The sequence below is a fragment of the Rhinoraja longicauda genome, chromosome 8, assembly GCF_053455715.1.
Source record: "Rhinoraja longicauda isolate Sanriku21f chromosome 8, sRhiLon1.1, whole genome shotgun sequence".
Taxonomy (NCBI): Eukaryota; Metazoa; Chordata; class Chondrichthyes; order Rajiformes; family Arhynchobatidae; genus Rhinoraja; species Rhinoraja longicauda.
In genome coordinates, this window is record NC_135960.1 from 1185222 (window position 1) to 1307117 (window position 121896).

Consider the following 121896-nt stretch of genomic DNA (forward strand, 5'->3'; position numbering starts at 1 on the left):
TTCAAGAGAGAACTAGATAGAGCTCTTAAGGATTGCGGAGTCAGGGGGTATGGGGAGAAGGCAGGAACGGGGTACTGATTGTGGATGATCAGCCATGATCACATTGAATGGTGGTGCTGGCTCGAAGGGCCGAATGGCCTCCTCCTGCACCTATTGTCTATTGTAGGTTAATTGGCTTTTGTAAACTGTCCCTAGTGTGCAAGGTAGAAGTAGTGTACAGGTAATCACGGTCGGCACAGACTCGGTGCATCTTACTGTATCTCTGAAGCTAAAGCTAAGCTTGTTGTCTGATGCTAAACCTACAAGTGGAGGCAATGCCATTCCTATTTTATCCCTCTTCTCAGTTCCCTATTTTGATTTCCATTCATTTACATTTCCGCGTTCTTTAAATTGATGTTGCAGCACCTCCCCGCAGTTATTTACAATGCAGCATTTCTCACTGGAAACCTCAGTGAAGTATTTGTTTGGTTTTATCTTTGTCAGAGTGTTGTGTTCCGGCGGCTGCTGTAGATTACTGGGTGACCCTCTTGTGTGGTCGTCGGAAGGCTCTGCGTTCGATTCCACTCCAGTTGCTGGAGTGCAGGAATCTAGGCTGACTTTCCGGTGTACACAGAGGAACATAGAGAGATACAGTGTGGAAACAGGCCCTTCGGCCCAACTCGCCCACACCGGCCAACAATATCCCAGCTACACCAGCCCCACTTGCCTGTCCTTGGTCCATTTCCCTCCAAACCTGTCCTATCCATGTACCTGTCCAATTGTTTCTTAAACGATGGGATAGTCCCAGCCTCAACTACCTCCTCTGGCAGTTTGTTCCATACACCCACCACCCTCTGTGTGAAAAAGTTACCCCTTGGATTCCTATTTAAATCTTTTCTCCTTCACCTTGAACCTATGTCCTCTGGTCCTCGATTCCCCTACTCTGTGCATCTACCCGATCTATTCCTCTCACGACTTTGTACACCTCTATAAGATCTCCCCTCATCCTCCTGCGCTCCATGGAATAGAGACCCAGCCTGCTCAACCTCTCCCTATAGCTCACACCCTCTAGTCCTGGCAACATCCTCGTAGTGGAGTCATAGAGTCAAACGGCTTGGAAACAGGCCCTTCGGCCCAACTTGCCCACACCTATCCCTGTACCTGTTTAAATGTTTGCATTGAGGGGCCTCGGTGATGGTGGGGCATCGCGGGTCGACGGGCGGTCGATCAGAGCGGGGGGAGACCACCGTGAGGGAGGGGGAGGGGGAAGAAGAATGCAGGACCTGGCGTGGGGGGAATGCCATGAGGGAGGGGGAAGAACAATGGTGAAGCTGGCGGGGTATTTTGTAACATGTCAGCGCTGGTAACATAGAAACATAGACAATAGGTGCAGGAGGAGGCCATTCGGCCCTTCGAGCCAGCACCACCATTCAATGTGATCATGGCTGATCATTCTCAATCAGTACCCCGTTCCTGCCTTCTCCCCATACCCCCTGACTCCGCTATCTTTAAGAACTATCTACCTCTCTCTTGAATGCATTCAGAGAATTGGCCTCCACTGCCTTCTGAGGCAGAGAATTCTACAGATTCACAACTCTGACTGAAAAAGTTTTTCCTCATCTCCGTTCTAAATGGCCTACCCCTTATTCTTAAACTGTGGCCCTTGGTTCTGGACTCCCCCAACAATGGGAACATGTTTCCTGCCTCTAACGTGTCCAACCCCTTAATAATCTTATATGTTTCGATAAAATCCCCTCTCATCCTTCTAAATTCCAGTATGTACAAATTCCTCCCACACTCCAAAGACGTACAGGTTTGTAGGTTACTTGGCTTGGTAAATGTAAATAAAATTGTCCCTGGTGGGTGTGGGATAGTGTTAATGTGCGGGGATCGCTGGTCGGTGAGGACCCGCTGGGCCGAAGGGCCTGTATCCGTGCTGTATCTGTAAACTCAGTGAATCGTGTGCCGTGTGTTTCAGCTTCACAGACATCAGACAGGAGCTCGCCGCCCCCCGGTTACATTCCAGACGGACAGCAACAAGTCGCACGAAATGGATCCTACACCAGCATCAACAGCGAGGGTGAATTCATTCCAGAGAGCATGGACCAAGTGAGTCCCCGCCCCCTCTATACAGTGAGAAGGACATGCCAGCCGACCACCTTTCCCAGAGTCCTACGGTCCTAGTAGGGACATCCGTAGTAGCTGGGACATCCCGTATTTTGGGCTAAATTGGTTTGTCCCGTATGGGACCGCCCTTGTCCCGTATCAGGCCCAATTGACGCTGTAGGCCCGGACAGTGTAGGCCCGGACGATGTGGGCCCGGACAGTGTAGGTCCGGACACTGTAGGCCCAGAGGCCCGGGCGCCGCCTAACGGAGGTTGCGTAGCAACCCGCCTCCCGGCCCGGGCGGCCGCCATTGGTGGAGCGGGAGCACGTGGCCGCTGGCTGGGTGAGGTCACGTGGGGCGCGGGGCGGTGACGTAACCTTGCCCCGTATTTGGGAGTGAGGAAGTTGGCAACCCCTGTGTTGGGCGCCAATGTGCAAACTCCACACACAGCCAGCATCAGAGGTCAGAATCGAACCTGGGTCTCTGGCGCTGAAACGAGAACTATGGAGCCAAACCTGAAACCCGTCGCCTCTCTCCACTGGAGATGCGTTCCGACCCGAAACCTCAACTAGTCATTTTGCTCCAGAGATGCTGCATGACCTGCTGAGTTATTCCAGACTTTTGTGTCTATTTGTGGAATGAACCAGCATCTGCAATCCTTTTGTATTACATCGCTGTTATCAGGCGACTAAACTATCCTCCGGCAACCAGAAAGTAGTCCTGAATGACTATCTTTCTCATCGGGACCCTTGGACTCTCTTTGATTGGACTTTACCTTGGCTTTACCTTGCACTAAATGTTATTCCCTTATCATGTATCTGTACATTGTGAATGGCTCGATTGTATTCGTGTAATATCTTTCTGCTGGCTGGTTAGCACGCGACAAAAGCTTTTCACTGTACTTCGGTACACTTGACATAGAAACATAGACAATAGGTGCAGGAGGCGGCCATTCGGCACTTCGAGCCAGCACTGCCATTCATTGTGATCATGGCTGATCATCCGCAATCAGTAACCCGTGCCTGCCTTCTCCCCATATCCCTTGATTCCGCTAGCTCTTAGAGCTCGATCTAACTCTTTTTTAAATTTATCCAGTGAATTGCCCTCTACTGCCCTCTGTGGCAGAGAATTCCACAAATTCACAACTCTCTGGGTGAAAAAGTTTCTTCTCGCCTCAGTTTTAAATGGCCTCCCCCTTATTCTTACACTGTGGCCCCTGGTTCTGGACTCCCCCAACATTGGGAACATTTTTCCTGTGACAATAAACTGAACTGAGCTGACCTGATATTTTAACCTTTCTCCGCCGGCTCGCTTTTGTTTGCTTGTCTTCCAATGTTGGCTTTGAAACTTCTCGTGTAACCCGTGACTTGTTTCTTGACAGATGCTGGACCCGCTGTCGATGAGTAGCCCAGAGAACTCAGCTTCCGGGAGCTGCCCTTCCCTCGACAGCCCCTTGGACAGGTAAGGCGCCGGGTCAGACCGACCGCCTTTGCAGTATCGCGAGCAATTTTAGGGCAGCGCAGCAGCAGAGTTGCTGCCTCACAGTGAATGCAGCGCCGGAAACCCGGGTTCCATCCCGACTACGGGTGCTGTCTGTACAGAGTTTACACGTTCTCCCCGTGACCTGCGTGGGTTTTCTCCGAGATCTTCGGTTTCCTCCCGCACTCCAAAGACATACAGGTATGTAGGTTAATTGGTTTGGTAAATGTAAAAATTGTCCTTGGTGGGTATAGGATAGTGTTAATGTGCGGGGATCGCTGGTCGGCGCGGACCCGGTGGGCCGAAAGGGCCTGTTTCCGCGCTGTATCTCTAAACTAAACTAAACTAAACCTTTGGGCACCAGATCTGAGGATGGATGTGCTGGCTCTGGAGAGGGTCCAGAGGAGGTTTACGAGAACGATCCCAGGATTGAGTGGGTTAGCATATGATGAGCATTTGATGGCAATGGGCCTGTACTCGCTGGAGCTTAGAAGAACGAGGGAGGACCTCATTGAACCTTACCGAAGAGTGAGCGGCCTGGATAGAGTGGATGTGGAGAGGATGTTTCCACTAGTGGGAGAGTCCAGGACCAGAGGTCCTAGCCTCGGAATTAAAGGACGTTCCTTTGGGAAGGAGATGAGGAGGAATTTCTTTAGTCTGAGGGTGGTGAATCTGTGGAATTCATTGCCACAGAAGGCTGTGGAGGCCAAGTCAGTGGATATTTTTAAGGCAGAGATTGATATGTTTCCTTGATTAGTGTGGGTGTCAGGGGTTGTGGGGAGAAGGCCGGGCAGTGGGGTTGAGAAGGAAAGATAGATCAACCATGATTGAATGGTGGAGTAGACTTGATTGACCAAATGGTCTAATTCTGCTTGTATAATTTATAATGCAGATCCTAGCTTGCATCATTCCTCTGCCACCGTCCCACTCCATGTTCCACACTCCCCACTGCTACACCACACCCTGAAATTCCCACTCCATGTTCCACACTCCCCACTGCTACACCACACCCTGAAATTCCCACCCTTGAGGTCTAATTCCATTGGGCCCTTCGTCCCTGCCTATATTGATAGAATTGAGGTAGATAGTAGTTCAGGACTGCTCTCTCGTTGTGGTCGGATAGTTCAGTTGCCGGACAATTCCTGAGCATTCCTGAACTACTATCTACCTCATTGGTGACCCACGAACTATCTTTGGTCGGACTTTGCTGGCTTTATCTTGCACTAAACGTTATTCCTTTATCAAGTATCTGCACACTGTGAATGGCTCAATTGTAATCACGTATAGTCTTTGCACTCACAGGTTAGTACGCAACAAAAGCTTTTCACTGAACCTCGGTACGCGTGACAATAAACAATAAACTAAACTAAACTAAATTAAATAGTATAAGAAAATAACTGCAGATGCTCGTACAAATCAAAGGTATTTATTCACAAAATGCTGGAGTAACTCAGCAGGTCAGGCAGCATCTCAGGAGAGAAGACCTCCTCTCCCGAGATGCTGCCTGACCCACTGAGGTACTCCAGCATTTTGTGAATAAACTAAATTAAAACTGACAAATACAGCATGGAAGGTAGACACAAAAGCCCTTCTTCAGTCTCGACCCATTCCTTCTCTCCAGAGATGCTGCCTGACCCACTGAGGTACTCCAGCCTTTTGTATCTACCTTCAATTTAAAGCCGCATCTACAGTTTTTTTCCTACACATCACAGCATGGAAATAGGCACTTTGGCCCGCCGGCCAGACTGGCCATCAATCAGCCGTTCACACACGTTCTTTGGCCCACTTTCTCATTCACCCCCCCACGCACTGGGGACATGCGCATGTCTTTGGGATGTGCGTTTGTATTAATCACATTCATATCAAGATTCTACCTCTCACTAGGTTTGAGGCGCGGTGGTGCAGCTGGAGAGTTGGCCACCAATCTCTGCAAGTTTCTGCGGTCTTGGATGGAGCTGTGATGCATCCTGAACCATGCTGTTGTGGCGATTGCTGAGAGTTAGGCCACTCCTTGGCTGCACCCTCAGCACTGAGACTGACAGGGTCTGGCACTGCCCAGTCCAGGGGGCTTGTCAGCAGGGGTAGTGGAGAGAGAGGAGAGTGAACATGTGTGCTGGCAACTTGCCGTGTTAATGCAGCACCCCGACTGGACTACCCTGGCGTCTAGCCTTATCTCGGGCTGAACCGATCCCTCCCGCTGCACTGTGATGCATCCCGATAAAATGCTTCCGACGATTTATGAGTCTAGTTTAGTTTAGAGATACAGCGCGTGAACAGGCTCTTCGGCCCACCGAGTCCACATCAGCCAGCGATCCCCGCACACTATCTATCCTGCCCACACTGGGTACAATTTGCATTTATACCAAGCGATATTAACCTCCAAACCTGTATGTCTTTGGAGTGTGTGGGAGGAAACCGAAGATCTCGGAGAAAACCCACGCAGGTCACGGGACGAAAGTACAAACTACGTACAGACAGCGCCCGTAGACGGGATTGAACCCGGGTCTCTGGCGCTGTGAGGCAGCAACTCTATCGCCGCGCCACCGTTGCATTTTCCGTTTTGTGATTGCCGCATGGGATGGGACGGGATGGGATGGGATTGCCGCATGGGATGGGATGGGATGGGATGGGCCGGGCGGGCCGGGTGGACAATCTAATGCTGCGCTTTACTCCACAGCGACAGTTACCCCAAGGCCCGCATGCCTCGGGCTCAGAGCTATCCAGACAACCATCAGCATTATTCAGGTGAGCTGCAAGAGGTCCACGTTCAGCACTGCGATGCGTAATCCCTGGTGCTGGGATGACCAGGGGATGCTACACGCTTATGAGCAGGGATAGACACGACGTGCTGGAGTAACTCAGCGGGTCAGGCAGCAGGTGTAGGAAGGAACTGCAGATGCTGGTCTACACTGAAGATAGGCGCAAAATGCTGGAGTAACTCAGCAGGACAGGCAGTATCTCTGGAGAGAAGGAATGGGTGATGTTTCACATTGACACCCTTCTTCACACTGAAAGTCAGGGGAGAGGGAAACGAGAGATATAGACAGTGATGTAGAGAGATGGAATAATGAAATGAAAGATATGGAAAAAGTAACAATGATCAAGCAAATGTGTAGATGGGAACTGCAGGTGCTGGTTTACACCAAGGATAGATACAAAGTACTGGAGTAACTCAGTGGGACAGGCAGCATCTCTGGATAGAAGGAATGGGTGACGTTTTGAGTCGACCCTTCTTTAGACTCAAGGAAACGTCCATTGTGTGCCTGGAGTTAGTTATGGACTTAAGGGCGTCAATGGTTATGGGTAGAAGGTAAGAAATGGGTTTGAAAGGGAAAAATAGATCAGCCATGATGGAATGGTGGAGTTGACTCGATGGGCTGAATTAAGGGAATCAAGGAATATGGGGATATTGTAGAAGAGTGGCACTGAGGACAAAGATAGGCTTTGTTTTTATTAAATGGGGCAGGAGGCACAAGGGGGCGGAATGGCTTCTTCCCAATTACGTGGATAAAATTAGATAAATATGCAGCATGGAGATGATTAAACTGATTGTGTTTATGTATAGTATTATATTTCCTTTAATGGGAGAGTCCAGGATCAGAGGCCACAGCCTCAGAATAAAAGAACGTACCTTTGGAAAGGAGGAGGAGGAATTTCTGTGCTCAGAGGGTGGTGAATCTGTGGAATTCAGATCATAGTTCATGTCCATAAATGATAGTCAAGTCAAGTCAATTTTATTTGTATAGCACATTTAAAAACAACCCACGTTGACCAAAGTGCTGTACATTTGATTAGGTTCCAATAGAAAAAAAAATGAAAACATACAGTAGCACGCAAACAGTTCACAGCGCCTCCTCAATGAGCCTCAAACGCTAGGGAGTAGAAATATGTTTTGAGCCTGGACTTAAAGGAGTCGATGGAGGGGGCAGTTCTGATGGGGAGAGGGATGCTGTTCCACAGTCTAGGAGCTGCAACCGCAAAAGCGCGGTCACCCCTGAGTTTAAGCCTAGACCGCGGGATAGTGAATAGCCCCAAGTCGGCCGATCTGAGGGACCTGGAGTTAGAGAGAGGGGTTAGAAGATTTTTGATGTAGGGGGGGGGGGAGTGTCCATAGGAGCAGAATTAGGCCATTCAGCCCATCAAGTCTACTCCCCATAACCCCTGGCTGTGGAGGCCGAGTCAGTGGATATTTTTAAGGCAGAGATTGATAGATTCTTGATTAGTACCGGGTTCATAAGTGATAGGAGCAGAATTAGGCCATTCGGCCCATCAAATCTACTCCATCATTCAATCACGGCTGATCTATCTCTCCCTCCTAACCCCATTCTCCTGCCTTCTCCCCATAACCCCTGACACCCGCACTGATCAAGATCTATCTCTGCCATAAAAATATCCATTGATTTGGCCTCCACAGCCGTCTGTGTAAGGGGTTATGGGGAGTAGACTTGATGGGCTGAATGACCTAATTCTGCTCCTATAATTTATGAACATGAACTATTATCTGATCGGTTTGGATAACATGCAAAACAAAGCCTTTCACTGTACCCCGGTCACGTGATAACGAGTTGACACTGTCCTTAACTCTGCAATGTGGGTCATCACAGGGACGCTTAAGTCAACACCTTTGCAGTGGCCCCCTGTCCTCTCTCACATCGCCCCTCCCAGCAGACGCAGAAGGGAGAGGATGTTGACAGAGTGGTGCACCATCGAGGCCAACCCTGACCTTCCCATCCACGCCGACTTGAACAATCTGTCCAGCATGAGGTCCCGCAAACCCTTCTGGTCTTCAGTCAAATCCCTGGAAGACTTTGACCCCAAGATTGAGTGGCCCAGAGCCGGGAAAGATGCCCACACCAACAACGGAGAGGTGATCACAGACCCCACAGTGAAACCACCGGGGTTTGACCTCCATCACCAGCAATGGCTGACCCTGAACAGGATCCGCACCCTCCATACAAGAACAGCCCATCGCCTGCACAAGTGGGGCATGACAGACAGACAGCCCTGCTTGCGACTGCGGATATCCAGGCCAGACCTTCCCACACATCCCACGTGAATGACTGCTCACTGAGGCTTTTCCCTGGTGGCATCTGTGGAATTCTCTGCCTCAGAAGGCAGTGGAGGCCAATTCTCTAAATTCATTCAAGAGAGAGCTAGATAGAGCTCTTAAGAATAGCGTAGTCAGGGGGTATGGGGAGAAGGCAGGAACGGGGTACTGATTGAGAATGAACAGCCATGATCACATTGAATGGCGGTGCTGGCTCAAAGGGCCGAATGGCCTCCTTCTGCACCTATTGTCTATTGAGGCCATCCACCCAGCAACTGCTGCTGCCCTGGCCTGGATGTCTTCCCTTGACCTACAACTTTAGGCTGTGCCCGCCATAAGCAAGAAGAAGAAGATGTGACAATAAAAAACGTAAAACTTATTCCATTGGCCATTGCAATGGTCTGGTTTCTATGATGTAAATTTTGCTACAAAACCAAATCAACTATTTTCTCCCATCTGCAGATTGCGATATTGCATCGTTCGATAACATCGGGAAAGGTGGGACGTACCCACGACGGTATCATGTCCCGTACCATCACCACGACTACACTGACGGTGAGTGTGTGCCTGGCCTACCCCTGGGTACGTTTAATTTAGTTTAGAGATACAGTGCAGAAACAGGCCCCTCAGACCTGTGGCACGCCGCCCAGCGATCCCCGCACACTAACGCTATCCTACACACACTTGGGACATTTTACAATTTTATCTAAGCCAATTTAACCTACAAACCCGCGTGTCTTTGGAGTGTGGGAGGAAACTGCAAGCACCTGGAGAAAACCCACGCAGGTCACGGGAGGAACGTACAAACTCCATACAGACAGCACCCGTAGACCCGGTAGAGTTGCTGCCTCACAGTGCCAGAGACCCAGGTTTGATTCTGACTAAGGGGGGTTGTCTATACAGAGTTTGTATATTCTCCCCATGACCGGTGTGGGTTTTCTCCGGGTGCTCCGGTTTCCTCCCACACTCCAAAGATGTGCAGGATTGTAGGTAGTGTAGGAAGGAAACTGCAGATGCTGGTTTACACCGAAGAGAGGCACAAAATGTTGGATTAACTCAGTGGATCAGGCAGCATCTCTGGAGTGAAGGAATGGGTGACGTTTCAATCTGAAGAAGTGTCTCGACCCGTAACGTCTTCCGTTTCTTCTCTCTAGAGATGCTGCTTGACCCGCTGAGTTACTCCAGCATTTTATGTCTATCTTCAGATTTGCAGATCAATTGGCTTGGTATAATTGTAAATTGTCCCCAGTGTGTGTAGGATAGTGTTAGTGTGCGGGGATCGCTGGTCGGCGTGGACTCGGTGGGCTGAAGGGCCTGTTTCCGCGCTGTATCTCTAAACTGAACTAAACTAAAATCATTCATGTCCCACAAAATTAAGAAATTAAGCGCTGATATCTGTCAAAGCCTTCCACTCACAAAAACACCTCATTTATTGGCCATTACTTCAGACACGGACACTTTGCAACACTGCCAACAACGCGACGTGCTAGAGTAGACGTAGGGCCATCGAGCCATAGAGTGATACAGTGTAGAAACAGGCCCTTCGGCCCACACCGGCCAACAATGTCCCAGCTACCCTAGTCCCACTTGCCTGCGCTTGGTCCATATCCCTCCAAACCTGTCCTATCCATGTATCTGTCCAACTGTTTCTTAATCAATGGGATAGTCCCCGCCCACCTCAACTGCCTCCTCAGGCGTGTGCTAACGCGGTGTTTTCTCTCCGCCTCTCGCCGCAGGTCGCAAGACGTTCCCCAGGGTAAGGAGGACGCACGGGAACACGCTCCGCTCGCCGGTCAACTTCAGCCCCACCGACCTCTCGCTCAGCACCAGCAGCGGCAGCAGCGTCTTCACCCCGGAGTACGAGGACAGCCGCATGCGGAGGAGAGGGAGCGACATCGACACCCCCATCCTCTCCGTCATGGACATCAGCCCCCCCAGCCGCTGTAAGCCCCACACCGCCCGCGCCTCACCCTCAGCCCCGTGAGCAGCTCACCCACGGCTCCGTATATACACAGAGAGTGCTGGAGTAACTCAGCGGGTCAGGCAGCATCTGTGGAGAACATGGATAGGTGACGTTTCACAGAGTGCTGGAGTAACTCAGCGGGTCAGGCAGCATCTGTGGAGAACATGGATAGGTGACGTTTCACAGAGTACTGGAGTAACTCAGTGGGTCAGGCAGCATCTCTGGGCAAAGGACACAGAGTTCATGTTCATTAGGGACAGGAGCAGAATTAGGCCGTTTGGCCCATCATCTACTCCGCCACTCAATCATGGCTGATTTATCTTTTCCTCTCAACCCCATTCCCCTGCCTTCTCCCCGTAACCCCTGACACCCGCACTGATCAAGTGTCTTGTCTATCTCTGGAGAACATGGAAAGGTGAAGTTCAGACTGCTTGTAGTAGGGAGAGTGAAAAGACTGGAAGTAAAGGATAAACTGGAGAAATCGGGGCGTGCAACAGATGTCCTCGGGCAAGGAGGTTCCCTGATAGGCTGACTGTGGGTTGGACACAGGTGTGAGCCCAAGAGGGGTATATCGTTGTAAACTGTGGAACGAGTTAACCAACATTTAGTGGAGGAACGGGAGAGGGAGGAGCTTGTATGAGTTACCTAACATTGAAGAATTCAAAGTTCATGCCACTGGGTTGTAAGCTACCCAAGTGGAATATAAGTTGTAGTTCTTCCAATTTGCCTGTGGCCTCGGGCAATGGAGGAGACCCAGGTCAGTAATGTCGGTGTGGGAATGGGAAGGCAAATTAAAATGGTCAGCAACCGGGAGATCCTGCAGGCCTTGGCGCACTGAGTGCAAGTGTTCAATGAAACGATGGCTGAGTCTATGCTTAGTCTCGCTGGGAGTGCACCCCCAAACTGATAAACGCTACATTGTACAGGGAATGGAATCACTGGGTTTTGGGTCGGGTTTATTCTTGTCACCTGTATCGAGCTACAGTGCAACACTTTGTTTTGCTTGCTATCCAATAGTCTGTGGAACTGGTGTGCTACCATGCTGAGAACTACACCGATCAGCCAAAACATGATAACCTGATGAGCCAAATCATTATGCCCACCTGCCGAATATGCTGTTGGTCCTCCGTGTGCAGCCCCATACGCAGCAGGGTGCGATGCACTGTGTATTGTGACACATTCCTCCCGTGATCACCATTAACATTTCTGTGACTTGTGCCACAGTCGACCTTCTGTCGGTTCGGACCAGACGGGATAGCCTTCGTTGCCCTCGCGCATCGATGAGCCTTGGGCGCCCAACACCCTGTCTGTCGCCGGTTTGTGGTTTGTCCCTCCTCGGACCACTGTCGGTAGGTACTCACCACTGCTGACCGGGAGCACCCCACAAGCCTTGCCGTTTCAGAGATGCTCTGACCCAATCGTCTGGCCATAACAATATGGCCCTTGTCAAAGTCGCTCAGGTCTTTACTCCTGCCCATTTCTCCTGCATCCAACACATCAACTTCAAGAACTGACTGTTCACTTGCTGCCTAATATATCCCACCCCTTGACAGGTGCCATTGTAACAAGATAATCAATGTTATTCACTTCACCTGTCAGTGATCATAATGTTTTGGCTGATCGGTGTATCTGCAATCTGTATCTTCCCCTTTGCTCTACCTATTGGACTTGAGTTTGAACTGATTATATCTATGTGTGGTAGATGACCTGATTGAACAGCATGCAAAACAAAGCTTTGCATTGGACCTCGGTACATGTGACAATAACAAACCTAAACCTAGGTCAGATAGTCCCATAAATAAATGTCATGTGTACCAAGTTACAGTGAACAGCTTTGTTCTGCATGCTATTCAATCAGACCAGATAATACCGTACATAAATACAATCCGATCAAACTCAAGTCCAACAGGTGGAGCAAAGGGGGAGATACCGAGTGCAGAATATAGTTCTCAGCATCGTAGCGCATCAGTTCCACAGACAAAGTCCAATGTCCGCAATGGGGTAGAGGTGAATCGGACAGTGCCCTAGCTTATGGAAGGGCCGTTCAGAAGCCTGATCACAGAGGGGAAGAAGCTGTTCCTGAGTCTGGTGGTTCGCGCTTTCAAGCTTCTGTACCTTCTGCCGGGCGGGAGCGGGGAGAAGAAGGAATGACCGGGGTGGGACACGGACACGTCTGGGATCATGGCGGATGCTTTCCCGAGGCAGCGTGAAGTGTAGATGGAGTCGATGGTGGGGAGTGTGGTGTGTGTGATGGGCTGGGCTACATCTACAATGGTGGGGAGTGTGGTGTGTGTGATGGGCTGGGCTACATCTACAATGGTGGGGAGTGTGGTGTGTGTGATGGACTGGGCTACATCTACAACTCTGCAATTTATTACAGTTTTATAATGGAGCACCAATATCCATTTCCAATAGATCAATGAGAATCATGGTTATTTTACCTAATAAGTACCTCTCTGGTAGTGCACAGTTGTTGCAAACTACAGTACACAGAGTTTGGCTGAGGAGTTGGTCATTCAGCACAGAAAGACGGCCTTTACCCAACTTGCCCAAGCCAACCAAAATGCCCGATCTACACAGATCCCACCTGCCCATGGTTGGCCCATATCCCTCTCTGTGGCAGAGAGTTCCACAGATTCACAACTCTCTGGGTGAAAAAGTTTCTTCTCACCTCAGTTTTAAATGGCCTCCCCTTTATTCTTAGACTGTGTGGCCCCTGGTTCTGAACTTCCCCAACATTGGGAACACTTTTCCAGCATCTAGCTTGTCCAGTCCTTTTATAATTGTATACGTCTCTATAAGATCCCCTCTCATCCTTTTAAACTCCAGTGAATACAAGCCCAGTTTTCCCAATGCCTGATTAGCTTTTGTGGAAAGAATGGCTATTTCAGGTTGATGACCTGATGTCAAAGTCAGGAATAGTTTGACATGAAACATGTTTCACGATTGTTGAAAAGGGTGGGGTCACAAGGAACTGCAGACGCTGAAATCTTGCACAAAAAAACCCCACAAAGTGCTGGAGGAACTTGGTGGGTCGGGCAGCATCTGTGGAGGGACTGGACAGGCGACGTTTTGGGTCGGAACCCTTCTTCAATCTGCTCTCTGTGTTCAGTCTGAGGAGGGATCCTGACCTGAAACGTTGTCTTGTCCATTCCCTCCACAGATGCTGCCTGACCAGCTGAGTTCCTCCAGCACTTTGTGTTCTGTTTGGGGAAAAGTGAGGTATTGTTTAGTTTAGAAATACAGCAATGAAACAGGTGCTTCAGCCCACCGAGTCCGCGCCGACCAGCGATCCCCGCACACTAACACCATCCCACACAAAGGTGGTGCATGTCATTTCTTTAGTCAGAGGGTGGTGAATCTGTGGGATTCACTGCCACAGACGGCTGTGGAGACCACAAGTCAATGGGTAATTTTAAGGCAGAGATAGATTGTTGATCAGTGCGGGTGTCGGGGGTTATGGGGAGAAGGCAGGAAAATGGGGTTGAGAGGGAGAGATAGATCAGTCGTGATTGATTGGTGGAGTAGACTTGATGGGTTGAATGGCCTAATTCTGCTCCTATAACCTATGAGCTAACTTATGGAGTTCTTACTTCCAGCAGCTTCACAGCTGAATTTACAAAGCATTATCAGTTCTCGGTAAAGTTTGGTCTGTCATTGGGGTAGACTGACTCCCCCTCCCCGCCCCTTCCTCCCCCCACTCCACACCCCCCCTTCACAATCTTTGTACATCCCAAATCCTGGACTTTCCACTCATTACTTTAATTTCATGTTTCACATATCTTGTTGTGTTTTATGACTGTTGGCAGACCAATTTCCCTCCTGGGTTAAGTAAAGTTCTATCGCATCATCTTGTATCTGTCACAGAAGGCAGTGGAGGCCAATTCACTGGATGAATTTAAAAGAGAGTTAGATAGAACTCTAGGGGCTAGCGGAATCAAGGGATATGGGAGAAGGCAGGCACGGGTTACTGATTGTGGATGATCAGCCATGATCACAATGAATGGCGGTGCTGGCTCGAAGGGCCAAATGGCCTTCTCCTGCACCTATTTTCTATGTTTCTATGTAAACCTTTCCTATCCATGTACCTATCCAAATGCTGTGATAGTACTTGCCTCAACTCGTTCCATACACCTACCACCCTCTGAGTGAAAATGTTATACCTCCGGTTCCTATTAATTCCATCCCCTTTCACCTTAAACCTATGTTCTCTACTTCTTGATTCTCCTACCTTGTGGGAAAAAGACTGCATTCAACTATCTATTCATAGAAACATAGAAAATAGGTGCAGGAGGAGGCCATTTGGCCCTTTGAGCAAATTTGCAGATGATACAAAGCTGGGTGGTAGTGTGAAGTGTGAGGAAGATGCTATGAGGTTGCAGGGTGACTTGGACAGGTTGTGTGAGTGGGCGGATGCATGGCAGATGCAGTTTAATGTGGATAAGTGTGAGGTTATCCACTTTGATGGTAAGAATAGGAAGGCAGAGTATTATCTGAATGGTGTCAAGTTAGGGAAAGGGGTCATACAAAGAGATCTGGGTGTCCTAGTGCATCAGTCACTGAAAGGAAGCATAAGAAAATAACTGCAGATGCTGGTACAAATCGATTTATTCACAAAATGCTGGAGTAACTCAGCAGGTCAGGCAGCATCTCGGGAGAGAAGGAATGGGTGACGTTTCGGGTCGAGACCCTTCTTCAGACTGAAAGGAAGCATGCAGGTACAGTAGGCAGTGAAGAAAGCCAATGGAATGTTGGCCTTCATAACAAGAGGAGTTGAGTATAGGAGCAAAGAGGTCCTTCTGCAGTTGTACAGGGCCCTAGTGAGACCGCACCTGGAGTACTGTGTGCAGTTTTGGTCTCCAAATTTGAGGAAGGATATTCTTGCTATTGAGGGCGTGCAGTGTAGGTTTACTAGGTTAATTCCCGGAATGGCGGGACTGTCATATGTTGAAATACTGGAGCGACTAGGCTTGTATACACTGGGATTTAGAAGGATGAGAGGGGATCTCAACAGTCAACAGAGCTTTATTTGTCATTCGGTACCAAGGTACCGAACGAAATTACATAGCAGTCACACAAAAAAAAAAGAACACAAGACACATGACCCCAACACAAACGTCCATCACAGTGACTCCAAACACCCCCTCACTGTGATGGAGGCAACAAAACTTCCACTCTCTTCCCCACGCCCACGGACAGACAGCTCGTCCCCGACCGACCCGAACAGTCCCCGCAAGGGGATGGAAGTCCCCGCGGCCGAGTCGCACCGGGCGCTGAAACGTCTCGCGGCCGAGCCGGGCGATGGAAGGCCCCGCGGCCGAGCCGTGCGCAGCTAAGTCCCGCGGCCGAGCCGCACCGGGCGATGGAAGGCCCCGCGGCCAAGCCGCACCGGGCACTGTTAAGTCCAGCGGCCGAGCCGCACCAGCGATGAAAAGTCCCGCGGCCAATCTTCTTATTGAAGATAGACACGTTAGAGGCAGGAAACATGTTCCCAATGTTGGGGAAGTCCAGAACCAGGGGCCACAGTTTAAGAATAAGGGGTAGGCCATTTAGAACGGAGAGAAGAAACTTTTTCAGTCAGAGAGTTGTAAATCTGTGGAATTCTCTGCCTCAGAAGGCAATGGAGGCCAGTTCTCTGAATGCATTCAAGAGAGAGCTAGATAGAGCTCTTAAGGATAGCGAGTCAGGGGGTATGGGGAGAAGGCAGGAGCGGGGTACTGACTGAGAATGATCAGCCATGATCACATTGAATGGTGGTGCTGGCTCGAAGGGTCGAATGGCCTACTCCTGCACCTATTGTCTACCACCCTTCATCGAGAACAAGCTGGGTGATAATGGCAGTGCAAAGATACCCCTTATTGGTGAGTGAGACACAGTGAAGGACTGTGGTCACCCTCTGCTGTTTTGCTTCCCTCAGCTCCGCGAGCACCTTCCAACTGGAGACTGGGCAAGCTGCTGGGCCAAGGGGCATTCGGCAGGGTGTACCTGTGCTACGACGCGGACACAGCCCGAGAGCTGGCCGTGAAACAGGTGCAGTTTGACCCCGACAGCCCGGAGACCAGCAAGGTGAGTGCCCTGGGCACTGGGGCAAACAGAGTGCGGGAGGAACTCAGGAGGGGACGCACAGTGGCACAGCCTCACAGCCCCAGAGACCCCGGGTTCCAGCCTGACCTCAGGTGCTTTGCGTGTGTGTGTGTGTGGAGTTTGCAATTCTCCCTGTGACCGCGTGGGATTCCTCCGGGTGCTCCGGTTTCCTCCCACCTGCCCAAGACGTGCGGGTTTGTAGGTTAATTGGCCCTCTGTAGTTTGCCGCTAGTGTGTAGGGCGTGGATGAGAAAGTGGGATAACACAGAACTAGTGTGAACGGGTGATAGTCGGTGTGGACTCAGTGGGCCGAAGGGCCATGCTGAGTTTAGATACAGCGCTGAAACAGGCTCTTTGGCCCACTGAGTCCGTGCTGACCAACAATCCCCGCACACTAATACTATCCTACACACACTGGGGACAATTTACATTAATACCAAGCCAATAAACCTACAAACCTGTACGCCTTTGAAGTGTGAGAGGAAACACACGCAGGTCAGGGGGAGAAGGTACATCCTCCGTACAGACAGCACCCCATGTCAGGATCGTACCTGGGTCTCTAGCGCTGTGAGACAGTAGCTCTACCCGCTGCACCACGTGCTGCCCAATGCTGTTATCTTTCAGTAAAAAAAAAGTGAAAATATGAATCCCCTGACTAACGGCTGTTCCTGAAGATTGCACATTGGGGATTTTCTGATGCACTAACAGGGAGTTTTATTTATTCTCAGGAGGTAAATGCTCTGGAATGTGAGATCCAACTGCTGAAGAATCTCCAGCACGAGAGGATTGTACAGTACTACGGTTGCTTGAGAGACTCGCAGGAGAGAACCCTTTCTATCTTCATGGAGTACATGCCAGGGGTAAGTACCGAATGATCGCTGCTCGGCACGGACTCGGTGGGCCGAAGGGCCTGTTTCTCAGTTTAATTTATTGTCACGTGTACCGAGGTACAGTGAAAATCTTTTGTTGCGTGCTAACCAGTCAGCAAAAAGACTACATGATTACAGTCGAGCCATTTACTGGACAGTAGGAAAATAACTGCAGATGCTGGTACAAATCGAAGGTATTTATTCACAAAATGCTGGAGTAACTCAGCAGGTCAGGCAGCATCTCGAGAGAAGGAATGGGTGACGTTTCGGGTCGAGACCCTTCTTCAGACTGAAGACCCGAAACGTCACCCATTCCTTCTCTCCTGAGATGCTGCCTGACGTGCTGAGTTACTCCAGCATTTTGTGAATGAATACCTTCAATTTGTACCAGCATCTGCAGTTATTTTCCCACTGTACAGTAAATGGCTCGATTGTAATCATGTATAGTCTCAGCTTACGATGGGGTTCCGTTCCGAGAAACCCATCGGAAACCGTAAATATCGTAAGTCAAAATGCATTTAATACTCCTGATCACGTGGCCAAAAGCGAGATGCGGCTCGCTACGGGTCGCTGCTGTTTGCACCATCGCAAAGTCGAAGCATCGTAAGGCGGGGAGCACCTGCATATAGATACCTGACAAGGGAATAACGTTTAGTGCAAGGTAAAGCCAGCAAAGTCCGATCAAAGATAGGCCGAGGGTCCCCGATGAGGTAGATAGTTCAGGACTGCTCTCTGGTTGTGGTAAGATGGTTCAGTTGCTTGATAACAGCTGGGTAGAAACGGTCCCTGAATCTGGAGGTGTGAGTTTTCACACTTCTGTACCTCTTGCCTGATGGGAGAGGGGAGAAGAGGGATTGACCGACCGGGGTGAGACTGGTCCTTGATGATGCTGCTGGCCTTGCCGAGGCAGCGTGAGGTGTAGATGGAGGCGATGGAAGGGAGGTTGGTTTGTGCGATGGTCTGGGCTGCGTCCACAATTTGCTGCAATGTCTTGCGGTATCTGCAGCCCAGTATCTCTAAAGTTGTCTGTTTTCGCATGGCAGCGTGAGGTGTAGATGGAGTTGATGTTGGGGAGGCTGGCCAGTGTGATGGACTGGGCTGCATTCACCATTCCCTGTAGTTTCTTGCAGGCTTGGAGAATTATGCATCGGCAAGACTAAATGTAGGGAGATATAGAACAACGATGAGAGATATGCTGTGCGAATGTGTTGAGCAAAATGGTCGCCCAGTGGTCATTTTGCTCAACACCTTCGCTCAGCCTGCCTGGACCTACCTGATCTCCCGGTTGCCAAACACTTTAATTCTCCATCCCATTCCCACACTGACCTTTCTGTCCTGGGTCTCCTCCATTGTCAGAGTAAGACTAAACGCAAATTGGAGGAACAGCATCTCATATTTTGCTTGGGCAGCTTACAGCCCAGTGGTATGAATATTGATTTCTCTCACTTCAATTAACTCTGGCATTCCCTCTCTCTCCATTCCTCCCCCACCCAAGTCGCACCAGCTTCTCATTTTCACCCAACAAACAACTAACAGTGGCATGTTTCCTTTATCATCGTTACCTTTTTGCATATCTCTCATTCGTTGTTTCTATATCTCCCAACATCATCGTCTGTATCTCTCATTTCCCTTTCCCTTGACTCTCAATCTGAAGAAGGGTCTCGGCCCGAAACGTCACCTATTCCTTCTCTCTTCGGTTTAAACCAGCATCTGCAGTTCCTTCCGACACAAAATGTGTTGAAGCCTCGTACAAAACTTGAAATGCAGTCATGAGTTGTTCAGGCTAAGACTTTATTCCTTCAAGCGCAGAAGGCAAGAGGGGTGATCTTAAAGAGGTGTACAAAATAATGAGGGGTATAGATCGGGTAGATGCCCAGGGTAGGGGAACCACAGGACACAGGGTTAAGGTGAGAGGGGGAAGATTTAATAGGGGCCATAGGAAGAAGGCAGGAGAATGGTGATGAGAGGGAAAGATAAGATCAGCCATGATTGAATGGCGGAATAGACTTGATAAGCCAAATAGCCTAATTCTGCTCCAAGAACTTATGAGCATGAACCTGCAGGGGCAACATTTTCACTCAGAGTACTGTAGGAAAATAACTGCAGATGCTGGTACAAATCGAAGGTATCACAAAATGCTGGAGTAACTCAGTAGGTCAGGCAGCATCTAGGAGAGAGGGACTGGGTGACGTTTCGGGTCGAGACCCTTCTCCAGTCTGAAGAAGGGTCTCGACCCGAAACGTCACCCATTCCCTCTCTCCAAGATGCTGCCTGACCTGCTGAGCTACTCCAGCATTTTGTGATACCTTCACACAGAGTATGGTGTGTATATGGAACAAGCTGCCAGAGGAGGTAGTTGATGCAGAAACTATTACAACATTTGGACAGATACATGGATAAGAAAGGTTTAGAGGGATATGGGCCAAATGCAGGCAGGTGGGACTAGTGTAGATGGGGCATGTTGGTCGGCATGGACGAGTTGGGCCGAAGGGCCTGTTTCTGTGTTCTATGACTTCGATTCTCTGTAATTGTGAATCATCATAGATACTATCCTGCATTTATGGGATATGGGGAGAAGGCAGGCACGGGTTACTGATTGTGGATGATCAGCCATGATCACAATGAATGGTGGTGCTGGCTCGAAGGGCCGAATGGCCTCCTGCTGCACCTATTGACTATGTTTCTATAACAATGAGACTTGCAAGCACACTTTTTAACATGTGTTTAACGGCTGTTATCAAGCGACTGAAGCATCCTACCACAACCAGAGAGCAGTCCTGAACTGGCATCTACCTCATTGGTGACCCTCGGACAATCTTTGATCAGACTTTACTGGCTTCACCTCGCACTAAAGGTTATTCCCTTTATCACGTATGCTGTGGACTGTTCGATTGTATCATGTGTTGTCTTTCCGCTGGCTGGTTAGCACGCAACAAAAAAGCTTTTTGCTGTACCTCGGTACACGTGACAATAAACTGAACTGAACTGTGTTGTCCCGCAACAGGGTTCGATCAAGGACCAGCTGAAAGCCTACGGGGCGCTGACGGAGAACGTGACGCGGCGGTACACGCGGCAGATCCTGGAGGGAGTTTCCTATCTGCACAGCAGTATGATAGTGCACCGAGATGTAAAAGGTGAGCGTGGCAGAGGCAGGGTCGCCAACTGTCCCGTGTTAGCCGGGACATCCCGTATATTGGGCTAAATTAGTTTGTCCTGTGCCGGGGGGCGCTGTAGGCCCGGGGGACACTGGAGGCCCGGACACTGTAGGCCCGGACACCGTAGGCCCGGGGGACACCGGAGGCCCGGACACTGTAGGTCCGGGGGACACCGTAGGCCCGGACACTGTAGGCCCGGACACTGTAGGCCCGGGGGACACCGGAGGCCCGGACACTGTAGGCCCGGGGGACACCGTAGGCCCGGACACTGTAGGCCCGGACACCGTAGGCCCGGACACTGTAGGCCCGGACACTGTAGGCCCGGACACTGTAGGCCCAGACACTGTAGGCCCGGGAGACACCGTAGGCCCGGACACCGTAGGCCCGGACATCGTAGGCCCGGACACCGTAGGCCCAGACACTGTAGGCCCGGGGGACATTGTAGGCCCGGACACTAGGCCCGGGAGACACCGGAGGCCCGGACACTGTAGGCCCGGACACAGTAGGCCCGGGGGGACACCGGAGGCCCGGACACTGTAGGCCCGGACACTGTAGGCCCGGGGGACACTAGGCCCGGACACTGTAGGCCCGGGGGGGACACCGGAGGCCCGGACACTGTAGGCCCGGGGGACACCGGAGGTCCGGGTGCCTTCTGACGGAGGTTGCGTAACAATCCGTCTCCCTGCCCGGGCGGCCGCCACCATTGGTGGAGCGGGAGCACGTGGCCGCTGGCTGGGTGAGGTGACGTCACCTTTTGCCCTTATTTGGGAGTGAGAAAGTTGGCAACCCTAGGCAGAGGTGTCCGGCACACCAGCATCATGGACCCTCAGCACGGGCTCGGTGGCTCAGAATAATAAGAGTACCACAAGGACTACCGCGTTCAGTTAAGTTTCGCTTCCAGTTTAGGCTTGTACAGATTTGTAGGTTAATTGGCTTGGTACAAATGTCAAAATTGTCCCTAGTGTATGTAGGATAGTATTAATGTGCGGGGATCGCTTTTCGGCGTGGACCTGGTGGGCCGAAGGACCTATTTCCGCGTTGGATCACTAAACTAAACTAAACTAAACTAAACCGAAAGTGAGGGAAGGAACTGCAGATGCTGGTTTAAATCGAAGATAGACACACAAAAAGCTGGAGCAACTCAGCGGGTCAGGCAGCATCTCGGGAGAGAAGGAATGGGTGACTTTTCGGGTCGAGACCCTTCTGATGAAGCTCGGTACCAGAACATGGTGAGACCTCAACATCACCTTCACCCTAACCACCGGGAAACACATACAGTCTCTTGGTCTGAAGAAGGGTCTCAACCCGAATCGTGACTCATTCGTTCTCTCCAGAGATGCTGCCTGTCCCGCAGAGTTACTCCAGCTTTTTGTGTCTATTCAGTTAGAAATACAGCGCGGAAACAAGCACTTTGGCCCACCGAGTCCGCACCGACCAGCGATTTCTTGCACATTAACACTCCTACACACACTCAGGCCAATTTACATTTACCAAGCCAATTAACCTACAAACCTGCACGTCTTTGGGGTGTGGGAGGAAACTGAAGATCTCAGAGAAAACCCACGCGGAGAACGTACAAATTCCGTACAGGCAGCACCCGTATTCGCGATCGAACCTGGGTCTCCGGCGCTGTGAGGCAGCAACTCTACAGCTGCGCCACCATGCAGTTCAGTTTAGTTTATTGTCCCGTGTACTGAGGTACAGTGAAAAGCTTGTGTTGCGTGCTAACCAGTCAGCGGAAAGACAATACACGATTACAATCAAGCCATTCACAGTGTACAGATGCAGGATAAAGGGAATAACATTTAATGCAAGATAAAGCCAATAAAGTCAGATCAAAGGAAGAAGGGTCTCGACGTCACCCATTCCTTCTCTCCTGAGATGCTGCCTGACCCGCTGAGTTACTCCAGCATTTTGTGTCTACCATTAAAGTTAGATCAAGGATAGTCCGAGGGTCTCCAATGAGGTAGATGGGAGGTCAGGACCGCTCTCTAGTTGGTGATAGGACGGTTCAGTTGCCTGATAACAGCTGGGAAGAAACTGTCCCTGAATGTGGAGGTGTGCGTTTTCACACTTCACACTGCCGGGCGGGCCTGGGCAGCTGATGATCGTAGTTTGGGCCTGGGAACTGTGCGTGGAAGGGGTCTGAGATGCCCGCTCTTGCTTCGAAAGGTGCGAACATTCTGCGAGACTCTGCGGGCAACGTGAAGCTGGGAGACTTTGGAGCGAGCCGGAGGCTGCAGACCATCTGCCTGTCTGGGTCGGGGATGAAGTCGGTCACTGGCACTCCGTACTGGATGAGCCCGGAGGTGATCAGCGGAGAGGGCTACGGCAGGAAAGCCGACATCTGGTAAGTTGCCGCCGCGGCCTGGAGAGAGACGAGAGGTTTATTGTGGAAACCTTCAGTCAGCTCGGGAACAAAGAAAGCAAACAATAGACAATAGACAATAGGTGCAGGAGGAGGCCATTCAGCCCTTCGAGCCAGCACCGCCATTCAATGTGATCATGGCTGATCATTCTCAATCAGTACCCCGTTCCTGCCTTCTCCCCATACCCCCTGACTCCGCTATCCTTAAGAGCTCTATCCAGCTCTCTCTTGAATGCATTCAGAGAATTGGCCTCCACTGCCTTCTGAGGCAGAGAATTCCACAGATTCACAACTCTCTGACTGAAAAAGTTTTCCTCATCTCCGTTCTAAATGGCCTACCCATTATTCTTAAACTGTGGCCCCTTGTTCTGGACTCCCCCAACATTGGGAACATGTTTCCTGCCTCTAACGTGTCCAACCCTTTAATAATCTTATACGTTTCGATAAGATCTCCTCTCATCCTTCTAAATTCCAGTGTATACAAGCCTAGTCGCTCCAGTCTTTCAACATATGAAAGTCCCGCCATTCCGGGAATTAACCTAGTAAACCTACACTGCACGCCCTCAATAGCAAGAATATCCTTCCTCAAATTTGGAGACCAAAACTGCACACAGTACTCCAGGTGCGGTCTCACTAGGGCCCTGTACAACTGCAGAAGGACCGCTTTGCTCCGAAACTCAACTCAACTCTTGTTATGAAGGCCAACATTCCATTGGCTTTCTTCACTGCCTGCTCTACCTGCATGCTTCCTTTCATTGACTGATGCACTAGGACACCCAGATCTCGTTGTACGTCCCCCTGTTCCTAACTTGACACCATTCAGATAATACTCTGCCTTCCTATTCTCACCACCAAAGTGGATAACCTCACACTTATCCACATTAAACTGCATCTGCCATGCATCCGCCCACTCACACAACCTGTCCAAGTCACCCTGCAACCTCATAGCATCTTCCTCACAGTTCACACTACCACCCAGCTTTGTATCATCTGCAAATTTGCTAATGGCACTTTTAATCCCTTCATCCAAGTCATTAATGTATATTGTAAATAGCTGCGGTCCCAGCACCGAGCCTTGCGGTACTCCACTAGTTACTGCCTGCCATTCTGAAAGGGACCCATTTATCCCCACTCTTTGCTTTCTGTCTGTCAACCAATTTTCTATCCATGTCAGTACCCTACCTCCAATACCATGTGCTCTAATTTTGCCCACTAATCTCCTATGTGGAACCTTGTCAAAGGCTTTCTGAAAATGCTAGCAACGCTAGCATTTACTTTATGAAAGCTAGAATACATAAACGGAATAGAAACATCAAAAATAGGTGCAGGAGGAGGCCATTCGGCCCTTGGAGCCACCACCACCACTATAATCCAACCTCAGCATTAGGATGCGACCCGCACTCCAAAACATTCGCTTCTGGGTTATGGAGTCACAGAGTGACACAGTGTGGAAACAGGCCCTTCACAGAGTGATACAGTGTGGAAACAGGCCCTTCACAGAGTGATACGGTGTGGAAACGGGGCCTTCATACAGTGACACAGTGTGGAAACAGGCCCTTCACAGAGTGATACAGTGTGGAAACAGGCCCTTCACAGTGATACAGTGTGGAAACGGGGCCTTCATACAGTGATACAGTGTGGAAACAGGCCCTTCACAGTGATACAGTGTGGAAACAGGCCCTTCACACAGATACAGTGTGGAAACAGGCCCTTCACAGTGATACAGTGTGGAAACAGGGCCTTCATAAAGTGGTACAGTGTGGAAACAGCTCGAGACCCGAAACGTCACCCATTCCTTTTCTCCCGAGATGCTGCCTGACCCACTGAGTTGCTCCAGCATTTTGTGTCTACCTTTAACAAGAATACTGCCTGGATTAGAGTGTTTCAGCTCCAAGGAGAGGTAGGATAAACTTGGATTGTTTTCTCTGGAACGTCAGATGTTGCAGGGAGACCTGATAGAAGTGTGTACAGTTATGCAGGAAACATGTTCCCAATGTTGGGGAGTCCAGAACCAGGGGCCACAGTCCAAGAATAAAGGGGAGGCCATTTAAAACTGAGGTGAGAAAAAGCTTTTTCACCCAGAGAGTTGTGAATGTGTGGAATTCTCTGACAAAGGTCGAGACCCGAAACGTCAGCCATTTCTTTTCTCCAGTGATGTTGCCAGAAGTGTGTACAATTATGCAGGAAAAATGTTCCCAATGTTGGGGGAGTCCAGAACCAGGGGCCACACAGTCTAAGAATAAAGGGGAGGCCATTTAAAACAGTAGTTGCCAATTCACTGGATGAATTTAAGAGAGTTAGATAGAGCACCAGGGGCTAGTGGATTCAAGGGATATGGGGAGAAGGCAGGCACGGGTTACTGATTGTGACTGATCAGCCATGATCACAATGAATAGTGGTGCTGGCTCGAAGGGCCGAATGGCCTCCTCCTGCACCCATTTTCTATGTTCCTATGAAACTTACAGGTAGGGTAGATAGTCAGAACCTTTTCCCCCAGGGATGGAAAAGTCCAACATTAGAGGGCACAGCTATTAACTGAGAGAAGAAGAATTTAATGGAAGGTATCACAAAATGCTGGAGTAACTCAGCAGGTCAGGCAGCATCTTGGAGAGAAGGAATGGGTGACATTTCGGGTCGAGACCCTTCTTCAGACTGATGTCAGGGGGGGCGGGACAAAGAAAGGATATAGGTGGAGTCAGGAAGACAGTGGGAGAACTGGGAAGGGGAGGGGAAGAGAGGGACAGAGGAACTATCTAAAGTTAGAGAAGTCCATGTTCATACCGCTGGGCTGTAAGCTGCCCAGCTTTTGTTGCGTGCTAACCAGTCAGCAGAAAGACAATAGATGATTACAATCGAGCCGTTTACAGTGTACAGATACAGGATAAGGGAATAACGTTCAGTGCAAGGTAAAGCCAGCAAAGTCCGATCACGGATAGTCCGAGGGTCTCCAATGAGGTAGATGGGAGGTCAGGACCGCTCTCTAGTTGGTGAGAGGACGGTTCAGTTGCCTGATAACAGCCGGGAAGAAACTGTCCCTGAATCTGGAGGTGTGCGTTTTCGCACTTCTGTACCTCTTGCCCGATGGGAGAGGGAAGAAGAGGGAGTGGCCGGGGTGAGACTCGTCCTTTGCAAACTATTCAGGGAGAATTTGTGTTGCAAATGTTTCCATTTTGCATGGATCTGCCCACGTTAGTAGCCCAACTTGCTCCAGTATTTCCTGGTTGCTTCCTCCTGTTTATTGCTCAACCCAGCCTCATTTCAGCAACGCTCAACATGCTGCCCTGATCTCCGAGCACACTTCCTTTCATAGAAAAACAGCCGGAGTCACAGAGTCACACAGCGTGGAAACAGGCCCTTCAGCCCAACGTGCCCACTCTGACCAACATGTCCCATCTACACTAGTCCCATCTACACTAGTCCCACCCACCCGCGTGTGGCCAATATCCCTCTAAACCTATCTTGTCCATGTACCTGTCTGAATGTTTCTTAAACGTTGCGTTAATACCAGAAGGAAAATTGCTCCTTTTCAACTATTTCAATCCTCCTTAATTACAATCAATCAATTAATTAGTTAATTGATTGATTGATTGATTGATTAATTAATCTGAAGAAGGGTCTTGACCCGAAACGTCACCCATTCCTTCACTCCCGAGATACTGCCTGTCCCGCTGAGTTACTCCAGCATTTTGTGTCTACCTCCTTGATTAGAATTGGTATTGACCCTTCTGTGCCAGTGGTTAGTTATGACTTCTGGAGAAAATAGAATATGGAACTGTATTGTATACAAAATCATGAGAGGAATAGATCGGGTAGACGCACAAGAGTCTTTTACCCAGAGTAGGGGAATCGAGGACCAGAGGACATAGGTTCAAGGTGAAGGGGAAAAGATTTAATAGGAATCTGATGGGTAACGTTTTCACACAGAGGGTGGTGGGTGTATGGAACGAGCTGCCGGAGGAGGTAGTTGAGACTGGGACTATCCCATTGTTTAAGAAACAGTTCGACAGGTACATGGATAGGATAGGTTTGGAGGGTTATGGACCAAGTGCAGGCAAGTGGGACTAGGGTAGCTGGACATTGTTGGCCAGTGTGGGCGAGTTGGTCTAAGGGGCCTGGTTCCACACTGTATCACTCTATAACAGTACAGCACAAAAACAGGCCCTTCAGCCCACAATGTCTACCAATGTAACAATAAACTAAACTGAACTGCCTGACCCGCTGAGTGACTCCAGCACACCAGTGTCCTTTGTTTGGTATAAACCGACGTCTTCAGTTCCTTCTTATCACTGCTGCGTTTAGTTTTAACATAGTTTATTTTAGTTTATTGTCACGTGTACCCGAGGTACAGTGAAAAGCTTTTGTTACGTGCTATCCAGTCAGCGGAAAGACTACACATGATTACAATCGAGCCATTTACAGTGTACAGATACATGATACGGGAATAGCGTTTAGTGCAAAGTAAAGCCAGTAAGGTTCGATTAAAGATAGTCCAACGTCATAAGGTCGCAGGGGCAGAAGTAGGCCATTCGACCCAACAAGTCTACTCCGCCATTCAATCATGGCTGATCTATCTCCCTCATTACGCCATTCTCCAGCCTTCACCCCACAACCCCTGATACCCGTACTGATCAAGGATCGATCTACCTCTGCCTTAAAAATATCCTTTGACGGCCTCCACAGCCGTCTGTGGCAATGAGTTCCACAGATTCACCACCCTCTGACTAAAGAAATTCCTCCTCATCCCCATCCTAAAGGATTCTGAGGCTGTGCCCTCTCGTCCTAGACTCTCCCACTAGTGGAAACATCCTCTCCACATCCACTCTATCCAGGCCGCTCACTATTCGGTGAGTTTCAATGAGGTCCCCCCTCATCCTTCTAAATGGAGCTAGTGCCGCCAAACGCTTATCATACATTAACCCACTCATTCCTGGGATCATTCTTGTAAACCTCCTCTGGACCCTCTCCAGCACTGCTGGCGATGGAAAGATCTGGGTGTCACTTTAACCAGTAGTTAGTGACTCTTACACCCTGCCCGTACGGAGTTTGTTTGTACGTTCTCGCCGTGACCTGCGTGGGTTTTCTCCGGGTGCCAACCGTCCTGTGTTAGCCGGGACATCCCGTGTTTTGGTCTAAATTAGTTTGTCCCGTATTAGTAGGGTTGCCAACTTCCTCACTCCGAAATAAGGGACAAAGGGTGACGTCACCGCCCCGCGCCCCTCGTGACCTCGCCCAGCCAGTGGCCACGTGCTCCCGCTCCACCAATGGCGGCCGCCCGGGCTGGGAGGTGGGTTGCTACGCAACCTCCGTTAGGCGGCGCCCGGACCTCCGGGCCTACACTGTCTGGGTCTGCAGCATCCGGGCCTACAGCGTCCGGGCCTACAGCATCCCCCGGGCCGATTACGGGACAAGGGTGGTCCCGTATGGGACAAACCAATTTAGCCGGGACATCCTGTATTTTGGGCTAAATTAATTTGTCCCGGACGGGACCGCCCTTGTCCCATATTAGGCCCGGGGGGGGGGGGGGCGCTATAGGCCCGGACACTGTGTGCCCAGACAGTGTAGGTCCGGACAGTGTAGTAGGAAACAAACTGCAGATGCTGGTTAAAATCTGTGTCAACCTGCCTCCCGGCCCGGGCGGCCGCCATTGGTGGAGCGGGAGCACGTGGCCGCTGGCTGGGCGAGGCCACGTGGGGCGCGGGGCGATGAGGTCACCCTTTGTCCCGTGTTTGGGAGTGAGGAAGTTGGCAACCCCTATGCTCCGGCGATCTGTGCGTGCGTGCGTGCGTCTCCGTTCACGTTTGCCTCTTTGCCTCCCCCGCGTCGTGTAGGAGCGTCGGGTGCACAGTGGTGGAGATGCTGACGGAGAAGCCGCCCTGGGCTGAGTTTGAAGCCATGGCGGCCATTTTCAAGATCGCCACACAGCCCACCAACCCACAGCTGCCCCCCCACGTGTCAGAACACTGCCGGGACTTTTTGAAAAAGATCTTTGTGTCGGTGAAGCAGAGACCGCCCGCTGAGGAAATCTTACGCCACACCTTTGTGCACTCTCACTAGCAGCTGACCTCAACATCTGATGCGTTTGTTTTCTATCTGATTGCACTTTTACAGCGTATAATTTTGGTGATTCTAGGTGTTTCCTAGGTTGTAATTTATACTTAAATTTGTATTTATAATGAGATTTTTTTGCATTCTCGCAAAGGGAATGATCAGAAGATTTTTTACAGTATGTTCACACGGTACTCTGATGTTCAAGGTAAAGCACTTTATTACATAATTCATTCCTGATTACTTATCGTCAGGTTCAGTGGTAACCCCCTCCTTCCCTCACTAAGTGTCAGCGTTTATCTATCACCTGTCGAGGGCAGAGACTGAACCCCCTGAATGTGTTAGCCCTCGGTACGTCGTAGAGAAGAGTCTCTCCTGCATTGCTAATTAGCTGTGTAACAGTCAGTCCTCTAGAATGTGTAGGAAGGAACTGCAGGTGCTGGTTTTCACTGTGGACAGATACAAAATGCTGGGGTAACTTGGGCAGCATCTCTGGAGGGAAGGAATGGGCGTCGTTTCGGGTCGAGTCTGAAGAAGGGCAGCACGGTGGCGCAGCGGTAGAGTTGCCGCCTTACAGCGAATGCAGCGCCGGAGACCCGGGTTCCATCCCGACTACGGGTGCTGCCTGTACGGAGTTTGTACGTTCTCCTCGTGACCCACGTGGGTTTTCTCCGAGATCTTCGGTTTTCCTCCCACACTCCAAGGACGTGCAGGTTTGTAGGTTAATTGGCTTGGTAAATGTAAAAATTGTCCCTAGTGGGTGTAGGATAGTGTTAGTGTGCGGGGATCGCTGGGCGGCGCGGACCCGAGGGGCCGAAAGGGCCTGTTTCCGCGCTGTATCTCTAAACTACACTATAAACTAAAGGTCTCGACCCGAAACGTCACCCATTCCTTCCTTCCAGAGATGCTGCCTGTCCCCCCGAGTTACTCCAGCATTTTGTGTCTATCTTCAGCCCACTAGAATCTTCGCTGATCAGCTCATGTTCCAGCATTGCTCTGTAGAAATATGGTGAGAGAGGTAGAAGGGCGGGGTGTAACCGAACTATCCTTCCTCCTACCTCCACATCAGCAAGCCGCCTGCCCCAGATGAAATGGTGGAAGAATGAGCAGCGGGTAAAGCTGCTGCCTCACGGCGCCAGAGACCCGGGTTCCATCCTGACTACGGGTGCTGTTTGTATGGAGTTTATACGTTCTCCCTGTGAACCTGCGTGGGCTTTCTCCGGGTGTTCCAGTTTCCTCCCACACTCCAAAGACGTGCAGGTTTATAGGTTAATTGGCCTCGGTAAGATTGTTAATTGGCCTCGGTAAGATTGTTAATTGGCCTCGGTAAGATTGTAAATAGTCCCTAGTGTGTGTAGGGTAGTGCTAGTGTACGGCGTGTGTTTGGTCAGCATGGCCTCAGTGGGCCGAAGGGCCTGTTTCCGTGCTGTATCTCTAAAGACTAAACCCAGGGTTCTCCTTTAAGGGGTGGTTGTCGATGAGGAGTGGGTGTTTGCGGTGTTTGGAGCCTCTCATGGGTGCACTTGTCTACAACTCATGTCACGGACAGCACTCCAAGTATTATAGTTGTTTGTTATCTATGTCTTTGCCCATGGATTCTGCTGAGGTAAGACCCTGTCTGTGACACGTCTGACCACGGCTGTCTGTGCGTGGCTGTCTGTGCATGGCTGTGTGTGACGCAGTCTCTGTCTGACCGTGGCTGTCTGTGCATGGCTGTGTGTGACGCAGTCTCTGTCTGACCACGACTGTCTGCGTGGCTGTCTGTGACACGTCTGACTGTGGCTGTCTGTAACTCAGTCTCTGTCTGACTATGGCTGTCTGTGCGTGGCTGTCTGTGACGCAGTCTCTGTCTGACCATGGCTGTCTGTGACGCAGTCTCTGTCTGAGCACGGCTGTCTGTGACGCAGTCTCTGTCTGACCACGGCTGTCTGTGACACAGTCTCTGTCTGACCACGGCTGTCCGTGACGCAGTCTCTGTCTGACCACGGCTGTCTGTGACGCAGTCTCTGTCTGACCACGGCTGTCTGTGACGCAGTCTCTGTCTGACCACGGCTGTCTGTGACGCAGTCTCTGTCTGACCACGGCTGTCTGTGACGCGGTCTCTGTCTGACCACGGCTGTCTGTGACACAGTCTCTGTCTGGCCAGGACTGGCATCTGGTCAGGTTTGCCCGTTGCACTGAGTCCAAGCCTGATCATTGTCTCTTTCCTGGTGCTACTCCTCTTGCCAAACAGACATCGGTGTACCCATTGCTTTTTATTTCCAGACAGATGGGTGCCGGTTTGAGGGCAGCACAGTAGCACGGTTATTAGAGCCGCTGCCTCACAGCGCCAGAGACCCGGGTTCGATCCTGACCTCGGGCACTGTCTGTTTGTTTGTTTGTGTGTGGAGTTTGTACCTTCTCCCCGTGACCTACGTGGGTTTTCTACGGGTGCTCCGGTTTCCTCCCACATCCCAATGATATGCAGGTTTGTAAGTTAATTGGCCGCTGTAAATGTTCCCTAGTGTGTGTAGGGAGTGGAGGAGAATGTTGGGTAATGTTGACCTAGAATGAACAGGTGATCGATGATCGGAACGGATTCAGTGGACTGGAGGGTCTGTTTCCACGCTGTGTCGCAGTATGGGGAGGCACGGCGGTGCAGCGGGTAGAGCTGCTGCCTTACTGCACCAGAGACCCGGGTTCCATCCTGTCTACGGGTACTGTCTGCAAGGTACTTGTACGTTCTCCCCGTGACTGCGTGGGTTTCCTCCCACACTCCAAAGCCATGCAGGCTTGAGGGTTCATTGACCTCTGTAAATTGTCCCTGGTGTGTAGGACAGAACTCGTGTACAGGTGATCGATGGTCAACGTGGGCTCGATGAGCCGAAAGGCCTGTTTCCACATTGTATCTCTAAACTCTAAGCTAAACTATGCATATCAATTTAAAATTAAGCTATTTTTAACAGTAATTTTTCTCCATCAATATAGATCCCCTCTTCTGATTAGATTTTGTGACCAGCTTCTAATATAGTAAGTAAAAATCCGAAGACTATTCATAAAGAGTGATACAGCGTGTAAATGGGCCCATCGGCCCCACTTGCCCACACCAGCCAACATGTCCCATCTACACTCGTCCCACCTGCCAGCATTTGGTCCATATCCCTCCAAATCTGTCCTATCCATGTACCTGTCCAAATGTTCCTTAAACATTGGGATAGTCCCAGCCTCAACTACCTCCTCCGGCCGCTCGTTCCACCAACCCACCACCGTTTGCGTGAAAAAGTTACCCCTCAGATTCCTATTAAATCTTTTCCCCTTAACCTTGAGCCTATGTCCTCTGGTCCTCGATTCCCCTACACTGGGCAAGAGACTCTGTGCGTCTACCCAATCTATTCCTCTCATGCTTTTGAAAATCAGAAAATCAGAAAATCTAGTTTTTGTTTTTTTAGAGGTGTCGGTACGCCATACTGTCACAAACAAAAGTCCCTGGTTACATCAAAAATGTGACCATTGCAGCAAAATTAACTGAAGCCTTCATGTTGTTCTGAGCTGTGCCAACCACGACGCTCTCCAATCCTGCACGAATTTACCTCGTTACCTGAGTTTAATTAATTTCAGGAATTTTACCTTCGGCCCACAACCTGATGCCGTTCATAAGTTAAAAGAGTAGAATCAGGCCATTCGGCCCGTCAAGTACACTCCGCCATTCAATCATGGCTGATATATCTTTCAATAGGTGCAGGCGTAGGCCAATTGGCCCTTCGAGCCAGCACCGCCATTCATTGTGATCATGATTGATCATCCACAATCAGTAACCCGTGCCTGCCTTCTCCCCATATCCCTTGATTCCACCAGCCCCTAGAGCTCTATCTAACTCCCTTTTAAATTCATCTAATGAATTGGCCTCCACTGCCTTCTGTGGCAGAGAATTCCACAAATTCACAACTCTGGGTGAAAAAGTTTTTTCTCACCTCAGTTTTAAATGGCCTCCCCTTTATTCTTAGACTGTGGCCCCTGGTTCTGGACTCGCCCAACATAGGGAACATTTTTCTGATATATCTTTCCCCGTCGACGCCATTCTCCTGCTTTCTTCCCAGAAGCCTTGGCACCTGTCTTGGCATCAGTCTCCATCTTAAAAAGATCCAAGTTAAACCGATCGCCAAGATTTTCCGAGGTTCGATCCTGATCTCGGGTGTTGTCTGTGTGTGTAGTTTGCACGTTCTCCCTGTGACCTGGTGGGTTTCCTCCAGGTGCTCCGGTTTCCTCCCACATCCCAAAGACGTGTGGGTTCGTAGTTTACTTGTGTCTCCGTAAATTGTCCCAAGTGTGCAGGGAATGGGATAAACCAAACTAATGTTCGAGAGTGTAGGAAGGAACTGCAGATGCTGGTTTACACCGAAGATAGACATAAAAAGCTGGAGTAACTCAGCGGGTCAGGCAGCATCTGGAGAAAAGGAATGGGTGACGTTTTGGGTCGAAACCTTTATTACCATCTGCTTTCAACTGTTGTTTTCACACCTTACGCTTCCATATCTCTAGACTCCCTCTCCCCTGACTCTCAGTCTGAAGAAGGGTCTCAACCCGAAACATCATCCGTTCCTTCTCTCTAGAGATGCTTCTCTCTTGTCCCGCTGAGTTACTCCAGCTTTTTGTGTCTTATCTAGTGTTGCAGAGGCTGTTTTTGAAGCTGGAGGTCAGAGTTTTCAGGCTCCTGTACCTTCCTCCTGATGGAGGCAGGGAGATGAGATGGATGGGAGACTCTGGCGTTGTGTGTTGGGGTAACTCAGGGCGATTGTCTGCAATGTAACTGAAACAAGTCGAGAGGAGGATTGAACCCAGGCCGAATTCCCCAACCATAGAAACATAGACAATAGGTGCAGGAGGAGGCCATTTGGCCCTTCGAACCAGCACTGCCATTCGTTGTGATCATGGCTGATCATCCACAATCAGTAACCCGTGCCTGCCTTCTCCCCATATCCCTTGATTCCACTAGCCCCTAGAGCTCTATCTAACTCTCTTTTAAATTCATCCAGTGAATTGACGTCCACTGCCCTCTGTGGCAGAGAATTCCACAAATTCACAACTCTCTGGGTGAAAAAGTTTCCTCTCACCTCAGTTCCAAATGACTTCCTCTTGATCAGTTGGGCAAGTGGGCTGAGGAATGATCAATGAAGTTTCATACAGATAGGTGTGAGATGTTTCACAGGGCAGGACCTTCACAGTGACTGACCGGGCTCTGGGGAGTTTTGTAGAGCAGAGATCTAGGAGTGCATAGAGTGATACAGCGTGGAAACAGGCCCTTCGGCCCAACTTGCCCTTCAGCCCAACATGTCCCAGCTGCACCAGTCCCACTTGCCTGCGTTTGGCCCATATTCCTCTAAACCTGTCCACAATCAGTAACCCGTGCCTGCCTTCTCCCCATATCCCTTGATTCCGCTAGCCCCTCGAGCTCTATCTAACTCTCTTTTAAATTCATCCAGTGAATTGGTCTCCACTGCCCTCTGTGGCAGAGAATTCCACAAATTCACAACTCTCTGGGTGAAAAAGTATCTTCTCACCTCAGTTTTAAATGGCCTCCCCTTTATTCTTAGACTGTGGCCCCTGGTTCTGGACTTCCCCCAACATTGGGAACATTTTTCCTGCATCGAGCTTGTCCAGTTCTTTTTAATTTTATACGTCTCTATAAGATCCCCTCTCATCCTTCTAAACTCCAGTGAATACAAGCCCAGTCTTTCCTCATGTGACAGTCCCGCCATCCCGGGGATTAACCTGGTGAACCTACGCTTCACTGCTTCAATAGCAAGGACGTTCTTCCTCAAATTGGTTGCTTCTCTCTTCCCAAAAACCCTTTCCTTCCCCCTTCCAAAAAAAGTGTTTCATTCAAACATTTATATTTTAAGGCTGTTAGAGAAAATAGCAAATTTCTGTGTCTGGAACGGTCCAGTTTGTAATGGAGGTATGGCCCAATGCCGGGTCAGAAATACACATCCGTAGTTCATGGCGTCTTATCCCAGCACCCATCCAATCAACGCAACGGAAAAGTGTGTGCGCGAGTGTGCGAGTTTGTGTGCGCGCGTGTGCAAGTTAGCGCTTAGGCTGGTCGGCGCGGTGGCGCAGCGGCAGAGTTGCTGCCGTCCAGCGCCAGAGACCCGGGTTCCTTCCTGACTTCGGGGCGCTGCCTGTACGGAGTTTGCACGTTCTCCCCGTGACCTGCGTGGGTTTTCCCCAGATGCTGCGGTTTCCTCCCACACTCCAAAGACGTGCAGGTTTGTAGGTTAATTGGCTTTGGTAAAGATTCAGTAAATTGTCCCTGGTGTGTGTAGGATAGTGTGATCGCTGGTCGGCATGGGCCCGGTGCGCCGAAGGGCCTATTTCCGCGCTGTGTCTCTAAACTAAAGTAAGCAATGTCTGGAAATGATTGATTCTGCGTAGAGAGACAGAGAGGATTTTTTTTTAAACTAGCCCCCCATTTAGTTCGAGAGAGCAGCTCACAACAGTTCCTTTATTTTTATTTTGTTCAATGTGGGCAGACGTTTTGCCAGGTGAGCCAGCGACTAAAGCTCAAACTCAATCCAAATATTTTCCCTTGACAAGGCGTTGAAGAAGGGTCTCGACCCGAAACGTCACCTACTCCTTTTCTCCAGAGATGCTGTCTGACCCGCTGAGTTACTCCAGCTTTTTGTGTTTATCTAAGGGGTTGGAATAGATGGGATATTCAGCGGGCAGACACAGGGGCATCAAATGCACTGAGAGAGACCAGTTGTTAAAGGCCACATTGAGAAATTCCATGTACAGGAACCCTTGACTGGTTGTATATTTTGACTGTATTACATTTAATTGTATAGGTGTATAAAATGTCTGGGATTTTTATTTGTAATTATTTACCTTCACTGCTTTTATTGGTTCTTTGTACTTATTGTAAAAGAAAGCCATGTTTATATTCGGTTTGTTACAAATAATCTTGTTTCTATGAAATCTGTATATTGATGGTACGCGTTCTTGTCCCACTCTGATTCAGCATGAGTTCAGTGGGACTGGTTCACAGGACCACAGTCCGTGATGGTCCGTGCTATTGGTCTAAGTGCCAGGTTAGTGCTCTGATCCAGAACCATTCTGGGTCAAAGAGTCCATGGTATTCAGCACTTTGCAAGAGCTTTAATAAAACTATTTATTTCACAATCTCTTGTCTTTGTTTTTCTTAGTGGTCGGGTACAGTACTTTATTCGTCACATGTACCGAGGTACAGTGAAATTCATTCTTGTGCACAAGTATCACTACAAAAGGCAAGGCAAGTTTATTTATATTGCACATTTCAGCAACAAGGCAATTCAAAGTGCTTTACATAAAACATTAAAGAGCAATTAAAAACAGTAATTAAAGATAATAGAAAATAAAAACAAGCTAAAATAAGACAGGTATAAAAGTTACAGTGCGGTGTAAGAAATGAATAATTATTAAAGCACGCAGATAAATCTTAGATAAACATCTCAGATACAGTATATGTGTAGCACACTGAGACAGTATCCAGAGTCGCCAGTTTGGCGCCATTTTCAAGTCCTAGTTTAGTTTAGAGATACAGCGGAAACAGGCCCTTACGGCCCACCGGTTCCGTGCCGCCCAGCGATCCCCGCACATTAACACTATCCTACACCCACTAGGGACAATCTACATTTACCAAGCCAATTAACCTACAAACCTGCGCGTCTTTGGAGTGTGGGAGGAAACTGAAGATCTCGGAGAAATCCCACGCAGGTCACGTGGAGAACGTACAAACTCCGTATAGACGGCACCCGTGGTCGCGATGGAACCCGGGTCTCCGGCGCTGCATTCGCTGTAAGGCAGCAACTCTACCGCTGCGCCACCGTGCCGCCCTACAACAGTTGTAAGTGCAGAGATCTTGACCTAACCGTGAAGGTCTGTTGTCCTGGCGGCGTTGCAGGGTCGGCCTGGCCAAGCGTAGCCACTGGTGTCCTCCGGAACCTCTGGACAGATGATCGCACCAGGACGTACCTACCAAGCCTGTTCAACGATACCTACTACCACCAGAAATTGTAGACGTACCCCATACCATTACACACACCAACCTCCCTTCCATTGACTCCATCTACACTTCACGCTGCCTCGGCAAGGCCAGCAGCATAACCAAGGATCAGTTTCACCCCGGTCACTCCCTCTTCTCCCCTCTCCCATCAGGCAAGAAGTACAGTGGGCAGATCGATGCAAAATGGAAACAAATTCTCTCTGAGTGGTTTGGAAAGGACCAGTCTCACCCCGGTCACTCCCTCTTCTCCCCTCTCCCATCGGGCAAGAGGTACAGAAGTGTGAAAACGCACACCTCCAGATTCAGGGGCAATTTCCTCCCAGCAGTTAACAGGCAACTGAACCGTCCTCTCACCAACTAGAGAGCGGTCCTGACCTCCCATCTACCTCATTGGAGACCCTGGGACTATCTTTAATCGGACTTTATTGTAGGCTAATTGGTTTCTGTAAAATTGTCCCTAGTGCATGTAGGATAGTATTAGTGTGCGGGGATCGCTGGTCGGCACGGACTCGGTGGGCCGAAGGGCCTGTTTCCGTGCTGTATCTCGAAAACTAAATTACACCTCTGTCAGATCACCTCAGCATGGTGCCATCTCATAATCATCCCACTGCCGAAAAAGCCTGTCATCAGCGGTCTTAACGACTACCGTCCGGTAGCACTCACACCGGTCATCACAAAGTGCTTCGAGAGACTGGTCCTGCATCACATCAAAGCCAGCCTCCCACCCACCTTCGACCCATACCAGTTTGCCTACAGAGCAAATAGGTCTACAGGGGATGCCATCGACACTGCTCTTCACACTGCACTGACCCACCTTGAACACCAGGGGAGCTATGTGAGGATGCTCTTTCTCGACTTCAGCTCTGCCTTTAACACGGTCATCCCGAGCAGACTGGTCACCAAACTTTCCGACCTTGGATTTTCCCTAACCATCTGCAAATGGATCAAGGACTTCCTGACCAACCGCCCCCAGACAGTCAAAATAGGCCCTCACCTCTCCTCCACCATTACACTGAGCACCGGCTCACCACAGGGCTGTGTGTTGAGCCCCATCCTTTACTCCCTCTACACTCACGACTGCGCCCCCACCCATCCCACCAACACCATCATCAAGTTCGCGGATGACACGACTGTGGTTGGACTTATCTCAGAAGGAGATGAGACAGCCTATAGGGATGAAATCCAAAGGCTGGCAGCATGGTGTTCAGTGAACAATCTGGTCCTGAACTCCTCCAAAACAAAGGAACTTATAATTGACTTTAGAAAAACCAGTGGAGATTACGACCCACTCTACATCAATGGGGTCTGCGTGGAAAGGGTACCAGCTTTCAGGTTCCTGGGTACGCACATCGCAGAGGATCTCACCTGGTCTACCAACACCATCACCACAGTAAAGAAGGCACAGCAGAGACTCCACTTCCTGAGGATCCTCAGGAAAACCAACCTGCAGGAGAAGCTCATGTTGTCCTTCTATCGCTGCTCCATCGAGAGTGTGCTGGCATACTGTATAACCACATGGTATGCCAGCTGCTCAGAAAAGGACAGGAAGGCCCTTCAGAGGGTCATCACGACGGCCCAGAAAATCATCGGCTGCTCACTGCCCTCCCTGGAGCACCTGTTCAGCCTGCGCTGCCTCAGTAGAGCAGGCAAAATAATAAAAGATCCATCCCACCCCGGCCACCGTCTGTTTGTTCATCTGCCCTCTGGTCGACGTTTCAGGTCAATCAAATCCCGAACAAACAGACTTAAGAACAGTTTTTACCCCAGGGCCATACGAGAACTGAACACTACCTGTGCACTAGGCAACACCGTTAAAAAATCTTGTACTTAATTTAATTGTATTTATGTATTTATTTGTTTTTGCATTTATTGCATATATGTTTGTACGCACCGTCAGGATTGGCTGTTTTTTAATTTTGTTGTACTCGTTGCAATGACAATAAATGAATATTATTATTATTATTATTATTATTATCTTTCACATCCTGCTCCCAGACTCTCTCCCTCTCCTCTCCATCACACAAACCAACCTCCCTCCCACCGCCTCCATCTACACCTCACGCTGCCTCGGCAAGGCCAGCAGCATCATCAAGGACCAGTCTCACCCCGGTCACTCTCTCTTCTCCCCTCTCCCATCGGGCAAGAGGTACAGAAGTTTGAAAACGCACACCTCCAGATTCAGGGGCAGTTTCCTCCCAGCAGTTAACAGGCAACTGAACCGTCCTCTCACCAACTAGAGAGCGGTCCTGACCTCCCATCTACCTCATTGGAGACCCTGGGACTATCTTTAATCGGACTTTACTGGACTTTATTTTGCACTAAACGTTATTCCCTTCATCCTGAATCAGTACACTGTAGACGGCTTGATTGTAATCATGTATAATTTTCCCACTGGCTGGTTAGCACACAACAAAAGCTTTTCACTCCACCTCGGTACACATGACAATAAATAAACTAATCCTAACCCTAAACTAAACGAAACCACCGAACTAAACTGGACTTCCAAGCTGGCGCCCAACCCAGGTGACTATTTGTTTGCTCGTCACAGAAGCAGATCTACAATCACACATTACCATTGCTCCCTTTATACTTTGATTAGCTCGATTGTAACCGTGTACAGTCTTTACACTGACTGGTTGGCACGCAACAAAATGCTTTTCACTCTACCTCGATACACGTGACAATGACTAAACTAAACTCAGCTAAGTCTCGACTCAGTGCAGGTGGACAACGACTCCCACCCCATGCAGGACACTGTCATTGCACTGAGTAGCTCCTTCAGTGACAGACTCCTTCACCCCAAGTGCGTGAAGGAGAGATATAGGTCCTTCCCGCTGCTGTGAGACTGCACAACCAGCACTGCTCCCAGCAGACAAGTCAACAATAACAGCTAATGTAATAAAGTGCTTAAGTCCACGCTAAGATACAACGCATCATTTTATTGAAGCACTTACATCATAGGACCTGCAGTACATTACAGCTCCGAGCTGCTACATCTACTGCCTGACGTAGGCGAGTTCTTAATATTATAAAGCACCTACTAGGCGGGACTACTACTAACAAGCACTACGATTGGCTAGCATGCAATAGCCCATCTACATCTCTTCTTGTAGAAATAAAGAAACAACGGTAGCTTAAGCAATGAAAAACAAAAATGTGAAGAATATACTAGCAAAGTTACACAAAATTGCCATATCTAACGGGTGGCCTACTAACCCGTCCGGCCCTCGTGCGGTAAGAGACCGCCTCACCTCCTTTCGCGGGAGAACAAGGGGAGGAGAGTGGGGACGCAACAGGCGACTTGACAGGACTAGTGGGAGATGACATGGGCGCGCCAGGCACCGACCGACGCGGGGAACCCGCGGCAGGAACAACGGTTGGTGGTGAATCAACTGTGGGACTGAACACAAGATGCGGGGCATCAGGACCCGGAGTCGCAGGACGCGGTTCCTTCACCGGAAGGATGTGTTGACGGTTGCGTCTGTAAATGACCCCGTCCACTTCGACCAGGTACGAACGTGGCTCCTTGGAAGGGCCGTAAATGTGTCCCAGTCGTGCATGGCCCTTATCGGTTTGCAGACGAACCACTTGTCCACGTGCAAGAGGTGTGAGTGGCTTACTGGACCTGTCGAAGAACCGCTTCTATGTGTCCCGATGACGTTGTAGTTGCCTCTGCACCACGGGCGGGGACCGAACGTGCGGCTGGAGTAGCTGCTGGGAGACAGGCAGGGGAGCACGGGTTTGGCGAGACATTAGTCGCTGGGCTGGCGAGCCTAGGACAGGATCCCGTGCAATGTTCCGTAGATCAGTCGGCACAAACGAGACCTTCATGACCGAGAACTCATCCTGTTCGGAGAGGTGCTGTTCATTTGTTCTGCGCGGGGCTCTGGATAGCGTGTCTGCTATGTGCATGTCTTTACCTTTCTTGTTTACGATCTGGAAATCAAAGTGCTGCAGCTGCATTATCATCCGTTGCAATCGTGCCGGGGCAGCGTGAATCGGCTTGTTCAAAATAGTGACCAGCGGCTGGTGGTCAGTCTCAATGGTAACGGTCTTGCCAAAGATGAAGTCCTTGAATTTGGTGCAGGCGAAAACCACTGCGAGCAGTTCCTTTTCGATCTGTGCATAGCGCTGCTCGGTGTCAGTCAGAGTACGGGATGCATACGAGACGGGCTTGAAGCCGCCATCAGTCGTGGTCTGCAGGCACGCAGCGCCCAACCCATACTGGGACGCATCGCAGGTGATGGTAACCGGTAGCTCCAGATCAAAATATGAAAGTGTTGGTGCGCTAGCTAGCTGTAGCTTGAGGGTGTCAAAAGCCCTTTTGCGGGTGCTGCTGGTACCAGGACCACGCCGTGTCTTTGTGAGCCAGTTCGCGCAGGGGGGCTGATAATTCGCTAAGGTTGGGGATAAACTTCACCAAGTAGTTAACCATGCCGAGGAATCGTTGTAAACTTACAACGTCAGTAGGAACCGGCAGTTCATTGATGGTTGCAGTTTTCAGTGGATCTGGTCGGAGACCGCTGCTGGTGAAAACATGTCCGACGTAAGTGACCTCAGGAAGGCGAAACCTGCGCTTTAGTGGATTCAGTTTGAGATTAATGTCTCTGGCGCGGTCGAGTACTCTCTTCAGATTAGCATCGTGTTCAGCCAGGTCGCCACTGTAGACAGGAATATCATCAACGATGATGGCGCACAGGTACTCTGCAAAAACAACTGTTCCATAGTACGTTGGAAAACTTCGCTGACGGAGTTGATGGCTGAAGGGCAACCTCAGAAACTTGAAACGGCCAAAAGGTGTGGCGAAAGTAGTGAGGTTCAATGAGTCCGGGTCAAGTGGAACCTGCCAAAAGGAGCTTTTGGCATCCAGGACCGAAAACACTCCTGCGTTACCAATCTGTGCAGCTACATCTTCTGTGGTTCGCATAGGGTAGTGAGGGCGCTTGATAGCAGTATTAAGATCTCTGGGATTGATGCAGATGCGGATCTCCTGTTTGTTTTTCTTAGTTGCGACGACCATGGTGGAAACCCAATCAGACGGGTCAGTTACTTCGGCAATAACACCCATTGAGACCATGCGTTTGAGTTCGTTGTGTACTCTGTCATGCATGGCATGTGGAACCCGATAAGGCGCTCGGACCACAGGTGTGATGGTAGGATCAACAGTGATGCGATATTTGGCAGGCAGCGTGCCCAGTTCATCATCAAAGAGGTCTTTGTAGTGAGAAAGTAGTTGTTGAGTAGGCTCATCAGCGAGGCATAGTTTGTGGACCGCGCGTCCGAAGAACACCAGGCCTAGATCGTGACCTTTGCGCCCGTGTCTACCTTGGCGAGTAGAGGCCTGTTATTTACGAACACAGTTATTTCAGGGTCAAGTAGCTTGTTAGACGAAGGGAGGAGGGAGTGAATAGCGGAGCTGTTATCTGCACTGACTGAGCAGAGCGCGGGGGACGACAATTCAGGCTCCTGGGAGTCGGTATCAGCGAATTCCTGTTGAAGCAGGTGCAAACTTGTCCTTGGAACATTAGCAGTCACACAGGATCGACAGCATCTAGTGAAATGGTTCAACTTTTTACAGAAATTGCAAGCCTTTCCGTAAGCAACACAGAACTGTCGACCCTTCGCATGAAAATAGTTGCAATTCAGACAGCGAGTAGCAGGCGCGTTAGAGGTTCTGCGGGAGGAGAAGTCTGTAAGATTAACGTTATGTTGCTGGCGTGGGCTGAAGTGGACAGGAACAGCATGGGAAGCAGTAATCTCTGAAATACGGCAGGAGTGTATGGCCTGGTCTAGGGTCAACTCAGTGTTGCGAAGCAGCTCAGCTCTCAGTTTGCTATCAGTCATGCCCCCGACCAGCTTATCTCGAACAAGTTCATCCCGCAACTCATCAAATCGACAGCGCGCAGCCATGTGGCGGAGGTCACTAATAAATTGTTCAATCGGTTCATCAGCCTGCTGCAAACGAGCATAGAACTTTGTTCTTTCAATTATATGGTTGGAAGGCATATCACACAGTTCTCTGAATTACTTGAGTAGAACAGCAGGGTCATCTATATTCTCGGCAGGAACGAGGACCTTGCCGCTGTCACCCAAAACAGCTGGAGCAAAAACGAAGTTGTCAGCTCGGTTCATAGCCTCAGGACCCGCAAGGTTGAGTAAAACAGATGCACGCACATCAAGAGGGTCATTGCGATGAACGATGCGAGCATAATGAGTGTAGTCACGCTCGAAAAGACGCCAACGTTCAGCAATGTCTAAATCAAAGATCAGAGGGTCTGGGCGACGGCACGAATTAGCCATAATGGAGATAACAGGAGCAAACTAAATAAAGAAAATAAAACTTGATAAACGCAGAGGAGTAGGTCCGAGTTGACTCTGACACCATGTAATAAAGTGCTTAAGTCCACGCTAAGATACAACGCATCATTATATTGAAGCACTTACGTCATAGGACCTGTAATACATTACAGCACCAAGCTGCTACATCTACTGCCTGACGTGTGTGGGGGTCACGTGTGGGGATGAGGGTGACGTAAGTGGGGTCACGTGTGGGGATGAGGGTGACGTATGTGGGGTCACGTGTGGGGATGAGGGTGACGTATGTGGGGTCACGTGTGGGGATGAGGGTGACGTATGTGGGGTCACGTGTTGGGGAGGGCCCGACGCGGTCACGTGTAAGGGATCACGTGTGGCGTCGGGTTCCGAGCATGCGCGGCGACTCCGCTGCGGCTGCCGGTCGCCATGGGGAGGAAGGAGCGAGGTGCAGAGACGCGCGGCCCCGACACCAGCGCGGCCCCGACACCAGCGCGGCCCCGACACCAGCGCGGCCCCGACACCAGCGCGGCCCCGACACCAGCGCGGCCCCGACACCAGCGCGGCCCCGACACCAGCGCGGCCCCGACACCAGCGCGGCCCCGACACCAGCGCGGCCCCGACACCAGCGCGGCCCCGACACCAGCGCGGCCCCGACACCAGCGCGGCCCCGACACCAGCGCGGCCCCGACACCAGCGCGGCCCCGACACCAGCGCGGCCCCGACACCAGCGCGGCCCCGACACCAGCGCGGCCCCGACCTCCCCTCCATCTCCCTTCCTCCCTCCAACTCCCTCCCTCCATCTCCCTCCCTCCATCTCCCTCCATCTCCCTCCCTCCACCTCCCTCCAACTCCCTCCCTCCATCTCCCTCCCTCCATCTCCCTCCCTCCAACTCCCTCCCTCCATCTCCCTCCCTCCACCTCCCTCCAACTCCCTCCCTCCATCTCCCTCCCTCCATCTCCCTCCCTCCAACTCCCTCCCTCCATCTCCCTCCATCTCCCTCCCTCCACCTCCCTCCAACTCCCTCCCTCCATCTCCCTCCCTCCATCTCCCTCCCTCCAACTCCCTCCCTCCATCTCCCTCCATCTCCCTCCCTCCACCTCCCTCCATCTCCCTCCCTCCATCTCCCTCCCTCCATCTCCCTCCCTCCAACTCCCTCCCTCCATCTCCCTCCATCTCCCTCCCTCCAACTCCCTCCCTCCATCTCCCTCCATCTCCCTCCCTCCAACTCCCTCCCTCCATCTCCCTCCATCTCCCTCCCTCCATCTCCCTCCCTCCATCTCCCTCCATCTCCCTCCCTCCACCTCCCTCCAACTCCCTCCCTCCATCTCCCTCCCTCCATCTCCCTCCCTCCAACTCCCTCCCTCCATCTCCCTCCATCTCCCTCCCTCCACCTCCCTCCATCTCCCTCCCTCCATCTCCCTCCCTCCATCTCCCTCCCTCCAACTCCCTCCCTCCATCTCCCTCCATCTCCCTCCCTCCAACTCCCTCCCTCCATCTCCCTCCATCTCCCTCCCTCCAACTCCCTCCCTCCATCTCCCTCCATCTCCCTCCCTCCATCTCCCTCCCTCCATCTCCCTCCATCTCCCTCCCTCCATCTCCCTCCCTCCATCTCCCTCCCTCCATCTCCCTCCCTCCATCTCCCTCCCTCCATCTCCCTCCCTCCAACTCCCTCCCTCCATCTCCCTCCATCTCCCTCCCTCCATCTCCCTCCCTCCATCTCCCTCCATCTCCCTCCCTCCATCTCCCTCCAACTCCCTCCCTCCATCTCCCTCCATCTCCCTCCAACTCCCTCCCCTCCATCTCCCTCCCTCCCTCCCTCCATCTCCCTCCCCTCCATCTCCCTTCCTCCCTCCATCTCCCTCCCTCCATCTCCCTCCATCTCCCTCCCTCCATCTCCCTCCCTCCATCTCCCTCCCTCCATCTCCCTCCCTCCATCTCCCTCCCTCCATCTCCCTCCCTCCAACTCCCTCCATCTTCCTCCCTCCATCTCCCTCCCTCCATCTCCCTCCAACTCCCTCCCCTCCATCTCCCTCCCTCCCTCCCTCCCTCCATCTCCCTCTCCTCCATCTCCCTCCCTTCCTCCCTCCATCTCCCTCCCCTCTACCTCCCTCCCTCCATCTCCCTCCCTCCCTCCCTCCATCTCCCTCCCTCCCCTCCATCTCCCTCCCCTCCATCTCCCTCCCCTCTACCTCCCTCCCTCCATCTCCCTCCCTTCCTCCCTCCATCTCCCTCCCTTCCTCCCTCCATCTCCCTCCCTCCCCTCCATCTCCCTCCCCTCTACCTCCCTCCCTCCATCTCCCTCCCTCCCCTCCATCTCCCTCCCCTCTACCTCCCTCCCCTCCATCTCCCTCCCTTCCTCCCTCCATCTCCCTCCCTCCCCCCATCTCCCTCCCCTCTACCTCCCTCCCCTCCATCTCCCTCCCTTCCTCCCTCCATCTCCCTCCCTCCCCTCCATCTCCCTCCCCTCCATCTCCCTCCCCTCCATCTCCCTCCCCTCTACCTCCCTCCCTCCATCTCCCTCCCTTCCTTCCTCCATCTCCCTCCCTCCCCTCCATCTCCTTCCCCTCCATCTCCCTCCCCTCTACCTCCCTCCCCTCCCTTCCTCCCTCCATCTCCCTCCCTTCCTCCTTCCATCTCCCTCCCTCCCCTCCATCTCCCTCCCCTCTACCTCCCTCCCTCCATCTCCCTCCCTCCCCTCCATCTCCCTCCCCTCTACCTCCCTCCCTCCATCTCCCTCCCTTCCTCCCTCCATCTCCCTCCCTCCATCTCCCTCCCCCTCCATCTCCCTCCCCTCTACCTCCCTCCCTCCATCTCCATCTCCCTCCCTGCCATCTCCCTCCCTCCATCTCCCTCCCCTCCATCTCCCTCCCTGCCATCTCCCTCCCTTCCTCCCCTCCATCTCCCTCCCTCCATCTCCCTCCCCTCCCTCTCCCTCCCTCCATGTCCCTTCCCTCCATCTCCATCTCGCTCCCCTCCCTCCATCCCCTTCCTCTCCCTCCCTCCATCCCCTCCCCTCCATCTCCCTCCCCTCCACCTCCCTCCATCTCCCTCCCCTTCCTCTCCCTCCCTCCATCCCCTCCCCTCCATCTCCCTCCCCTCCACCTCCCTCCATCTCCCTCCCCTCCATCTCCCTCCCTCCATGTCCCTTCCCTCCATCTCCATCTCGCTCCCCTCCCTCCATCCCCTTCCTCTCCCTCCCTCCATCCCCTCCCCTCCATCTCCCTCCCCCTCCCTCCATTTCGCTCCCCCTCTCCATCCCCCTCCCCCCCCCTCCCTCTCCCTCCATCCCCCTCCCACTGTCCCTGAATCTGGAGGTGTGGGTTGTCATTTTAGTGTGCGTACCATAGTGCTAGTTTGCGGTGATCGCTGGTCCACCACGGACACGGTGGGCCGAAGGGCCTGTATCGCTGAGCTAAACCTTGGTCGAATATTCTTTTCCCCAGACAAGAAGAAGTCAAAGAAGCGTCGTAACGAGGAGGAGGAGGAGGAGGAGGATGAGTCAGCCGCGGCCGGAGCGGACTCGGAGGAAGCTCTGCCCTCTGCGGCTGGCAAGCAGGTGGAAGAGGCTGTGGTCAAGGAGGATGAGTACGGAGCCAAGGACTACCGGAGCCTGATGACCCTGAAGGATGACCACTCCTCCCGGCCGCTCTGGGTGGTGGGTCCTGCTACTATCCCACTAGGGTTGCCAAACGTCCCGTATTAGCCGGGACATCCCGTATTTTGGGCCAAATTAGTTTGTCCCGTACGGGACCGCCCATGTCCCGTATTAGTAGGGGTTGCCAACTTCCTCGCTCCCAAATACGGGACAAGGTGATGTCACCACCCAGCTGCCATTGGTGGAGCGGGAGCACGTGGCCGCTGGCTGGGTGAGGTCACGGGCACGGTGACGTCACCTTGTCCCGTATTTGTCCTCCAGTTTAAAATCCATTTGGAATATTTTAGAGGACAATAGACAATATGTGCAGGAGGAGGCCATTTGGCCCTTCGAGCCAGCACCGCCATTCAATGTGATCATGGCTAATCATTCTCAATCAGTACCCCGTTCCTGCCTTCTCCCCATACCCCCTGACTCCGCTATCCTTAAGAGCTCTATCTAGCTCTCTCTTGAATGCATTCAGAGAATTGGCCTCCACTGCCTTCTGAGGCAGAGAATTGCACAGATTTACAACTCTCTGACTGAAAAACGTTTTCCTCATCTCAGTTTTAAATGGCCTACCCATTATTCTTAAACTGTGGCCCCTGGTTCTGGACTCCCCCAACATTGGGAACATGTTTCCTGCCTCTAACGTGTCCAACCCCTTAATAATCTTAAACGTTTCGATAAGATCCCCTCTCATCCTTCTAAATTCCAGTGTATACAAGCCTAGTCGCTCCAGTCTTTCAACACATGACAGTCCAGCCATTCCGGGAATTAACCTAGTAAACCAACGCTGCACGCCCTCAATAGCAAGAATATCCTTCCTCAAATTTGGAGACCAAGAACCAAGTTGGCAACCCTATAACCCACCAAAGATAGACTTCAAAGAAGTAGGTGATGTTTCGGGTGGAGCCCCTTCTTCCGACTGCTGTTTTTTTAGGCACTCTATCCATTGTTCAAGATGTGGACTCTTATACGTCGGCGAGACCAGACGCAGACTGGGCGGTCGTTTCGCTGAACAAAAACCTTATCTCAGCCCGCCTGGACCTACCTGATCTCCCGGTTGCTAAACACTTTAATTCTCCTTCCATTCCTACACTGACCTTTCTGTCCTGGGTCTCCTCCATTGTCAGAGTGAGACTAAACACAAATTGGAGGAACAGCATCTCATATTTCTCTTGGGCAGCTTACAGCCCAGTGGTATGATTATTGATTTCTCCAACTTCAAGTAGCCACTGCATTCTCTCTCTCTCTCTCTCTCTCTATCCCTTCCCCCACCCAAGTCGCACCAGCTTCTCGTTTTCACCCAGCAATCTGCTGACAATGGCCTGCTTCCTTTATCACCGTTACTTTTTTGCACATCTTTCATTCATTGTTCTTTATCTCTCCACATCACCGTCTATATCTCTCGTTTCCCTTTCCCCTGACTTTCAGTCTGAAGAAGGGTCTCGACCCGAAACGTCACCCATGCCTTCTCTCCAGAGATACTGCCTGTCCCGCTGAGTTACTCCAGGATTATGTGTCTATCTTTGGTTTGCAGGTTAATTGGCTGCTGTAAAATGATGATGTAGACAATGATATGGAGAGATATAGAACAAATGAATGAAAGATCTCTCGTTTCCCTTTCCCCTGACTCTTGTCTGAAGAAGGGTCTCGACCCGAAACGTCACCTATTCCTTTTCTCCAGAGATGCTGTCTGACCCGCTGAGTTACTCCAGCTTTTTGTGTCTACAGTTTAAACCAGCATCTGCAGTTCCTTCCTACACTAACCCACTAAACCCTGCTTCACAACTTCATAAGTCACAGAAGCCATTCGGAGTGGTAGCAGCACAGTGGCGCAAGGTGGTAGAGTTACTGCCTTGGCTGTTGTTCAACACAGACGTAGTTTATTTTATTTTATTGCCACCTATACTGAGGTCCAGTGAAAAGCTTTTCTTGCTTGCTATCAAGTCAGCAGAAAGACAATACATGATTACAATTAGGCCATTTACAGTGTATAGATACATGATAGAGGATTAATGTTTAGCGTTGCTGTAGGAATAGAGATTTAAGAGCGTGGAGCGATTGTAATATGAGCTTGTAGATCTGCTCCTGGAGCTAGCAAGCATATAGTCGCCTGGGTTGGGCGCCATCTTGGAAGCAACCGACTTGGTGCTGTAGTAACTGCAGAAACATAATAATAATAATAATAATAATTCATTTATTTTATATAACGCCTTATCGGGTGCTCAAAGCGCTTTACAAAAACAATTAACATAAAAACAAACAGACAAACTATCCTGACGGAAAAGCGGCGAATAAACAACGCCAGCCTCCTCTCACGTCAGGGTCCGGCAGTAGACAACAAAAAGCACAGGACACACAGATACAATTTTTTACACAAACAGCCATCACAGTGATTGCTCTAGGCATACCCTCACTGTGAAGGAAGGCAAAGTTTTATCTCCTCCTCATTCTTCTCCCGTGGTGCCACGAGGTGATCGAGGCTCCCAACTTTTTGAAGCCCCCACCGGGCGATGGAAAGTCCCAGGGCCGAGCCGAGCAGGCCGATGAAAGTCCTGAGCCCCCACCGGGCGATGGAAAGTCCCAGGGCCGAGCCGAGCAGGCCGATGAAAGTCCTGAGCCCCCACCGGGCGATGGAAAGTGCTGCGGCCGGGACACGCAGGGTGATGAAGGGGCTGCGAGCGGGTCGATCGTACCTCGCGCTTCGGGGCGGTCGAAGCTGCTACGGCTGGAGCTCCCAAAAACCGGTCGCCAGCCAGGGACCTGCGAACTCCCGATGTTGCGGTCTGCAGGGCCCACGGCCGAAGCCTCCGAGATGGTAAGTCCAGGCCCTGCGACCGGAGTCTTCAAGGTCGATCCCAGCTGGAGGCCGCCGACTCCACGATGTTAGGCCGTAGCGCGAACGGAGATACGACACGGTAAAGGTCGCATCTCCGTTGAGGAAGAGATTAGAAAAAAGGGTTTCCCCCAACCCCCCCACCACCCCCCCACATACACAGAGTTAAAAATAGAACAAAACATACATTAAACGATGACAATAGACAAAAAACAAAAAAAAGACAGAGAGACTGCCGGTGAGCCGCAGCTGCAGAACACAGCCACGCCCCTTCACTCCAAACAGCAGAGGGGTTACTCTGGTTCCACCGCCATCCCCACCCCTGCCCCACCCCGCCAGCAGGAGGGGAGGGGGTGGCGAGCCTGTGAGCTGCTGCCTACACCCTTCATGCTGCCTCTCGTGAAAGCAGACATTCTCTTCAAATACTTAGGGGGGCACGGTGGTGCAGGGGGTAGAGCTGCTACCTTACAGCGCGAGATACCCGGATTCAATCCTGACTTCGGGCGCTGTCTGTTTGGAGTTTGTACGTTCTCCCCGTGACCGCATGGGTTTTCTCCGGGCGCTCCGGTTTCCTCCCACACTCCAAAGACGTGCAGGTTTGTAGGTTAATTGGCTTCTGTAAATTGTCCCCAGTGTGCAGGATAGTGCTGGTGTACAGTGTGATCATTAGTCGGCACGGACTCAGTGTGTCGAAGAGCCTGTTTTCGCGCTGTATCTCTGCACAATAGAGGTAGATACAAGTTGCTGGAGCAGACGCTTGAGTAACTCAGGCAGCATCTGTGGAGAACATGGATAGGTGACGTATCACAGAGTGCTGGAGTAACTCAGCGGGTCAGGCAGCATCTGTGGAGAACACGGATAGGTGACGTATTACAGAGTGCTGGAGTAACTCAGCAGGTCAGGCAGCATCTCGGGAGAGAAGGAATGTGTGACATTTCAGGTCGAGACCCTTCTTCAGACTGATGTCAGGGGAGGGGGCAGGATAAAGATAGAATGTAGTCAGAGACAAGAAGACTAGAGGGAGAACTGGGAAGGGGGAGGGGATAGAGAGGGAAAGCAGGGATTATCTGAGCTGAAGAAGAGTCGATCCGGAAACGTCACCCATTCCTTCTCTCCCGAGATGCTGCCTGACCTGCTGAGTTACTCTAGCACTCTGTGTCCATGTTCTCCACAGATGCTGCCTGACCTGCTGAGTTACTCCAGCATTTTGTGTCTAGCTGCAGCTCTTTCGGACATTGGTTGGACTGCACTTGGAGTATTCTGTGCAGTTGATGTTCAGCCCAGACGCTGCCTGACCCACGGGGTTCCGTGCAGTGTTACCCCCCCTCACTGTGTGTGTGTGCGTCTTTGTGGCTTCCTTCACCGCCTTGCTGAGACGTCTTGCTTCACGTGTGCAGGCTCCGGATGGGCACATCTTCCTGGAGGCCTTCTCGCCGGTCTACAAGTACGCTCAGGACTTCCTGGTGGCGATCGCCGAGCCGGTGTGCCGGCCCACGCACACGCACGAGTACAAGCTGACCGCCTACTCCCTGTACGCAGCGGTCAGTGTCGGCCTGCAGACCAGCGACATCATCGAGTACCTGCAGAAACTCAGCAAGACCTCCATTCCTGATGGCATCATGCAGTTCATTAAGGTGACGCTCAGCGGGCCAATGGGGCTTTTGTTACCGGATAATTACTGGATTATTAGACAATAGGTGCAGGAGGAGACCATTCGGCCCTTCGAGCCAGCACCGCCATTCAATGTGATCATGGCTGATCATCCACAATCAGTACCCCGTTCCTGCCTTCTCCCCATATCCCCTGACTCCGCTATCCTTAAGAGCTCTATCTAGCTCTCTCTTGAATGCATTCAGAGAATTGGCCTCCACTGCCTTCTGAGGCAGAGAATTCCACAGATTCACAACTCTCTGACTGAAAAAGTTTTTCCTCATCTAAATTCACCGGGATGACGGGGCTGTCATATGAGGAAAGATTGAAAAGACTGGGCTTGTATTCACTGGAGTTTAGAAGGATGAGAGGGGTTCTTATAGAGACGTATAAAATTATAAAAGGACTGGACAAGCAAGATGCAGGAAAAATGTTCCTAATGTTTGGGGAGTCCAGAACCAGGAGCCACACGGTCTAAGAATAAAGGGGAGGCCATTTAAAACTGAGGTGAGAAAAAACATTTTCACCCAGAGAGTTGTAAATTTGTGGAATTCTCTGCCACAGAGGGCAGTGGAGGCCAATTCACTGGATGGATTTAAAAGAGAGTTAGATAGAGCTCTAGGGGCTAGTGGAATCAAGGGATATGGGGAGAAGGCAGGCACGGGTTACTGATTGTGGACGATCAGCCATGATCACAATGAATGGCGGTGCTGGCTCGAAGGGCCAAATGGCCTCCTCCTGCACCTATTTTCTATGTTTTCTTTAAAGCAAATGTGCAGGATGTTTTTTTTACACAGAGGGGGGTGGGGGCCTGGAACACACTGCCAGGGTGGTGCTGGAGGCAAACAGGATAGTGGTGTTTAAGAGACTTTTGGCTTGGCACATGGATATGCAGGGAATGGAGGGGTATGGATCGCGTGCAGGTAGAGGAGATTAGTTCAACCTGCAATCATGTTCGGCATGGGAATGTGTAAAATCATGAGAGGAATAGATCGGGTAGATGCACAGAGTCTCTTGCCCAGAGTAGGGGAATCGAGGACCAGAGGACATAGGTTCAAGGTGAAGGGGAAAAGATTTAATAGGAATCTGAAGGGTACCTTTTTCACACAGAGTGTGGTGGGTGTATGGAACGAGCTGCCGGAGGAGGTTGTTGAGGCTGGGACTATCCCAACGTTTAAGAAACAGTTAGACAGGTACATGGATAGGACAGGTTTGGAGGGGTATGGGCCAAACGCGGGCAGGTGGGACTAGTGTAGCTGGGGCATGTTGGCCGGTTGGGTCTGTTTCCGCGCTGTATTACTCTATGGCATTGTGGGCCAAAGGGCCTGTTTGTGGGCTGTACTTGTCTATTTGCTCTGTGGGTGTGGATTCAGTGTGGATGTTGTGCTTCTTCCCACAGCTCTGCACGGTTAGTTATGGGAAGCTGAAGCTGGTCCTGAAACACAACAGGTAGGGAAAGTGACATTCCTTCTCCTTGTCTGCTTGGTCGACACGTCAGAGAAACACCTATGTAGTATAAGAAAATAACTGCAGATGCTGGTACAAATCGATTTATTCACAAAATGCTGGAGTAACTCAGCAGGTCAGGCAGCATCTCGGGAGAGAAGGAATGGGTGAAGAAGGGTCTCGACCCGAGAGAAACACCTATAATGGTTTGGTTTTTGGGAACACCTCATGCCCAATAAAGTAGTTGTGAAGTACAGTCAGGATGAGAGGGGCCTTATAAAAGGACTGGACAAGCTAGATGCAGGAAAAATGTTCCCAATGTTGGGGGAGTCCAGAACCAGGACTAAGAATAAAAGGGAGGGCATGTAAAACAGGTGACAAAAAACCTTTGCACCCAGAGTTGTGAATTTGTGGGATTCTCTGCCACAGAGGGCAGTGTCGGCCAATTCACTGGATGAATTTAAAAGAGAATTAAATAGAGCTCTAGGGACTAGTGGAAGCAAGGGATATGGGGAGAAGGCAGGCACGGGATACTGATTGTGGATGATCAGCCATGATCACAATGAATGGCGGTGCTGGCTCGAAGGGCCAGATGGCCTCCTCCTGCACCTATTGTCTATGTTTCTAAATCACTGTTGGGTACAACTGGGCAGACTGTACATTGGCAGAAATCTCCCATTTACAGCCACAATCAAGAATGGCTTCTCCTTAAAATAGACACAAAGTGCTGGAGTAACTCAGCGGGTCAGGGATCATCTCTGGAGACAAAGGGTGTGTGACATTTCGGGTCGGGACCCTTCTTCAGACTGAATGTCATACCTGATGTGCTGGTGTTGGAGAGGGTCCAGAGGAGGTTTAACCTGTGGGTTAACATATGATGAGCGTTTGTCGGCACTGGGCCTGTACTCGCTGGAGTTTAGAAGGATGAGGGGGGACCTCATTGAAACGTACAGAATAGTGAACGGCCTGGATAGAGTGGATGTGGAGAGGATGTTTCCACTGGTGGGAGAGTCTAGGACCAGAGGGCACAGCCTCAGAATAAAAGGACGTTCCTTTAGGAAGGAGATAAGGAATTTCTTTAGTCAGAGGGTGGTGAATCTGTGGGATTCTTTGCCACAGACGGCTGTGGAGGCCACAAGTCAGTGGATATTTTTAAGGCAGAGATAGATAGATTCTTGATTAGTACGGGTGTCAGGGGTTATGGGGAGAAGGCAGGAGAATGGGGCTGAGAGGTAAAGATAGATCAGCCATGATTGAATGGCGGAGTAGACGATCATGGGCCGAATGGCCTAATTCAGCTCCTATGACTTATGAACATAGAAACATGGAAAATAGGTGCAGGAGGAGGCGATTCGGCCCTTCGAGCCAGCACCGCCATTCATTGTGATCATGGCTGATCATCCACAATCAGTAACCCGTGCCTGCCTTCTCCCCATACCCCTTGATTCCACTACCCCCTAGAGCTCTATCTAACTCTCTCTTAAATCCATCCAGTGAATCGGCCTCCACTGCCCTCTGTGGCAGAGAATTCCACAAATTCACAACTCTCTGGGTGAAAAAATTCCTTCTCACCTCAGTTTTAAATGGTCTCCCCTTTAATCTTAGACTGTGTGGCCCCTGGTTCTGGACTCCCCCAACATTGGGAACATTATTCCTGCATCTAGCTTGTCCAGTCCTTTTATAATTTATGTATGAACAGGAGGGACAGGCACGTGATGGCACCTCACTGTGATGGCGGTGTGTAATGGACTGAGCGCGTGTGTTCCTGCAGGTACTTTGTGGAGAGCACCTATCCTGACGTGATCCAGAAGGTGCTGCAGGACAAGGTGATAAAGCAGTGCCGACTGCGCACGGTGGAGGGAGACGAGACCGAGCTCATCATGGGGACCGTCTCCAGTAAATCGGCCATGTTGGTGAGTGGGCACCGGCCGGGAGCCCGTGGGGGGGGGGGGGGAGGGGGCTCAGATTGGACCATGAAAGCACAACATAGAAACTAGGTGCAGGAGGAGGCCATTCAGCCCTTCGAGCCAGTACCGCCATTCATTGTGATCATGGCTGATCATCCACAATCAGTGCCCTGTACCAGCTTTCTCCCCATAACCCCTGATTCCGTTAGCCCCAAGAGCTAAATCTAACTCTTTCTTGAGGCAGAGAATTCCACAGATTAACAACTCTCTGGGTGAAAAAAAACAGGTGAAAAAACCTCAGTTCTCGGTGGCGCCTCCTGCAGCCGACCTTGATGCCTGCAGCTGGAGACATTACCCCGGCTCACTCTCCCACTGGCCCTTGCTCCTCACGTCCCACGTCTCCAGTGGCTCCTTCCATCGGCCCTGCCGTCCGATGAGACTTTGGGTGGGTTCACGATCGCGCCGACTGACCGACGAGCCGTGGCACCTCAGAAAGGCTCTCTCGATGGGCCGAATGGTCTAATTCTGCTCCTATGTATTGTCAATTTATGAGTCTCTTGCCCAGAATAGGGGAATTGAGGACCAGAGGACATAGGTTCAAGGTGAAGGGGAAACGATTTAATATGAATCTGTGGGGTAACTTTTTCACACAGAGTGGTGGGTGTATGGAACGAGCTGCTGGAGGAGGTAGTTGAGGCTGGGACTATCGCAATGTTTAAGAAACAGTTGGACAGGTACATGGATAGGAGAGGTTTGGAGGGGTATGGACCAAGCGCAGGCAGGTGGGACTAGTATAGATGGGACATGTTGGCCGGTGTGGGCAAGTTGGGCCGAAGGCCCTGTTTCCACACTGTATCACGCTATGACTCAATGTGGGTGGAAGGAGAATTTATAATATAGAACCACACAGCACAGGAACGGGCTCTTCAGCCAAGTCACACACAGCCAGAATTAAAGGACGTTCCTTTAGGAAGGAGATGAGGAGGAATTTCTTCAGCCAGCGAGTGGTGAATCTGTGGGATTCATTGCCAGGGATGGCTGTGGAGCCCAAGTCAATGGATATTTTTAAGGCAGATATTGTCAGGTTCTTGATTAGTGCAGGTGTCAGGGGTTATGGGGAGAAGGTGGGAACGACTAGGCTTGTATACACTGGAATTTAGAAGGATGAGAGGGGATCTTATCAAAACATATAAGATTATTAAGGGGTTGGACACGTTAGAGGCAGGAAACATGTTCCCAATGTTGGGGGAGTCAAGAACCAGGGGCCACAGTTTAATAATAAGGGGTAGGCCATTTAGAACGGAGAAGAGGAAAAGCTTTTTCAGTCAGAGTTGTAAATCTGTGGAATTCTCTGCCTCAGAAGGCAGTGGAGGCCAATTCTCTGAATGCATTCAAGTGAGAGCTAGATAGAGCTCTTAAGGATAGCGGAGTCAGGGGGTATGGGGAGAAGGCAGGAACGGGGTACTGATTGAGAATGATCAGCCGTGATCACATTGAATGGCGGTGCTGGCTCGAGGGGCCGAATGGCCTCCTTCTGCACCTATTATCTATTGTCTAGAATGGGGCTGAGAGGGAAAGATAGATCAGCCATGATTGAATGGCGGAGTAGACCTGATGGGCCGAATGGCCTAATTCAGCTCTTGTGACTTATGAACAGGAGGGACAGGCAGGTGGTGGTACCTACAGCGATGGCAATGTGTGTGATGTGTGATGGACTGAGCTCGTGTGTTCCTCCATCTTTTTTGCAGATGCCCAAATCCACGCAGAACAACGGGGCTGCCTCGACCTCCCGAAGCGGGGAGCCCGTCACCCCGAAACCTGACGTCCCCGCCGACCTGTTTGAATTCTATGAGCAGATGGACAAGGACGAGGAAGAGGAGGAGGAGCAGCACACGGTCTCCTTTGAAGTCAAGCAGGTAACCGGGCGGGCGGGCAGGGTGGGGTGGCTGGTGAATCACCCGGCACCTGCAGTGTAGTTCTAGTTTAGAGATACAGCGCAGAAACCGGCCCTTCGGCCCACCGGGTCCGCACCGACCAGCGATCCCCGCACGCTAACACTATCCTACACGCACACTATAGACAATAGACAATAGGTGCAGGAGGAGGCCATTCGGCCCTTCGAGCCAACACCACCATTCAATGTGATCATGGCTGATCATTCTCAATCAGTACCCCGTTCCTGCCTTCTCCCCATACCCCCTGACTCCGCTATCCTTAAGAGCTCTATCTAACTCTCTCTTGAATGCATTCAGAGAATTGGCCTCCACTACCTTCTGAGGCAGAGAATTCCACAGATTCACAACTCTCTGACTGAAAAGGTTTTTCCTCATCTCAGTTCTAAATGGCTTACCCCTTATTCTTAAACTGTGGCCCCTTGTTCTGGACTCCCCCAACATTGGGAACATGTTTCCTGCCTCTAACGTGTCCAACCCCTTATACGTTTCGATAAGATCTCCTCTCATCCTTCTAAATTCCAGTGTATACAAGCCTAGTCGCTCCAGTCTTTCAACATATGACAGTCCCGCCATTCCGGGAATTAACCTAGTAAACCTACGCTGCACGCCCTCAATAGCAAGAATATCCTTCCTCAAATTTGGAGACCAAAACTGCACACAGTACTGCAGGTGCGGTCTCACTAGGGCCCTGTACAACTGCAGAAGGACCTCTTTGTTCTTATACTCAACTCCTCTTGTTATGAAGGCCAACATTCCATTGACTTTCTTCACTGCCTGCTGTACCTGCATGCTTCCTTTCAGTGACTAGGGGCAATTTTGTATGTTTATACCAAGCCAAACCTGCATATCTTTGGAGTGTGGGAGGAAACCGAAAACCCTGGATAAAACCCACGCAGGTCACGGGGAGAGCGTACAAAACTCTGTACAGACAGCACCTGTAATCAGGATCGAACCCGGGTCTCTGGCGCTGTGAGGCAGCAACTCTACCAACCTACGGAAAGAGCCATAGATCTGGAATGGGCGAGGAGAAGATTTACACAGATGTTTCCAGGACAAATAATTTATTAATAGGGCGGCACGGTGGTGCAGCGGGTAGAGCTGCTGCCTCACAGCGCCAGAGACACGGGATCGATCCCGACTACGAGCGCTGTCTGTACGGAGTTTGTTCGTTCTCCCCGTGACCTGCGTGGGTTTTCTCCGAGATCTTCGGTTTCCTCCCACACTCCAAAGACGGGCAGGTTTGTAGGTTAATTGGCTTGGTGTAAATTGTAGGATAGTGCTAGTGTTTATTACGGGGTGTCATGGGGTTATGGGGAGAAGGCAGGAGAATGGGGTTGAGACTGAAAGATAGATCAGCCATGATTGAATGGTGGAGTAGACACGATGGACTCCATTGGCTTTCTTCACTGCCTGCTGGACCTGCATGCTTCGTTTCAGTGACTGATGCATTAGGACACCCAGATCTCGTTGTACGTCCCCTTTTCCTATCTTGACACCATTCAGATAATACTCTGCCTTCCTATTCTCACCACCAAAGTGGATAATCTCACACTTATCCACATTAAACTGCATCTGCCATGCATCCGCCCACTCACACAACCTGTCCAAGTCACCCTTTGTCAGAGACTCTTTCCCTACCAAGAATACCACTGGCTTGTCACAGGCGACAATAAAGTATTCATTCATTCATTCATTCATTCATTCATTCATTCAATCATTCACAAGTTTTGACGCCATTTTAGAAACATACAAAATATGTGCAGGAGGAGGCCATTCAGCCCATTGGCCCTTCAAGCCAGCACCGCCATCACTGTGATCATGGCTGATCATCCACAATCAGTAACCCGTGCCTGCCTTCTCCCCATATCCCTTGATTCCACTAGCCCCTAGAGCTCTATCTAACTCTCTTTTAAATCCATCCAGTGAATTAGCCTCCACTGCCCTCTGTGGCGGGTTACTGATTGTGGATGATCAGCCATGATCACAATGAATGTCGGTGCTGGCTGGAGGGGCCGAGTGGCCTCCTCCTGCACCTGTTTTCTATCTCCCTCTCGTGAAGCCGGTGTTTGACGTTGTGTCCGTGTGCAGGAGATGATCGAGGAGCTGCAGAAGCGCTGCATCCACATGGAGTTCCCACTGCTGGCGGAGTATGACTTCAGGAACGACACGGTCAACCCCGACGTCAACATCGACCTGAAGCCCACCGCCGTGCTGCGGCCGTACCAGGAGAAGAGCCTGCGCAAGATGTTCGGCAACGGCCGCGCCCGCTCCGGCGTCATCGTCCTGCCGTGCGGTACGTGCCTGCTGCGTACCCCGCCTCACCGTGCCGTGCGGTACGTCCCCCCCGTGTACCCCGCCTCGCCGTGCCGTGCGGTACATCCCCCCGTGTACCCCGCCGTGCCATGCGGTGCGGTACGTCCCCCCCGTGTACCCCGTCTCACCGTGCGGTACATCCCCCCCGTGTACCCCGCCTCACCGTGCCGTGCGGTACGTCCCCCCCGTGTACCCCGCCTCACCGTGCCGTGCGGTACGTCCCCCCGTGTACTCCGCCTCACCGCGCCGTGCGGTACGTCCCCCCGTGTACCGTGCCGTGCGGTACATCCCCCCCGTGTACCCCGCCTCACTGTGCCGTGCGGTACGTCCCCCCCGTGTACCCCGCCTTTCCGTGCGGTACATCCCCCCCGTGTACTCCGCCTCACCGTGCCATGCGCCACGTCCCCATGTACTCCGCCTCACCATGCTGTGTGGTACATCCCCGCTGTGTACCCTTCCTCACCGCGCTGTGTGGTACATCCCCGCTGTGTACCCCACCTCACCGCGCTGTGTGGTACATCCCCGCTGTGTACCCCACCTCACTCTGCACGGTGGCGCAGCGGTAGAGTCACTGCCTCGCAGCACCAGAAGCCCGGGTTCCATCCCGACTACAGGGGCTGTCCTTGACCGCGTGGGTTTTTCTCCGGGTTCTCCGGTTTCCTTCCAACGTCACGTCACGGTGGCGCGGCGGTAGATTTGCTGTCTTACAGCAAATGCAGCGCCGGAGACCCGGGTTTGATCCTTACCACGGGTGCTGTCTGTACGGAGTTTGTACGTTCTCCCTGTGAACGCGTGGGTTTTCTTCAGCTTCCTCCCACACTCCAAAGACGTGCAGGTTTGCAGGTTAATTGGCTTGGTGTAAATGTCAAAATTGTGCCTAATGGATGTAGGATAGTGTTAGTGTGCGGTGATCGCTGGTCGGCGCGCACTCAGTGGGCCGAAGGACCTGTTTCCGCGCTTTATCTCTAAACTAAACTAAACTAGCACTTGGCACATGAGGCCCCTTTGATCCGTCGAGCTGTTTCTGCGCTGTGTCTAAACTAAACTAAACTAAACTCCGTGTGGAGTTTGTACGTTCTCCCTGTGACCTGCGTGGGTTTTCTCCGGGATCTTCGGTTTCCTCCGAGACTCCAAAGACGTGCAGGTTTGTAGGTTAATTGTCTTGGTAAATGTTAAAAAATTGTCTCTAGTGGGTGTAGGATAGTGTTAATGTGCGGGGATCGCTGGTCGGCGCGGACCCGGTGGGCCGAAGGGCCTGTTTCCGCGCTGTATCTCTAATCTAAACTCTTTTGCTTCGTATGGGAGGCGCATTCCCAATCTCGTTGTACCCCTGTACAATGACAATAAAGATATATTGTATTGTATTGTAAACTAAACCTGGTGTGTTTCCTCCGGGTGCCCGGGTCTCCCCACAGGTGCGGGGAAGTCGCTGGTGGGGGTGACGGCAGCGTGCACGGTGAGGAAGCGATGCCTGGTGCTCTGCACCTCCGCCGTGTCTGTGGAGCAGTGGAAGTCGCAGTTCAAGATGTGGTCCACCATCGACGACAGTCAGATCTGCCGCTTCACCTCCGACGCCAAGGACAAGCCCATCGGCTGCTCGGTGGCCATCAGCACCTACTCCATGCTGGGGCATACCACCAAGCGGTCGTGGGAGGCCGAGCGCGTCATGGAGTGGCTCAAGAGCCAGGAGTGGGGGCTGATGCTGCTGGACGAGGTGCACACCATCCCCGGTAATCACCGCGCCCAGCGCCCAGCGCCCAGCGGGAGACGGTGCGGGGAGATTCACCAGGATGTGGCCAGGAATAGAATACAGGAGCTCCCTGGCTGGCGACGCTTCCACTTGCGATCGTTCGACTCTGCGATGTTGCAAACTGCAGGGACCCGTAGCGAGCCGCCGCGCGCTCCCGGCCACGTGATCGCGCGTACTACGCTGCATTTCCACTTACAATACTTTTGGTGTCCGATGGGTTTCTCGGAACGGAAGCTGAGGAGCACCTGGAGAATATTCTATTCCTGGCAACATCCTCTATTTAGGCCGGTCACGGTGGCGCGGCGGTAGAGTTGCCGCCTTACAGCAAATGCAGCGCCGGAGACCCGGGTTCCATCCCGACTACGGGCGCTGTCTGTACGGAGTTTGCACGCTCTCCCCGTGACCTGTGTGGGTTTTGCCTGAGATCTTCGGTTTCCTCCCACACTCCAAAGACGTGCAGGTTTGCAGGTTAATTGGCTTGGTAAATGTAAAAATTGTCCCGAGTGGGTATAGGATAGTGTTAGTGTGCGGGGATCGCTGGTCGGCGCGGACCCGGTGGGCCGAAAGGGCCTGTTCCGCGCTGTATCTCTAAACTAAACTAAATAGAATACTTTATTGTCAAATGTGACAAGTCGCAGTGAAATTCTTTGCTTGCTATTCATACCAAGGTATGCAAAGAGTCACCACATAAAGGGCACTTACAAAGTTACAGATCCCCCCCCCCCCCATGCCAGTCCCCCCTTTGTTCTCTCTCCACCTCCCCCACGGCAGTCCCCTCACGCCGGGTCCTCCATTGTTCCTTCCCCCGGCTGCGGCGTCCTCACGTCCACGTGTCTGTCGGTCGGCGCCATCATCGACCGACGCACCGACCTCTCCACCATCAGCGCCGGTCCTCTCTGTGGCTCCGACCTGCGCGGTTCCACCTCCCATGCTTGAAAGGGGCTGAGCTACAGGGAGAGGTTGAGCAGGCTGGGTCTCGATTAGATAGCGCAGAGATGCAGCTGGTAGAGTTCATCACTGTTACGAGAGTGTTGTCAGGACTAGAGGGTGTGAGCTATAGGGAGAGGGAGAGGTTGAGCAGGCTGGGTCTCTATTCCATGGAGCGCAGGAGGATGAGGGGAGATCTTACAGAGGTGTACAAAATCATGAGAGGAATAGATCGGGTAGATGCACAGAGTCTCTTGCCCAGAGTAGGGGAATCGAGGACCAGAGGACACAGGTTCAAGGTGAAGGGGAAAAGATTTGATCTTGTCGAGATGTACAAAATCATCAGAGGAATAGATCATAAGATCATAAGTGATAGGAGTAGAATTAGGTCATTCAACCTATAAAAGTCTACTCCGCCATTCAATCACGGCTGATCTATCTCTCCCTCCTAACCCCATTCTCCTGCCTTCTCCCCATAACCTCTGATAAGAGGTTCAGGAAGATGCACAGTCTCTTGCCCAGAGTAGGTGAATCGAGGACCAGAGGACACACGTTTAAGGTGAAGGGAAAAAGATTTAATAAGAACCTATTGTCTTTCTGCTGACTGGTTAGCACGCAACAAAAGCTTTTCACTGTACCTCGGTACACGTGACATTAAACTGTTTAGAGGTATATGGGCCAAATGCAGGCAGGTGGGACCAGTGCAGGTGGGGAGCATGCTGGCCCAAGTTGGGCTGAAGGGCCTGTTTCCACGCTGTAATGACACCATGACTCTTTGTCCAGCAAAAATGTTCCGGCGTGTTCTGACCATCGTTCAGGCTCACTGCAAGCTGGGACTGACGGCCACACTGGTGCGGGAAGACGACAAGATCGTCGACCTCAACTTCCTCATCGGGCCTAAACTGTTCGAGGCCAACTGGATGGAGCTGCAGAACAGTGGGTACATCGCCAAGGTGCAGTGTGCTGAGGTGAGGCCTGAGGCAGGGGCTGCGTACGGTACCTTGTTTATCACGTGCACCCAGCCACAGGGAAGGTCACTGTTGTACACAGTTCACTACAAGTATCACTATCCATAAGCACTTAGGTACATCTTAGATAGACATCTCGGCTTGGACAGAGTGGATGTGGAGAGGATGTTTCCACTGGTGGGAGAGTCTAGGACCAGAGGGCACAGCCTCAGAATTCACTGGAGTTTAGAAGGATGAGAGGGGATCTTATAGAGACGTATAAAATTATAAAAGGACTGGACAAGCTAGATGCAGGAAAAATGTTCCCAATGTTGGGGGAGTCCAGAACCAGGGGTCACAGTTTAAGAATATGAGGTAGGCCATTTAGGACTGAGATGAGGCCAAAAAAAATTGCCCATAGAGTTGTGAATCTGTGGAATTGTCTGCTACAGGGGGCAGTGGAGACCAATTCACTGGATGTATTCAAGAGAGAGTTAGATTTAGCTCTTAGGGCTAACGGAATCAAGGGATATGGGGAAAAGCCAGAACAGGGAACTGATTTTGGATGATCAGCCATGATCATATTGAATGGCGGTGCTGGCTCAAAGGGCCGAATGGCCTATTCCTGCACCTATTTTCTATGTTTCTATGTACAGTGAAAGTCATTTTTGTACACAGTTCAGTACAAGTCTCTCTACACATAGGACTAGACAATAGACAATAGAGAGACTAGAGGGTGTGAGCTACAGGGAGAGGTTGAGCAGGCTGGGTCTCTATTCCATGGAGTGCAGGAGGATGAGGGGAGATCTTATAGAGGTGTACAAAATCATGAGAGGAATAGATCGGGTAGACGCACAGAGTCTCTTGCCCAGAGTAGGGGAATCGAGGACCAGAGGATATAGGTTCAAAGTGAAGGGGAAAAGATTTAATAGGAATCTGAGGGGTAACTTTTCCACACAGAGGGTGGTGGGTGTATGGAACGAACTGCCGGAGGAGGTAGTTGAGGCTGAGACTATCCCAACGTTTAAGAAACAGTTGGACAGGTACATGGACAGGACAGGTTTGGAGGGATATGGGCCAAATGCAGGCAAGTGGCACTAGGGTAGCTGGGACATTGTTGGCCGGTGTGGGCGAGTTGGGCCAAAGGGCCTGTTTCCACACTGTATCACTCTATGACTCTACGACCCTATGAGTGCATACGGTACTTTATCACGTGCACTAGGCCACAGTGAAAGTCATTGTTGTACACTGTTCAGTACACGTATCACTATCCATAAGCACTTAGGTACATCTTAGATAGACATCTCGGCTTGGACAGAGTGGATGTGGAGAGGATGTTTCCACTGGTGGGAGAGTCTAGGACCAGAGGGCACAGCCTCAGAATTAAAGGAAGTTCTTTTAGGAAGGAGCTGAGAAGAAATTTCTTTAGTCAGAGGGTGGTGAATCTGTGGGATTCTTTGCCACAGACGGCTGTGGAGGCCACAAGTCAGTGGATATTTTAAGGCGTAGATAGATAAATTCTTGATTAGTGCGGGTGTCAGGGGTGATGGGGAGAAGGCAGCTCCACCTGCTGTGCCATCGCCTGCCTGCTCGTGTGAGGTGGCGCAGTGATCGGTCAGGCCTCGGTGGGAGATGAGCGGGCACAGAGAGATCTGATGCCAATTATGTTCTGATGCACAACGCAGTGGAGGAACACCTCCTCGTATTGCGCTTAGGTAGCCCAGCGACCTGATATTGATCTCTCTAACTTCAACCGTACGGGCGGTCACGGTGGCGCAGCGGTAGAGTTGCCGCCTTACAGCGAATGCAGCGCCGGAGACCCGGGTTCCATCCCAACTACGGTTGCTGTCTGTACGGAGTTTGTACGTTCTCCCCGTGACCTGCGTGGGTTTTCTCCGAGATCTTCGGTTTCCTCCCACACTCCAAAGACGTACAGGTATGCAGGTTAATTGGCTTGGTGTAAATGTAAAAAATTGTCCCTGGTGTGTAGGATAGTGTTAGTGTGCGGGGATCGCTGGTCGGCGCGGACCCAGTGGGCCGAAAGGGCCTGTTTCTGCGCTGTATCTCTAAACTAAGATCTAAACTAAACTTTCCCTCTCACTCCATCCTACCACCCTAGTTATCCGACCAGTCTGACTGCCTCCTGATTACATTTTATCCTCTTATTCCTCGTTGACAGCTTCCCCTACCTTACAATGATCTATTCCACATGTTCCTTGAACTTCGTCCTCTTTGATATCTCATTTTCACACCATACCCTTCCATATCTCTTCGTCTCACTCTTCCCTGACATCGGTCTGAACAAGGCTCTCGACCCGAAACGTCACCCATTCCTTCTCTCCAGAGATGCTGCCCGTCCCGCTGAGTTACTCCAGCCCTCTGTGAAACGTCACCAATCCATGTTCTCCACAGATGCTGCCCGTCCCGCTGAGTTACTCCAGCACTCTGTGAAACGTCACCTATCCATGTTCTCCGGTGATGCTGCCTGACCCGCTGAGTTACTCCAGCACTCTGTGAAACGTCACCTATCCATGTTCTCCGGTGATGCTGCCTGACCCGCTGAGTTACTCCGGCACTCTGTGTCCATTGTTCATGCAGGTTTGGTGCCCGATGTCGCCAGAGTTTTACAGGGAGTACGTTGCCATTAAGACCAGGAAGCGCATGCTGCTGTACGTGATGAACCCCAACAAGTTCCGCGCCTGTGAGTTCCTGATCCGCTTCCACGAGCGGAGAAACGACAAGATCATCGTGTTCGCCGACAACGTGTTTGCGCTGAGAGAGTACGCCATCAGGCTGAACAGGTAAAGGGCAGCTCAGCCTGCCGGTGACCTCTGGGTTAGTTTTAGTTCCGCATCCAGGAACGAGTGGGTTAACATATGATGAGCGTTTGTGGGCACTGGGCCTGTACTCGCAGGAGTTCAGAAGGATGAGGGGGACCTCATTGAAACGTACAGAATAGTCTTCTTCTTCTTGCGTTTGAGGCAGCAGAAGTTATGAAACTGCTTCTGCTTCTGCTTCTGCTGTCTCTGGTCGTTGTTCGCCTGACAGGTCGGCTGACAGGGCTCACCATGGGGAGGTCGACAACAAATAGTGAGCGGCCTGGATAGAGTGGATGTGGAGAGGATGTTTTCACTAGTGGGAGAGTCTTAAGAAGTAGGAATAGAATCGGGCTGTACGGCCCGTCGAGTCTACTCTGCCATTCAATCACGACTGATCTATCTCTCCCTCCTAACCCCATTCTCCTGCCTTCTCCCCATAACCCCTGACACCCACACACTAGTCCAGGACCAACTGGATGTTTTCAAGAGAGAATTAGATTTAGCTATTGGGGCTAACGGAGTCAAGGGGTATGGGGAGAAAGCAGGAACGGGGTACTGATTGTGGATGATCCACCATGATCATATTGAATGGCGGTGCTGGCTCGAAGGGCCGAATGGCCTATTCCTGCACCTATTGTCTATGTGATGGGACGGTGTGTGGTGGGACGGTGTGTGCTGGGACGGTGTGTGCTGGGATGGGGTGTGCTGGGATGGGGTGTGATGGGACGGTGTGTGCTGGGACGGTGTGTGGTGGGACGGTGTGTGCTGGGACGGTGTGTGGTGGGACGGTGTGTGATGGGACGGTGTGTGATGGGACGGTGTGTGCTGGGACGGTGTGTGGTGGGACGGTGTGTGCTGGGACGGTGTGTGGTGGGACGGTGTGTGCTGGGACGGTGTGTGCTGGGACGGTGTGTGGTGGGACGGTGTGTGGTGGGACGGTGTGTGATGGGATGGTGTGTGCTGGGACGGTGTGTGGATGGACGGTGTGTGCTGGGACGGTGTGTGCTGGGACGGTGTGTGGTGGGATGGGGTGTGCTGGGATGGGGTGTGCTGGGACGGTGTGTGATGGGACGGTGTGTGGTGGGATGGGGTGTGGTGGGATGGGGTGTGGTGGGATGGGGTGTGGTGGGACGGTGTGTGATGGGATGGGGTGTGATGGGATGGTGTGTGGTGGGATGGGGTGTGGTGGGGTGGTGTGTGATGGGACTGGGTGTGGTGGGATGGGGTGTGGTGGGATGGGGTGTGGTGGGATGGGGTGTGGTGGGACGGTGTGTGATGGGATGGGGTGTGGTGGGACGGTGTGTGATGGGATGGGGTGTGGTGGGACGGTGTGTGGTGGGATGGGGTGTGGTGGGATGGTGTGTGGTGGGACGGGGTGTGATGGGATGGTGTGTAATGGGACGGTGTGTGATGCGACGGGGTGTGGTGGGATGGTGTGTGGTGGGGTGGTGTGTGGTGGGACGGGGTGTGGTGGGATGGTGTGTAATGGGACGGTGTGTGGTGGGACGGTGTGTGCTGGGATGGGGTGTGGTGGGACGGTGTGTGGTGGGATGGGGTGTGGTGGGATGGGGTGTGGTGGGACGGTGTGTGGTGGGATGGTGTGTGGTGGGACGGTGTGTGGTGGGATGGGGTGTGGTGGGATGGGGTGTGGTGGGATGGTGTGTGGTGGGGTGGTGTGTGATGGGACGGGGTGTGGTGGGATGGGGTGTGATGGGATGGGGTGTGGTGGGACGGTGTGTGATGGGACGGGGTGTGGTGGGATGGTGTGTGGTGGGATGGTGTGTGATGGGACGGGGTGTGGTGGGATGGTGTGTGGTGGGGTGGTGTGTGATGGGATGGGGTGTGGTGGGACGGTGTGTGATGGGATGGGGTGTGGTGGGACGGTGTATGGTGGGATGGGGTGTGGTGGGATGGGGTGTGGTGGGACGGTGTGTGATGGGATGGGGTGTGGTGGGATGGGGTGTGGTGGGACGGGGTGTGGTGGGATGGGGTGTGGTGGGATGGGGTGTGATGGGACGGTGTGTGGTGGGATGGGATGTGGTGGGACGGTGTGTGGTGGGATGGGGTGTGGTGGGATGGTGTGTGATGGGACGGTGTGTGGTGGGATGGTGTGTGATGGGACGGTGTGTGCTGGGATGGTGTGTGGTGTATCTACTGTGATGGGATGGGATGTGGTGGGACGGTGTCTGGTGGGATGGGGTGTGTTGGGATGGGGTGTGATGGGACGGTGTGTGGTGGGACGGTGTGTGCTGGGATGGTGTGTGGTGTACCTACTGTGGTGGGACCGTGTGTGGTGTGCCTCTACTAACAGGTGGTGTTGCTATTTGCAGGCCGTACATCTATGGTCCCACCTCCCAGGGGGAGCGAATGCAGATCCTGCAAAACTTCACGCACAACCCCAAGATCAACACGATCTTCATCTCCAAGGTAAATAAATGAGCCGCACTTTGCCAGCGCAGGAGAGGGGGGCAGGATGGAGGTGGGGGCGAGGTGCACCTGAGGGGTAGTGTCTAGGTTCATAAGTGATAGGAGCAGAATTAGGCCATTCGGCCCATCAGGTCTAGTCTGCCATTCAATCATGGCTGATCTATCCCCATTCTCCTGCCTTTAGTTTAGTTTAGAGGTACAGCGCGGAAACAGGCCCCTTAGTCCCACCGGGTCCGCGCCGACCAGCGATCCCCGCACACTAACACAATCCTACACACTTGACTAGATGGGTTGAATGGCCTAATTCTGCTCCGATCACGTACGACCTGATGACCACAAGAAATCGCAGAGAGTTATGGATGTGGCCCAGTCTGTCACACAGACCAGAGTCAGAGAAACATAGAAAGTAGGTGCAGGAGTCGGCCATTCGGCCCTTCGAACCAGCACCGCCATTCACTGTGATCATGGCAGATCGTCCAAAATCAGTACCTCCTTTCTCCCCATATCCCGTGATCCCGTTAGCCCTAAGAGCTAAATCTAACTCTCTCTTGAAAACATCCAGTGAATTGGCCTCCACTGCCTTCTGTGGCAGAGAATTCCACACATTCATAACTCTCTGGGTGAAAAAGTATTTTCCTCATCTCAGTCCTAAATGGCCTCCCCTTATTCTTAAACTGTGGCCCCTGGTTCGGGACTCCCCCAACATTGGGAACATTTTTCCTGCCTCTTCCCTGTCCAATCCTCTAAGAATTTGACATGTTTCTATAAGATCACCTCTCATCCTTCTAAATTCCAGTGAATACAGGCCTAGTCGACCCATTCTTTCATCATATGTCAGTCCTGCCATCCCTGGAATTAACCTGGTGAACCTACGCTGCACACCCTCAATAGCAAGAATGTCCTCAAATTAGGAGACCAACATTGCACACAGTACTCCAGGTGCGGTCTCACCAGGGCCCTGTACAACTGCAGTAGGACCTCCTTGCTCCTAAACTCAAATCCTCTCGCAATGAAGGCCAACATGCCATAACTTTCTTCACTGCCTGCTGTACCTGCATGCTTACTTTCAGTGACTGATGTACAAGCACACCCAGGTCTCGTTGCACCTCCCCTTTTCCTAATCTGACACCATTCTGATAATAATCTGCCTTCCTGTTCTTGCCACCAAAGTGAATAACCTCACATTTATCCACATTATACTGCATCTGCCATGCATCCGCCCACTCACACAACCTGTTCAAGTCACCCTGCAGCCTCATAGCATCCTCCTCACAGCTCACACTGCCACCCAGCTTTGTGTCATCCGCAAACTTGGAGATGTCACATTTAATTCCCTCGTCTAAATCCCCACCATCGACTCCATCTACACTTCACGCTGGTGACAGGTTTACCTTTACCAAGCCAATTTACCTACATCCTGCACGTCTTTGGAATGTGGGAGAAAACCGAAGATCTCGGAGAAAACCCACGCAGGTCACGGGGAGAACGTACAAACTCCGTACAGACAGCACCCGTACTCGGGATGGAACCCGGGTCTCCGGCGCTGCATTCGCTGTAAGGCGGCAACTCTACCGCTGCACCACCGTGCCTTCCCCCCATAACCCCTAATACCCGCTCTAATGAAGGATCCGTGTGAGACGGGACCATGACCGCTCTCCTCTCCGGCAGGTTGGAGACACCTCGTTCGATCTCCCCGAGGCCAACGTGCTGATCCAGATATCCTCACACGGCGGGTCCCGGCGACAGGAGGCCCAGCGGCTGGGCAGGGTGCTGCGGGCAAAGAAAGGTGGGTGGGGGGGTGTGGGTGAGGGGTGGGGGGGGAGGGGTGGGGGGGTGTGGGTGAGGGGTGGGGGGGTGTGGAGTGAGGGTGGGGGGTGGGGGTGAGGGGTGGGGGTGCAGGTGTGGGGGTGAGGATGGAAGGTGTGGGGTGAAGGGTGAGCTGTGTGTTCCCTGTCAACATTGCTCTCTGTCGTTATATTTTCCACACTTGCCATTGGTGCTGGGGGCCGCATCGGGCCGAAGGGCCTGTTCCCATAAGTTCATAGAACAGAATTAGGCCATTCGGCCCATCAAGTATACTCTGGCATTCAATCACGGCTGATCTATCTCTCCCTCCTAACCCCATTCTCCTGCCTTCTCCCCAAAACCCTGACACCAGCACTGATCAACAATCTATCTATCTCTGCCTTAAAAATATCCACTGACTTGTGGCCTCCACAGCCGTCTGTGGCAAAGAATCCCACAGATTCACCACCCTCTGACTGAAGAAATTCCTCCTCATCTCCTTCCTAAAGGAACGTCCTTTAATTCAGAGGCTGTGCCCTCTGGTCCGAGACTCTCCCACTAGTGGAAACATTCTCTCCACATCCACTCTATCCAGGCCGCTCACTATTCTGTACGTTTCAATGAGATCCCCCCTCATCCTTCTAAACTCCAGCGAGTACAGGCCCAGTGCCCACAAACGCTCATCGTGTATAGCTTAGTTTAGAGATACAGCGCGGAAACAGGTCCTTCGGCCCACCAAGTCCGCACCAACCAGCGATCCCCGCACACTAACACTATCCTACACACACTGGGGACAATTTACATTTATACCAAGCCAATTAACCTACAAACCTGCACGTCTTTGTAGTGTGGGAGGAAACCGAATCTCCCGGAGAAAACCCGAGCAGGTCACGAGGAGAACGTACAAACTCCGTACAGACAGCGCCTCTAGTCAGGATCGACCCTGGGTCTCTGGCGCTGTAAGGCAGCAGCTCTACCACTGTGCCACCGTGCCACCCTGTACGTCTTTGGAGTGTTATCGCAAGGTTTCTGTGCCGTAGAACGTTGGGCATAGACTTGGCATGAGCCCAGTGCTGGGCGTGTTCTCTCCTCTGTGTAGGACCTGTGTAAGAAGGAACTGCAGATGCTGGTTTAAATCAAAGACGATTAAAAATGCTGGAGTAACTCAGCGGGACGGGCAACATCTCTGGAGAGAAGGAATGGGTGACGTTTCGGGTCGAGACACTTCTTCTGACTCAAGGCTCTGTCTGAAGAATAGTCTCGACCCGAAACGTCACCCATTCCTTCTCTCATAGAAACATAGAAAATAGGTGCAGGAGGAGGCCATTTGGCCCTTCGAGCCAGCACCGCCATTCATTGTGATCATGGCTGATCATCCACAATCAGTAACCCGTGCCTGCCTTCTCCCCATATCCCTTGATTCCACTAGCCACCAGAGCTCTATCTAACTGTTTTAAATTCATCCAGTGAATTGGCTTCCACTGCCCTCTGTGGCAGAGAATTCCACAAATTCACAACTCTCTGGGTGGAAATGTTTCTTCTCACCTCAGTTTTAAATGGCCTCCCCTTTATTCTTAGACTGTGTGGCCCCTGGTTCTGGACTCCCCCAACATTGGGAACATTTTCCTCTCTCCCCCCCCCCCCTTCCCAGTTCTCCCTCTAGCCTTCTTGTCTCTGACTACATTCTATCTTTATCCCGCCCCCTCTCGACATCAGTCTGAAGAAGGGTCTCGACCTGAAACGTCACCCATTCCTTCTCTCCCGAGATGCTGCCTGACCCACTGAGTTACTCAGCATGTTGTATCTAGCTTGGTGTTGTCTGCTCTGTGCGGCCCCCTGGTCCTCACACCTCACGTACTCGGTCCTGATCTCTCCCACAGGGATGGTCGCTGAGGAGTACAACGCCTTCTTCTACTCCCTGGTGTCCCAGGACACGCAGGAGATGGCCTACTCTGCCAAGAGGCAGCGCTTCCTGGTGGACCAGGGCTACAGCTTCAAGGTAGGTCACACACACCAACCACAGCGGCAGGCTTCAGCTCAGTCTAGTTTATTGTCCCGTGTACCGAGGTACAGTGAAAAGCTCTTGCTATGTGCTAACCGGTCAGCGGAAAGACAATACATGATTACAATCGAGCCGTCCACAGTGTACAGATACTGGATAAAGGGAATAACGTTCAGTGCAAGGTAAAGCCAGCAAAGTCCGATCAAGGATAGTCCGAGGGTCTCCAATGAGGTGGATGGGAGGTCAGGACCGCTCTCTAGTTGGTGAGAGGACGGTTCAGTTGCCTGATAACAGCCGGGAAGAAACTGCCCCTGAATCTGGAGGTGTGCGTTTTCACACTTCTGTACCTCTTGCCCGATGGGAGAGGGGAGAGGAGGGAGTGACCGGGGTGAGACTGGTCCTTGATGATGCTGCTGGCCTTGCCGAGGCAGCGTGAGGTATAGATGGGGTCGGTGGGAGGGAGGTTGGTTTGTGTGATGGTCTGGGCTGCGTCCACAACTCTCTGCGGTTTCTTGCGGTCTCGGATGGAGCTGTTCCCAAACCGTGCCGCCATGCGTCCCGATACCCCAGCGTTTTGTGTCCAGTATCTGTCCACCTGTCTCTGGGCTGCAGCATTTACAAGGATGTTGCCAGGACTAGAGGGTGTGAGCTACAGGGAGAGGTTGAGCAGGCTGGGTCTCTATTCCCTGGAGCGCAGGAGGATGAGGGGAGATCTTATAGAGGTGTACAAAATCATGAGAGGAATAGATCGGGTAAATGCACAGAGTCTCTTGCCCAGAGTAGGGGAATCGAGGACCAGAGGACATAGGTTCAAGGTGAAGGGGGAAAGATTTAATCGGAATCTGAGGGGTAACTTTTTCACACAGAGGGTGGTGGGTGTATGGAACGAGCTGCCGGAGGAGGTAGTTGAGGCTGGGACTATCCCAACGTTTAAGAAACAGTTGGACAGGTACATGGATAGGACAGGTTTGGAGGGATATGGACCTAAGCGCGGCAAGTGGGACGAGTATTTACCACCAGGGGGCTCGATGGCAGCCTCGCCCACAGTCTGTCTGTCTTTTTCGAACTTTATTTGTTATTTTGGTAAGTTTTTTAAAGTTTGTGTTAATGTTCTCTGGTCTGTTTTACCTGGTGGGGGTGGGGGAGGGGGTCTGGGGAAATTTTTCCAATCTCTTACCTTGCTGGAGATGCGATTGTTTTCTGGATCGTATCTCCGGTCGCTCTGGGGCCTAACATCGTGGAGCTGGCGGCCTTGCCCGGGACTGACTTTGAGCCCCACCGCGGGGCGTGGACTTACCATCGGAGCCTGCGACCCCTTGCCTGGGATCGACGCTCCAACCGCGGCCTGTGGACTTTAACATCACGGAGCTCGCAGTCTCGGGTAGAGACCGGTCAGGAGCTCCTAAAGCCGCATGAGGTTCGACAAGCCCCGACCCGGGGAAGATCGCCCGACGCGGGGGAGCTGAGATCCCCCCCGATGCAGGAGCTTGATCGCCCCGACGAGGAAGGCTCGCCGCCGGCTACGGGAGGCAAGATCATCCCGTCAACGGAAGGTTCGAGGCCCCCGACCGCTGGAGGACAAAGAAGGGAAGAGAATGAACTTTTCTTCGCCTTCCATCACAGTGAGGAATGTGGAGGCGTCACTGTGGGGGATGCTCATGTTAAAATGTATTTTGTGTGGCCTGTTGCTTTTTATTGGTATGGCTGTACGGCAAATTACGTTCCTCGTATGTTGCAAAACATACTTGGCTAATAAGTATTACTGTGATTGTGATTGTGTTGATGGGACATGCTGGCCGGTGTGGACAGGTTGGGCCGAAGGGCCTGTTTCCACACTGTATCACTGTATGAAGGGCCAGTTTCCACACTGTATCACTCTGTGAAGGGCCTGTTTGCGCACAGTATCACTGTATGACTGTGACTGCATCGGACTGATGGAGCACCTGTCCACCTGCCTGCTGTGTAGGTGATCACCAAGCTGGCCGGGATGGAGGAGGAAGACCTGTTCTACAGCACCAAGGACGAGCAGCAGCAGCTTCTGCAGAAGGTCCTGGCTGCGTCTGACCTGGATGCTGAGGAGGAGGTGGTGCTCGGCGAGTTCAACTCGAAGGGACAGGTAAGAACTGCAGGTGCCACCCCACAGTGCTGGGGGTGGTGGTGGGGGTGGTGCTGGGGGCGGTGGCTGGGGGTGGGGGTGGTGGGTGGGGGTGGGGGCTGGGGGTGGGGGTGGTGCTGGGGGCGGTGGGTGGGGGCGGTGCTGGGGGCGGTGGGTGGGGGCGGTGCTGGGGGCGGTGGGTGGGGGCGGCGGTGGGGGCGGTGCTGGGGGCGGTGCTGGGGGCACACAAGGTGCACTGTAGAGATGAGAAGTTGAAGTGGTCGTTTAGTTTAGTTTAGTTTAGTTTAGTTTAGTTTAGTTTAGATAGGTCAAACCTGTCCTATCCATGTACCTGTCTGTTTCTTAAACGTTGTGACAGTCCCAGCCTCAACTACCTCCTCCGGCAGCTCGTTCCATACACCCACCACCCTCTGTGTGGAAATGTTACCCCTCGGATTCCTATTAAATCTTTTCCCCTTCACCTTGAACCTATGTCCTCTGGTCCTCGATTCCCCTACTCTGGGCAAGAGACTCTGTGCATCTACCCGATCTATTCCTCTCATGATTTTGTACACCTCTATAAGATCTCCCCTCATCCTACTGGGTGGAATCCGGCCCTTCGGCCCACCGAGTCCGCGCCGACCAGCGATCCCCACACATTAACACTATCCGACACACACTAAGGGACAATTTACAATGACACCAAGCCAATTAGCCTACAAACCTGCACGTTTTTGAAGTGTAGGAGGAAACCGGAGATCTTGGAGAAGACCCACGCAGGTCACGGGGAGAACATGCAAACTCCGTACAGACAGCACCCGCGGTCAGGATCAAACCCAGGTCTCTGGTGCTGTAAGAGCTGTGAGGCAGCAACTCTACCGCTGCACCACCGTGAAGGCCCAAAAGCTGAATTATACTTTGAAGAACAATAGAAGCAAGGCTGTTAATCTGAGCACAGCCAACAATCATCCACTCTACATTTCCTTGAACATTGTGTGCTTTGATCTGTCTTTTTCACACCTTACCCTCAAGTTTCCCATTCCTTGACTCTCAGTCTGAAGGGTCACAACCTGAAATGTCACCCGTTCCTTCTCTCCACAGATGCTGCCTGTCCCATGTCCCGCTGAGTTACTCCAGCTTTTTGTGTCTATCTTCGATGTAAACCAGCATCTGCAGTTCCTACCTACACACACAAGCTCCTTTGCATAGTGTCAATTAAAATCCTTTTTCATTTATTAGCCATAGAGACTAACAGTGTGGAAACAGGCCCTTTGGCCCAACTCATCCACATTGACCAACATGCCCCATCTACTCTAGTCCCACCTGCCCGCGTTTGGTCCATATCCCTCCAAACCTGTCTTGTCCATGTACCTGTCCAACTGTTTCTTAAACGATGGGATAGTCCCAGTCTCAACTACCTCCTCCGGCAGCTCATTCCATACACCCACCACCCTCTGTGTGACAACAATTTTCCCTCGGGTTCGTATTAAATCTTTCCCTCTTCACTTTAAACCTGTGTCCTCTTGATTCACCTACAGTGCCCTCAGTAAAAGACTGCATTCACCCGATCTATTTCCCTCATGATTTTGTACACCTCTATAAGATCACCCCTCATCCTCCTGCGCTCCAAGGAATAGAGACCCAGCCTGCCCAACCTCTCATGGAAAATAGGTGCAGGAGGAGGCCATTCGGCCCATCGAGCCAGCACTGCCATTCAATGTGATCATGGTTGATCATCCACAATCAGTACCCCGTTCCTGCTTTTTCCCCATATCCCTTGATTCCATTAGCCCTAAGAGCTAAACCTAACTCTCTCTTGAATACATCTCTCTCTATAGATCAGGCCCTCGAGTCCTGTGCTTTTAAATGTTGCTATAGTATTTACCTCAACCACCTCCTCTGGCGGCTCGTTCCATATACACACCACCCTCTGTGTACAAAATTTACCCCTTTAATAGGTTATTTTTTAAATCTTTCCCCTTACCTTAAAACTATGTCCTCTGGTTCTTGATTCCCCATCTCTGGTTAACTGCATTTACCCAATCAATTTCCTTCATGATCTTATACACTTGGGTGACACAGTGGGTAGAGTTGCTGCATCACAGCGCCAGAGACCCAGGTTCAATCCCGACTACGGTTGCTGTCTGTACGGTGTTTGCACGTTCTCCCCATGACCTACGAGGGTTTTCTCCGGGTGCTCCGGTTTCCTCCCACACTCCAAAGACGTGCAGGTTTGTAGGCTAATTGGTTTCTGTAAAATTGTCCCTAGTGCATGTAGGATAGTATTAGTGTGCGGGGATCGCTGGTCGGCACGGACTCGGTGGGCCGAAGGGCCTGTTTCCGTGCTGTATCTCGAAAACTAAATTACACCTCTCTGTCAGATCACCTCAGCATGGTGCCATCTTTTACATCCTGCTCCCAGACTCTCTCCCTCTCCTCTCCATCACACAAACCAACCTCCCTCCCACCGCCTCCATCTACACCTCACGCTGCCTCGGCAAGGCCAGCAGCATCATCAAGGACCAGTCTCACCCCGGTCACTCCCTCTCCTCCACTCTCCCATCGGGCAAGAGGTACAGAAGTGTGAAAACGCACACCTCCAGATTCAGGGGCAGTTTCTTCCCGGCTGTTATCAGGCAACTGAACCGTCCTCTCACCAACTAGAGAGCGGTCCTGACCTCCCATCTACCTCATTGGAGACCCTCGGACTATCCTTGATTGGACTTTGCTGGCTTTACCTTGCACTGAATGTTATTCCCTGATCATGTATCTACACTGTGGACGGCTCGATTGTAATCAGGCGTTGTCTTTCCGCTGACTGGTTAGCACGCAACAAAAGCTTTTCACTGTACCTTGGTACACGGGATACTAAACTAAACTGAGTCTTTCCCTCCCTCTCTAGATCTGCCGGCGTACCGGCACGATGAGCTCCATGTCGGGAGCGGACGATACCGTTTACTTGGAATACCATCGGAGCAAGAGCTTCGGCAAGAACATCCACCCCCTCTTCAAACGCTTCAGGAAGTGAGGCGGTGGGAAGCAGAGGCCAGCACTGGAGGTCAGGGCAGCGTTGTTAACGTTGCAAACCACAGCAGCATTGCCTGTGGTATTTATAACGTCCCCTCTCGGTCAGAGAGGTGTGGTAATAAAACAGTATCTATATATATTACGGAAACTCTCACCTTGTAGATTTGTTCCTGAACTACAGCCAAAACTGTGCATGATAGCACGACAATGTTAGGCCCACCTTACTCATCGTCATCCCTTTGGTGCTAATGGAAGAAGTAAATGAGGTTCTTGAGGAATATAAAGAATGTAAAAGGAATCTTAAGAAGGAAATTAGAAAAGCGAAAAAAAGATATGAGGCTGCTTTGGCAAGTAATGTAAAAGTAAACCCCAAGGGGTTCTACAGATATGTCAATAGCAAAAGGATAGTGAGGGATAAAATTGGTCCATTAGAGAGTCAGAGTGGACAGCTATGTGCTGAGCCGGAAGAAATGGGGGAGATATTAAACAATTTCTTTTCTTCGGTATTCACCGAGGAGAAGGATATTGAATTATGTGAGGTAATCGAAACAAGTAGAGTAGTGATGGAAATTATGAGGATTAAAGAAGAGGAGGTACGGACACTTTTGAAAAATATAAAAGTGGATAAGTCTCCAGGTCCTGATAGGATATTCCCTAGGACATTGAGGGAAGTTAGTGCAGAAATAGCAGGGGCTATGACGGAAATATTTCAAACGTCATTAGAAACGGGGATGGTGCCGGAAGATTGGCGCATTGCGCATGTTGTGCCTTTGTTTAAAAAAGGTTCTAAAAGTAAACCTAGCAATTATAGACCTGTTAGTTTGACGTCTGTGGTGGGAAAATTAATGGAAAAGATACTTAGGGACAATATATATAATTATTTGGATAAACAAGGCCTGATTAGAAACAGTCAACATGGATTTGTGCCTGGAAGGTCATGTTTGACTAATCTTCTTGAATTTTTTGAAGAGGTTACCAGGGAAATTGATAAGGGCAAGGCTGTGGATGTTGTTTATATGGACTTCAGTAAGGCATTTGACAAGGTTCCACATGGAAGGTTGATTAAGAAGGTTAAATCGTTGGGTATTAATAGTGAGGTTGCAAGATGGATTCAACAATGGCTGAATGGGAGATACCAGAGGGTAATGGTTGACAATTGTATGTCAGGTTGGAGGCCAGTGTCTAGTGGAGTACCCCAAGGATCTGTGTTGGGTCCACTGTTGTTTGTCATTTACATTAATGATCTGGATGATGGTGTGGCAAATTGGATTAGTAAATATGCAGATGATACTAAGATAGGTGGTGTAGTTAATAATGAAGTAGAGTTTCAAAGTCTACAGAAAGACTTGGGCCTTTTGGAAGGGTGGGCTGAAAGATGGCAGATGGAGTTTAATGCTGATAAGTGTGAGGTGCTGCATTTTGGTAGGACAAATCAAAAACATTAGAGGCAGATAACATGTTCCCAATGTTGGGGGAGTCCAGAACAAGGGGCCACAGTTTGAGAATAAGGGGTAGGCCATTTAGAACGGAGATGAGGAAGAACTTTTTCAGTCAGAGGGTGGTGAAGGTGTGGAATTCTCTGCCTCAGAAGGCAGTGGAGGCCAGTTCGTTGGATGCTTTCAAGAGAGAGCTGGATAGAGCTCTTAAGGATAGCGGAGTGAGGGGGTATGGGGAGAAGGCAGGAACGGGGTACTGATTGAGAGTGATCAGCCATGATCGCATTGAATGGCGGTGCTGGCTCGAAGGGCTGAATGGCCTCCTCCTGCACCTATTGTCTATTGTCTATTGTCTATTGTCTAGGACGTACAGGGTAAATGGTAGGGAATTGAGGAATGCAGTGGAACAGAGGGATCTGGGAATAACTCTGCATTGTTCCCTGAAGGTGGAATCTCATGTGGGTAGGGTGGTGAAGAAGGCGTTTGGTATGCTTGCCTTTATAAATCAGAGCATCGAGTATAGAAGTTGGGATGTAATGTTAAAATTGTACAGGGCATTGGTGAGGCCGAATCTGGAGTATGGTGTGCAGTTCTGGTCGCCAAATTACAATACAATACAATACAATATATCTTTATTGTCATTGTACCCAGGGGTACAACGAGATTGGGAATGCGCCTCCCATACGATGCAATAATTTAGGTAATTTAGACAGCAGCAACCCAACGAAACGAACAGTTGTAACAGTTTTGGACAGGGTAAAGTGCAAGTTGATCTATGCGTTGTGGCCATCCGGCTCAGCAGGACCGGTTCATAGCAGCTATGGCCCTGGGGATGAAGCTGTTCCTGAGTCTGGAGGTGCGGGCATAGAAGGCCTTGTATCGTCTGCCTGATGGAAGGAGTTCGAACAGACTGTTGCAGGGGTGTGAAGAGTCTTTGTGGATGCTGGTGGCTTTTCTGAGGCATCGTGTGTTGTAGATGCCCTCCAAGTCTGGTAGCTGTGTTCCGATGGCCCTCTGAGCTCTATGGACTACCCGCTGTAGAGCTTTCCTTTCTGCCTCCGTGCAGCTGAGGTACCACACAGGGATTCCATGCGTTAGGATGCTCTCTATGGTGCAGCGGTAGAAGGTCGTCAGCAGCTGTTGGGGTAGACCAGACTTTTTCAGTGTTCTTAAGTAGAACAGTCTTTGTTGTGCCTTCTTGACCAGCGCAGCAGTGTTATTGGACCATGTTAGGTCCTCCGAAATGTGAGTGCCCAGAAACTTGAAGCTGGACACTCTCTCCACACTGACCCCGTTGATAGAGATCGGGGCATATTCCCCGTTATGTGACCTACGGAAGTTGATGATCAGCTCCTTGGTCTTGGTGGTATTTAGGGACAGGTTGTTATCCGAGCACCAGTCCGCCAGGTTCTGCACCTCCGCTCTATAGTTTGTTTCATCCCCGTTGGTGATCAGCCCGATCACCGTTGTGTCATCTGCAAACTTGACAATGGTTTTGGTGTCGAATGCAGGAACACAGTCGTGTGTGAAGAGGGAGTAGAGCATGGGGCTCAGAACACAGCCCTGTGGTGTGCCGGTACTCAGGGTGATAGTGGAGGACAGGTGCGGGCCCATTCTCACTGCCTGCGGTCGTTCCAGCAGGAAGTCCAGGATCCAGTCGCATAACGACGAGCTAAGGCCTAGCTGGTGGAGTTTGGTGATGAGCTTGGTGGGGATGACCGTGTTGAAGGCGGAGCTATAGTCTATGAATAGCATCCTCACGTACATGCCCTGTCTCTCTAGGTGAGTCAGGACAGTGTGAAGAGCCAGAGAGATGGCGTCCTCTGTAGATCTATTTGCCCTGTATGCAAATTGATGTGGGTCCAGTGAGTCAGGGATGCTGGATTTGATGTGTGAGAGGACCAGCCTCTCAAAGCACTTCATGACTATCGGCATTAGGGCAACCGGGCGGTAGTCGTTCAGGTTGGAAATCTTTGCTTTTTTCGGCACCGGAACTATGATAGCCGACTTCAGGCACTTGGGGACCGTAGCCAGAGATAATGACAGGTTAAAGATCCTGGTGAATACCTCAGCCAGCTGTTCAGCACAGTCCTTCAGTACCCTTCCTTGAACACCATCCGGTCCTGCAGCCTTGCGTGGGTTGACCCTTTGCAGAGCGCGTTGTACCTCCTGTGTGCTCAGTTGCAAGACCTGTCCCACCGCCTCGGCTGGGGTTCTTTCACTCAAGGTGGTTTTGCCAGTTTCAAAGCGGGCAAAGAAGGTGTTAAGCTCGTTGGTCAGTGCCATATCGCTGTGGGGGCAGGCAGGGCTGCTCTTGTAGCCAGTGATGTCCCTGACACCCTGCCACAATTATAGGAAGGATGTCGACAAAATGGAGAGGGTACAGAGGAGATTTACTAGAATGTTGCCTGGGTTTCAGCACTTAGGCTACAGAGAGAGGTTGAACAGGTTGGGTCTTTATTCTTTGGAGCGTAGAAGGTTGAGGGGGGACTTAGGGCGGCACGGTAGCGCAGCGGTAGAGTTGCTGCTTTACAGCGAATGCAGCGCCGGAGACTCAGGTTCGATCCTGACTACGGGTGCTGCACTGTATGGAGTTTGTACGTTCTCCCCGTGACCTGCGTGGGTTTTCTCCGAGATCTTCGGTTTCCTCCCACACTCCAAAGATGTACAGGTATGTAGGTTAATTGGTTGGGTAAAGGTAAAAATTGTCCCTAGTGGGTGTAGGATAGTGTTAATGTGCGGGGATCGCTGGGCGGCACGGACTTGGTGGGCCGAAAAGGCCTGTTTCCGGCTGTATAGATATGATATAATATGATATGATTGATAGAGGTTTTTTAAATTTTGAGAGGGACGGACAGAGTTGACGTGGGTAGGCTTTTCCCTTTGAGAGTGGGGAAGATTCCAACAAGGGGACATAGCTTCAGAATTGAGGGACAAAGGTTTAGGGGTAACATGAGGGGGAACTTCTTTACTCAGAGGGTGATGGCTGTATGGAATGGGCTTCCGGTGGAAGTGGTGGAGGCTGGCTCGATTTTATTATTTAAGAGTAAATTGGATAGGTATATGGATAGGAGGGGATTAGAGGGTTATGGTCTGAGTGCAGGTAGATGAGACTAGGTCAGGGAGAATGGTCGGCGTGGACTGGTAGGGCCGGACAGGCCTGTTTCCATGCTGTAGTTGTTATATGGTTATATGGTTTCATTGAAATCGGTGCTATATATTTAAAGTTATTCACATTTTAAAGTTTAAGTCTATCTCCTAGGGAGGGGGGAGTGAGGAGGAGGGGGAATAAGGGGGAGAGGGGGATGGAGGGAGGGGGAGAGGGGAGGGGGGGAGAGGTGAGTGAACATAGGATCCCCCCAGGGTTGCGTCCTTAGCCCCCTACTGTACTCCCTGTACACACATGACTGTGGGGCCAGGTTCAGCTCAAACTCCATCATCAAGTTTGCTGATGACACTGTGGTGGTGGGCCGGATCTCCAACAACGATGAGAAGGCCTACCGGGAGGAGGTGGCTGATCTGGCACTCTGGTGTCAGGACAATAGCCTCCTCTTGAATGTCACTAAAACAAAGGAGCTGATTGTAGACTTCAGAAGGGCTAAACATCCAAGGACGTACACGCCACTGGAGATAAATGGGTCTATTGTGGATAGGGTGAGCAGTTTTAAATACTTGGGAGTCCGCATCGCAGAGGATCTGACGTGGGCAACGCACATTGCCGCACTGGTGGGTAAGGCTAAGCAGCGCCTTTACCACCTTAGACAACTGAGGAAATTCAGAGTGTCTCTGAGGATCCTTCATTGCTTCTACTCTGGGGCTGTAGAGAGCATCCTGTCCGGCAACATCACAGTCTGGTTTGGGAACAGCTCTGCCCAGGACAAGATGGCCCTGCAGATAGTAGTGCGTTCGGCAGAACGCACCATGGGAACTACACTCGCCCCCCTGCAGGACCTATACATCAGGAGGTGCAGATCCAGAGCAAGCAAGATCATGAGGGACCCCTGCCACCCCAGTAACGGACTGTTCCAGATGCTACGGTCAGGCAAACGCCTCCGCTGTCACGCTGTGAAAACGGAGAGGATGAGACGGAGCTTCTTCCCACAGGCCATCAGGACTGTTAACTCTTATAACTCCAGGAACTAAATTTTGTCTTCCCTGTATTAACTTTATTTATATGCTGTAACTGTAATTCTTTTTTGTGCACAATCCGCAGGCATTGCCACTTTCATTTCACTGCACATCGTGTATGTGTACGTGACAAATAAACTTGACTTGACTTTGACGGTAAGATGGCCGCCGGATCCGCGCGTGCGCAGTTGGGGGAGGGTCGCCATTTTGAGATCGCCATTTGATTGCAATTAGTCCACGGGTCGTTAGTTGGGGGAGGTATGATGGCCGCCGGGCCCGCAGGACAGGTCTGGACCCAACGAGGGTCTCCAGGCCCGCAGGACAGGTCTGGACCCAACAGGTCCACGCCCGTCTAGTTTTCTATTAAATGTGGATTTGTTCTTTGGAGTCTCGCTCAGTCCCTGTTATATTTGGGTTAGTGTTTTGGAGTCCCAAGTTCAAAGCTCACTAAATGTAGCCGCACAAGTCAACAGGACACACAAAATACATTTTAACATGAACATCCCCCTCAGTGACTCCTCCACATTCCTCACTGATGGAAGGCAAAAAAAAGTTCAATCTTCTTCCCTTCTTTGTCGTCCAGCGGTCGGGGGCCTAGAACCTTCTGTTGACGGGATGATCTTGTCTCCCGTAGCCGGTGGTCGGGCCCTCCGCGTCGGGGCGATCAAGCTCCTGCATCGGGGGGGATCTCAGCTCCCCCGTGTCGGGCGATCTACCCCCGTTCGGGGCTTGTCGAACATTCTGCGATTTGGAGCTTCCCGACATCGGTCTCTACCCGAGACTGCGAGCTCCTCGTTGGTGAAGTCCACAGGCCGCGGTTGGAGCGTCGATCCCAGGCAAGGGGTCGCACGCTCCGATGGTAAGTCCACGCCCCGCGGAGGGGCTCAAAGTCAGTCCCGGGCAAGGCCGCCAGCTCCACGATGTTAGGCCGCAGAGCGACCGGAGATACGATCCGGAAAACAATCGCAACTCCGGCAAGGTAAGAGTCAGGCAGTCATGATGCACAGAGTCTCTTGCCCAGAGTAGGGGAATCGAGGACCAGAGGACACAGGTTTAAGGTGAAGGGGAAAAGATTTAATAGGAATCTGAGGGGTAACTTTTTCACACAGTGGGTGGTGGGTGTATGGAACGAGCTGCCGGAGGAGGTAGTTGAGGCTGAGACTATCCCAACATTTATGAAACAGTTAGACAGATACATGGATAGGACAGGATATGGGCAAAATGCGGTCAGGTGGGACTAGTGTAGAAGCGTCATGTTGGCTGATGTGGGCAAGTTGAGCTGAAGGACCTGTTTCCACGCTGTATGACTATCTCTACAGGTCAGGCCGCATTTGGAGCATTGCATGCAGCTCTGGTCGCCTCCATTACAGGAAAGATGTGGAGGCTTTGGAGAAGGTTTATCAGAGTGCTAAAACAAAGAACTGCAGATGCTGGTACATGCTGAAAATGGGCACAAAGTACTGGAGTAACTCAGCAGGTCAGACAGCTTCTCTGGAGAAAAGGGATGCGTGACGTTTCGTGTCAGGACCCTTTCTGAATCTTCAGTCTGAAGATGGGTCCTGACCCGAAACGTCACCTATCCATGTTCTCCACAGATGTTGCCTGACCCGCTGAGTTACTCCAGCACTCTGTGAAACGTCACCTATCCATGTTCTCCACAGATGCTACCTGACCCGCTGAGTTACACCAGCACTCTGTGTCTGTCTGTACCTGGGTGCTGCCTGCACAAGGGGTTGGATTGTTTTCTCTGGAACGCTCAGAGGCTAAAGGGAAACCTGGTAAAAGTATATCAAATTATGAGAGGCATAGATCAGGTAGACAGTCAATAGACAACAGGTGCAGGAGGAGGCCATTTGGCCCTTCGAGCCTGTACGCACCGCCATTCAATGTGATCATGGCTGATCATTCTCAATCAGTACCCCGTTCCTGCCTTCTCCCCATACCCCCTGACTCCGCTATCATTAAGAGCTCTATCTAACTCTCTCTTAATGCATCCAGAGAATTGGCCTCCTGTGTGTGTGTGTGTGTGTGTGTGTGTGTGCGTAGTAAGGAACTGCAGATGCTGGTTTAAACTGAAGGTAGACACAAAATGCTGGAGTAACTCAGCGGGACAGGCAGCATCTCTGGAGAGAAGGAATGGGTGACGTTTCGGGTCGAGACCCTTTGGACTCTGTCTATTAACGACCTCTCCATATCTCCTTGGCATCATCTTTGATCAAACCCTCTCCTTTGACAACCACACTAAACACATCACCAAGACAGCCTCCTTCCACCTCAAAAACATCGCCCGTCTCTGTCCATCCCTCTCCTCCACAGCTGCAGAAACCCTCATCCACGCCTTCATCACCTCCCTTCTGGACTACTGTAACAGCCTCCTCTATGGTTCACCCTCAAAAATCATCAATAAACTCCAATACATCCAGAACTCCACTGCCCGTCTACTCACCCACTCCCCGACCCGTGACCATATCACCCCCGTCCTTTACAAGCTCCACTGGCTCCCCATCCCCCAGAGAATCCAGTACAAAATCTTCCTCATGACCTACAAAGCCCTCCATAACCTGGCCCCATCCTACCTGACCGACCTCCTCCACAGACACACTCCCACCCGCACCCTCCGCTCTGCTGCTGCTAACCTCCTGTCCCCCCCCATCCGGACCAAACTCAGATCCTGGGGGGACAGGGCTTTCTCCATCGCTGCTCCCACCCTCTGGAACTCACTACCTCAGACCGTCAGAGACTCCTCCTCACTCACCTCATTCAAAACATCACTGAAGTCTCACCTGTTCAGCACTGCCTTCAATCATTGACCATCGTTCCACCTTATTCATCCTTTTCTGTTCGTTTATTTATTTATCTTTATGTTAGATCTAATATGTAAAGCGTCTTTGGGTTTCTAGAAAAGCGCTATATAAATGTAATGCATTATTATTATTATTATATCCAGTGTTCCATGTTCCAGCTCCTGTTACTAGCTGCCCTGTGACGTAATGTGAGAATGCTCAGTGCTGGGATGTTCGTGGGTTATCGGAGTAGAATTAGGCCATTCGGCCCATCGAGTCTACTCTGCCATTCAATCACGGCTGATCAATCTCTCCCTCCTAACCCAATTCTCCTGCCTTCTCCCCATAACCCCTGACACCCGCACTGATCAAAAATCTATCTATCTCTGCCTTAAAAATACCCACTGATTTGGGGCCTCCACAGCCGTCTGTGGCAAAGAATCCCACAGATTCACCACCCTCTGACTAAAGAAATTCCTCCTCATCTCCTTCCTAAAGGAGCGTCCTTTAATTCTGAGGCTGTGCCCTCTGGTCCTAGACTCTCCCACTAGTTTTCCTCATCCTCTCCACATCCACTCTATCCAGGCCGCTCACTGTTCTGTACGTTTCAATGAGGTCCCCCCTCATCCTTCTAAACTCCAGCGAGTACAGGCCCAGTGCCCACAAACGCTCATCATATGTTAAACTGGGCCAATGTACAGGGAGCTTTGTGCTAAATAGTCTCTCATTTCAACTGATTGTTGCTGCAAAGTTGTTTAAATGGTTCCTTTATTGTTGTGAGTGAGTGAGTGAGTGAGTGGGATCTTGGATGGAAATACAGATTGCTCAGGGCTGTTGTTCGCTGCCCTGGATGACTCCTTGCACTGCTACAGCTTCGAGAGAGGTTTCCCAGAGATGAAGGCGGCCAACAGGTCGGCGTTCCTGCCCTCCGGAGGAGCTGGCCATCGGTCATGTTCTGAGGAGAAGGAAAACCGAGAACAGGTCACTGAGTACTTTTACCATACGATAGAAATGTATTTTTGCCAGGAGGGAAATTGGTCTGCCAACAGTCATAAAACAATAGACAATAGTTGCAGGAGGAGGCCATTCGGCCCATCGAGCCAGCACCGCCTTTCACTGTGATCATGGCTGATCATCCACAATCACCTATCCATGTTCTCACGTCACCTATCCATGTTCTCCACAGATGCTGCCTGACCCGCTGAGTTACTCCAGCACTCTGTGAAACGTCACCTATCCATGTTCTCCACAGATGCTGCCTGACCCGCTGAGTTACTCCAGCATTTTGTGATACCTTCGATTTGTACCAGCATCTGCAGTTATTTTCCTACAGGCTGAGTTACTCCAGCACTCTGTGTCTATCTTTGGTGTAAACCAACATCTGCAGTTATTTTCCACACATGGAACAGTACTGCACAAGAACAGGCCCTTCGGCCCACAATGTCCGTGCTGAACATGATGCTGTTAAACTAATCTCCCCTGCCCGCACATGATCCATACCCCTCCATTCCCTCCATATCCGTGTGCCTGTCCAAAAGCCTCTTACACACCACTATCGTATCTGCCCCCACCCCCACCCCAGGCAGCACGTTCCAGGCTCCCACCACCCTCTGTGTTAAAACAAGTCGTGTACATTTCTTTTAAATACATCCCCTCTGACATTGTGCCCTGTAATTTTTGACATTTCCAACCTGGGGGAAAGGTTCTGATTGTCTAACCCATCTATGCATCTCACAATTTTACCTCCTTCTATCAGGTCTCCCCACAACCTCCGACTCTTCAAAGAAAAACAATCTAGTTTATAGAAACATAGAAAATAGGTGCAGAAGGATGCCCTTCGAGCCAGCACCGCCATTCATTGTGATCATGGCTGATCATCCACAATCAGTAACCCGTGCCTGCCTTCTCCCCATATCCCTTGATTCCACTAGCCCCTAAAGCTCTATCTAACTCTCTCTTAAATTCATCCAGTGAATTGGCCTCCACTGCCTTCTGTGGCAGCGAATTCTACAAATTCACAACTCTCTGGGTGAAAACGTTCCTTCTCACCTCAGTTTTAAATGGCCTCCCCTTTATTCTAAGACTGGCCCCTGGTTCTGGACTCGCCCAACATTGGGAACATTTTTCCTGCATCTAGCTTGTCCAGTCCTTTTATAATTTTATACATCTCTATAAGATCCCCTCTCATCCTTCTAAACTCCAGTGAATACAAGCCTAGTCTTCTCAATCTTTCCTCATATGACAGTCCCGCCATCCCAGGGATCAATCTCGTGAACCTACGCTGCACTACCTCAATTACAAGGATGTCCTTCCTCAAATTTGGAGACCAAAACTGTACACAATACTCCAGATGTGGGCTTACCAGGGCCCTGTACAACTGCAGAAGAACCTCTTTACTCCTATACTGAAATCCTCTTGTTATGAAGGCCAACATGTAGTGCCTTCACTGCCTGCTGTACCTGCACGCCAACTTTCAGTGACTGGTGTACAAGGACACCCAGGTCTCACTGCACCTCCCCCTTACCTAACCTGACACCATTGAGATAATAATCTGCCTCCTTGTTTTTGCCGCCAAAGTGGATAACCTCACATTTATCTATATTATACTGCATCTGCCATGCATCTGCCCACTCACTCAACCTGTCCAGGTCACCCTGCAACCTCATAACATCCTCTTCGCAGTTTACACTGCCACCCAGCTTTGTGTCATCTGCAAACTTGCTAGTGTTAGTTCTAATTCCTTCATCCAAATCATTAATATATATGGTAAACAGTTGCGGCCCCAACACCGAGCCTTGCGGCACTCCACTCGCCACTGCCTGCCATTCTGAAAAGGACCCGTTAACATAGAAAATAGGTGCAGGAGTAGGCCATTCGGCCCTTCGAGCCTGCACCGCCATTCAATATGATCATGGCTGATCATCCAGCTCAGTATCCCGTACCTGCCTTCTCTCCATACCCCCTGATCCCTTTAGCCACAAGGGCCACATCTAGCTCCCTCTTAAATATAGCCAATGAACTGGCCTCAACTACCTTCTGTGGCAGAGAATTCCACAGACTCACCACTCTCTGTGACAATAGACAATAGGTGCAGGAGTAGGCCATTCAGCCCTTCGAGCCAGCACCGCCATTCAATGCGATCATGGCTGATCACTCTCAATCAGTACCCCGTTCCTGCCTTCTCCCCATACCCCCTCACTCCGCTATCCTTAAGAGCTCTATCCAGCTCTCTCTTGAAAGCATCCAACGAACTGGCCTCCACTGCCTTCTGAGGCAGAGAATTCCACACCTTCACCACTCTCTGACTGAAAAAGTTCTTCCTCATCTCCGTTCTAAATGGCCTACCCCTTATTCTTAAACTGTGCCCCTTGTTCTGGACTCCCCCAACATTGGGAACATGTTTCCTGCCTCTAATGTGTCCAATCCCCTAATTATCTTATATGTTTCAATAAGATCCCCCCTCATCCTTCTAAATTCCAGTGTATACAAGCCTAATTGCTCCAGCCTTTCAACATACGACAGTCCCGCCATTCCGGGAATTAACCTAGTGAACCTACGCTGCACACCCTCAATAGCAAGAATATCCTTCCTCAAATTTGGAGACCAAAACTGAAGAAATGTTTTCTCATCTCGGTCCTAAAAGACTTCCTCCTTATCCTTAAGCTGTGACCCCTGGTTCTGGACTTCCCCAACATCGGGAACAATCTTCCCGCATCTAGCCTCTCCAACCCTTTAAGAATTTTATATGTTTCAATAAGATCCCCCCTCAGTCTTCTAAATTCCAGCGAGTACAAGCCTAGTCTATCCAGTCTTTCTTCATATGAAAGTCCTGCCATCCCAGGGATCAATCTGGTGAACCTTCTCTGTACTCCCTCTAAGGCTAGAATGTCTTTCCTCAGATTAGGAGACCAAAACTGTTTACTCTTACTCTTTGCTTCATGTTTCCGCACTGTATCTCTAAACCAAACCACACTTCACTAAAGGTGACGGAGACGTTTGAAGAGGGAGAGAGAGGCATGTCCTTACCGGGAACGTGCCAGGGGCTGTGGTAGAGGCTCTGTCCGCCATCCACCCTCACCGTCTCACCAGTTATGAACGAGGCAGCAGGTGAAAGCAAAAAGCAAACGACAGGAGCGACCTGGAACCAGAGAGAACTGGGTTCAGTTTAGTTTATTGTCCCGTGTACCGAGGTACAGTGAAAAGCTTTTTGTTGTGCGCTAACCAGTCAGCGGAAAGACAATACATGATTACAATCGAGCCGTCCACAGTGTGTATGGGCGTCAGATGAGTGACGGGCTGTCTTCAGAAGGGACGAAACGATACGATAGATCTTTATTTATCCCAGGAGAGAAATTGTTCTGCCAACAGTCAATAGACAATAGGTGCAGGAGGAGACCATTCAGCCCTTCGAGCCAGCACCACTATTCAATGTGATCATGGCTGATCATCCACAATCAGTACCCCGTTCCTGCCCTCTCCCCATACCCCCTGGCTCCGCTATCCTTAAGAGCTCTATCTAGGTCTCACTTAAATGCATTCAGGGAATTGGCCTCCACTGCCTTCTGAGGCAGAGAATTCCACAGATTCACAACTCTCTGACTGAAAAAGTTTTTCCTCATCTCCGTTCTAAATGGCCTACCCCTTATTCTTAAACTGTGGCCCCTGGTTCTGAACATAGTCATAGAAACATAGAAAATAGGTGCAGGAGGAGGCCATTTTGCCCTTCGAGCCAGCACCGCCATTCATTGTGATCATGGCTGATCATCCACAATCAGTAACCCATGCCTGCCTTCTCCCCATATCCCTTGATTCCACTAGCCCCTAGAGCTCTATCTAACTCTTTTAAATTCATCCTGTCATAAAACACAATAAGAGACATGAAATTAAAGTGATGAGTAGAAAGGATTGGGGATGGACAAAGATTGGGGGGGAGGGGAGTCAGTCTCAGTCTAGCCCAGGACAGAAGGGGGAGGGGTTGTACAGTTTGATAGCCACAGGGAAGAAGGATCTCCTGTGGCGATCGTTCTGTGCTGTGTCTCGGTGGGACCAGTCTGTTGCTGAAGGTGCCCCTCAGGTTGACCAGCGTGTCACGGAGGGGGTGAGCTGTATTGTCCAGGGTGGTCCGCAGTTTGAGGAGCATCCTCCCCTCCAAGGGCCCAAGACTGGTATATAAATATACACACATATATACACACATGCGTATACATATATATCTACATAAAAATGTGCATACATATGCACCTATATATATATATAAGCAAATAACTGCAGATGCTGATACAAATCGAAGGTATTTATTCACAAAATGCTAGAGTAACTCAGCAGGTCAGGCAGCATCTCAGGAGAGAAGGAATGGGTGACGTTTTGGGTCGAGACCCTTCTTCAGACTATATATATATATGTACATTTACACAAATATATATATATATATATATATATATAAACACACATGTACACACACACAGAACTTTTGTTTGCTCGTTTATTATATTGTTTACAGAGTACCATGTTTACACAGTCTTGTGCTGCAGTAAGTAGCGTCATTGCGGTGCAGCGGGTAGAGCTGCTGCCTCACAGCGCCAGAGACCTGGGTGCCATCTGGACAAGAGGCAAGAGACAACGGGCGCTGTCTGTACGGAGTTTGCACGTTCTCCCCGTGACCTGCGTGGGTTTTCTCCGGGCGCTCCGGTTTCCTCCCACACTCCAAAGACGTGCAGGTTTGTAGGTTAATTGGCTTGGTGTAAATGTAAATTGTCCCTGGTGTGTGTGGGATAGTGTTAGTGTGCGGGGATTGCTGGTCGGCGCGGACACGGTGGGCCGAAGGGCCTGTTTCCGTGCTGTAAGGCTAAACTAAACTAAACTAAAATGTCATTGTTCTGTCTCATGCCTCTTGCCTCTTGTCTCTCTGCAGTGCCACAGTCCACAGCCGCCACCCTTCAGTATTTACTCACAGGATGGTGCCAGCATTTAATTTTCTTTCACACTAGACCAAGTGGACCCATTGGGCCCAAACCTCTCCTGCATTGGTGCAGCACCCTCTCCTCACCCCCCTCCCCTCTCCCCCCCCACCTTCTCCTCCCCTATCCCCCCTCCCCTCTCCCTCTCCCTTCCCTCCCCCCCCACTCCATCCTCCTCAATCCCCCTACCCCTCCCCCCTACTTCACCCCCTCAACCCTCCCCCCTCCCTCCATCCTCCCTCCCCAGGAGATAGATTTAAACTTTAAAATGTGAATAACTTAAAAAATATAACGCCGATTTCAATGAAACTTCTTCCATTGGCACCGAAGGGACGACGGTGAGTAAGGTGGGCCTAAACTTGTCGCGCTATCATGCACCGGTTTGGCTGCAGTTCAGGAACAAACAAACAAACAAACAAACAAGAGTTTCAGTGTATAGATAAAGTAAGACACAGCACTGGAGTAAGGCGTGCAGGAACGAAGACTTCAGATGCTGGTTTAGATCGAAGGTAGACACAAAATGCTGGAGTAACTCAGCGGGTCAGGCAGCATCTGTGGAGACCCGAAACATCACCCATTCCTTCTCTCCAGAGATGCTGCCTGACCCGCTGAGTTACTCCAGCACTCTGTGTCTACTGGAGTAAGCCGCTGGGTCAGGTCTAACCCATTGCCTGCTTGCTTGCCTGCTTGCCTGGCTACCTCCTCTGCCTGCACATCCTCAGCTCAGTATTAACCCTTAGGCTGCTCAGCTTCCTCGATCCTCATAGGCCTTGCTCTGGATCAGCCTGTTGTGCCTGCTGTGACGTTTGATCTCTCTGGGCTCTATGCTCCTTCGCTCCTGCCTGGCATGGCACTGAAGTACTTTGCTGCGAGACTGCTCCAGCTCAACAACCACTCCACTCCACCATGCATCTCTGCCATCATCAACCACGGACTTCTACGACGACCCAAATACATCCACAGAGGCTCCGGTCACAAGTTTGTCTACTCCCAGACCGGTCACTCAATCCCTACACTCTGGTCAGCTGATCGGACTTCCACTCGTCCATTACGTCATCACAATAACGCACACGAGCGTGCCCCCTGTCTACAAGCCCTGGCTAAATCACCCGTGTCCATCCACACCATACAAAGCAACATGAAGCTCACTCTGCTCAACATCCGGTCCCTCAACAATAAAAGCCTCATTCTAAATGACTTCATCCTGGAAAATAAACTGGACTTCATCTGTCTGACAGAAACCTGGCAACAACCTCTGGATTACCTCTCACTCAACCTCACTACACCCAACGGATACTCCAACATCAATAAACCACGCTCGGAAGGCCGAGGTGGTGGGATTGCCGTAATTCACCGACAGGACTTCAAGATCAACCTCATCTCCATCTCATCTGCTCCGTTATTTGAACACCTGGCTTTCAAACTCTCTGGCCACACAAAATTAGTCATGGCAGTTGTCTACTGCCCTCCCAAACCACACCCATCATTCCTTTCTGACTTCTCTGACTTTCTGACCCAGTTCTGTTCTCTCTCCCCCTCAATCCTCCTCCTCGGTGATTTCAACATCCACATGGACTCCACTGACTCCACAATAACCGCTGACTTCACTGAAATACTCAACTGCTTTAACCTCACTCAACACGTAAATTTTCCCACCCATAACCGTGGGCACATTCTGGACCTTGTCTGCTCCACTGGACTAAATCTACATCACCTCTCTGGCTCCGACCCCACCCTCTCTGATCACTTAGCCATCACCATGTCCGTCAACATTCCCACCCCAGCTCCAAAGCAAAAACGCAAAATAAACTTCCGCAAGCTGAACTCTGTTTCACCTACCTCGCTCTCATCCTCCCTCTCTGAAATAATGTCCGCCTCTCCCTTCGTTGACCTCCACAGCCCCTCTGACCTCACTGACTACTACAACCGCACTCTCTCCTCCTGCCTCGACCAGCTTGCACCTATAAAAACCAAAACAGTTTCCTTCACCCACTCTGCTCCCTGGTTTACCCCTGAACTCCGCGTGATGAAAACTCATGCCCGTCAACTTGAAAGACTCCGCAACAAAACAGGTCTCACAATTCACTCCCAAGCCTACAAAGACCACATACAGCACTATAAAGATGCCCTCTCCCATGCCCACTCCACCTACTACTCTCAAATAATTCACTCTGGCTCCGGAAACCCCAAAACACTCTTCTCTACAATAAACAAACTCCTCAGCCCCCTGGACACCATCTCCCAATCATTCACAGTTGACAAATGCACCACTTTCCTTTCATTCTTCCAAAGCAAAATAGACAACATCTACAGCACCTTAACCACCAACGCACCTGCTCCCCCTCAAACCACCTGCCCCCCCTTATCCTGTCAGCCCCTGCCTCAGTTCTCCCCAATCTCCACCACCGACCTCTCTGACCTCTTCACAGGAATAAAAACTGCCACCTGCTCTCTGGACCCCATCCCCTCCAGCTTTGTCAAGGCCTGCCTTCCTGCTCTCTCTCCACTTATCACTGCAACAATAAACTCCTCCCTGTCCACTGGCATTGTCCCGCCATCCCTCAAAATCGCTGCTGTCACCCCCATTCTGAAAAAACCTGGTCTAAACCCTGACACCCCAAACAACTTCAGACCAATCTCCAACCTACCCTTTCTGTCCAAAGTTTTGGAACGTGCTGTAGCTTCCCAACTAAAATACCACCTCTCTACCAATAACCTGTATGAAACCTTCCAATCCGGATTCCGCTCAAACCACTGTACTGAAACTGCGCTCCTCAAAATCACAAACGACATTCTCCTCTCCTCCGACGCTGGCAACCTCAACATCCTCATCCTACTTGACCTCAGCGCCGCCTTTGACACCATAAATCACTCCATTCTCCTCACCCGACTTGAAACCTCCCTTAACATCACCGGCACAGCCCTATCCTGGTTTAAATCTTACCTCTCTGACAGACACCAGTTCATCTCCATTAACAACTGTAAATCCCCCACCGCTCCCCTCCCCCAAGGTGTCCCCCAAGGCTCAGTCCTTGGCCCCCTCCTCTTCATCCTCTACCTGTTCCCCCTTGGTCAATTAATCCGCCGTCATGGTCTCAACTTCCACTGCTTCGCCGATGATATCCAGCTCCTCATCTCCACCAAGTCAATCTCCTCCACCACACACTCTACACTGACAAACTGCATTACTGAAATAAAATCTTGGCTTCAATCAAACTTCCTCAAACTCAATTGCAACAAATCTGAAATCATCATCATTGGTCCAAAAATGCTCACCAAATCCACCCAAAACTTCATCCTCAACATTGATGGTCTCCCAGTATCCACCTCACCTCACATCCGGAATCTTGGAATCATCCTTGATCAAACCCTCTCCTTCGACAAACACATCAAACACATCACAAAGACAGCCTTCTTCCACCTCAAAAACATTGCCCGTCTCCGTCCATCCCTCTCCTCCACAGCTGCAGAAACCTTCATCCACGCCTTCATCACCTCCCGTCTGGACTACTGCAACAGCCTCCTCTATGGCGCACCCTCAAAAATCATCAATAAACTTCAATACATTCAAAACTCCGCTGCCCGTCTACTCACACACACCTCGATCCGTGACCATATCACCCCCGTCCTTTATAAACTCCACTGGCTCCCCATCCCACAGAGAATCCAGTACAAATTCCTCCTCATAACCTACAAAGCCCTCCATAACCTGGCCCCATCCTACCTGACCGACCTCCTCCACAGGCACACTCCCACCTGCACCCTCCGCTCTGCCGCTGCCAATCTCCTATCCCCCCACATCCGGACTAAACTCAGATCCTGGGGGGACAGGGCTTTCTCCATCGCTGCTCCCACCCTATGGAACTCACTACCCCAAACCGTTAGAGACTCCCCCACACTCACCACATTCAAAACATCGCTGAAGTCTCACCTGTTCAGTACTGCCTTCAACCACTGAAGGTCACCTCACCTACTGTCTCCTTTCTCTGTTCATTTATTTATTTACTTATTTATCTATTTATTAATTTCCCTATGTTCTCAAAATCTCTGTAAAGCGTCTTTGAGTATATGAAAAGCGCTATATAAATAAAATGTATTATTATTATTATTATTGAGTCACTCCAACACTTTTGTCTTTTTTTAAGATATAAACCAGTACCTGCAGTTCCTTGTGAAGAAGGGTCTCGACCCGAAACGTGAAGAAGGGTCTCGACCCGAAACGTCACCCATTCCTTCTCTCCCAAGATGCTGCCTTACCAGCTGAGTTACTCCAGCACTTTGTGAATAAATACCTTCGATTTGTACCAGCATCTGCAGTTATTTTCTTATGTTCCTTGTGGCTGCACTTGACTAAGTTCTGTGATCAGTTCTGCAAAGATGCCAAAAAGCTGGAAAGAATGAAAGGAGCTGGAAAATCTGTCTACCCTATCCTCAGATAGTGGGCCTCAGGCCTGTTTCTGTCTGTATCTCTGCAACTGTTCATCCATCTTGCTTAGATAGAGTGGATGTGGAGAGAATGTTTCCACTAGTGGGAGAGTCTAGGACCAGAGGGCACAGCCTCAGAATTAAAGGACGTTCCTTAAACGTCCCTTCCGACACATACTCCTTTAGGAAGGAGATGAGGAGATTAATTTCTTTAGCCAGAGGTTGGTGAATGTTTGGAATTCTTTGCCACAGACGGCTCTGGAGGCCACAAGTCAGTGGATATATTTAAGGCAGAGATAGACAGATTGTTGATTAGTACGGGTGTCAGGGGTTATGGGGAGAAGGCAGGAGAATAGGGTTAGAAGAGGGGGAGATAGATCAGCCCAGGACAGGATGGCCCTGCAGAGAGTAGTGCGTTCGGCAGAACTACACGCACCATGGGAACTACACTCGTCCCCCTGCAGGACCTATACATCAGGAGGTGCAGATCCAGAGCCAGCAACATTATGGGGGACCCCTGCCACCCCAGCAACGGACTGTTCCAGATGCTACGGTCAGGCAAACGCCTCCGCTGTCACGCTGTGAAAACGGAGAGGATGAGATGGAGTTTCTTCCCACAGGCCATCAGGACTGTTAACTCTTATAACTCCAGGGACTAAATTTTGTCTTCTCTGTATTAACTTTATTTATATGCTGTAACTGTAATTCTTTTTTTGTGCACAATCCGCAGGCATTGCCACTTTCATTTCACTGCACATCATAGACAATAGACAATAGGTGCAGGAGTAGGCCATTCAGCCCTTCGAGCCAGCACCGCCATTCAATGTGATCATGGCTGATCATTCTCAATCAGTACCCCGTTCCTGCTTTCTCCCCATACCCCCTGACTCCGCTATCCTTAAGAGCTCTATCTAGCTCTCTGTTGAATGTATTCAGAGAATTGGCCTCCACTGCCCTCTGAGGCAGAGAATTCCACAGATTCACAACTCTCTGACTGAAAAAGTTTTTCCTCATCTCTGTTCTAAATGGCCTACAACTTATTCTTAAACTGTGGCCCCTGGTTCTGGACTCCCCCAACATTGGGAACATGTTTCCTGCCTCTAACGTGTCCAACCCCTTAATAATCTTATACGTTTCGATAAGATCCCCTCTCATTCTTCTAAATTCCAGTGTATACAAGCCTAGTCGCTCCAGTCTTTCAACATATGACAGTCCCGCCATTCCGGGAATTAACCTGGTAAACCTACGCTGCACGCCCTCATGTATGTGTACGTGACAAATAAACTTGACTTGACCATTATTGAATGGTGGAGCAGACTCAATGGGCCGAATGGCCTAATTCTGCTCCTATGTCTTACGGTCTTAGGGGTTTGACTGGATAGCACACGATCACATGTTCTCACGGTAGACTTGGCAAGAATAAACCAGTGCCAACAGTTCACACAAACGAAGAGCTCTCACCTCCTCTGGAACTCCCAGTCTCTTGGCTGGGATTTTCGAGATGGAACCCTTGAATAAACTGGGTCCCAGTTCTTTGTAATTGGCCACTGCTGATTCTGAAAAAATGGTTCCCTGTGAGGGAGGAAAGTTTAGTTTAGTTATACAGCACAGAAACATAGAAACAGAGGTGTAGGAGTAGGCCATTCGGCCATTATTAATTGGTCAATTGGCTTTGGTAAACCACAGGGAATCATTTTTTCAGACTCAGCACCTATTTTCTATGAAGGAGGGTCTGAAGAAGGGTCTCGGCCTGAAACATCACCCAATCCCAAAGATACTAGAGGAACAAGATGAACCACTCCGTCAAAATCGCCTATACTGAAGTGTAGTACGCAAAGGAGCGTAACGTCCGCCATTTTAGTAAGCAAACCCCGCCGTTCGCTCTGCCTCTCGCGGTGTAATCAGTGTTGTGGGGGAACAGTGTGTGTGATGATACCATTAAAATGCAGAATATATCTCATCTATCAACTCACAGATTTTTGTTATTTTCCTTTTAAAATGTTTCTGTAAGTTTCTGCCGACAAAAATGGCGTCGTGACGTACTACGGTTTTTAGGGTCGAGTGGTCTATCTTGCTCTGCTCTATTTTCTTTGCCCATTCCTTCTCACCCAAGATGCTGCCTGACCCGCTGAGTTACTCCAGCACTCTGTTAAACGTCACCTATCCATGTTCTCCACAGATGCTGCCTGACCCGCTGAGTTACTCCAGCATTTTGTGTCTACCTTCGATTTAAACCAGCATCTGCAGGGTTTTTTTCCCTTCATGTTTCGATGTGTGTGGGGATCGCTGGTCGGCACGGGCTGGGTGGGCCGAAGGGCCTTTTCTGCACTGTATCCCTAGAGACAGACGCTAGTCTAGACAGCTGGTGGTTGGGACGGCGTCCGGGTGTTGACGTGGAGTGCCAGCCAGCGGGAGGGACAGGGTGGGGGGGGGGGGGGGTAGGGGTGACGAGGCGAGGGGGGTGGGAGAAGGAGGTACTCACTGGAGCCACCGCGTTGACCCGCACACCACTGTCGGCCCACTCGATGGCCAGGCTCTTGGTGAGGTTGTCCACGGCTGATCTCGCCGCTCCCGTGTGACTGGTGGGGGTGGGGGTGGGGGTGGGGGTAGGGGGGGCAGAACACAGCGAGAGTTACAGGTCAACCTCAAACAGTCACAACAACAATAGTCCTTTCATCTTTAGTTTAGTTTAGCTTTAGTTTTATTTTATCTAGGGAGGAATTGTAGATGTTGGTTTACACTGAAAATAGGCACAAAATGCTGGAGTAACTCAGCGGGTCAGGCAGCATCTGTGGAGAACATGGATAGGTGACGTTTCACAGAGTGCTGGAGTAACTCAGCGGGTCAGGCAGCATCTGTGGAGAACATGGATAGGTGACGTTTCACAGTGCTGGAGTAACTCAGCGGGTCAGGCAGCATCTGTGGAGAACATGGATAGGTGACGTTTCACAGAGTGCTGGAGTAACTCAGCGGGTCGGGCAGCATCTGTGGAGAACATGGATAGGTGACGTTTCACAGAGTGCTGGAGTAACTCAGCGGGACTGGCAGCATCTCCGGAGAGAAGGAATGGGTGACGTTTTGTGTCGAGACCCTTCTTCAGAGTCTGAAGATGGGTATCAACCCGAAACATTACCTATTTCTTCTATCCAGGAATACTTCCTGTCCAGCATTTTGTGTCTATCTTAGTTCAGTGTTAGTTTGTTTAGTTGAAGTTTTAGTTTGGTTTAGTGTCACATGTATCAACCAGTCAGCGGAGAGACCATATATCGAGCCGTCCACAGTATACAGATACAGGATAAAGGGAATAACGTTCAGTGCAAGGTAAAGCCGGCAAAGTCCGATCAAAGATAGTCCGAGGGTCTCCAATGAGGTAGATGGGAGGTCAGGACCGCTCTCTAGTTGGTGAGAGGACGGTTCAGTTGCCTGATAACAGCCGGGAAGAAACTGCCCCTGAATCTGGAGGTGTGCGTTTTCACCCTTCTGTACCTCTTGCCCGATGGCAGAGGGGAGAAGAGGGAGTGGCCGGGGTGAGACTGGTCCTTGATGATGCTGCTGGCCTTGCCGAGGCAGCGTGAGGTGTAGATGGAGGCGGTGGGAGAGAGGTTGGATTGTGTGATGGTCTGGGCTGCGTCCACAATTCATTTAAGTTTTAAAGTTTAAGTTTTAAAGTTTAAGTTTGGTTTAGTTTAGGAAGGAATTGCAGATGTTGGTTTAAACCAAAGATAGATACAAAGATAGATGCGTGCTATCCAGCCAGCGGACAGACTATACATGGCTACACTCCAAGATTAGTTTAGTTTAGAGATACAGCGTGGAAACAGGCCCTTCGGCCCAGAGTCCACGCCAACCAGCGTATACTAGCACTAGCCTACACACACTAGCGACAATTTACAATTTTTACCGAATCCAATTAACCCGTATGTCTTTGGAGTGTGGGAGAAAACCAGAGCACCCCTAGAAAACCCACGCAGGTCACGGGGAGAACGTGCAAACTCCGTACAGACAGCGCCCGTACTCAGGATGGAACCCGGGTCTCTGGCGCTGTGAGGCAGCAGCTCTACCCGCTGCATCATCGTACCACCCTAAAGTAGAGACTTTACTTTAGAGTACTTTACCAAGCTTGAAATGGTTCAGAAAAGATTTATGAGGATGTTGCCAGGACTAGAGGGTGTGAGCTACAGGGAGAGGTTGAGCAGGCTGGGTCTCTATTCCATGGAGCGCAGGAGGATGAGGGGAGATCTTATAGAGGTGTACAAAATCATGAGAGGAATAGATCGGGTAGATGCACAGAGTCTCTTGCACAGAGTAGGGGAATCGAGGACCAGAGGACATAGGTTCAAGGTGAAGGGGAAAAGATTTAATAGGAATCCGAGGGGTAACTTTTCCACACAGAGTGTGGTGGGTGTATGGAACGAGCTGCCAGAGGAGGTAGTTGAGGCTGGGACTATCCCATCGTTTAAGAAACAGTTGGACAGGTACATGGATAGGACAGGTTTGGAGGGATATGGGCCATGCGCAGGCAAGTGGGACTAGGGTAGAAACATAGAAAATAGGTGCAGGAGTAGGCCATTCGGCCCTTCGAGCCTGCACCGCCATTCAATATGATCATGGCTGATCATCCTGCTCAGTAGCCTGTACCTGCCTTCTCTCCATACCCCCTGATCCCTTTAGCAAAAAGGGCCACATCTAACTCCCTCTTAAATATAGCCAATGAACTGGCCTCAACTACCTTCTGTGGCAGAGAATTCCACAGACTCACCACTCTCTGTGTGAAGCTGGGACATTGTTGGCCGGTGTGGGCGAGTTGGGCCGAAGGGCCTGTTTCCACACTATCACTCTATGACTCTACTTTAAAGTAAATACTTTACTAAAGTAAAGTGTAAAGTCTACAGAGAGCAGGAGAGGGGCGGTGGTGAGGGAGCAGGGTGGGGAGGGAGATTAGACACACTACAGGTTGTTGACCTTCTGTAAACAGAGGGCCTTGTGGGAGCAGGGTGCTGAGAGACCTGTGCTAATTTTTGTCAACCAAAAATAATTTTAATCCATTATTTGCACAAAATGGTAGTAGGTACAGTAGAAAAATACAAACAAACCCACCACCAAAATACAAAACAATGCAAATATTCTTAAACATTGAATAATAAATTACTATTGCCCCATCCTTATTGAGGGTACAATCCACCCCACCCCCTCACCCCCCCCCCCCGCCCACGGTGCCCAGCGGTCCCGGAAATCCCCCAGGGCCCTCATGGATAGGGCCTAGTCCCTCTCTAAAACCAGGCATGTGCTTGAGGTCAAAAAACACGAGGTAAAGATCAGAGCGCTTGCGTGAGGCTACAACGGGGGTCAACAATTTACACACAGAATATCCAGTTTCAAGCCTCTTTTAGTGCATTTCAAAGTAAAAACAGACATGACAAAATAATGTGAATATGTCACTGTACACTAATAACATTTTGAAGTAAATTCGCACATTAATTGATAATCAGCCCAAAAAGGTGGTAATTGGCTTTTCTGCTGTGTTTTATGTTTTAACCCTGTCTTAATTAATTTAGTTATATAATCTTGCACTTAAATTTAATATTTACTCATTGCAGTTCCATCACTGATTTTCGGGCACTCTTGGTTCCAGAGCTTTGCTGGTTTATCCAGCCGGCCAAGGAAGTCGCTCGGCGATGGGGGTCGATGTGCCGGCTCCAGCTGGGCTGGAGTTCCAGAGCCACAGTCGCAGGTTGCAAATTCAACCCACCGATCGGCCGTGGAAGTCCCGATGATGTCGAGATTGGCTGCCTCGCCCAGCCTAGGTGCCACATTTTCGGGGAGACTTCCAGGGCGCGCGGTGGGGGGGTGGATTTCTCGCGGAACCCCTAGCGACCTCTAGCGGAACCCTAGTGTTCATTACAAGTCTATACATCGGGTTTTTTCTTTCTTTTTTCCGATCCGATTTCTCCGTTTATCTGGCAAAGTGAAAAACGCGGAAACCGGGCAAAAAGCGCGGAAAATGGATATTAAAAACGCAAAATTCGGCGGAAACTTCACGTGCCTTTAAGACCACCCGGGCACGGACATTAGCCTGGAAAAGGGTCAGGCAGCCGGCTCGGGACTGGGGCGAGACTCCGGCCTGTAAGACCACCCGGGCACGGACGTTAGCCTGGAAAAGGGTCAGGCAGCCGGCTCGGGACTGGAGCGAGACTCCGGCCTGTGTGCGCAGGGTTTAGCGAGCCCACGTCCCGTGTGTGCCACCCGCCCCTCCCCAAACCAGGGGTGAAACGGCCACTCACGCCATCCCCGGGAAGCCTTTCCACATGTCCGCCACGATGTTGACGATGGAGCCACCATTGCTCTTCATCCAGGAGTGATAAGCTGCAACGGAGAGAGAGCACAGAGCGCGTGTTAGAGAGGAAAGAGGCGGCACGGTGGCGCAACGGGTAGAGCTGCTGCTGTAAGAGCTAATGGCTATTAATTTTGCATGATGGGATACTTGACCATTGTCTGCAAACTTGTATGTTTGAATGCTTTTGTAGCTTCTATATTGTTGAAAGTGGAGAAATACCAATGGCTCGTATGGATGTGACTGACAACTGTAACTGAAACTTCAATTCTTGGAAAAACCACAGAATATAACAATTATTGGAATAAGTTAAGGACTGACGGAAGATGACCTTAAACGACAAGGGAGAGCACGAAGATAAGAAAGCAGGGGACTGGTAAGAGCACAGGGAGCTGTTCCAAGGACCGAGAACTAATACCAAGTAAAAAAACAGACAAGTCCATATACGGTCAGGTTAAAGTTGAGTAATGATAGAAACATAGAAAATAGGTGCAGGAGTAGGCCATTCGGCCCTTCGAGCCTGCACCGCCATTCAATATGATCATGGCTGATCATCCAACTCAGTATCCTCTACCTGCCTTCTCTCCATACCCCCTGATCCCTTTAGCCACAAGGGCCACATCTAACTCCCTCTTAAATATAGCCAATGAACTGGCCTCAACTACCTTCTGTGGCAGAGAATTCCACAGATTCACCACTCTCCGTGTGAAAAAAAACCTTCTCATCTCGGTCCTAAAAGACTTCCCCCTTATCCTTAAACTGTGACACCTTGTTCTGGACTTCCCCAACATCGGGAACAATCTTCCTGCATCTAGCCTGTCCAACCCCTTAAGAATTTTGTAAGTTTCTATAAGATCCCCCCTCAATCTTCTAAATTCCAGCGAGTACAAGCCGAGTCTATCCAGTCTTTCTTCATATGAAAGTCCTGCCATCCCAGGAATCAATCTGGTGAACCTTCTCTGTACTCCCTCTATGGCAAGAATGTCTTTCCTCAGATTAGAAACATAGAAACATAGAAAATAGGTGCAGGAGTAGGCCATTCGGCCCTTCGAGCCTGCACCGCCATTCAATATGATCATGGCTGATCATTCAGCTCAGTAGCCTGTACCTGCCTTCTCTCCATACCCCCTGATCCCTTTAGCAAAAAGGGCCACATCTAACTCCCTCTTAAATATAGCCAATGAACTGGCCTCAACTACCTTCTGCGGCAGAGAATTCCACAGACTCACCACTCTCTGTGTGAAGAAATGTTTTCTCATCTCGGTCCTAAAAGACTTCCCCCTTATCCTTAAGCTGTGACCCCTGGTTCTGGACTCCCCCAACATCGGGAACAATCTTCCCGCATCTAGCCTCTCCAACCCCTTAAGAATTTTATATGTTTCTATAAGATCCCCCCTCAGTCTTCTAAATTCCAGCGAGTACAAGCCCAGTCTATCTAGTCTTTCCTCATATGTAAGTCCCGCCATCCCAGGGATCAATCTGGTGAACCTTCTCTGTACTCCCTCTAAGGCAAGAACGTCTTTCCTCAGATTAGGAGACCAAAACTGCACACAATACTCCAGGTGCGGTCTCACCAAGGCCCTGTACAACTGCAGCAGAACCTCCCTGCTCCTAAACTCAAATCCCCTCGCTATGAATGCCAACATACCATTCGCTTTCTTCACTGCCTGCTGCACCTGCATGCCTACTTTCAATGACTGGTGACAAGCCAATAAAAGAGAAGACATATATAACATAGCAAAGATGAGTGGGAAGCCAGAGGATTGGGCAACTTTTAAAGAGCAACAGAAAGTAACAAAAAAGGCAATACGGGGAGAAAAGATAAAGTATGAAGGCAAGCTGGCCAAGAATATAAAGGAGGATAGTAAAAGCTTCGTTAGGTATGTGAAGAGGAATAGATTAGTTAAGACAAATGTGGGTCCCTTGAAGACAGAAACAGGTGAATTTATTATGGGGAACAAGAATATGGCAGACGAGTTGAACAGGTACTTTGGATCTGTCTTCACTAAGGAAGACACAAACAATCTCCCAGATGTACTAGGGGACAGAGGACCTAGGGTGATGGAAGAACTGAAGGAAATTCACATTAGGCAGGAAATGGTGTTGGGTAGACTGATGTGACTGAAGGCTGATAAATCCCCAGGGCCTGATGGTCTGCATCCCAGGGTACTTAAGGAGGTGGCTCTAGAAATCGTGGATGCATTGGTGATCATTTTCCAATGTTCTCTAGATTCAGGATCAGTTCCTGTGGATTGGAGGGTAGCTAATGTTATCTCACGTTTCAAGAAAGGAGGGAGAGAGAAAGCAGGGAATTATAGACCAGTTAGTCTGACATCAGTGGTGGGGAAGATGCTGGAGTTAATTAACAAAGATGTAATAACGGTGCATTTGGATCGCAGTAACAGGATCGTTCCGAGTCAGCATGGATTTACGAAGGGGAAATCTGCTTGACTAATCTTCTGGAATTTTTTGAGGATGTAACTAGTAAAATGGACAAGGGAGAGCCAGTGGATGTGGTGTATCTGGACTTTCAGAAAGCCTTTGATAAGGTCTCACATAGGAGATTAGTGGGTAGGATTAGAGCACATGGTATTGGGGGTAGGGTACTGACATGGATAGAAAATTGGTTGGCAGGCAGGAAACAAAGAGTAGAGATTAACGGGTTCCTTTCAGAATGGCAGGCAGTGACTAGTGGGGTACCGCAAGGCTCTGTGCTGGGACCGCAGCTATTTACAATATACATTAATGACTTGAATGAAGGAATTAAAAGTAACATTAGCAAATTTGCAGATGTTACAAAGCTGGGTGTGAGCTGTGAGGAGGATGCTATGAGGATGCAGGGTGACTTAGATAGGTTGGGTGAGTGGGCAGATGCATGGCAGATGCAGTATAATGTGGATAAATGTGAGGTTGTCTACTTTGGAGGCAAGAACAAGAAGGCAGATTATTAGCTGAATGGTGTCAGGTTTGGAAAAGGGGAGGTACAAGACCTGGGTGTCCTTGTACATCAGTCACTGAAGGTAAGCATGCAGGTACAGCAGGCAGTGAAGAAAGCCAATGGCATGTTAGCAAGAGAATTTGAGTACAGGAGCAAAGAGGTCCTTCTGCAGTTGTACAGGGCCCTGGTGAGACCACACCTGGAGTATTGTGAGCAGTTTTGGTGTCCTAATTTGAGGAAGGACATTCTTGCTATTGAGTCAAGTCAAGCCAATTTTATTTGTATAGCACATTTAAAAACTACCCACGTTGACCAAAGTGCTGTACATCAGTGCAGGTACTAAGAACGAACATACAATGGCACACAAACATAACAGCACATACATAAACAGTTCACAGCGTCCCCTCAGAGGGCCTCAAACGCTAGGGAGTAGAAATAGGTTTTGATCCTGGACTTAAAGGAGTGGATGGAGGGGACAGTTCTGATGGGGAGAGGGATGCTGTTCCAGTCTAGGAGCTGCAACCGCAAAAGCGCGGTCACTCCTGAGCTTAAGCCTAGACCGCGGGATAGTGAGTAGCCCCAAGTCGGCCGACCTGAGGGACCTGGAGATAGAGAGGGGGGTTAGAAGATTTTTGATATGGGGGGGGGGGGGGGGGGCAAGCCCGTTTAGGGCTTTGTACGTGAATAGGAGGAGCTTGAAGTTGATTCTGTACTGTACTGGGAGCCAGTGGAGAGAGGCCAGAATCGGGGTGATGTGGTCCCTTTTACGGGTACCCGTCAGGAGTCTCGCTGCGGCGTTTTGGACCAATTGCAGGTGGGACAGGGATGATTGTCTGATCCCAGTGTATAGGGAGTTGCAGTAGCCTAGGCGGGAGGAAATGAATAAGTGAATGATTTTTTCAATGTCGTCAAATTGGAGGAATGGTTTGATTTTAGCTATGGTACGAAGCTGGAAGAAGCTGGCTTTTACCACAGCGTTGACTTGCTTGTCAAACTTTAATGCAGAGTCAAATATCAAGCCAAGATTTTTGACATGCGGTTTGACTAGGGAGGATAGGCTTCCAAGGCTGCCTGTTATTGTTTTGATGGAGTCAGGAGGGAGGGATTGAGGGAGAAACATAGAAACATAGAAAATAGGTGCAGGAGTAGGCCATTCGGCCCTTCGAGCCTGCACCGCCATTCAATATGATCATGGCTGATCATTCAGCTCAGTAGCCTGTACCTGCCTTCTCTCCATACCCCCTGATCCCTTTAGCAAAAAGGGCCACATCTAACCCTCTTAAATATAGCCAATGAACTGGCCTCAACTACCTTCTGTGGCAGAGAATTCCACAGACTCACCACTCTCTGTGTGAAGAAATGTTTTCTCATCTCGGTCCTAAAAGACTTCCCCCTTATCCTTAAGCTGTGACCCCTGGTTCTGGACTCCCCCAACATCGGGAACAATCTTCCCGCATCTAGCCTCTCCAACCCCTTAAGAATTTTATATGTTTCTATAAGATCCCCCCTCAGTCTTCTAAATTCCAGCGAGTACAAGCCCAGTCTATCTAGTCTTTCCTCATATGTAAGTCCCGCCATCCCAGGGATCAATCTGGGATTGGGAGTGCAGCGTAAGTTCACCAGGTTAATTCTTGGAATGGCGGGACTTTCATATGATGAAGGAATGCAGGAATGGGCTTGTATTTACTGGAATTTAGAAGGTTGAGAGGGGATCTTATAGAAACATATAAAATTATTAAGGGATTGGACAGGCTAGACGCAGGAAACGTGTTCCCGATGTTGGGGGGAGTCCAGAATCAGGGGCCACAGTTTAAGAATAAGGGGTAGGCCATTTAGAACGGAGATGAGGAAAAACTTTTTCACCCAGAGAGTTGTGAATCTGTGGAATTCTCTGCCTCAGAAGGCAGTGGAGGCCAATTCTCCGAATGCATTCAAGAGTTAGATAGAGCTCTTCAAGATAGCGGAGTCAGGGGGTATGGGGAGGAGGCAGGAACGGGGTACTGATTGTCAATGCTTTTACTGAAGTGTCCAAACACTGGGGTTACATCCAGGGAGGTCCAAAACTAGGGGCCACAGTTTAAGAATAAGGGGGAGGCCGTTTAGAACGGAGAAGAGGAAAAACCTTTTCACCCAGAGAGTTGTGAATCGGTAGGCAGTGGAGGCCAATTCACTGGGTGCTTTCAAGAGAGAGTTAGATTTAGCTCTTAAAGATAGCGGAGCCAAGGGATATGGGGAGAAGGCAGGCACAGGTTACTGATTGTGAATGATCAGCCATGATCACAATGAATGGCGGTGCTGGCTCGAAGGGCCGAATGGCCTCTTCCTGCACCTATTGTCTGTGTGTCCATGTAAGTACCTTCCCGGCAGCAGAGGAAGGTCCCGGTGAGGTTGGTCTCGATGACGGCGTTCCAGCCCTTGGTGCTGATGTCGGCGGCAGGGCTGGGGAACTGTCCACCGCCGTTGTTCACCAGGTAGTCGATGCGACCGTGTAGAGCCAACACCTGCTGCATCAGGCTTCTCACCTGCACGGCACACAACACCACAACAAACCGTGACGCAAGGAACGGCAGATGCTGCTTTACACCCAAGACGGACATAAAAAAGGTCAGCAATCAATGGAGCTGCATTAGGCCATTCGGCCCATCAAGTCTACTCCGTCATCCAATCACGGCTGATCTATCTCTCCCTCCTAACCCAATTCTCCTGCCTTCTCCCCATAACCCCTGAACTAATCACAAATCTATCTCAGTCTTTAAAATACCCACTGACTTGTGGCCTCCACAGCTGTCTGTGGCAAATAATCCCACAGATTCACCACCCTCTGACTAAAGAAATTCCTCCTCATCTCCTTCCTAAAGGAACGTCCTTTAATTCTGAGGCTGTGCCCTCTGGTCCTAGACTCTCCCACTAGTGGAAACATCCTCTCCACATCCACTCCATCCAAGAAGCTGGAGTAATGTTGGTGTTGGCTGTATAATAACAGAAGCCGCACACCTAGATAATAAACCTTAGACTTTATTAACTACATAGCAAGCATGACCTTACGCCTGCACGTTGCACTTACACTAACTCGAATCACCCAAGCAGCAGTCACTCAAAAGCCAAAGGGGCGTAACTACAAAAGCATGACACATAACATGAGTGACACCATTACACTAATCTACATCCCCCCTCTTAAAGAATCAACAACGATACAGACACATAAACTGAGCACGTCATGTATAACAATCGGTGACAAACTGGAGGAAAGTTAAACATAGTCCGGATACTTCACAACCGGCCTGCAAACACGACCAGCAAGTGTACGATAGAGACCATCTCCATTCCTCTTATCTGGGGAGAGAGCAGGTGATTCCACAGGCGAGGGAGACTGAATCAATGTCCCTGGAGACGAAGCAGCAAACTGTGGAACAGGCGATGAATATGGAGGCGAAGATGGAACAGGCAAAGGAGCTGTTACAGGCATGGATTGCCGTGCTGGCAAAAACATGCGAGTGCCAGTAGGCGCAAACGGAAGCGAACTTGTACCATCTGGATTATATTGAGGAGGAACTGGCTCGTTCACAGGCAGGATGTGTCGCCTGTTACGTCGGTAGGTACCGCCATCGGCACTAACGATATATGAGCGTGGCTCTGAAGCAATTCCAGAAATGACTCCGATACGGTCATGGCCTCTGTCAGTCTGTAAGCGGACCACCTGCCCTTTGGTCAACGGTGGCAGTGGCCTACTTGTCTTGTCAAACCATCGTTTCTGAATGTCACGCTTCTGTTGCAACCTGGATTGAACCTCCTCCGGTGGAAACACTTGTGGGACTAAAGCCTGATTGGCTACAGGCACTGTGGCACGGGTTTGCCTTGACAATAAACGTTGAGCCGGTGAACCCAAGATGGGGTCACGGGAGATGATGCGTAAGTTAAGCAGATCCAGGAATATGTCCGATTTTGCTCTGTACGAACGTTCCATGAGCTGTTTAGCACTTTTAACAGCCCGTTCAGCCAGCCCGTTAGACTGGGGATATTCGGGGCTGCTGGTGATATGGTGAAAATTCCAGTGTCCAGCGAACTCCCTGAATTGTTGGCTGGTGAATTGACTGCCGTTGTCAGTTAGCAGTTTGACCGGGGATCCGTGGACTGAAAAGTGGCGAGATAGCTTTGAAATCACTCCGCTGGAAGTGGGGCTGCTGAGAAAATCAATGTCGAACCATCCTGAATAAGAATCCACGAGCACCAGGTATTGTTTGCCCTGCCAATCAAATATGTCAGCTGCGACTGTAGACCACGGGAGCTCAGGTACCGGATGTGGAAGAAGTGGTTGCTTTTGTTGGTGAGGGGCCAAACTGTTACACACTGCGCAGGATGCCACATTCTCGGTGATGTATTCAGCCATGCCAGGCCAGTAAAACATGCTTTTCGCCCGTGAAACAGTGGCTTCAGCACCCGGGTGTCCCGCATGGACAGCGTTAAAATACCGGTGGTGCAGCAAGGCAGGAACCACGGCCTTGTGTCCTTTTAAAATGATGCCATCTTGCAGCACGAGCTCATCTCGGACAGCAAAGAAGGGCCGGACTGGCAGCGGAACATTGTAGTGCTTGTCTGGCCAGCCGCGCTTAATGACGGAGGTTAGCGACCGTAGTGTACTGTCAACAGCAGTGTGGGCAACCAGGTCCTCCATGCAGGACGAAGGGATAAAAGACACACTCATCACAACAAAGTCGTCATCTGGTGAGGGCGGACCCTCGCAGCTCTTCCGGGGTGCACGCGGAAGAGTATCGGCCAGGTGCATATCCTTACCGCGTTTGTGGACCAGCACCATGTCATATTTCTGAAGTTGCAGTAACATCCGTTGTAGGCGCGCTGGAGAGGTGTGGATAGGTTTGTTGACAATGCTGATTAGAGGTTGGTGGTCAGTTTCAATTGTGACAGTGTGGCCAAAGACAAAATCGTTGAATTTCTTGCAGGCAAAAACAACCGCTAACAGTTCTTTTTCAATTTGGGCATATCGTTGTTCTGTGTCAGTCATGGTGCGTGAAGCATAGGCAACAGGCTTATTGCCATTGCCATCATTCTGAAGGCATGCAGCGCCCAGCCCGTGTTGTGAGGCTTCACAAGTAAGAGTAATCGGTAGTTATGGGTCAAAGTAAGCCAGAGTCGGAGCATTAGACATCCGCCTTTTAAGAGTGTCAAATGCTGTCTGTTGTTGCTCGTGCCAAGTCCAAGCAGTGTCTTTGTGTGTAAGCTGGCGTAATGGGGCCGAAATTTCACTGAAGTCCTGAATGAATTTGCTCAAATAGTTGGCCATGCCAAGGAATCTCTGCAAACTGAGCACGTCTGTGGGTGCTGGAAGCTCGTTGATAGCACTAGTTTTCGCTGGATCAGTTTTGAGGCCGTCTTTAGTAAATATATGACCTAAGTATTTTACCTCATTCACTCTGAACTTGCATTTCAGAGGATTTAGCTTGAGATGGATGGCCTCGGCATGCTTCAACACTCTTGACAGATTGACATCGTGCTCATTGACCGTTTTTCCAGCAATGAGGATATCGCCCACTACAATGGAGCACGGGTAGCCCGCAAACAATTGCTCCATGGCTTGTTGAAATACTTCACTGGCAGAACATATACCAAAAGGCATCCGAAGAAATTTATAACGTCCGAATGGAGTGCTGAAAGTCGTCAGCTTAGAGGAGTTAAGTTCCAGTGGAATCTGCCAAAATGAGCTCTTGGCATCTAGCACCGTGAATACAGTTGCTTCAGCCATCTGCGCAGCAATCTCATCCACAGTGCGCATGGGATAACGTGGTCGTTTGATCGCTGCGTTTAAGTCCTTGGGGTTGATACAAATCCGTATCTCGTCTTTGTTCTTCTTAGCAGCGACAACCATTGTGGAGACCCAGTCTGAGGGGTCAGATACGGGAGTAAGCACACCCAGAGACACCATTCTGTTAAGTTCACTTTGAACACGATCCCGCATAGCGTGGGGAATCCTATGAGCTGGACGAACAACTGGGATTACCTCAGGGTCAATGGTAATTGTGTACCTGACAGGCAGCTTGCCCAGCTTGTCGTTAAACAAATCTTTGTATTGTGTGAGAATTTGACGTGTAAAATCACAGTCTGTAGTCAGAGGACAGACAGAAGGGCTGAAAGTGATCAAACCCATATCTAGGCATGCATCAGCACCCAGTAGGGATGGTACATTCTCACGTACCACGTAAAAATCCAGGATGTGGGCACGTGAGTTGAGACAGCAACATAACTCAACTTGGCCGATGGGGTGTACTCGAGTTCCAGCAAATGAGACAAGTGATGTAACTGTTGGAAATAAGGTTTCTGTGTTTTTCAGCTTCTGGAAGACAGCCAAACAGATAACGTTGCAGCGCGCTCCCGAGTCGACTTTGAGATAAAGGGTTTTACCATTAATGAGCAATGCGACCTTGGGATCTAGCTGTTGGTGCACTGACTTAGACAAAGCATGTATATCAATCTCTGCACTTTCGCCAGCTGTTCGTACATGGTGTGAGAACATGCTGTTCTCTGGGTGTGAGAACTCAGAGATTGAACCTTCATCATGGGCAAGCGAGTTAACTGACTGTCTCGTTTGAAATCTGTTACTGCGTGTTCGACAACACCTAATGAAATGGTTTCGTTTGTTGCAAAGCCGACATATTTTTCCATACGCAGGGCAACGATCACGAACCGCGACATGTGAACCTCCACAGTTGAAGCAATTATCGATCAATCTTAACTTGGTGACTGGCAGTTGAGATAAACACGGAGAAGTTTGATAAGACATGCTGGCTGCATTAATTTCACGAGCAGCAGAATGTCCCAGAGTTTTAATGTGAGCATCAGTCAATTCAGCTATGCGACAGCGGTTTTCAGCAGCCGCTAAGGTTAGGTCAACTTCCCGCAGTAATCCATCGCGCACCTTATCATTCAGTATGCCATGGATTAAACGATCGCGAACAAGACTATCGTGAATATCTCCAAATTCACATCGACTAGAGATATGCTTGAGCGCACTAACATATAACTCAAGTGGCTCTCCTTGTTTTTGATTCCTTGAAAAGAATTTATGGCGTTCAATGCTCACATTGATTTGTAACTCACATAATTGCCGGAATTTACGCAGGAGACATTCAGGGTCACGGATAGACTCCGCAGCAATTTGGACACCATTGGCATCAACTCTAGCCGGTGCATAGTGAAATCTTCTGGCACGACGAGCAGCTTCCGTGCCCGCCAAATTAAGAAGGATTGACGCACGAAGAGCAGGGACAGCCGCAGGGTATGCAGCTTCTATGTAGATTGAAAAATCCTCTTCAAAAACACGATACCGCTCCGCAAGATCTGCATCAAACACCAAGATCTCCGGTTTCCTGAGAGCAGAAGCCATCGCACAAAGTAGAAAAATAACAAACTAAGATAATAACAAGAGGAAAACAATAGAATTTGGCGTAAGTCCGTCCACTTCTGACACCATGTTGGTGTTGGCTGTATAATAACAGAAGCCGCACACCTAGATAATAAACCTTAGACTTTATTAACTACATAGCAAGCATGACCTTACGCCTGCACGTTGCACTTACACTAACTCGAATCACCCAAGCAGCAGTCACTCAAATTACACCATGTTGGTGTTGGCTGTATAATAACAGAAGCCGCACACCTAGATAATAAACCTTAGACTTTATTAACTACATAGCAAGCATGACCTTACGCCTGCACGTTGCACTTACACTAACTCGAATCACCCAAGCAGCAGTCACTCAAAAGCCAAAGGGGCGTAACTACAAAAGCATGACACATAACATGAGTGACTAATCTACAAGTAACTCAGCGGGTCAGGCAGCATCTGTGGAGAACATGGATAGGTGACGTTTCACAGAGTGCTGGAGTAACTCAGCGGGTCAGGCAGCATCTGTGGAGAACATGGATAGGTGACGTTTCACAGAGTGCTGGAGTAACTCAGCGGGTCAGGCAGCATCTGTGGAGAACATGGATAGGTGATGTTTCACAGAGTGCTGGAGTAACTCAGCGGGTCAGGCAGCATCTGTGGAGAACATGGATCGGAGATGAAGTTCAGTCTGAAGAAGGGTCCTGGCCTAAAAAGTCACCTATCCATATTCTGCAGAGCAAGTTTCAACAAACCTTCGTGGTTGAGTCGAGATTCGTCATCTCCCTGTATAAAAACATGAGAGGAATAGATCGGGTAGATGCACAGAGTCTCTTGCCCAGAGTAGGGGAATCGAGGACCAGAGGACATAGGTTTACGGTGAAGGGGGAAAAGATTTAATAGTGATCTGAGGGATAACTTTTTCACACAGAGGGTGGCGGGTGTATGGAACAAGCTGCCAGAAGAGTTGAGGCTGGGACTATCCCAACGTGTAAGAAACAGTTGGACAGGTACATGGATAGGACAGGTTTGGAGGGATATGGACCAAACATGGGCAGGTGGAACTCATGTAGATGGGACATGTTGGTCGGTGTGGACAAGTTGGGCTGAAGGGCCTGGATCACTTCATGACTCTAACTGCAGCTGTTGGTTTACACTGAAGATAGACACAAAATGCTGGAGTAACTCAGCGGGTCAGGCAGCATCTCTGGAGAGAAGGAATGGGTGACGTTTCGGGTCGAGACCCTTCTTCAGACTGAGGGGTCTCGAGCGGAAATGTCACCCATTCCTTCTCTCCAGAGATGCTGCCTGTCCCGCAGAGTTACTCCATTTTGTGTCTATCTACTTGTACGCACATGTACTTGGATTGTTTCTCAGATTTGGAGACCAAAACTGCACACAGTACTCCAGCTGCGGTCTCACTAGGGCCCTGGTCAACTGCAGAAGGACCTCTTTTCTCCTATACTCAACTCCTCTTGTTATGAAGGCCAACATTCCATCTCGTTGTACGTCCCCTTTTCCTAACTTGACACCATTCAGATAATAATCTGCCTTCTTATTCTTACCACCAAAGTGGATAACCTCACACTTATCCACATTAAACTGCATCTGCCATGCATCCGCCCACTCACACTACCTGTCCAAGCATGATGCACTACATAGACGTACACACCACAGCACATCGGACGTCAGTGCGTTTAGGGCGTCACGGTGGTGCAGCGGTAGAGTTGCTGCCTTGCAGCGCCAGAGACCCGGGTTCTGTCTGCACGGAGTTTGTGACCGCGTGGGTTTTCTCCGGGTGCTCCGGGTTCCTCCCACACTCCAAAATCGTACAGGTTTGTAGGTTAAAGAAAATAACTGCAGATGCTGGTACACATCGAAGGTATTTATTCACAAAATGCTGGAGTAACTCAGCAGGTCAGGCAGCATCTCGGGAGAGAAGGAATGGGTGACGTTTCAGGTCGAGACCCCTCTTCAGAAGAAGGGTCTCCAACCGAAACGTCACCCATTCCTTCTCTCCCGAGATGCTGCCTGACCTGCTGAGTTACTCCAGCACTTTGTGAATAAATACATTCCAGGTTTGTAGGTTAATTGGCTTCGGTATAATTGTAAATTGTCCCTCGTGTGTGTACGGCAGGGTAGGGTGTTAGTGTGCGGGGATGGCTGGTTTCTGCGCTGTATCTCTAAACTGAACACAAGACGCAGAGGAGAGTGCTGGAAATAAACACAATCCTTACTTCATCCTCCTTTCGAATGTTGCACTGAATTGGAGTCACCTTGGCGGGATTGGAGGCGGGCAGCGCTGCTGAGAGACGCTTTGCTGCTTCTGTCAGTCGCTCCATTTTACGAGACGCGATCACCACGTTACATTCTGAGGAAGTGAAATGGGGTCAATTTACAGCTTCAGAGGGTGAGGGGGCAGTGAGGGAGCGCCGCACTGAGGGGGGGCGGGGAGGGAGCGCCGCACTGGGGGGGGGGGGCAGTGAGGGAACGCCGCACTGAGGGGGAGGGACAGTGAGGGAGCGCCGCACTGAGGGGGGGGGCAGTGAGGGAACGCCGCACTGAGGGGGGGGCGGGGAGGGAGCGCCGCACTGGGGGGGGGGGGCAGTGAGGGAACGCCGCACTGAGGGGGGGGCGGGGAGGGAGCGCCGCACTGGGGGGGGGGGGCAGTGAGGGAGCACCGCACTGAGGGGGGGGGGCGGGGAGGGAGCGCCGCACTGAGGGGGGGGGCGGGGAGGGAGCGCCGCACTACGGGGGGAGGGGCAGTGAGGGAGCGCCGCACTGGGGGGGGGGGCAGTGAGGGAGCACCGCACGGGGGGAGGGGCAGTGAGGGAGGGCCGCACTGAGGGGGGGCGGGGAGGGAGCGCCGCACTGTGGGAGGGGCGGGAGTGAGGGAGCGCCGCACCGAGGGCCAGTAGCTGCGCCGCCACCGCGGCCCCGATGCCGCTCCCGCCGCCCGTCACCACCGCCGCCGCCATGTTGTCCGTCACGTGACCGCGGGCCATGGGTGACGTCACATGCCACTCCGCGCCGGTGGAATCCCTTCTAATGACGTCGCAGGTCACTCCGCGCCCGGGGAATCCCCTCTAATGACGTCACAGGTCACTCCGCGCCGGGGAATGAATGAATGATTGAATGAATGAATGAACGAATGAACGGATGGATGAGTGAATGAATGAATGAATGAATGAATGAATGAATGAATGAATGAATGGATGGAAGAATGGATGAATGAATGAATGGATGAATGAATGAATGAATGAATGAATGAATGAATGAATGAATGAATGAATGAATGAATGAATGAATGAATGAATGAATGAATGAGTTTATTGGCCAAGTATGCATATACAAGGAATGTGCCTTGGTTCTCCGCTCACAAACGACACCACAAACACACAGTTAACAATTAAAAAATAAAGCATAACCACATCAAAACAATAAGGATACACCATTACGGTCTAAACATGTGGGTGAAAATAAACCAGAGCAAAAAGAGACTACAGACTTTGGTTATTGAGTAGAACTATCACTCGTGGAAAAAAGCTGTTTTTATGTCTGGCTGTGGCTGCTTTGACAGTCCGGAGTCGCCTTCCAGAGGGAAGTGCTTCGAAGAGTTTGTGGCCAGGGTGAAAGGGGTCAGAGATGATCTTGCCCGCTCGCCTCCTGTCCCTTGCAGTGTACAGTTCGTCAATGGGGGGAAGGTTGCAGCCAACAACCTTCTCAGCTGTGCGAATGATCCGTTGCAGCCTCCAAATCCCCTCTGACCGAGGTTACAGGCAACTCTTGTATTGAGGGAATCCCCTTCAATGGGGTCGCAGGACATCCTGCACCGAGGGCACCCCGTCTGATGACGTCACAGTTCATCCTGGACTGAGGGAATCCCCTGATGTGGTCACAGTTCATTCTACACTGAGGGAATCCCCTCTGATCGAGGTTACAGTTCATCCTGTACCGAGGGAATCCCCACTAATGAGGTCGCAGTTTATCCTGTACCGAGGGAATCCCCTACAGGAAAGAAAACTACAGATGCTGGTTTAAGGAGGTAGCGCCTCCGGCCGGGAGGGAGGGAGCGCCGCGCTGAGGGAGAGAGGGAAGGAATCCCCTCTGGAGAGGTCACAGGTCATCCTGCACCGAGGGAATCCCTCTGGTGACGTCACAGTTCATCTTGTACCGAGGGAATCCCCTGATAAGGTCGCAGGTCATCCTGTACTGAGGGAATCCCATGTAGGAAAGTAAATTGTACATGCTGTTTTAAATCGAAGGTACACACCGAGTGCTGGAGTAACTCAGCGGGTCAGGCAGCATCTCGGGAGAGACGGAATGGGTGACGTTTTGGGTCGTGACCCTTCTTCAGACTCACTGAGGGAATCCCCTGAAGTCACAGGCCACTATACCGAGGGAATCCCCTCTGGTGAGGTGACAGGTCAAGCCTGTTGGGCTTGTATTCGCTGGAATTTAGAAGGATGAGAGGGGATCTTATAGAAACATATTAAAATATTATGGGATTGGACAGGCTAGATGTTCCCGATGGTGGGGGAATCCAGAACCTGGGGTCACAATAAGTTTAACGGGGTGGGAGCTGGTTTACGTCCTCGTCGTCCACCCTGGGTACTTCTACGGAACTGGCAAAATTTGCAGCAAAGCGTCAACTACTGTACTCTGAAGCACCAATTGCCACTTTTGATTGTTGTAGTCGACATACGAAAGAAGAAGAATAAGTTTAACAATAAGGGTTAGGACATTTACGACTGAGACGAGGAGAAACATTTTCACCCAGAGGGTTGCGAATCTGTGGAATTCATTGCCAGTCGGCAGTGGAGGCCAATTCACTGGATATTTTCAATAGAGGGTTAGATTTAGCTTTTAGGGCTAACGGAATCAATGAATACGAGGAGAAAGCAGGAACAGAGTACTGATTGTGGAATGATCAGCCATGATCATGTTGAATGGCGGTACTGGCTCGAAGGGCCGAATGACAATAGACAATAGACAATAGGTGCAGGAGTAGGCCATTCAGCCCTTCGAGCCAGCACCGCCATTCAATGCGATCATGGCTGATCACTCTGAATCAGTACCCCGTTCCTGCCTTCTCCCCATACCCCCTCACTCCGCTATCCTTAAGAGCTCTATCCAGCTCTCTCTTGAAAGCATCCAACGAACTGGCCTCCACTGCCTTCTGAGGCAGAGAATTCCGCACCTTCACCACTCTCTGACTGAAAAAGTTCTTCCTCATCTCCGTTCTAAATGGCCTACCCCTTATTCTTAAACTGTGGCCCCTTGTTCTGGACTCCCCAAACATTGGGAACATGTTTCCTGCCTCTAATGTGTCCAATCCCCTAATTATCTTATATGTTTCAATAAGATCCCCCCTCATCCTTCTAAATTCCAATGTATACAAGCCTAATTGCTCCAGCCTTTCAACATATATATATATAAGAGCTTTATTTGTCGTTCGGTACCGACAGTCCCTCCATTCCGGGAATTAACCTAGTGAACCTACACTGCATGCCCTCAATAGCAAGAATATCCTTCCTCAAATTTGGAGACCAAAACTGCACACAGTACTCCAGGTGCGGTCTCACCAGGGCCTGGTACAACTGTAGAAGGACCTCTTTGCTCCTATACTCACCTCCTCTTGTTATGAAGGCCAACATTCCATTGGCTTTCTTCACTGCCTGCTGTACCTGCATGCTTCCTTTCAGTGACTGATGCACTAGGACACCCAGATCTCGTTGAACATCCCCTCTTCCTAACTTGACACCATTCAGATAATAATCTGCCTTTCTATTCTTACTTCCAAAGTGAATAACCTCACACTTATCTACATTAAACTGCATCTGCCATGTATCCGCCCACTCACACAACCTGTCCAAGTCACCCTGCAGCCTTATTGCATCTTCCTCACAATTCACACTACCCCCCAGCTTAGTATCATCTGCAAATTTGCTAATGGTACTTTTAATCCCTTCATCTAAGTCATTAATGTATATCGTAAATAGCTGGGGTCCCAGCACCGAACCTTGCGGTACCCCACTGGTCATTGCCTGCCATTCCGAAAGGGACCCATTTATCCCCACTCATTGCTTTCTGTCTGTCAACCAATTTTCTATCCATGTCAGTACCCTACCCCCAATACCATGTGCTCTAATTTTGCCCACTAATCTCCTATGTGGGACCTTGTCGAAGGCTTTCTGAAAGTCGAGGTACACCACATCCACTGACTCTCCCCTGTCAATTCTCCTAGTTACATCCTTACTCCTTACTCCTGCACCGATTTCCTAAGTTTCTATAAGAAAATAACTGCAGATGCTGGTACAAATCGAAGGTATTTATTCACAAAATGCTGGAGTAACTCAGCGGGTCAGGCAGCATCTCAGGAGAGAAGGAATGGGCGACGTTTCGGGTCGAGACCCTTCTTCAACCTCTATGGTGAGGTTGTCAACGGCCGATCTTGCTGCTCCTATGTGACTGACCGTGTCCCTGTAATGTCACATGTCACCGTGTACTGAGGGAATCCCATCTGACCGAGGTTACAGGTTAACTTGTATTGAGGGAATCCCCTCCATTGGGGTCACAGGTCACACTGCACTGAGGGAATCCCCTCTGGTGAGGTCATAGGTCATCCTGTGTAATCAAGGGATCCCCTCTAGCCAGGGTCACAGATCATCCTATGTTTTCGGGATTCCCTCCGACGAGGTTGCAGGAACTGCCTCTGGGGTTTCCCGTTACTATGTCTTGAGGGATTCCCTCAATGACCGGCCTTCTGACCAAGCTCGGAAAGCGCAGAAATGTGTAATGCAGTCAGGGTGGTCAGCAGCAACTGAATTTTGAAATAGTGAGGCAATTATTTTGAACACTCGTGTGGGCTGCAAAAGCAAGACAACGGCCAGGAATCCAGCAACTAGTAACCACCCCCTTCACTCCTCAAAGCCTGTCCACCAACTACTTACTCTCCAAAGATAGACACAAAACGCTGGAGTAACTCAGCGGGTCAGGCAGCATCTCTGGAGAGAAGGAATGGGTGACGTTTCGGATCGAGATTCTTCTTCAGACTGAAAGTAGCAATTCAAGAAATAGCTTGCCACACATTCCCCCCCCCCCCCCCCGCCAACAACGGGCCATTGTGGGCTCTACCCTTCCTGAAGTCATCTGTTGTCCCCCGATTTATTCTGACCCTTTCTCGTCTCCAGTTTATTCCCTCCCCCCACCTCCACTTTCAGTCTGAAGAAGGGTTCCGACCCAAAACGTCACCCATTATTTATTTCTCCAGATTCAGGTGGCACGGTGGCGCATAGCGAATGCAGCCCCGGAGATCAGGGTTCGATCCCGACTACTCGCGCTGTCTGTACGGAGTTTGTACGTTCTCCCCGTGACCTGCGTGGGTTTTCTCCAAGATCTCCGGTTTCCCCCCCTCACTCCAAAGACCTACCGTGTGTTTGTAGGTTAATTGGCTTGGTAAATATTAAAGTTGTCCCTGGTGTGTGGTATCGTGTTGATATGCGGGGATCGCTGGTCGGCACGCACCTGGTGGGCCGAAGGGCCTGTTTCCGCGTGGTATCTCTAAACTAAACTAAACTAAACTAAGATGCAGCTTATAACAGTAACAGTTAAGTTACTCCAGCATTTTATGTCTTTCTTCGGTATAAACCAGCATCTGCAGATCCTGACCACTACCTGTTGGAGATTCCTTCACTGTTGCTAGGTCAAAATCCTGGATCTCCCTCCCAGTTCAGTTTAGTCAGTTTAGTTTATTGTCACGTGTACCGAGGTGCAGTGAAAAGCTTTTGTAGCCAGATTGAGATGGTCTTACCCTTTGTGAACAGGACATACCTGTGCTGTCTTATATCTTGTCCTCGAGATGCCAGCATTGTAACTGTACTGGAACAGCTTGGCCAGAGATGGAGCTGTTTCTGGAGAGCAGGCCTTCAGTACTGTTGCTGTTGCTCACACCTGCTGAGTTACTCCAGCATTTTGTGAATAAATACCTTCGATTTGTACCAGCATCTGCAGTTATTTTCTTACACTACCTGTTGCTCCACTGCGATTTCTCCTCAAGGTATGTCCACTTTGAAGAGGTTCTCCTCCTCTCTTCGACGAGAGTTTAGCAACATGCTCTCTCACTGCTCCCCCTCTGATTTCTCCTGCCCTCCTGCTCTACGACCACATTTTGACTGATCTCCCGGTGGCTGAGCACTTCAACTCCCCCTCCCATTCCCAGTCTGACCTTTCTGCCATGGGCCTCCTCCAGTGCCATAGTGAGGCCCACCGGAAATTGGAGGAACAGCACCTCATATTTCGCCTGGGCAGCTTGCAGCCCAGCGGTATGAACATTGACTTCTCCAACTTTAGATAGTTCCTCTGTCCCTCTCTTCCCCTCCCCCTTCCAAGATCTCCCACTGTCTCCCTGTCTCCACCTTCTTTTGTCCCGCCCCTCTGATATCAGTCTGAAGAAGGGTCTCGACCTGAAACGTCGCCCATTCCTTCTCTCCTGAGATGCTGCCTGACCTGCTGAGTTACTCCAGCATTTTGTGAATAAATACCTTCGATTTGAACCAGCATCTGCATATAACATATAACATATAACTACAGCATGGAAACAGGCCTGTCCGGCCCTACCAGTCCACGCCGACCATTCTCCCTGACCTAGTCTCATCTACCTGCACTCAGACCATAACCCTCCAATCCCCTCCTATCCATATACCTATCCAATTTACTCTTAAATAATAAAATCGAGCCAGCCTCCACCACTTCCACCGGAAGCCCATTCCATACAGCCACAACCCTCTGAGTAAAGAAGTTCCCCCTCATGTTACCCCTAAACCTTTGTCCCTCAATTCTGAAGCTATGTCCCCTTGTTGGAATCTTCCCCACTCTCAAAGGGAAAAGCCTACCCACGTCAACTCTGTCCGTCCCTCTCATAATTTTAAAAACCTCTATCAAGTCCCCCCTCAACCTTCTACGCTCCAAAGAATAAAGACCCAACCTGTTCAACCTCTCTCTGTAGCCCAAGCGCCGAAACCCAGGCAACATTCTAGTAAATCTCCTCTGTACCCTCTCCATTTTGTCGACATCCTTCCTACAACCTGGCGACCAGAACTGCACACCATACTCCAGATTCGGCCTCACCAATGCCCTGTACAATTTCAACATTACATCCCAACTTCTATACTCGATGCTCTGATTTATAAAGGCAAGCATACCAAACGCCTTCTTCACCACCCTATCCACATGAGATTCCACCTTCAGGGAACAATGCACAGTTATTCCCAGGTCCCTCTGTTCCACTGCATTCCTCAATTCCCTACCATTTACCCTGTACGTCCTATTTTGATTTGTCCTACCAAAATGCAGCACCTCACACTTATCAGCATTAAACTCCATCTGCCATCTTTCAGCCCACCCTTCCAAAAGGCCCAAGTCTCTCTGTAGACTTTGAAAATCTACCTCACTATCAACTACTCCACCTATCTTAGTATCATCTGCATATTTACTAATCCAATTTGCCACACCATCATCCAGATCATTAATGTAAATGACAAAC

The 121896-nt window shown here is 50.6% G+C and overlaps 3 protein-coding genes across 4 annotated transcripts in view; 2 read left to right on the top strand and 1 right to left on the bottom strand.

Annotated features, from left to right (window-relative positions):
• map3k2 (mitogen-activated protein kinase kinase kinase 2) overlaps positions 1–36224 on the top strand; it is a 71525-nt gene extending 35301 nt beyond the window's left edge. The window contains exons 8-17 of the mRNA XM_078403243.1: positions 1958–2088; positions 3468–3547; positions 6243–6310; positions 9075–9167; positions 10349–10555; positions 16493–16641; positions 17388–17519; positions 20533–20662; positions 22856–23033; positions 28880–36224. Of these exons, the coding sequence (XP_078259369.1) occupies positions 1958–2088; positions 3468–3547; positions 6243–6310; positions 9075–9167; positions 10349–10555; positions 16493–16641; positions 17388–17519; positions 20533–20662; positions 22856–23033; positions 28880–29105 (1394 nt within the window). The 3' untranslated portion in view covers positions 29106–36224. The remainder of the gene's footprint in view (positions 1–1957; positions 2089–3467; positions 3548–6242; positions 6311–9074; positions 9168–10348; positions 10556–16492; positions 16642–17387; positions 17520–20532; positions 20663–22855; positions 23034–28879) is intronic.
• A 7538-nt stretch (positions 36225–43762) lies between these two features.
• On the top strand, positions 43763–95547 carry ercc3 (excision repair cross-complementation group 3). 2 transcript variants are annotated; one of them, XM_078403246.1, is made up of 16 exons: positions 43763–43876; positions 46876–47087; positions 51306–51542; positions 52958–53007; positions 54776–54917; positions 56660–56827; positions 58955–59159; positions 60595–60909; positions 62640–62824; positions 65402–65604; positions 67953–68049; positions 69718–69835; positions 71715–71833; positions 73803–73952; positions 76834–76989; positions 95408–95547. In XM_078403246.1, exons 1-15 carry the CDS (start codon positions 43858–43860, stop codon positions 76957–76959), a joined length of 2346 nt encoding a protein of 781 aa, XP_078259372.1. In that variant the 5' UTR covers positions 43763–43857; the 3' UTR covers positions 76960–76989; positions 95408–95547. The 2 variants fall into 2 exon arrangements, with proteins under 2 accessions (XP_078259372.1, XP_078259371.1); XM_078403245.1 differs by lacking the exon at positions 95408–95547 and having other exon boundaries at positions 76834–77100.
• pecr (peroxisomal trans-2-enoyl-CoA reductase) lies at positions 86086–115374 on the bottom strand. The gene is made up of 8 exons (XM_078403247.1): positions 115258–115374; positions 114590–114723; positions 107313–107478; positions 101969–102050; positions 98170–98266; positions 97149–97259; positions 89332–89443; positions 86086–86260 (listed from the first exon to the last, which is right to left on the bottom strand). Exons 1-8 carry the CDS (start codon positions 115355–115357, stop codon positions 86172–86174), a joined length of 891 nt encoding a protein of 296 aa, XP_078259373.1. The 5' UTR covers positions 115358–115374; the 3' UTR covers positions 86086–86171.
• Between the last annotated feature and the right edge of the window lie 6522 nt (positions 115375–121896).

Excerpts from the sequence above, each read along its gene's own strand:
- ercc3 (XM_078403246.1), top strand. Across the intron at positions 47,088-51,305 it reads CCTCCCGGCCGCTCTGGGTG|GCTCCGGATGGGCACATCTT; the intron begins GTGGGTCCTGCT and ends TCACGTGTGCAG. Across the intron at positions 69,836-71,714 it reads GGTGCTGCGGGCAAAGAAAG|GGATGGTCGCTGAGGAGTAC; the intron begins GTGGGTGGGGGG and ends TCTCTCCCACAG.
- pecr (XM_078403247.1), bottom strand. The coding sequence starts at position 115,357 with ATGGCCCGCGGTCACGTGACGGACAACATGGCGGCGGCGGTGGTGACG. Across the intron at positions 114,724-115,257 it reads GGCGCAGCTACTGGCCCTCG|AATGTAACGTGGTGATCGCG; the intron begins GTGCGGCGCTCC and ends TCACTTCCTCAG. Across the intron at positions 102,051-107,312 it reads CTTCCTCTGCTGCCGGGAAG|CTTATCACTCCTGGATGAAG; the intron begins GTACTTACATGG and ends TCTCCGTTGCAG.